Source organism: Phodopus roborovskii, unplaced genomic scaffold, assembly GCF_943737965.1.
Source record: "Phodopus roborovskii unplaced genomic scaffold, PHOROB, whole genome shotgun sequence".
NCBI classification, from domain to species: domain Eukaryota; kingdom Metazoa; phylum Chordata; class Mammalia; order Rodentia; family Cricetidae; genus Phodopus; species Phodopus roborovskii.
Genome location: NW_026125909.1, coordinates 55,756 through 199,934, shown reverse-complemented (window position 1 = coordinate 199,934; position 144,179 = coordinate 55,756). Strand labels below are relative to the sequence as shown.

At 34.9% G+C, this 144,179-nt stretch overlaps 1 protein-coding gene across 2 annotated transcripts; it reads left to right on the top strand.

Annotated features, from left to right (window-relative positions):
• Positions 1-47,760: 47,760 nt before the first annotated feature.
• Positions 47,761-114,772, top strand: Klhl4 (kelch like family member 4). 2 transcript variants are annotated; one of them, XM_051178963.1, is made up of 11 exons: positions 47,761-48,298; positions 81,711-81,875; positions 82,377-82,513; positions 84,978-85,174; positions 89,858-90,070; positions 95,900-96,068; positions 101,512-101,736; positions 103,363-103,525; positions 105,349-105,561; positions 112,835-113,006; positions 113,508-114,772. In XM_051178963.1, the coding sequence occupies exons 1-11, from the start codon at positions 47,877-47,879 to the stop codon at positions 113,565-113,567; spliced, it is 2,136 nt and encodes a 711-aa protein (XP_051034920.1). In that variant the 5' UTR covers positions 47,761-47,876; the 3' UTR covers positions 113,568-114,772. The 2 variants fall into 2 exon arrangements, with proteins under 2 accessions (XP_051034920.1, XP_051034919.1); XM_051178962.1 differs by having other exon boundaries at positions 95,900-96,086.
• The last annotated feature ends 29,407 nt before the right edge of the window (positions 114,773-144,179 follow it).

Genomic DNA, 144,179 nt, shown 5'->3' with positions numbered 1-144,179 from the left:
GAGGAGAGAGATAATTAACACTACAAGTCCTTTGAAAAAGCTCTTGGAGTCATCATATAATGGGCAATACAATGCCCAAACTAGACATCTTCTGCCACCAAGTAAAACAACTTGTGTCAAGAATGAGTTGCATCTTCTTATGTCATTGGCCATAGGATTCCCCCAGACTCCTCAAAACATAACAGGACATTTGCAAAGTTATATGTTACCAATCAGAACATGATAGTTCTGCCTGGTTGCCAAAAATACTACTTGCTTGTGTTGTGAAATATAGAGAAGTTGATCCAGTGCCCCACTAGAAGCTTCATCCTTACTGACAAGTATTTATAATGCTAGAAGTTATGCTGCATATTTTTGTAGAAAAAAGATAATCATCAAAACCACCTAACTACAGATACTGTGACCTACATAGTGACCTTTTTCACATGATATGATGGTAAAATAGTTCATAAATGATATGTAACTAACCAATCAGTTTTTAAAAATTGGAATTAAAGTTCACTTCATGAGGTGGAACACACACATGCTAGTACTAAATTGGCTAAGGACCTGAGACTAGATAGATAGATCATGGTCCAAGGGTTCAATGCAAAATTATTATTCTATTTGGTAATAAAATGAATCATAGTGACATATAGCCATACCAATTGATCAATACATCTCTCTAACCTCATGAGAGGAGCTGCTTGCAATCAGGAGAAAAGAACATGGTGACTCACAACTGGATAATGTACAAAGACTAGGAGATTTTGGAGCACTCACTCTTAAGCAGAATATTTTCATCAAACACCTCAAACTCAGGGATGTATATGCAAGAGGAGGCAGAGGGACAGACACAGCAGAACTGGTGCACATAAGAACTCACAGACTATATCATCAAACACAAGATATACATAAATTCAAACCAGAGGACATTTTAGCAATGAAAAGAATAAGTGGATGCATAATACCCTTAACTAAGAAACCTTTTGCAATTGATACCTGCTTGGAAGGAGAATATCAGTTTCCTCCAATGGAGTGTCACTGTATATATCAACCATAATCCACAGCAGAACCCATACCCAGGAGTAACTCGACAAAATAAAATCAACAGCATGTTCTTTATTTATAGGCTTTGTGTTTTATTTGAGCATTTTTTTGTCTTATTTGACTTTTGTTTGTTTGTGTTGATTTTAATTTAGTTTTTTTTTTTTTTTTTTTTTTAGACAGAGAGAGATAACGTGAATTTGTTTGGGTAGAGAGGTGTGAAGTATCTTGGAGGAGTATATGATCAAAGTGTGTTACAGGAAAATTAATAATGAAAAGAAAAGCAGCAACAACAAAAAGACTTTCTTTAGATTAACTTGGAAAAATGAACAACAATGGAAAATAAAACGTCCAGTAGCATAATAGAGGATTTTTAAATCTAGAAAATCATTATAAATATTATTAAAAGAAGACAGAAGACAAGGACAAATAATCATTATCTTATTTAATTTGATAGTCTGATTTGTCAATCCCCATCTTAGGCTCAAGAACTCCCAAATTTGAAGAACAACACATACCAAGAGGAAAGGGACAGCCTGAAGACAGAGATGGGATATTTCAAGAGTCAGAACACCCAGAATTCTTCTGTGAAACAGTCTTTCCTAGAAATGGCTATATCATTAAGACAAGAACAATATCAAAAGACATGCCAAAATAAAAGGGCAGAAATTTCATAATGTTAAATTCTAGATATAGTACTTCAAGCAAGTCATAACTTCTTTTTTTATTTTAAGTTTATAAATATTTATCCACAAGATGTATAATGATGTCATTTCCTTTTAAGGCAGTATTTGGCTATCAATGGATGAGTTCATACACAAACAGATCCATTCAAATTCAAATGCCAAAAGTGAAATATTTCTCTTCTATTATTTTCTTATTTAAATACAGAATATACCCACATATAAATTTATTCTTAGTTACCATTTGAATCTTTTTTAAATTTAATTTATTATTTTACATGTCGATCCCAGTTCCCTCTCCTTCCCTCCACCCCTCCCTTTTATCCTCTCTGCCCCCTCATATGCACCCTGACCACCCTCCCCTCCCACCCCCCACCCCAATTCCACATGTAGGGCAATGCCATCCAGGTGGGGTCATGTAGCTCTGACAGGTCATTTGAAGTAGGGACTAGGACTTTTCTCTTGTCTCTAGGTTAAGGCAGTATGATGGGAGATGTCATTATGTATATATGTTTTTCATACTGTTTAATGAATAAAGCATTGTTGGCCAATAGGAAAGGAAGATAGGAGGGACTAGGAGACAAGGAAGAAATAAGAAGGAGGAAGATGGAGTCAAGATGGAGAGCCTGGAGAGAACAGAACTGCCATTCCTCAACTCTCAGTAAGACCACGTGGAAATACATAGAAATGGGTTAATAATTAGGACAGAGCTAGCCAATAAGAAACTAGCACCTGGCCAATAGCATTGTATTAAATACAGAGTCTCTGTGCATTATTTGGGGCTGGCGCGGTGGCGGGACCAGACCAGGCAGTATCCCTCCATGGGGGATGTGTTTACAAGGACAAGTTCCCCAGAGCACAGGGGAAGTGAATGGAGAGAGAAGTAGGAGAAAGAGAGGGGGAGGAGAGGAAACAATGTGACTAGGAAGTCATAACTTTTACAGAGGGAGAATTTACCTCTCCCAAACATAAGACCCTTTTTGTTAGCCAACACAAAATGGTACTTATCTCAAATTAAAATTGAAAATAGTCTGGCACTATAGCTTAGTAGTAAAATAGTTGCCTTGTATGCACAAGTCCAATAGATAAATGCTGTGAAGGCTAGGTTATGGTGAAGTGCTGTTCAATGGCTTGCTCAACAACTAGCCAAGGACTGTATGGCCTACCATGAGCTAGAGCCTCCTACATCAATTATCAATCACATAAATGTACCAAAAGCTTGCCAAGAGATAAATCTGGTGGAGCTATTTTCTCAACTGTGTTTCCCTCTTCTAAAATATCTCTAAATAAGTCAAGTTGACATTAAGTTCAGACTATAAAAGAAATCTCTTAATACAAAGTTCACATTCTTCTTGCTTTTGAATATTTTAAGTTGTTAACCTAGGACAGTATGCCTGTAAATAAAAAATTTAAATGACAGATACTTTGTTTTATGTACAGATAAACATTATCTTAAAAGCATATTTTTATCAAAGCATTTAATATTCTAACTTGTATCCTTGAGAGAGACTCTGAGGATATAATGGATTAATGTGTTGTCTGACCATTTTCATATATTTTTGAAGATTTTTTTTTTTAGTCAAAAATATCTCTCCAAACTCAATGCTTTTAGGTGTTCCTTCAAAATTGGCTTATCCTATGTAATGCTGTTTAGTGGGTTGTTTTTGAAAGCTTCAACTATTCATTGCTAATATACTTATTTTCTAGTCCTCTATGTTTAAGGTCATAGTATGCTTTGCAAAGTAAAATTAAAAGCAGTAAATTATAATAATCACATATTTCTGTAAGCATGATGGTCTTTTTTATATGTTTCTTTTAAATGGGAAACTTTAGATATACTATTTTGTGCGGAGTCATGGCAACTGCCTGGGCACTACCAATATCCAATATTTAATTTTGAAAATTAACTGGCCTTTTAGTTTCCTACTAAAGTATAGTAGCATGGCTCTGATTGTTCAGGGTGATTCTCCTTACATTGTCTAGGGAAGCACAAAATTTGCCAATAATATGATCATAAACAAAATTTATTCAAAAGCCACACTGGAGAAAATTTGTGAATAATATTGATTGAAAATAGAACTTTTTTGTTTATCAGCCAGCTGACTATGAATATTAATTTTGAAACCAAAGAATTATTTTTTTTAAAAAAAGTTCTCAGCTCCTTAAAATAGAAAATATTTCCACAATAAAGTCATGAATGCTTATATGATAATGTTCACATCCAGATGTTTAGGAGCTGATTTCAATATTATTAAAGTATTTACAATGATATAAAGTAAGGATATATTTATTATACATTATTCCAAGATATATAGAAAAAACTGGTAACATTTGAAGAAATAAATAATTTATAAATTGCCCTAGAGTTGAAATTATTAATGATCAGTCCTCCTGGTAAGCTATTGGAGTTAAAATGAATGCTGTCTGATTATTATATTATTTCTATTATTTCTTGTTTGGAAGGTTAAAATTTATCAGTAGCTTAATGACAGTAATGTAGATATGCCTTTAAATTATGAAAAGTCATTTAATGTAACAAAATATATTTTGACACATACTAATTTTATACTTACACAGGAATTATGTTTTTCAAATTTTGAAAAAGTATACTTCAGTAGAAATGAAAAATATTCATGGCTGACTGCAATATTGCCATTAAGGCACTGTCCTGTGTAGACTACTTTTTACCAGGACTAGTCTTTTTTCTTTTCTATAAAACTCATCAATAAAGATGTTAAATATATCGTTTAGTTGTGACATGCATTTTAAATTGTCAATGTGATTATTTTGTGTTCTATTTATAAAATAATTATAAAGTAATTATAAAGTAATTCTTGAATCTAAAGGATAAGAATAAAATAGGAACAAATAATATTAAACTTATTTAATAAATGTTATTTATAAGAGGTTTAAAATAATATACAAACAAATCTTGGTACAGGTATAGTTAAGGAAATGTTTTTTGTTGTCAATTCTCCATTGGAAATCTTGGCTTAAGGATATATATATACATATAAAATTTTACATGTCAACCACACTTCCCCCTTCCTCCCCTCCTCCTCCTCCCAAAATCTACCAACATCCACTCCTCAGAAAGGGTAAGGCCTGCTATTGTGGTTTAATAAGGATCAGGAGAAACAAATAGGCTGAATAGATGTTTGTGCAGAGAGAAATAACTTACAACCAGCAGGTTCCTAGTCCCAAGGATGCCTCTGGATGCTCTCCTGTCCTTGTCTGGCTAGCAAGAGAGCACTCCCAGGCTCCTCCTCAAATCTAGTTTCCCCAGGTCACTTCTGTCCCTGTCTCCACCATCAATGGGCGTGGTCAGTGACACAGATGTGGACAAAGTGAATATCTCACTACAGCCTCCCATGAGGAGTCAGCAAAATCTAGTACATTCAGTTGAGGTAGGACCAAACCCCTCCACATCAAGGTGAAGCTAGTTATCCCACCCCATACAATAGGCTTTAGCCTCTTCATGCACTAGGAATAGATCCTAGTGCCACTCTCAAGGCTTCCACAAATGGACCTGTCTACCTAACTGTAACTCAGAGTCTAAAGTCTATGATAAGAACAGTTATGTGACTTGACATCCAGTCCTTCACATTAACTACAGAGTAATTTGTATTTCTATGCAAAGAAATTTTGAAGTTCATTATTTAAAAAATATTTTTATTTTATTATTATTATTTTTGTTCTGTTTTTTGTTCCATCCATTTGCCTGTGAATTTCAAGATTCCATTTTTTTCCCCTCAGTGGTTTTCCATTGTGTAAATGTGCCACATCTTCTTTATCCATTATTCAGTTGAGGGGCAACTAGGTTGCTTCCAGGTTCTTGCTATTACAAATAATGCTGCTATGAACATAGTTGAACTCATGTCTTTGTTGCATGGATGTTGATCATTTGGTTATATGCCTAAGAGTGAGATTCCCAGGTCCTGTGGTAGACTAATACCCATTTTCCTGAGGAACTGCCATACTGATCTCCAAAATGGTTATACACTTTTGTACTCCCACCAGCAGTGGAAGAGTGTTCCCCTTTTTCCACATCCTCTCCAGCATAAATTGTCATTGATGTTTGTAATTTTAGCTATTCTGGCAGGGGTAATATGGTATGTCATAGTTTTATGATTTGCATTTCCCTGAAAACAGTCTGGTATTGGCACAGAAATACACAGGTAGACCAATGGAATAGAATTGAAAGTCCTGACATTAACCCACACACCTATGAACACCTGATTTTTGGCAAAACAGCTATATGTATACAATGGGAGGCAGAAAGCATTTTCAACAAATGGTGCTTGCACAACTGGATGATAGTGAATATAAGATTGCAGATAGACCCATGACTATCACCATGCAAAATCTCAAGTCCAAATGGATCAAAGACTTCACCATAAATTCAGCCGCAGTGAACCTCTTAGTTGATAAAGTGGCAGGTACCCTTGAACAAATTGTTACATAAGACTGCTTCCTGAACATAACTCCAGTAGCACAGATACTGAGATCAACAATTAATTAGTGGAACTTCCTCAAACTCAGAAGCTTATGTAAGGCAAAGGACACAGTTGACAGGATCAAATGGCAGTCCACAGACTGGGAAAAGATCTTTACCAATCTTATATCTGACAGAGGGCTGATCTCCAAAATATACAAAGAACTCAGGAAACTAGTCGCAAAAATACCAAATAACCCTATTAAAAAGTGAGGTACAGAATTCTCAATACAGGATGTCAAAAAGGCTGAATGACATTTAAGAAAGTGATCAACATCCTTATCCCCATTTTCTTATCATTCCTCCCTCTTTACCTCTGGATTCAAGTTCAACTCAGTGTTTAGCTATGGGTTTCTGTTTCTGTTTCCATTGGCTACTAAATGAGGGCTCTATGATGACATATAAGTTGGGCATATACCAAAATTATCCACATCCATGCAACAAAGACATCTGTTCAATTATGTTCATAGCATCATTATTTGTAATAGCAAGAACCTGGAAGCAACCTAGATTCCCCTCTATTGAAGAATGGATAAAGAAGATGTGGCACATTTACACAATGGAATACTACTCTATTGCGGTAAATAAGGATCAGGATAAACAAATAGGCCGAATAGATGTTTATTCAGGGAGAAATAACTTACAACCTAGACAGATGAACACCAGGAAATTTAACCCAATCCTCTCCTGTCCGAGTCACGCCAGAAAGAGAGAGCCTTTCCTGGCCCCCTCCGACCTCCTTCCACAGGTCACTTCCGCCCATGGCTCCACCCCCCAATGGGCGTGGTCAGTGCTACAGAAGGACTATTTCACTACAATTCCCCTTTTAGTCTAAAGAAAAGATTTAGGCTTAATACAAAACTATATACAAAATAGTGAATAATAAGTGTGCTCTAAGAAAAGGAAAATCGAGAACAAAATGACCTACATATCTAGTCCTAGGGTGAGGGCATAATGGAGTTTACAATAGAGTTGTCCTAAGCTGGAAAACGTAAGTCTAGTACCTAATATATCCAACTAGGAAGAGAGAATAATAGTTGTGATAGTTTAATCTTCAACCTCAACAAGACCTGAGAAGGAAATTAACAATACTAGAGTAGACAGGAAATGCGGATGGACAACTTCCAAAAGGTGCAGCAAGGGCAGAAACAGCAAGCCACCTGAACAGTCACCCTAGGTCTCACAGCGACATTGGTACACCCAGATTTGGCTAAGGCCAAGAGAACTTGACAGACCACAACAACAGCAGGGAAATAGAATGGCTGTCTTACCCTGACTTGGCAAGGTCAAGCAGTCTTCTATATTTGTCTCCTGCAAGCACATAGGACTGCATGTCCAAATCAGTGGTCAAGGTGGGGGCAATTCTATGCCCAACAGGTCATTAGCTGAGGCGAGATTGAACTCCAGCAGGAGCAACAACAGTGTCCAAAATATTTTCGGGAAAGTGCACGGTGCTGTCAGGAGCAACAGTGTCTCATGTCAATGGAGTACTAACATTAAAACATTTAAATGCCATGTTCTGCATGTCTATGAAGTGATTGAAGATTAAGCATCTATATCTGACTAATCTCATAGGTACAGGAAATGTGAGTGAAGATAATCTGTAATACTCGGGAACTTAGCTAAAAAGACTGATTAAAACTTTCCTGAGTAAAGCAGGAACAAATACTGAAACAATATAACTATTTACATATACCTACATGTAAATCCCTAAAATAGAGGTAGAGTATAAGTGTCAAGACAAGAGGTAGAACTATAAAGGGCAGCAAGATAAATATACCAAATTGTATCAATATACAAAATGTCTTGAACACAAGAAAAGTATACATAGAATATGGTAAAAAAATAATGTGCATAAAACATTGTAAGTGGAAATATTTAACACAATATAACAAAATATAAACTTAATTTTACATAGCTTACCACATAAGAATACACACCAGTGTAAGCTGTAAAATACTATCTCATTCTTACTCAAATTCTCAAGAAAATAGGCTAATCTACCTATATCACATCTAAACCATACCTTTACCAACCATTCCCTATTCCTGTCTAAAAGATAAACCCGAGTGTAAGCATCACCCAATCCCAAATAACTAAAACCAACCCAAAGACGATGACTATTATCCCAAAATTCCAAGGGTAGGGAAAGGGGGCGTAGTCATATTAAGATTACTTCCTGCTGAAATGGGACGATGATTGCTCCAATGGATCCTGTAGGAAGAAAATTTTTAGCAACCAAATTTCTCAACAGAACTGGCTGTGACATATGTAGTTAGTCACTATGTGGCAGAAAATTCTTGACTGTAGTTCTATTTGAAACTCTGGCCAGGGTGTAATAAAAAGGTGCACCATTACAGCTAGCTAGTCATGAGTTTTCTTGAGCAAAACAGTCTCAAACCGGTTTTAGGGTGATGTTTGTAGTTCAGATGCATCCGGTTGAGTCAAGTGGAAACGATGATGTGGGGCCCCATCTTCTTTCCGGAGAGTTCAAAGACTGCTGTTAGGAATCGTTATTATTCCTTGTGGAAATGTTACACATCAATATTAAAGTAAAATTTTCAAGTTTTAAGGTATGCATTAGGGAAAGACAACAATAAGCATTAAAAGTATGTGAGAAAATTAGGATTTCAGAGAGAAAATTGCATATAAGATATGAGTCCCCAGATTTTGTTTTCTTCTGCCTTACACCAATTGGCTTCTTGATTTAAGGCAGAAACCATGAATTTAATCTTAACAACATGCTTGAATTTAGAGAAGGAAAGCCAAATCCAACTCCAAAGCCAGCATTGGTTTACAAAATTTGGGACTTCAGGAATACTAGATAGTAGAGAGAAATAGATTTCTATATAGAAATATTTTACTACAATTAAATATTTTTTTTTACCATATATTAGATTCTGCTTCCTTAAGTGATTGTTTCTGAAGAGCTGTCTTCTCTTCTGTAGGCACCTACATTTTCAGTGTCTTTTGGCTGTTTGATGATAGGTTTTCTCTGTTTTCCTGTAAAAACAAGAACAGAACACTTCCACACTTCCCCTTCCTTTGAGAGGCCTCCGCACACCTCATAGGACCTAGTTTGTTGGATGACTTGTCATTTCTCTTCATTAAGATGTTTCTCTTGTTCAACTGGGATCTTGATTAACTTAGATGGTATCCATAGTTTTTCTTCTCCTGTCCAAGTCACGCCAGAAAGAGAGAGCCTTTCCTGGCCCCCTCCGACCTCCTTCCACAGGTCACTTCCGCCCATGGCTCCACCCCCCAATGGGCGTGGTCAGTGCTACAGAAAACAAGGAAATCTTGAAATTCATAGACAAGTGGATTGAACATGAAGAAATCCTCTGGGTGAGGTAATCCAGTTACAAAAAGAGGAACATGGTATGTACTCACTCATATATGGATTTTAGAAATAGAGCAAAAGATCATCAGCTTATAATTCATACTGCCAGAGAAACTAGGATACATGGAGGAACCTAAATGTGTCATACAAGGTCCCTCAGAGAAGGGGAAAGTACCAAGATCTCCTGAGCGTATTGGGAGTCGGGGTGCAGTGAGTGGAAAGAGAGTTAGGAGAAAGAGAAGGGGAAGAGAGGAGAACATGTGGGATGAGGAAGATTTAGTCAGGGGACGAGTAGATGAGAGTGGAAAAAACAAAAACCAAACCAAAGCAAAACAAACAAACAAAAAAATGGAGATACCATAATAGAGGGAGCCTTTATAGATTTTAAGAGAAAAGTGACTCTAGAGAAATTTCCAGATATCTACAAGGATGACCCCAACTACCAATATGAGCAATATTGGAAAGGATACGTTAAATGTCCTTCCCTGATAATGAGATTGAAACCATGATTCTTTACTCAATATGAAAATATATTTTGATATTAAAAACATAGTAGTGAAAGCTGCAAAATGTCTTGCTCTCATGGAACTGATATTGAGACCTAAATGTTCACATATTTAAATTAATATCCATACATTCCGGGTCATTTTCACCATACACCACTACCCCATGAATTTATAATGAAAAATCTACATATTTTTTGCTTCTTATATTTCCTTGTTAAAAACATAACCATGACCAGGTGGTAGTGGCAAAAACCTTTAACCGCAACACTCTGTAGGCATAGGCAGCTGGTTCTCCGTGAGCTAGAGGTCAGACTTGTCTACAGAGTGAGTGCCAGGAGAGGCTCCAAAGCCTCTCAAAAAAAACACTGTCTCAAAAAAAAGAATCACCCGAAAACCAACCAACCAAACAAAAAAAAAAAAGAAAGCAAAAAAACACAATATTCATAAGTAAACACGGTTTATAAACATAATGTCAATGTATCTCAAATCTTTTAAGAGAACTGTTTTAAATTCACTTCACAAACATAATGGGAATTTGTTTTTAATTTTTTTTTTATGTTTAATTTTTGAGGCAGAATTTCTTGGTGTATCCCATACTCTCATGGAACTCCAAATCTGACAAAATACAGTCAAGTGGCATTTTGAGAGGTCACATTTAATATAGATATATTCTGGAATGTGACACTAATAGATCAAAGGAAATTAAAACTTAAAATAAAATATATTAATTAACTTTTAAAATATGTTGAGAAATATCCTATTAAAATTGTTAATAATAATAATAATAACTAACACATAGGGCAAACTATATTCTTATATCAATTTATTGATAATCTCAACATAAAATAAATTTACAATATGAGAAACAACATCTTTACTTTTTCTACATGAAGGAATGAAATAAAGTATTCAGTTTCGTTAACTTGCCCTAACTTGCCCAAGGTCAATCAGCTAACAATGATGAAGCTATTATTTAAACCTGTACATTTCTCTTTAGTCTATTCTTTTCTGTCAATAAATGGTACTATTTTTTTACTAACCTGGCATGTAAATGATATTATACATTTGTTTTATTTTTCCTGCTTAATATTAAAGCTATTTAACGTTTTTATGTGTTAACTGTCTTCATGCCCTCTACTATGAATTGCTTATGTCATGAATAAGGAACCTCATGGAAACAGAACCATGAGGTTCTTTATTCATGACATATTGTAGATAATTTTCATTGTGTATTGCAACAGATAGTTATAGTGAAAATTCTTTGTGTTTTGCCATCATTCTATATTCAATTATCATTTTTATTGGTGAGAACTGGGCAATGTTTTGCCCATGGAAATAATTATGAAATAAATTCTATTTTTATCTATGGCTTTGGAATCCTTGGATTGCTGCACAAATCCTTCTCTTTTTCTGTGTACAGGTACATATCACTATTCCCATGACCTAGCGGCATGTTTCATGTGTAAAAATATTCTCAGATACAAAGGATTGGTGATCTATTTCAATGGTACAGCACTGGCCTCTGGATTTAAACAATTCTTATTACAGGGGAAAATGCATCTTCTTAAATACTCATATCTAAGTATCTATAACCCTTTATATTTTATATGACCATAATATTTCATAATACTCATTATTGTCTTTCAGTCAAGTACAATTATTATGTAAGTGGTGTGAAGTTAGTCTCTCTTTCTACTTTCTGCCACTATGTATATGCAGTAGCTCCCAAACAAATTTACATTCTTCATAATTTGTTGTGTCCTACTTTAATAAAAAAGCAACTCTCATCATTCTTGTTTACTCATATTTTTATTGCTGTTATGATGTTTCCCACCCACTACAATACTAGATGTGACTATTAATCTACTTAATGTAAACAAAAGGTGATATCTAATTAATTTGTATGTCAAATATCATGGCTAATGAGAGGAAGTGATATTTAGGTTCAGTGATGGTACTGCCTGTTTTTGAGCCACATAAAAAGTGATTTCTCTTCTTCATTTTGTTACATTGTCACCCATGTAATGAAATCATTTTATTTTGAAATAAATTCTAATGAAATCATAATGGTAAAAAAAAAATACAGTATGGGCATTCTGCCTTAAGATACAAAGGTACCACACAATGTTTTTCCATTTCCTAAATTCTTTAAAAATGTGTAAGTATAGCTGATACAGGAACTCAAATGTTTTCTAAGCAAAATGACTTGCTCAACAAGATTTCTTAAAATAGTATGGGAATATTTCACCTTTGTTTGTGAGCTTCGCACATTGTGTAGTCAAAAACGGTGATGAAACTTTTCTTCACACTATTCTGTCTGCAAGTCAGATACATTTGTGTTTAATTCTATTCTCTGGCACTTCTTTTTGTCAAACATAAAAAATAGCAATCTTTGGCACTTCTTTTTCTGATGGTATAGAGTATAATACCTCAGGAAATTGGTGAAAGCAGCTTATGAACTAAATACATTTTACAGGGAACCAGAAAAAATATGACACTGCATAGTGATAATGCTTTGCCAAAAGAACACTCACAACCAGTGCAAATCAACATCTGTAGTTGTGAATCTGCTTTAGTCATAAATTTCTTCAACTGACTTTGAGGAAATGTTATAGAAAGGTATATATGAAATATATCCTTCAGTCAGTGTACATCTTATTAAGAATAATGGCAAAGGATAATTTTTCATATTTGCTGAAATATATTAAGATAATTATTTAAAATGCATCACATATCTGCTGGATACACATGCACAGAATTTAAAGAGTCTATATATGTTTAACTATATCAGTGTATGTGAATGTAAATTCAGTTTATACAAACTAAACTTTTCATAAATTTTCTCTCTTTTTCTTTCTTAGCCCCTTTATCATCTGTATATATTAGGGCTTCTGATTTTTTTCAGTTAATCTTGCATCCTGCCACTTTGTTGTAAATGTTTATCTGCTATAGGAGTTCCCTGGTAGAGTTTTTTTGGTGACTTATGTAAACAAACTATCATATCATATGCAAATAATGAAAGTTTGAGTTCTTCCTTACCAATTTGTATTCCCTTGAACTCCTTTTGCTGTCTTACTGTTCAAGCTAGTACTTCAAGTACAATATTGAAGAACTATGGAGAGAATGAGCAGCCTTGTCTTGTTCCTGATTTTAGGGGAATCACATTGTGTTTCTCTCCATTTAGTTTGATGTTGGCTGTTGGTTTACTGAATATTGCTTTTATTATGTTTAGAAATGTTCCTGTTATCCCTCCAACACATTTATCATGAAGGGGTGTTTGATTTTGTCAAAGGATTTTTTAGCAACTAGTGAGATGATCATATGTTTTTTTCTTTTCCAGTTTCTTTACATGGTAATTTACATTGATGGATTTTCATATGTTGAACTATCCTTTTATCCCTGGGATGAAGCCTACATGGTCATGGTGAATAATTTCTCTGATGTGTTCTTGGATTTGATTTGCCAGTGTTTCATTGAATATTTTTGCATCAATGTTCATGAGGGATATTGGTCTGCAGTTCTCTTCACTATTTATGTTTTTGTATTGTTTAGTTATCAAGGTAATTGTAGCCATGTAAAAAGTAAAAAGATTTTGGCAATGACTTTTCTGCTTCTATTGTATGGAACACTTTGAGGAGTATTGGTATTAGTTGTTCTTTTAATTTCTGGTAGAATTCTGCACTGAAACCATATAGCCCCGGGCTTTTTTGTTTGTTTTGTTTTTGGCTGGGAGACTTTTGATAACTTCTTCAATTTCATTGGGGGTTATAGGTTCTTTATTTAAATTGCTTATTTGGTCTTTGTTTAATTTCGGTAAGAGATAACTATCCAGAAAATTGTCCATTACTATTAAATTTTCAAATTGTGTGGAGTACAAGTTTTCAAAGTATAATCTGAAGATTCTTTGCATTTCCTCTGTGTCTGTTGTTACATCTCCCTTTCCATATCTTATTTTGTTAATTTGCATGTTCTCTCTCTGTCTTTTGGTTATTTTGGATAAAGGTTTGTCTATCTTGTTGATTTTCTCGAAGAACCATCTCTTTGTTACATTGATTCTTTTTATTGATTTCCTAGTTTCTACCTTATTGATTTCAGCCCTCAAGTTAATTATTTCCTGGCATCTATGCCCCCAGGGTGACTTTGCTTCTTTTTAATCTAGAGCTTTCATTTGTGCTGTTAATTCTCCAGTTTCTTCATGTGGGCATTTAGGGCTATAAACTTTCCTCTTAGCACTGTTCTCTCTATTTTCTTAGTAGAACACAAATAGGGGAAATATAAAAGTTTGCTACTTCACGATAAAGAATTACATGAAATTAGTATCTTCCAAAAGAAATTTTTTTTCCTAGAGATGAGCAATCAGAATGGTTATCCAATACTGAATGGTTAGCCCTATTAACATATATTTTTTGTTATCAAAATTCAGCCTCATACCTTCAACAAACTCCTTTACTGCAAACCCAGTTCCTTATCATCTTCTCTTCCTATCTTTGGGTGCTCATATGTTATGTAAAATAGGGAAATTAGACTTGAAAAACCACAAATGAATGCAGCAGAGAATAGCATCAATATGGAAAGCATTAGTTCAGGCAAGATATTAATAGTAGACTTGCAAAATGCTAGTGACAGAACCTGTAACATTAAAAAAAAGTCCCATAAGAGAAAACATATGTCAACCTTTTTACATCCTAATCCCCTATTGAATAATACACTCAAGTACAATTGCAGGAAGAAATCTAATTTGACAAAAAAAAAATCAAGATAATTTGTCCATCCCAAAACTTACAAGTGCCACAATAATGAGTCCCAATAAGAATGACAATTCAAAATAAAGTCAAAACAATTCAAAGACAAAATAGTCTAATCAAGCAAAGAATGCAATCAAAGACATGAAAATTGAATTCAGTGAAAAAAAAAAAGAGAATTGATGCAGAAAAGCCAAACTGAAAGAAGCCTGAAAAATATCAATAACGCCCCTCAAAGGATTTCTTTTCTAGAGAGAAAAGAATAGAAATTATCAAACAACAGAATGATTTTTCATGGAAAACAGACTTGGGATTGGAAGATGAAATAGAGGAATCATACACCTTAGTAAAGGTTAATGAGAAAAATTTTAAAAATATAAGCAGAACAAGAATTTGAGTATCATTAAAAGATCTAAGATTATGGGCATAGAAGGAGAATACTACAGTGAAAACAGAGAATATATTCAATTAAAGAACATATACAATTGTTCAGACTTACAGAATAAGATGCTCATAGAAGTTCAAGATGCCTGCAAACCACAAAATATTCAGGATTAAGAAAATCCCTACTATATATTTTGGAGTTAAATTATGAACAATAGCATAATGAAAATGCATTGAAAGCTTCAAGAGAAAACGATCAGATCAATTATAAAGGCAGGTCACAAGAATGACACCAGATTTTCCAACAAAAATAATTATATCCACAAGGGCCTGAAAAGGTGTGTTGCAAGTCTTCAATGATTTCTACTGTCAACCCAGGTTATTATACTTAATAATAGTATCCATGAAAATTGAAGGAGAAATGTAAATTTTCCACTATACAATAAAGTAAATGAATTTGAGACCTATAGAGAAGTTCCACAAAGGACACTAGAAAAAATTCTTTAGTCTAAAGAGACGAAAGTACACAACCAAGGGGGAACGGAGACTAAATATTACCAGAACCATTTTGAGAGGCCTAGGTAATCATCATCAAATTAGCATAATGACAGAAATTTCTCTATCTATGTGTAATCACTGTCTTTATCTACCTATCAAACATCCATGTGTTTGTTTTACATCTGTTTGTGTGTGTATCTTTCAAAATAACTTTTAGTATTAAACAACTCAATTCACCAATAAAATATTCAAACTAGAAGATGGATTATGGAATAAGATGTACCTGTTTTGAGCTACCAATTAACACATAAAATGATCCATGATAAGATGCTGCTTTGAGGTGAAAATATGCATAAAGGTATTCCAAACAAATGAAAAAAAAATAAAACAAACAGATATGGCTACCCTCATATCTGACACAATGACCTTCAAACCAAAAGGAGGTAGGAAGTATTCAGATGGAGTTGGGTGGGAGCATGGGAGGGAAGTAGAACTGGGATCAATATGTAAAATAAATTAATAAACAAATATATTTAAAAATAAAAAATGAAGAATCATGTTTTAACTGTTAGAGGAATGCAGAAGTTTTGTAATATAAACTCTTGTTCAGTGTTTCATAAGCTAGGTGCAATGTAAATAGATATACTATTAAATCTATAAACATTTTATTATTTCTATACCTTCTCAATAAAGTTTCAAATTCCAGTATTTGTACTGAGGTATACACAAAAGCAATATAGGCTTGATATCATCTTACATCTAATGAGACATTATGCATAAAAGTATGTTTCAATTATTAAAGTTCATTCTTTTTATTTATTTTATTTTACATATTGATCCCAGTTACCTCTCCTTCCCTCCTTTTCTCCCTCTTTCCCTCCCTCCAATGCCCCCTGACCACCCTCCATTCCCACCCCCCCAATCCACATGGAGGGTGGTGCCTTCCAGGAGGGGTAAACAAAATCTGTCAAGTCCTTTAGAGTAAAGACTAGGCCCTTCCTCCTGCCTCTATGTTAAGGGAGCATCCATCAATGTTCTCCCAAAGTCCTTTGATGCACCAGGAATACATCCTGGATCCACTGTCAGAGGTAAATTAGACTGCCCAGGCCTTCTAACTGAGACCTATATTCAGGGGGTCTGAGTTGGTCCAATGCTGATTTTACATCCCTACAGAAACTCAGTGATGTTTTAAAATGATAATAAGCAGATTTTCAGAAAGAATGTGTACCATTTCCAGTAGTTGTGATTTCGAAGTTTTGTGTGTCTGTGTATGTGTAATGATGTTTGTGGAAAGATAAAGGCACATAAGCATTATTTCATTCCTTTTTAGGAGACAGGAAGAAATTAAGCTGCTTTACTGAAAAAAGGAATGAGAGGAAGCACACAGAATTACCAGTATGTGATATATGAAGTGGCTTACATTCAGATATTATTTCATATTTGCATCTAAATTTCTATCTGCAGTTTGAATATTTTAAGGTAATTTCAGGAAAGCAATTAAATCTTCCAATTTAGACAACTATCTAAATCTCTTTAATTAAATCTTAATAATTAGATTACTGACTTTAATTCCATTTAAAATTTAAGTGTACAAACATTTTTTCATGTATATGTTTCCAGGGTTATGGAAAGCATTGATATTGTGACTTGAATGTAATGGTAATTTATTAATCACCAAAGTTTTTAGATATATGTCAAGTGTAGGATTGAGACACAATTTGGTCTTTTGATATGGGGTAGAACTACTTCCTTACTCCATGGCTTATCAAAGATCATCATTATAATAGCCAGTTGGTGGCATGGAGGCACAACAGAAAATAATGTGAAATAAAAATTAGAGTTCCTGGAACAAAATTGTAACTGCAAGGTAGTCTTGAGGAATTTATTAGATCTTTATTCTTTCAGTTTTCTCACATTTATAATGGAAATCATAAGTATCTCATAGAGAATCAACTTCCCTGTGTCCACAATCCTTGCTTGATTAAAATATCATGCTGGGATGAACTATGTGAAAGGTGTTGATATGGATAGATTAATAAGAACTAAATCTGTCTGCATTATTAGAAAAATATTTGTAATCAAAATGGTAACGAAATTAATCATTATTAAAGAGCATTTAAAAATATATCTTGTCACATAACTCAGATGATCTGGAACTTTCAATACAGATCATGTTTTAAACTTCTGTTTAAACCCGATAAACAAAAGTATTATCTGTCAAATCATGGCAGGCAGGAAATGCCAAAGATGTTGACCTTCCCCTGGAAACACATGACTTCCATTGTTGGCAGCGCAAATTTGGGAACCTTTATAGGAGGGACATGTGCAGAGCTTCACTATCACAAGGCTCCCTAAGTATCCAGATTTAAATCATCTGAGACTGCACAGAGAAATCACTTCATTGCAGGGTTGCTGAAGTAAATTATAAAGATATTAAGCATTTGTTTCTACTATTTGATCTACATCCTGAGGTTATAAAGTGGTCTGTGCAAAAATGCTATAAGAGTTTGCTTAACTTCAGAATATTAATTCTCTAAATTTTCTGTCAAATAAGTGAGAAAAATATTAATAAAATTGTATAATAAGAAATATTAAAGAAAATATTAACTTTGTTCTAAAAAAATTTTTAAGTGATTATACTCTTGAAAGTCTTGCTGTTTATGAAAGATAAAGATAACTTTTTGTCAGAGTAAGCAAAATTGTACCCAAATGCTAGCATATATATCAGAACAATGAAGGTATTAATTTTCAAGGTGCTCTCCTTCATTCATTTTCTTGATTTTAAATATCTGTTAGGTTCAAGAGATACAATCTTGTACGTGTACCTACAGTTACCACTTATCACTGTATGCCTCATATGCCCAACTGCCTAACAATTATATAGGCAGACTGTTAACTAGAATTTATGCTTTTCTTTTCTACAATGTTAACATTTATTGAATAAAAATAACTTCACAAGGTACAGTGGTTTGTTACAATTATTAAACACTATGTTTTTATAAAACACATGAATTATACTGTACATGCAAGCTTGAAAGCATATATTATTGAGCACCTGCTCCATGGGACTGCAACCCCTAACATTATTAGCATTTTCCTCTGTGCTATCCTGTCACCAAAATATAATTTGAATGAAATAATATAGTTATTTAACTGTGGTGGTTCTAAATGGTTATACCAGCTTACCCATCCTACCAGTAGAGTGTGATGCTCTAGCAACAGTGTGGGTTCTCCAACTCTTGATAAGGTCAGTCATTTTTATTATATCCATTTAAGTGGGTAAGTAGTCATATTCAATAGTGATTTCAAGTTGTCATTTCTTTTTTATTTAAATTAGAAAGTCTTATTTTATATATCAATTCCAGTTTCCTCTCCTGCCTGTTCCCCCCACCACCCACCGACCCAATCCCATCTGTCCTTGGCTCCAAAGAAATAGTGAGGCCTTCTATGGGGGGTCATCAAATCTGTCACATAATTTGGGGCAGGGCCAAGGCCCTTCCCCATGTGTGTAGGCTGAAAGAGTATCCCTATGGGGATTGGAATCCCAATGTCCATTTGTACACTTGTTATAAATTCTGTTCCATTATCAGATCCACATAGACTGCCCAGGCCTCCAAATGCAGGGCGTCTGATTCTGTCCTATGCTGATTTCCCAGATATCAGTCTGGAGTCCATGAGCTTCAGATCAATTGTTTCTGTAGGTTGCCCCAGATTGGTCTTAACCCCTTTGCTGATCACTCCTCCCTCTCTTCAATTAGATTCCAGGAATTCAGCTCAGTGCTTAGCTGTGGTTCTCTGATTCTGTTTCCATCAGCTACAGTACAGTGGTTTTGTACACAACAATATGCTAGATACCATTTCGTTCCTTGAGAGCTCTGGCTAAGGCAAACACAGTTTCTCTTAAAATGTATCCAGATTGGAACTTGATACTTCCTTCTTCTTTTCTTTCTCATTATAATAAATACCACCAATGTCAACAATGTTGACAAATAATGAACCAAACAGGGCTTGTTTGACTCCTTTGTTTCACTCCATCTCTTGATCCCATTTAAGTCATCACCTATTTTGTGGGCTTGATTATTGATATATATATATATATATATATATATAATATATATATATATATATATTATATATATATTCTATTTGTTTATTTATTTATTTATTTATTTATTATAACCAAGTCCATTTAAATGAAAACAAACAATTATAGACAATATTTGGGAATTTGGGCATCGTTCTTTCCAAAATACTTCCTGCTGCTAAGGGGCACTGTCATGGGGGATTCTAAGAAGATGCAGAAATCCTGGCTGTAGTCTACAAGGCTGCTTTGTCCAGCTGTTTTGAATGTAGGATCACTTGGTACTCTGTTTCAGGCGGTCTGGCTTGATCAAACCACATTAGTCTGGAAGGAATCCACATCTTTTCATTTTCTGTGGAAACAAAACTAGAAATCCTTTTCCCCAGTAACTTGTCCTTGAACTTAAGTATTTGAGTCAGAGCATTTTTTTTATATTTATTATTTTACTTATTTTACTTGTCGATCGCAGTTCCCTTTCCCTCCCTCTCACACTCACTCTCTCACCCTCCATTTATACTCCCTGCCTTCTCACTTGAACCCTAACCATACTCCCTTCCCATCCCCCACCCCAATTACATACATAGGGGAATGCCATCCAGTTGGGGTCATGTATATCTGATGGGTCATGTGAAGTAGGCACTAGGGCTTCTCTCCTGTCTCTAGGTAAAGGCAGTTATCCTTCCATCGGGGATGTATTCCCAAGGTCATTTTGTGCACCAAGAATACATCCTGGCTCCACTGTCTGAGAACGCTTAGACTGGTCAGTCCTTCTAGCTGAGACTCATATTCAGGGGGGTCTGAGTCAGTCCCATGCTGGCTTCCCAGCTATCAGTCTGGGAGCCCTTTAGCTCCTCCTTGCACAGGTAAGCTGTCTCTATGTGTTTCTGCCGCCTGGTCTTGTCCTCTCGAACTGCATGTGGGTTCTAGTTCAACTCAGTGTTTATGTATGGGTGTTTGCTCCTGTTTCCAACAGTCATTAGATGAGGGCTCCATGGATAAGTTAGTTGTTGATCTCACCATACAGGAAGGGCATTTATAGTAGCCTTTCCACAGAAGCTCAAATTGTTAGTTGGCGGCAGTCTAGTAGTTCTCTAGTCCTTTCTTTGTGATCAATTTTATCTTCAAACCAACGTTGGCTCCCTCATTTATGCTCTCTCTCTCTCTCTCTCTCTCTCTCTCTCTCTCTCTCTCTCTGTCTGTCTGTCTCTCTCTCTCCTGTCTTCTATTCCTAACCGGGCTCAATCTTCCTGGTCTCATGTGTTTTTCTTTCCTCTCCCTCATTTTCTCCAACTTCTATCTCTATTTGCTGCCCCCCACTCCCCCTGTGCTCTGGGGGACTTGTCCATTCCCGGTTCTGTGAGGGACTTTATATGAATCTCTTAGAATACACCTTGTACCCTAGTTCCTCTGCTGGTGTTAAATATAGGGTGGTGATCCTTTGATCTAGGTCTAAAATCCATATGTGAGTGAGTACATACTATGTTCCTCTTTTTGTGACCTGGTTACCTCATTCAGGGTGGTTTCTTCAAGTGCCATCCACTTGCCTGCGAATTTCAAGATACCATTATTTTTTTCTGCAGAGTAGTATTCCATTGTGTAGATGTGCCACATCTTCATTATCCAATCTTCAATTGAGGGTCATCTAGGTTGCTTCCAGGTTCTTGCTATTACAAATAGTGCTGCTATGAACATAATTGAACAGATGTCTTTGTTGCATGGATGAGGATCCTTTGGTTATATGACTAAGAGGGGGATTGCTGAGTCCTGTGGTAAACTAATTCACATTTTTCTGAGGAACCACCATACTGATCTCCAAAATGACTGTATGAGTTTGTACTCCCACTAACAGTGGAGGAGTGTTCCCCTTCCTCCACATCCTCTCCAGCATGAGTTGTCATTGGAGTTTCTAATTTTAGCCATTCTGGCAGGAGTAAGTCATCTCAAAGTTGTTTTGATTTGCATTTCCCTGATAGCTAAGGATGTGGAGCACTTTCCTAAGTGTCTTTCAGCCTTTTTGATTTCACCTACTGAGAATAATTTCTTCAGTTCTGAACCCCATTTTTAATAGGGTTATTTGGTGTTTTGTTGACTAGTTTCTTGAGTTCTTTGTATATTTTGGAGATCAGCCCTTTGTCAGATATAGGATTGGTGAAAATCTTTTCCCAGTCTGTGGGCTGCAGTTTGGTCTTGTCCAGTGTGCCTTACAGAAGCTTCAAAGTTTGAAGAGGTCCCATTTATTAATTGTTTCTCTCAGTGCCTGTGCCCCTGGAGTTATGTTCAGGAAGCAGTCTCCTATACCAATTTGTTCAAGGGTACCTCCTACTTTCTCTTCTAAGAGGTTCAATGTTGCTGGATTGATGTTGAGGCCTTTGATCCATTTGGACTTGAGTTTTTTGCATGGTGACAGACATGGGTCTATGTGTAGTCTTCTATACACCCTCATCCAATTGTGCCACCACCATTTGTTGAAGATGCTGTCTTTGCCCCATTGTATAATTTTAGCTGTTTTGTCGAAAATCAGATGTCCATTGTAAGGAGTACAGGTTTTTCCGCCTGCCCCCTGGTCTAGTCCTGCTGCTGCGCCAGCCCCAAATAACACACAGAGACATGGCATATGATATAATTTTGTTGGCCAGTTACTAGTTTCTTATCGGCTAACTCTGTTTTAATTACTAACCCATTTCTATTTATTTCCACATGGTCTTACCAGCGATAGGCGGCTGGTGGTTCTAGTCTCTCCAGACTCTCCATGTTGACCCCTCCCTCCTTCTTCCTATTTCCTCTTTGTCTCCTAGTCCCTCCTATCTTCCTTTCCTCTTGGCCAACAGTGCTTTATTCATTAACCAGTATGAGAAACATATATAGAATGACATCTCCCATCATCCAGGTTCTTGCTATTACAAATAATGCTGCTATACACATAGTTGAATACATGTCTTTGTTGCATGGATGTGGATGGTTTGGGTCTATGCCTAAGAGGGGGATTGCTGGGTCCTGTGGTAAACTGATTCCCATTTTCCTGAGGAACTGCCATACTGATCTCCAAAATGGCTGTATGAGTTTGCATCCCCACCAGAAGTGGAGGAGTGTTCCCCTTTCTCCATATCCTCTCCAGCATGAGTTGTCATTGGTGTTTCTAATTTTAGCCATTCTGGCAGGAGTAAGATGGTATCTCAAAGTTGTTTTGATTTGCATTTCCCTGATAGCTATGGATATTGAGCACTTTCTTCAGGGATTTCAGCCTTTTTGATTTCCTCTATTGAGAATTCTTTCGTCATTCCTGTACCCCATTTTAATAGGGTTATTTGTTATTTTGTTGACTAGTTTCTTGTGTTCTTTGTATATTTTGGAAATCACCCCTTTGTCGGATGTAGGATTGGTGAAAATTTTTTCTCAGTCTGTGGGCTGCCGTTTGGTCTTGACCACTGTGTCCTTTGCCATATGGAAGCTTCTAAGTTTGAAGAGGTCCCATTTATTAATTGTTGCTCTCAGTGTCTATGCACCTGGAGTTATGTTCAGGAAGCTGTCTCCTATACCAATTTATTCAAGGGTACCTCCTTCTTTCTCTTCCAAGAGGTTCAGTGTGGCTGGATTGATGTTGAGGTTTTTGATCCATTTGGACTTGAATTTTGTACATGGCGACAGACATGGGTCTATCTGCAGTCTTCTACACACCATCATCTGGTTGTGCCAGCACCATTTGTTGAAGATGCTGTCCTTTCTCCATTGTATTCTTTTAGCTGTTTTATCGAAAACCAGGTGTTCATAGATGTTTGGGTTAATGTAAGGATATTCAATTTGATTCCATTGGTCTACCTGTCTATTTTTATGCCAATACCAGGTTGTTTTCAGAACTATAGCTCTGTAGTAGAGCTTAAAGTCAGGGATGGTGACTCCTGAAATTCTTTTATTGTATAGGGTTGTTTTGGCTATCCTGCGTTTTTTGTTTTTCCATACATAGTTGATTATTATCCTTTCAATATCAGTGAAGAATTGTGGTGGGGTTTTAATGGGGATTGCATTGAATCTGTAGATTGCTTTTAGCAAGATTGCCATTTTTCCTATGAATATCCTACCTATCCAAGAGCATGGGAGATCTTTCCACTTTCTGGTATCTTCTTTAGTTTTTTTCTTTAGAGCTACAAAGTTCTTATTATATAAGTCTTTCACTTGTTTGTTAAGCATTAACCCAAGTTTCTTTATGCTGTTGGTGGCTATTGTAAAGTGTGATGTTTCTCTGATTCCTTTCTCTGTCTCTTTGTCGTCTGAAAAAATTAGGGCTACTGATTGTTTTGAGTTTATCTTGTATCCTGCTAGTTTGCTGAAGGTGTTTATCAGATGTTGGTGTTCCCTGGTCGAGTTTTTTCAGTCGCTTATGTAAACTGTCATATCATCTGCAAATAGAGACAGTTTGACTTCTTCATTTCCAATTTGGATCCCCTTGATATCCTTTTGTTGTCTTATAGCTTTAGCTAGAACGTCAAGCACGATATTGAAGCTTCTCTCCATTCAGTTTGATGTTGGCTATTGGTGTGCAGTATATTGCTCTTACTATGTTTAGGCATGTTCCTGATATCCCTGATCTCTCCAAGACCTTTATCATGAAAGGGTGTTGGATTTTGTCGAAGACTTTTTCAGCATCTAGGGAGATAGTAATATGGTTTTTCTTTTCTGTTTTTTTATATGATGGATCACGTTGATAGATTTTTGTATATTAAACCTTCCCTGCAACCCTCGGAAGAAGCCTCCTTGGCCTTGGTGGATGATTTCTTGGATTCACTTTGCCAGTATTTTATTATTTTTGCATTGATGTTCATCAGGGATATTGGTCTGTAGTTTTCTTTCTTAGTTGTGTTTGTGAGACTTGGGTTCCAAGGTTATTGTGGCCTCATAGAAAGTGTTTAGTAATGAACTTTCTGTTTCTATTGTGTGGAACAATTTGAGGAGTATTGGTATTAGTTCTTCCTTGAATGTCTGGTAGAATTCTGCGTTAAATCCATCTGGCCCTGGGCTTTTTTTTTTTTTTTTTTTGGAAACCTTTCCATGACTGCTTTTATTTCATTGCGGGTTATAGGTCTATTTAAGTTGCTTGTCTTTTCTTGATTTAATTTTGGTAAGTGATAATTCTGGTAAGTTAACCAGAAATTTGTCTATTTCCTTTGATTTTTCAATGTTTTTGGAGTACAGGTTTTCAAAGTATGACCTGAATATTTTCTGGATTTCCTCTGTCAGTTGTTATGTTCCCTGCTTTGTTTCTGATTTTGTTAATTAGCATGTTTTCTGTCTGCCTTTTGGTTAGTTTGGATAAAGGTCTATCTTGTTGACTTTCTCAAAAAAAAAAAATCAACTCTTTGTTGCATTGATTTTTTGTATTGTTTTTCTGGTTTCTATTTTGTTGATTTCAGACCTCAAGTTGATTATTTCCTGGAATCTACTCTTCAGGGATGAGTTTGTTTCTTTTTTTTCTAAGGCTTTCAGTTGTGCTGTTAATGCTCTCATGTAAATATCGTCTGTTTTCTTCTTATGGGCACTTAGTGCAAAGAACTGCCCTTGTAACACTACTTTCAATGTGTCCCACAAGTTTGGGTATGTTGTGTCCTCATTCTCAATGAATGTAAGAAAGTACTTCTTTTCTTTCCTTAGTTTTTCTTTGACCCGGGTATAGTGCAATTGCACATTGTTTAGTTTCCATGAATTTGCAGGTTTCTGCGATTTTTGTTGTTGTTGATCTCCTAGTGGCACCCTGACTATTCATTGGACATATTTTTGTGGAAGTGACCCGTCTTCCCACATCCAAAATAATGTCTATTTTGCCTGTTTGGGTTGGGTCCCTTGAAGGGCCTGGGTGGTTTAATGGTAGCAGCAAGTACCTGTTCCTGTATGAAATTAACATGTATATCCCTACAGATCCTAATGTAATCATTGAGACTTTTATTTCTGTGTGATCAAAGAGCCTCCTTGCAGTACTTATTTGCGTTCTGAAAGGCTATCTGCTTAACTATCGTCATTGCTTGTCCCATTCCTCCATAGAGTCGTTATGCCAGCTGCATAAGCTGATCTACATACTCATGGAAGGGTTAGAGGGTCCTTGAAGGATCTTGGACAATTGGTCCCCTCCCGCCTTGCTTGGGAGTTCCTTCCAGGCACCCGTTGCTATTTGAGCATAAATGGAAATGTCATATTGCATTTGCTGTTGGAGGGTAGCATGTTACCCTGTTCCAGTTAACATGTCAAGATTTTTCGGAGGCTGCCAGGCCCCAGCGATCATTTGGGCCATTTGTGAACATCTCTCCTGAAATTCTCCTCTCCAGAGCAAGGAATCTCCCCCAGACAGGGTAGCTTGGCAGAGCTGCTGCCGATCACTAGGTGCAAGATTCAAAGCTATAAAGGACACAACGAGGGAGACAGTAAAAGGGGGCCTGAGTCCCATAACTCATAAAGGCTTCCTTCAATTGTTTAATATCTTTAAATTTCAGGGGATTGTGCCGTCAAATGACCTGTCCTTGGTTATTGGGGTCAGGGATCCCTAACACGGGAGCCACCATGGGACAAAACTGAATTCCCCCAGTAGGTGCGACATCAAGATTTTGTGGGACAATATTATGTTGTGGAGTAATTGTTAGTTCCTTATCCCTGTCTAAATATGGTGGAGGTACGGGAGAGATCTAACTCAATTTTTCCCTAAGATGGGTCCTTTTTAATTTTCTCTTTAGAACATCAACTTCCTCAAGCAGATATTCTTCTTCCACCTTTCAGAGTCAGTTTCACCTTCTAATTCAGAGAGAGAGGGATGGAGCCTGGTTTTTGCCTTAGGGGCCTGGGATTCACACTGGTCCTTAAGCCTCTTGTCTGATTGTCTCTTGGACTAGGATGACTCCTATTGCTCCCTTCTGAGCTGCCTCATCACTGTCATCCTTAGAGCACAGCGATTTCCTGATTTTTGCCTCATGAATCTCTTGCAGGACCTCCTTGGCAAGAACTACCTCCTGTCTGACCCGGACCTTGTGGGTCAGTAAGGCGTCCTTACAGAATCTCCATAAGGAAAAGGTTGACAGTGGTAATGAATCAGGACCCTCTCCTCTCAGTGATGAAAGCCTCCAAAGTCTTACTCTTGACTGTGTTTCCCTGTTCTTCCAATAACTTTCTTAATTGATGTTGAAGTTCAATTTGTCCCGGGGAATTACCCATTGTTGCTAACCCCAATACATCCCTGCCACCTTCGGGATGACCCTGTCCACTTACCTCTCTTTTGTGATCTTGGTGGGACCTCTGATTGCCATGCCTGCAATTTCTGTGTTCAATTCACACGGAAGGCATCAGAATTGAAGATGCATACACATAGCAGTCAAGATCAGAAGGCTCCTTATTAAAACAGCTTGGAGGTTTATATACCCTGGACTCAAGAACGGAGGGGGAAACAGCAAGTCATTTCCTCATTTCACATGCCTGGGTTCATGGCCTGGTCATCATGTTCCCGGAAAGGGCTTTGTCAAAAATAAATAAATAATTAAATAAATAAATAAACAGTTTTAGCAACCCAGTTGGAACATGGATCATCTTATCTTACAAAAACATTTCTTAGTCAACTGTGTGTGGGGGTTGTGTACCGAGTCCTCTTGTTGCTTGTTCTCACTAAAATATTATTTCTAATGTTATGAACTTTCATGTGCTCTTGTAATTTGTTAGTTTGAAAAGAAATAATAATATAATTTAATGCTCTGAATATATATATATATATATATATATATATATATATATATATATCTCCTTATTTCACATATCAATCCCAGTTCCCTCTCTCCCTCCCATGCCCCCTGAATACCTCTCCTGTCCTATTCCCTACCCATTCCACAGGGAGGGTGATGCCATCCAGAAGGGATCATCTAAATCTGTTATCTTGAGTAGTGTCTAGGCCCTCCCTCATGTCTCTAGGCTAAGGGAGTATCCCTCCATGGGGAATGTGCTCCCAAATTCATTTTGTGCACCAGGGATACATCATGGTTCCACTGACAGAGGTCGCTTAGACTGCCCAGGCATTCTATCTGAGATCCATTTTCAGGGTGTCTGAGTTGGTCCAATGATGGTTTCCAAGCTATCAGTCTGGGGTTCCATGAGCTCCCCCTTGTTCGGTTCAGCTGTCTCTCTGGGTTTCTGTAGTTTTGTCTTGAACCCTTTTCTTATCACTCCTCCTTCTCTGCAACTGTATTCCAGGAGTTTACTCAGCGTTTAGCTGTGGGTGTCTGCTTCAGTTTTCATCAGCTACTAGAAAGAGAAGAGCTCTGATTTTTTTAATGTGTGTGTATGTGTTCAAACATGTAAGTAAATGTTTTATGTGTGCTGTGGATGACAGAATCCAGCATCAAGTGTCTTTCAACAAAAGCCATCTACTTTGGGTGTTTTTAATATGCTATTATTATATGTGTGCTTTGATATGCCTGTGTGAGGATAGGTGCATGGCTGTCATGACAGATGTTAAAGAATAACTTTGGAATGCAATCCTGTTGTTCTACCTTGTGTTCTGGAAATCAAACTAAGGCCATCAGGTTTGTGCAGAAAGTATTGTTTTGTCATATCTATCTATCTATCTATCTATTTTTGATACATGGTCCTTTATTAGGAACTGAGGTTTGTCAGTTTAGTGGGACTTGAATTAAACTCAAGGGATCAAACTACATCCACTTCCTCAGCCCTGAGATGTCAACTGTGTACTTCCACACAGTTTCTTAATTCTGGCTCAACACAGGTCCTCATGTTTAAGACAGCCTGAAATTAGTTTGTAGTTAAAGTTAAAAGTATAAAACTGTTTTTAAAATCATCTGGGCATGGGAGGGATAGGGAACTGGGATTAGTGTGTAAAACAAGATTTTTTTTAAGTAAGTAAAAATGTATATAAAAATCATTGGGTACAATTAGCAATATTATCTCCTTTGTCGTACAAACTAAATGTTTTTTTTTTCTGTAGTGTAGTCAAGTGAACAAACTTATTCATGAGATGTAGAGCACAAAATACATCTGATTATTAACACAGGCTAAATATACTTTTCTATTTAAATTTGATGACAACTTAAACATCACAGATAAATCTCTACATTGTTGCTTTATACACTTTGCATTACTGATACAAATGTTTGTATTTTCTATATGTGTATCTATTAAGAAGTCTTGGTGGTAAATGCTACTTTTAATTCTTTGATTTTAACTTTTATATAAAGGTTAAGACTAATTTACCACCATTACAATTTGTTTATGCATGTACATTACCAGTAATATTTGTATTCTCATGTGCTTTTGTGATTTTTTTTTTTGAAGTTTATACAGCTGGACCCCAAGGTCCAGCCACATAATTTGTTTCTGTATCTTTACATATGCAACAAATACTTTCTGCTGTATCTATCATTCACAGAATTTACTTGTATAAAACTCAGTCTGACTTTTCCATATTCTTGTTATTATTTTCTTAATACAATTCTCGAGAGAAACATTATTCCTTATTTCAGTATTAATTCAAATTATTCTAATCTTTGTCTCTATAGTTCCTTCAGGTTTCCAAAGTCATTTTGTGATTATGACATCTGACTTGGTAACTGAAATCATATAATTCTGTTGGTTTGTGTGTAATATCTGCAGAATCCCCTAAGAAAATATTAAAAAGAAATTTTTTGAATCATGGAGATTTCAGAAAATATTCATGAAATTAATTATCTCTTAATAATAAGGTTGTGTAATAAAAATAGAATCTCTATAGAGTTCTATTATTAGATGGAATAATGATTGCATTATTGAAGCAATTCTAATGAGGTGACCTAGAATGATTCAAAGGCCAAATTTTGCATCATTTTTAGGTTATCTCACAACCATAAGGTATAATTGAATTCTTATAAAATTTCTTTTTAGCTATATATTAATTTTAACATGAAATGAAGGTTTTAATTCATGACATTTTCATACAAATATGACATATACTTTGAAAACATACAATGATTTTCTAAGTCTGGCTTACTTCATATAAACTTATCATCTGTTTTCATCCATTTTCATGTAAATGATGTAATTTCATTGTACCAAAGAAAATGTGATCTCTATAAACAATGAAGTTTTATTCATCCATAAATTGTGCTATCATTCTATTGATAATTGTTTATACTGAGATACAGTGTTCATGGAAACATATAACATAAGTATAGAAAAAGCATTTCCATTTTATAGAAAATAGACGAAATATCCTTTAATTCTATTGTCAGTATCTATGTGTCAGCATCTACTTTCTGCTGAGAAGGTAGAAGGCATATAGTTAAGTAACTTCTGAACTAAGTGAAATGATGAGAATGTTGTATTTAGATAGTAAGCAAGGAAAGATATCATAACTGTGATAAAAAGTAACCTTTATTTTGTCTGAGTTACATCTTTGAAAATGTCATTAGAAAAATCCTGGACTTTCTTTTAATGAGAAGGCAATACTCCCCTCCCCAGGATCCAATGGTATAATGAAAATCATTGATGTATCTTACTCGCATAAAGAAATCTTGATTTCAGTGAATATGGAGTAGGTAGTTGTGTGTCCTGAAGACAAAATTTGAGTTGTTCAGAGTAGAAATGGTGATTTTGGTGTTTAATATTAAAGAAACCAGTGCAAGCACATATGAAAGTTGATAATGAATAGTACATGGTTCACTAATATGGCTAGAATTGAGAATCTCACACAGAAAATTACAAGCAATATACGTGAATAACTTTAGGATCCCTAATACACCAAGAAGTGAGAGAAACAAAATAATCTTGAATGTTTTCCACATAGAGCTTGCTCACATACTTTATTCGTCAATTGTACTGCTAGTCTCTCCTCCTGCTGGTCAGCATCACTTTAAAAGTTTAGCTAGTGCTAAACCTGTGGGACTAACAACTTAATTTGAGACTAGCCTTTTAATAGGAGAAACTGAAGCATTATACTCTGTAAAACATTGTGCTGCATTGTTTGAACAATAGTAGACCAAGCTTTCACAGGAATGGCTTTTTCTGAAGCACAGTAAATTGTTCATAGCTTTTACTCACAGAAATTTTATCTCTTAATTTACTGTTTTGAGTTGATACTAATAGTCACATTTTAGTCTGTGTGCAAATGGACTATTTGCTGTTTGGGGAAGGACAACTATACATATTCCAAGTCACTATAATAGTTGTGAATCAGTTATAAAATAACATCTATTACACTGCATCAAATAATTATCGTGTAGCAGAGTGGTAATTTCTGTTTTAATGGAGGGGAGAGATAAGAGGAAAATATACAGCCTTAGTCTTTAAAAGGCCTTAACATAGCACCAAAAACATGTTGCAGCACTTCTTTCTCTACTACAGACATTATTCCATCTCTACTGGATTCCAATATTATAGCACAGCCACGCTAAAGCTCAACATATTTCTTAATAAATCACTCTCTTCCACTAGTGGTCATACATCATGGTTGGTGAAATGATTTAATGTAGGATGAAATTCTGTGAATTTGGGTAGGTATTCCTTATACCTTATATACATTAAAAGTTTATTGAAATTACATTAGAAATGGACCACGCATTTTTCCTTTCCTTTTATTCATAAATTTCCTCAATCCATACAGGCCTGTGTCAGCTCTTGCCATAATTGCTATATTCTCCTTCATTCTGCCATCTATAACATTTAAAGTTTACTCATCATTCAATCTCAATTAAAACTATTTGTTCATTGGTTTTGAATTTGTATTTGGGTAAGATGTTACAAAAATTTGTATAAGTTGTACTTTCCCTTGCTTTCTACTTGGCAGACATATTTGTTTGAGTTATGCCAAAGTTACATTTCATAAAATCAATGGAATTTCCCTTATTACATACGAAAGTTTACAAATATATGGGATAGTAATTTGTATGTTACTGGTTTCTCAATTGTATCAATATTATTTTAAAAGAGCTGTCAGACAGATATGGCCAAGTTGGTCAAGTCACTGACTGCCCTGAGTTCTAGTTTCATGACCCACAGTGAAAGGGGAGAATCAACTCTTCAAAGTTTTCCTCTGACCTCCAAATGCACACTATGGTAATTTAGCTCATATACATGTGTACTCATGAGTACACATGTGAATGCAGGTACAAACTTACAAACCAACAAAATAATTTCCATTTTAAAATTATTTATATCAGTGTGTATCTGTGTATGTGAGTGCAGCTACTCACTGTAGCTAGGAGAGATATCATATCCGTTGGAGGTGCACTTACAGGAAATTGTGAAACTCCTTATATGAGTCCTGGTCCACTGCAGGAACAACACATACTCTCAACACAGTGAGCCATCTCTTTTTCTTCACATCCATTAAGCAATTTTTGAAGATGTTTAAAATGTACTTACAATAGATAACACTTCTCATACAAACAAGTGGAGAATGTATGACAAAACGATGGTAAATTATTGCAGGTTTTAAAGGAAAATAGTAGAATGTTTTAACCTGTTTCTTAGAAAGATAGATATGGTCATAGCAGAAATTCTATAAAGTAATAAAGATTAAAACAACTTGGGAAATTAGAAAGCCCTTATCTAGGAAAATAGTATAGCATTTCATTTCATTATGAAATGTACTAGAAGTGAGTTCCATGAAAAAAATGCACACCCCTTTCATATTGCTACTAAACTTAGTGTTTTAAGCTAATAATATATACATGAGCTAGGAAGATAACTCAGGTTGTAAATGATTTTCCATACAAACATGAGGAACTGAGCTCAATCTTAAATACCTATGTGGAAAAATAAAGTGCCAGGAGTAAAGTGTGTGCTCCTATATCCTATCCCAGAACTGTAGAGGCAGAGAAGGAAAATCCCTGGGTTTTTATGGTCAGAAAACCTAGCTACATTAGTGAGCTCTATGTTTAGTGAGAGGCCATCTCTAAAAATAACAGTGGAGAACAATGTAAGACAATTACCAAAGTTGCCTTCTTGTCCACATACCCATACTCAAACTGGATTACACACTCGAAAAACATGAATACATATAAAAACACACACAAATTCACGTGCACACACACACACCTATTTGAAAGCATTTAAAACATATTACTTACTCTCTGATGATAAACTGCCACCTCTACCAATAAGAAATATTAAAGGGGAAAATTACAGTGTTGGAACATACATATAATTTATAACTAATTTGCTATAAAATTGAAATTTAAAAATGGTCCACCACCTAATAAAACCACTGGATAGAATTAATTTCTAATAGACTCAGGTTGCACAAACAAAAACAATCCTCCTATGCTTTAGGAATTATGAAAGGGTGATATTGAAACTATTTGGATTATCTTTAGTCTGTAAAATAGATTAAATATACAAACTAAGACATATATAGATTATTTATACATTCAACAAATATATTAATATTTAGTGCTTTCCAAAGTATGAACTGAAAATTAAGTAAAATTTGTAATGCTTTGACATATTTGATAAGATTTATTCTATGCATAAGTTTAGGTACAATATATATTTACCCTAAGTTTTGCTGTTAACAATTGTTTATATAGATTCATAATTAAAATAGATGTTATAATTAGGAATTTGGGACTGACTTTCTGTTTCACCTCATTAGATGATCATTGCTTTATATTAAATATATAATGAACAATCATTTTTGGCATTTTATTTTCATTTTATTTACAGACTATTTTACTGATGCTATAAATTCAATCTTCCAGTTTTGTGGTAGTTAACACAAATACAGTAAATTTCATTTATTTTCAGTAGTTACACACTAACAATTGTGAACCTGTAATTAATAATGAGGCAATTTGCCTATGTAACTCTAAGACTCCTTATTCATAATATTTTCCTCAAATGATCAACCTATAAGGGATTTTTAATTTGTTATTTTTAATTATGCATATATGTATGTGTCTATGTGTTGTATGCTAATGGTGCCAGCATGAATAAAAATACATCAGTTCTTCCTGGAGTTGCAGTTATAGAAGTTCATTAGCTATTGGACATGGTTGCCAGTAATGGAACTTGTTTCCTCTTCAAGAGCTATCTTCACTCTTAACAGCTGAGCCATCTCTCTAGCCCGCCTGTAAAATTCTTCAATAAATATTTCTTCTCATGGTCATCTCATAATTCTTCACCAATGTATTTTGATAATTTTAACAATAAATTCATAACCACCAACATTATAAGTCATGCTTGAATTAACTCTAACACATTTTTTTTTTTTTGGCAAGGCACATTACAACTTCCTTGTTCACAAGACAAATTTCACACAACTGTGATTTGGGGGGTATTTTAAACAAAATAAATTATTAATCAAAGTTATGGCACTAAATGAACTGCAAAATGTCTTCTTTATACTAAGAAAAACAAAATAAGAAAGCCGTTCAAGGACAAGTTACTGGGGGAAAAGGATTTCTATTTTTGTTTCCACAGAAAATGAAAAGATGTGGATTCCTTCCAGACTAATGTGGTTTGATTAAGCCAGACCACCTAAAACAGAGTACCAGGTAATCCTACATCCAAAACAGCTGGACAAAGCAGCCTGACAGACTACAGCCAGGATTTCTGAATCTTCTTCGAATCCCCCATGACAGCGCCCCTTACCAGCAGGAAGTAGTTTGGAAAGAACGACGCCCAAATTCCCAAATATTGTCTATAAATGTTTGTTTTCATTTAAATGGGCTTGGTTATATAAAATAAAAAATTAACATATTTAAAAAAGAAAGCAGAACAGTTTACTTGACTTTATACAGAAATATATGCTTATATAACCTTATAAATTATATCAAGCAAACCAAATTTTCCTACTCTCTCCATAAGGGTAAGCAATGAGTATGTCATGGTATACTATACTCTAAGGCTGTGATGTTCAGTGATAGGTATAGTTAATGTATTTTTATCTTATAATTTCTTCATATTGCTAATGTGTTTATTGGAGCCTAGACTTATTGTAATCAAGGAACATGAATATCTGGCATAGTTAAAGATTTGGTTTTGTTAATTATCTCTAAATGACCTACTATGTACTATCATATCAGCAATTCCAAGATTTGGATAGTTATTATTTCCTATATTTAATTGTTTGATACACCCTAACTTCTCCTAATAAATGTTCCATAATATGTGTCATTTTTAGGTGAAAGTAAATGTATTTTCACATTATTTTTGGAAATTCAGTATATTCTCTGATAAAAACAAGAGCATAGAATTGCTTTAAGTTAAATTACATGCTTTCAGCTGGTGGAATATGGGGTATGAGCACAAATTTAAATTGTACCTTCATAAATCATATGATAAGTACTAAATAATAGTTGGTAAAAATACAGTATTTGATAGAATATAAATTCTACGTGTTTTATTTAATTTCATACAAAATATATTTTTATATATAATTGTTTTATGTATATATAATATAAATACAAATTTTATTTAAAGTAGAAACAAGCTTGTTTTACATATCAATTCCAGTTCTTGTACCCTCTCATCCTCCCCTGTCCCTCCCACCAACCCCCTCCAGTCCCCATTCTGCTTCTCAGGGGGGGGTGAGGCTTTCCATGGGGAGTCTTCAAAGTCTGTCATATCATTTGCAGCAGGGCCCTGGCCCTCCCCCATGTGTCTAGGCTGAGGGAGTATCCTCTATGTGGAATGGGTTCCCAAAATCCATTCGTATTCTAGGGATAAATACTGATCCACTACCAGAAGCCCCATAGACTGCCCAAACCTCCCAACTTACACCACATTCAGGGAATCTGGGTTGGCCCTGTGCTGGTTTCCCAGCTATCAGACAGGAGACCATGAGCTCCCCCTTGTTGAGGTCAGCAGTTTATATGGGTTTCTCCAGCCTGATCTTGACACTGTTGCTGACAACTCCTTACTGTCTGCAACTGGGTTCCAAGAGTTCGGCTCAAATTGGATTTTACCATTGATTTCTACAAGACAGAGCTTTATATTTTTTCATTTATAAAACGTTTCTCCTGTAATTACACATATTTCAATAATAACCTGTCAGCACTTGCAACTCCTAAAAAGTAAATGCTTGCAAATATGCAAGAAGAATATTTTATTTTTATGAAGTAAAGAAGGCTTAAAATGATAGTGACTGTATTTTCAGGGGTATGTAGAGAAATAGAACTGATAGATGGAATATAAACATGATGTATTACATTGGATCAGAGCTTATAGTCCAACTATTCCTGGAATGGCTGTCCCTAGAAGAAAAGTCTAAGAATCGAGTTGTTCAGACCACAAGGTTCAGTGTCTCACATGGTATTCAGTGTACACTGGAACCCCAAAATAGTAGGCTCTAATACCAGTGAAGTAGTGGATGTGGTAGCAAGGCAAAGCAAGCTGGCAAAAAGCAAAATTTGCTTTCTCCCTTGTCCTTACGTAGACATCCAAGAGAAGGTGTGAACCAGGTTTAGTGTGGGTCTTCTCACCTCAAGTTATGTAGACATAATGTGAATCTTCCTTGCTCAAATCATCCAGTTAACTAAGAATCTCTCACAAGTCTGGCCAGCAGCTTTTGTATTTAGTTGATTCTACATACATTTGTGTTGACAATAAGTATAACCATTGGAAATATGAAAATATAGCTCTTTTCAACATGACAAAAATACTCTTTCTAGGATGCTTAATTTCCAAATGAAAACAATAACCAGGTCATAATCACAACAAACTAGATATAACTATCCCATGCTGATATATGTCCATTGAATATTGGCTTAGTGGTTAATAACACTGGCTCTTCTTCCAGAGGACTGGGTTTTGATTCCAAGTGGACAAGTGGAGCCACCTCCTGTAATCCCTGCCCCAGCTCTCCAGAATGCTAGCACATAATTTGTGCTGTAACTTTTTTTTTTTTCAAAAGGCCATTCCTTCCTTTTATTAGGCTCCAGAATAGTGAGTCGCATGGTAAAACAATGGATTACATGATCATGGTTCCACAGTCACACTCCTCTGGCTGTGAAGTGAGTTCCTTGATCAGAAGCAATACTGTGTGAAATACAATGACAGTGGATAAAGCATTCTATAAATCCATACATGGTAGTTTTGACAGAAACATTATGTGCAGTAATCTTTATCCATAGCCAGGATAAAGATATCTACTCCTTTAAGAACAAACTACTGTCATTTCCAAATAGGAAGTGGCCCAATATAACCAGCATGCCACCAGGTTGCTGGTAGCTGAGTGGCCCATTGTCAAAGACTCAGTTTCCACTAAGACCCAATAACAGTCCAAAAGCTATCACTCAAAGGAAGAATAATCATCTACAGATGACAGTGGAGCCTTGCTCCAAAATACCAAGTCTCTTCTGTGATTCACTTATAGGTACTTGCAAAGAACCCCAATCAGCTTCTCTATATGCCACTGACACCTCAAGTACCAATGGGTCTGCTAAATTATTTGGCCCAAATGTTAGAGCAACCTCCATAACAGCCTGTACTTATTGAAGAGCTTTTTTTGTATTCCAGGCCCTGCTTAAAGCTAGCAGTTTTCTGAGTCATTTGGTATATAGGTCGAAGTAACACATCAAAGTGAGAAAATTGCTGTCTCTAGAACCCAGATAGGCCTGGTAAGCATTATGCTTCTATCTGATTGTGGATTATACCAGGTACAATAATTTAATCTACATGTTAGAAGAAACATTTCTACAAACCCCATACCAGTCGACTCCTGAAATTTTCACTGATGTAGAAAGCCCTTAAATTTCTGCTGTATTTATTTCACATCCTCTGATTTGCATATGTGTTATGAACAGGTCCAAAGTGCTTGCAATCAGTATAATGGACTTTGTGATATGTCATGGAGGATACAGGCAATCAAGATCACTTCAAACTAAGTTACGATACAGGGATGAAGAGTTAATATATCAGTGAGATAAAACTGTAAATTTCTTTTTTTTTTCATTTCTATTTATTTTAAAGTTGTATTTTGAAATTGGCACACTATAAAGCTCTTTCATATATCCTTAATTTTGGCTAATGGGCCTACTGTCTCTTACTTTCTCCCATCCCCCTATACCCTACTCACTCAATACTTTAATCTCCCAGTATTCCTTACTATGTTTCATTTTACATGTATTGTATACTTTTACTTTTTAATATTGTTTCTGCCTTTTACATGTACACATTTCCTTATAAATATGTTTGTATCTTGTCTACATCTGCAACAATGTTTTTTTGTAGTATTATATTATATCACTCCTGTAAGTGTATTTTGCAGTGCAACTTAAGTGTATACAATCCTAACCTAATCTGTATATGTCTCAAAATATACACTCCCAATATATGTATATATACTTTTCATATTGATATATACACATAGGTATTTGTATTTGTTTATTTTGCTTAATACAATCAATAAGACAATATTTCATCCATCAGACATCATTGTACTTTCCTTTCAGATTCCTAGCTCTCCTTCTCTACCTTAAACATTGGTAGACAATTCCATCTACACTATTATTTTGGCCATTATATATCTTTTCCCAAGTCCACATATCCAATTGTGTGCCCTCTATTATATTTAAACATCAAGATCAATTTATCATGTCTACATATTCTTGGATTTGTAGCTCCTACTGGACCATGATCTTTCTACTATTGGCCTTATCCTTAAAGATAACAGATTTTCTCTCTCCTGACAGCTGTTAATTGCCAATAGTTCCTTATCTATGCATTGGAGTTCATGCCCACCTCTTCTCTTCATGCTTGGATATGTTTTGACTTGAAATTCCTCAGGTATTATGTATGCTATTACAAACTGCTGTGAGTTCATATGTTCAACTTCTCTGTGGTACATCAAATGTCTTTCACTCTTTATGCCAATCTTCATGATTCGTCTACTGTAATGACTGATGAACCTTGGAAGAGGAGATATTATGTGGATATCCCACATACTCTGCACACTCTCTGCCCATTGATGAGTTGTGTGTCACTGTATTAATCTCCATGCTGTGGAAGAAGAAGCTTCTCTGTTGAGGGAGAGAAATGTACAAATCTACGAATGTAGTGAAAAGTCATTAGGGGTTTGCTTAATACTGTGTCCATTTAGCAGATAAACGGATTCAATACCAGGTGTGGTTTGGACCTTGTGGAATTGAACTTAAATCCAATCAGAAAGTGGTTTGTTACTGTGTTATTTAAACTATATATATGTACATATAAAACTCATATATATATATACATATATATATATATATAGTTTTTATTCTAGTTTCAATTTGTTACAAACATATCCACAAGGATGTACAGATGGCTCAGTAATTTTTGAAAAATTTTCTGATCTTGCAGAGTACACAATTTTAGTTCCCAGTAGCATCTCGGTGGCTCATGACCATATACATCTCATGTTTCAGGGGATGAAACACACCAATCTGGCTTTCTTGTACATCAGACACATTCATGCATGCAAGCAAAATGCAAACACTTGTTTTTTAAAATGTATTTGTCTCTCACACACTACAACCTGACTGCAGTTTCCTCACTACTCTTCCCAGCTCTCCCAGACATATCTCCCCTCCCTCTTAGAGCCACTCCTCCCCACTATTCCTCTGTTTCTCTTCAGAAAAGAACAGCTTCCTCGGGATATCAACTGAACATGGCATAATAAAATACAATAAGTCTAAGCCCAAATCCGTATATCAAGGCTGGTTTAAATCTTTAAAATAACACTTCCAAAATGATTTTTTGTATATGTATCTTTACTGCTCAGATATCTACGAATATTTATTGCAAACATAAATTTTGGGGTGAATCTCCTACCAGGTAGAGTATTTCACAACTTCAGTTTTGGGAAGGAATAGCAAAAGTATTTTGGCAATGTATTACTATAATTGAGAATGGTTTCCTGTTGCAGTGCTTCATATTTTAGCCAGTGTTGGTGTTTTGATTAAATAATATTTAATATTTTTGCATTTGCTATTAATATTCATGATAGTCTTTCATATTTGAGCCTTCAGTTTTTCTGTATTTTTGATCGTCTTTTTTGTACCTAGTTGCTTTTAAATTTGGTTTTTCTCAGAAAGACTCCTACAGAAAATCACAACTAATAAAAATGCAGTTTTGGAGCTCAGTCCCAGTGGATATATCTACATAGTAATCCCACACCTAAGGCTTAGGGAACAATATGAAAGTATCAGAAGATCAAAGACTTTGCTGTCAGATTGTATATTCCAGGAATGTCAGAAGTTACACCTATAAATTCTCAACAACATGACTACCCAAACAAGAACAGAACAAAGATGGCAAGGGACATTACAAAATGGATGGGGGAAAGCCCTCAAACCTACACAAAGAAGTATAGGCAATTTGAGAATAGCTGGGAGGAGGAGAGGTTGTCTTCCCCCGAGATGAATATATCAATTGGTTGTTCAATGCAGACAGTTCAACAGAAAAAAATATAGCATTTAACATTGTATGGACAGAACAGATTATATATTTAAGAATATATATTTATGTACATTTATTCATGTAAAAACAGTGACAATGGAAGCATGAGTTGTATAGAGCATAGGAAGGGTTATATAAGAGGATTTGGGTAGAGGAAAGGGAAAGTAGAGATATTCTAATTATATTATAACCCCGAAATTTTACATATAAAATTAATTATTTTCTTAAATGCACACATAATTAAACTTACTGGGTAAATAGTATAGATTCCTAATATTCATACCATGCAAATATGACATACATATAATCAATAATGTATCTATTAATACATATATTATATGTACATATATAATGCATACAGATATTTGAACACACAGGCATTCCACATACATGGAAAAAGACAAAAACAGGCAGATAGATATAGTCAGAATTTTTAGTGAGAAGTCCAAGTGCAGAAATTGGAGACAAAATCCTTTTGTTAGAATAATATAATCATATTAAAACAAATTGAATCCACATCTTTTCATTTTCTGTGGAAACAAAAATAGAAATCCTTTTCCCCAATAACTTGTCCTTGAACTTAAATTTTGGAGTCAAAGCATTTTTTTTAAAATTTAATTTATCATTTTACATGTGGATCCAGTTCCCTCTTCCTCCCTCCCTCCCTTCTTCCCTCACTCCTTCCTTCCCTTTTAACATCTCCGGCCTCTCACATGCACTCTAACCAACCTCCCCTCCCATCCCCCCACCCCAATCCCATATGTGGGGGAATGCCATCCAGTTGGGGTCATGTAGATCTGACAGGTCATGTGAAGTAGGGACTAGGGCTTCTCTCCTATCTCTAGATTAAGGCAGTTATCCCTCCATGATGGATGTGTACACAAAGTCCTTTTGTGCACCACGGATACAAAGATGTGGATTCCTTCCAGACTAATGTGGTTTGATCAAGCCAGACCTCCTGAAACAGAGTACCAGGTGATCCTACATTCAAAACAGCTGGACAAAGCAGCCTGACAGACTACAGCCAGGATTTCTGAATCTTCTTTGAATCCCCCATGACAGCGCCCCTTACCAGCAGGAAGTAGTTTGGAAAGAACGACGCCCAAATTCCCAAATATTGTCTATAAATGATTGTTTTCAGTTAAATGGACTTGGTTATATATATAAAGAAAAAAACACTTAAAGAATGGAGAGATGGCTCAGCAAAAAAAAAAATGAATCAAATATTTTCATGAAATATAATTTTTTCTAATATAAAACTATAAACATTGTTTATTATAAAACAGGAAAATCAAGGCATCTTCCTCATATTTCTGATCTTATTTCAGTAGCATTTTTCTCTAATAGCACTAATACCATACTTATGTATATTTTCTTGTTATATTGCTTTGATCATGTTAAACTGGCAGTCCCAAATATACACTCACAGGGGATAAATGCATTATGTAGGTGGAAATTTAGCTCTTTGAAGGAAGTTTTATTTACCTTTCAATGAAAGAACTGCAGTTTCTTTTAAATATGACACTGTTAACCTGAATTCTAATATTTCTAGTGAGCCTGCTTACTTCTGATAGTTTGAATGTAACTGATACCCATATGCTCACCATAAGGAGGTTTGGCCTTGTTGAAGTAGGTGTGGCATTGTTGGAGGAAGTGTGTCTGAGTTCATTTCCTGTTGCCTGCTGATCAAGATATATTACCCTCAGCTACCTCTAAACATTGTCATGACAATAGTGGACTAAACCTTTGAAACTGTAAGCCAGCCCCAATTAAATATTTTCCTTTACATAAGAGTTGCCAGGGTCATGGCATCTCTTCACATTAATAGGAACCTTAAGACACCATCTTATTACATATTATTTTCTTTAGGACTGAGAATCTAGGACTATAAAATGTTTTGTCATGTCAGTTGTGAGACAGAAGGATACATTCAAATACATTTTTCTAACAATAAAAATACTCTTAACTAATAGCTATATCATGACATTTTTCTACTTTCCTTATTTATAGACATCTAGAAGCATTTTCCAGTTTAAATTGCCCTTCTTCAAAACATTTCATATACTAGAAAACTGTGTTTTTCTTTACTAACATCTTTTATGTATAAAACCTGAGGCACAGGGCAATGTTTTCATGATATCTCTGAAGTGGAATTGGTAAGAAAGCTGAGAATTTTATTACTTTAATTATTTTCCTTTAAGTAACTATGATTATTTCATTGTATGCCATTATTTCAGAAATATTGCTATGTGCAATTGTCCTAAAAAAATCTAGGAAGTTCTTATAAATGCAATTTTACTCAGAATTTCTCAAATACTGTAAGTCCTCTGTGAAGCTCATCATTTCTGCATGACCAAGTGAGCGCTAATCATATGTGAATGAAATAAAATTGTGAATTTAGATCTTGGGTTATTATTAGCAGCTATATGAATACATACACTCAGCCTTGATAATAATTGTGATTTCCAATTAGAGTATGAACTGAGAATTGTGTGCATTTTAATATATGTTTACAATTCATATCCCCGAGACTAATAACAATGCTGGTTATATAATATTTTTGTAATTTTTTTTTTACAATTTGATAGGTAGTTAGTGTAAGAATGACTCATGAAATATACTTGCCTGTTGTTACTCTTTACATGAAATGATATGTTATAAGCAAATACTAAATAGAATTTTGTGACTATGAACTCTGTGTTTTTTTATATACATCATTATACTTTTAAATAATATTGGCATTGTAGTATATGAATTAAATTATTTTAATAAGTCAGCTTTTAGCTTTGTCCTACTCTGCCTAATTTGTGTGATATGCATAACTCAGCATGAATCTACTCTTCCCTATATTTTATTTTCATTTAATCCCCTCTGTTGAGCATCACAGGTTTCCATTGATTGTGTGAATTTGTGTGGGTGGATCATGAGTTGAATGGGTGAGTAAGAATATGTGTGGGATTTGGAAGGAACTGATGGAGGAGAAAAAAACATTAGCAAAATATATTATGTGAAAAAGTGTAATTTTTAAAAGAGCAGTTAACAACCTCTGATTCTCAGCAAATACTTTTACTTATTTAATATGTTTTCATATAATTTACCCCCTTCATTCCTCAACACATCCTCTCTCCAGTACCTCCCATGCCCCACATTTCTCTCTCTCTCAAATTGATAATCCTGTTTTCCTTTTATTTTTAGATACTTTGTAATGAAAAACCAGCTAGAGGGTTTGTCCCTAGGAGAGGTTAATTCCACAACTCTCAACAGTTATTAGTTGCCTGTAGACCTTAGTCTAGAGGGTGGAACTCTATCTGTAACATTTTGTGTATTGATATTGATTAGGCAGCCATTTCTAGAACATAGTCTCACATCTGACTTCCTGGTCTTGTGACACTTAAAATCTTTGTGCTTCCTTCTCTGCAGTACTTCCTGAGCCTTAGGTACAGGACTTTTTAACAGTAGACATCAGTTGCAGAGTGATATCCCAGTGTATATTTAATGTAAAGTTGTTATTACTAAAGATGTTGAATATTTTTACATGTATTCCCTGGAAACATTATATTCAAAATTCTAAAATCTTACATTGGAAGAAATAAAAATATTCTCAGAGATTTTTCCACAATTGATCAATATTGAACTCCAGGTATAATTATGAAAAGTGTACTTGAGTTATTAATGCCGATATTTTTCTAAGATACTACAATCAATCAATTTCAAATAGAATTAGTCAATTTACAATAACTAAACTTTCATTGTACTTCAGAATCATTTACTATTTTTGTATTTTTCATTTCTTTATCAACTGCTGCTCTGGAGGGTGAAAGAATGCTTTCACATTCTTGAAGAAAATTTGAATAAATGTCTTAGTCAGCAGCAAAGTACACTGGTAAGTACATAACTGTGATAAACTCAATTGATCAATTTATAAAATTGACAGTAGATTTAGTATAGTCTGTACTTTACTTTCTTACTTTTACATTTAATTAAAATAACTATGAATATATATCTCTATATTCTTATTAATATGCTACATGTCCCTGTCATGTTTTGTGTGCTTATCAATGTACTTTTGTAAAGGTGGAAAATTAATATTATTTTATAGACGATTTTCTACTTTAAGCTTTTTAAATTTTGTTTATAAGACATAATTTGTTTCATCTCATGTCAATGAATGTATAGCTTTCTGCAGTTTAACAAATGAATGTATAGTATGTTCATTGCAAGATTTATATTTATGAAATATTATATTGAACCTGTACCCGAAAACTAGGGATTGGATTTTTCTGTTACGCCAAATCTCTATATTCACTTCCAAGTTGGCCCTGGCTTTTGTTATTTTTCCAAAAGTTTTAGAACTTAAATTAACAATACTTCTTTTAAAAAATTTAGACATTAACTTATATACAAGTTGTAAGATATTAATCCAAATTATTGTGTAGAATTCAAACTGAAGATTTTCCTGCTTTGAAAGCAAGGTACTCAAAAGCGGAAAATAGTTTCAAAAGAAAAGTATTTTGTTGAAAATACTGAAAAGACACACAAGGGTGCATACACACACAAACACACACACCTAGAGATATTTTATATATTTGTTTTGCATATTTTCATATAAAATAAGGAAACAATCTGAAAATTATAAAGAAGGTAGTCTACTTTTATTTTTTATGGTTAAAAATAATATATATGTATACATTTAGTTTTTAAAATTAAATGACAACAGTAACAAATTTTACATGATTGTATATTCTTTCTGCTATAGAATATTTTAGAAATCTAATACTTCCAAAATATGTTCCTAGATTCTATGTGATGTTATCTTGGAATTGAATTTAGTAAAACATAAATTTTTATTTAGATCATGAAAGCTATGGTAACTTTGTAACTTGCTTCTAGGAAAGAATAATCTTGTGCTTAATTTCATCATAGTGGTAAGAGCACATGCAAGGGTAGAGAAAAATCAAATAATGGCACAGCAAGTCAGAGAATAGCTCAAGAATCAATCTTGACATTGTTTTTCTGTTTCATAAACTGTTGGGTCTATGACAACTATGTTAATCCTTTCTATGATAAGTTCTTAATCACTTTGCTCCCATAAGTTCCATTCATTCAAAGTTCCACCACCACTTCTCCATGGCTACCTCGTACGACAAGTTTCCAGCACATGAACCCAAGTGGCTTACATTCATCCTTTAGCATTGGTTAGAGCTATAATGGTTGGAATTCAGTACTTCTTATTCCTATTACACACCACAGACACATCTATTAAAACTCTTCATTCTATCCAGTATATACAATTACTGTCCCTTTGTGCAACATTGTATTTTATTTATAGTGGGTTTAAAAGGTAAACCCTGTGTCCTAGGTGTTCACTTGAAGTCTTACATATTTAGCTAATAAGAAAGAATTCCAGATTTAATTGTCTAGGCACACTGGCCATATGATGGGCTGGAGAGATAGCTCAGAGATTAAGAGCACTGGCTATTCATCCAAAGGTACTGAGTTCAATTCCCAGCAACTAGATGGTGGCTTACAACCATGTATAATGAAATCTGGTGCTCTCTTTCTGCCTTTAGGCATACATACAGGCACAATACTGTATGCATAATTAATAAATAAATCTAGAAAAGAGAACTACTTGAGGTTTTATGCAGTTATTTAGAGTTTGCATGATGAATAATCTTCACAAAGTGTCAAAGACAGGTGACTATAAATATTAACACCAGGCCTACAGAAGCTTTGGAAAATAGATTAAAAATTTGGAGATGACAATAAATTTCCCATAACTCACAAAATGAACTCTATATTAGTAAGTAATGACTTTTGAGTATCAGACAATCCTGAATCATGCAAGGTTCTCTACAGAATATAGTTAATGTTGTGTATGATGGAAGAGAAGAGGCTGGAGTTCTCAGACATGCAGCAAGGAAGCTGGAGAAGCATGTGATTTGATGGTGTTCAGGTGAATGTTTCTGGCATGAATCCCAGGAAAAAGCAATATTAGTTCAAATCTGGACAAATATTCATGCATTTAACTGGTTATATATTTCACACTGAATTATATTAATCTATTTTACTTACTCTGTTAATGTAAATATTAAACATGCACTGACCCCTTCACAGAAACAGCTGAATCAATGTCTAATAAAATATTTGGGCAGTTTATAACCCAGTCAATTTGCCATAAAGTAATAGTCATGCTTACAAAAACAAGATGGAAAAGTAGCAATTTGATTCATGTATAACTGGAGATAAACTCCAAACTTAGAAGAATTAATTTCCTTCTCTAATTTCTTTTTTAAGCTATTTTGCACCAGTGTTGGTAGATACTTCAAAATCAATTCAGCTTTTCCATATTGTAGTTGAAGAAAATGAGATGCCAAGAAATGACTTTTCAAGGGTCACACAACTAATTAACCACAAAACTGAAACACAAATCTTACAAATTCAGTATTGATGTCAGGGATGTGCTAAGATAGTTCCCCTTTATTACAATGACTATAAATCACAAGATCTGGCTATATGTCAAAATACATTACTCGATGTCGGTATTATACTATTGATCTATGTTAGTTTGAGTTAGAAATATTTGCCTTGGCATAACATAGTCATTCTGAACTAGATGGCAAAGTATTTTGGATACGACTCAACACTAGGGTGAGTTTGAGTTAAATTAAAAGATGCACTTCTGCATCCTTTTATAAAGACTTCTGAACAAAGAAAATAAGCCTCATCACTGCCTGTTGTAAGTACAGGGTAACTTACAGTGGTGTTTGTATAGGCAAGAGGCCAGAATGATTTGTTCATTTTCAAGCTATGGTCAACGACAGAAAACATCTTTTTCAAGCTAACTCTGAGAAGCACTGTTTCTCCATATGTTAGCTTAAGTTAGTTGCTATTTCTACAGCACTTAGTGGGATGAGTGTGTGTGTGTGTGTGTGTGTGTGTGTGTGTGTGTGTGTGTGTGTAGGGGTGTGGGGGTGTAGTCATGATCTTATAATTTTTGTAGCTTCTATTTTCAAGTAGAATGTTTATCCAGAGGCGTTCACATTTTCAGAAGAGCTTTGCATATAATAACTGCAGATCTGCGTAAGGGGACCAAGGAAACAACGCTTTTCCTTAATGAGCTATATTCAAATTTTACATAAGAGGACTCTCAAAATAGATCATAACGAATTCACCATAACACATTCTCCTAGGACAAATTGGCACAATTTTGGAAGTGGGCTACTAAGGAGTGAGCATTACAGTAGACGAGGGCAGGTGGAACATATAAGTGTCTTTAAACAGGTTGCTTTTACTCACATGTCCGGGTTTATGTAGCAGCTATGCAAGTTGGCATCAAAGAAGCTGGGCTAGGTATTTACTTCAGGAGTGAGGGCTGTGAGTTTGCGAATCTAGCAGCTGGAGTGTGTTTGTGGTAGCTGCTTTCCTGTGCTAAGCTGATTTACTTGTTTAAGGTCTGACCTCATCATCCTGTCAGTATGGGTTCCCACCTACACTGTTAGCAGCAGCTTTCTGCTTTAGCTAGGCTGGAAGTATTCACAGTGTATCACAGGCAGAGGGGGAGGGGAGAGAAAGCAAGAAAGGCTGCTCTCTCTCTCTCTCTCTCTCTCTCTCTCTCTCTCTCTCAGCACTTGTGCTTTTGTTAGTTCTACACAAGAGGCAGAGAAACAAGAGATAACAAAGGCTCCATTTCCTTTCTGTTAGAGAAGCCTTTTGTCTTTCCTCTGGCAACAATGTCAGTGTCCGGCAAGAAAGAGTTTGATGTGAAACAGATCCTGAGGCTTCGCTGGAGATGGTTTAGTCATCCTTCTCAAGGATCGCCAAACACTGGAAGCTGCCTTCAGCAGGAAGGATATGAGCATAGAGGGACCCCGGTTCAGGGCAGGTTGAAGAACCACTCATGGGACAGAAACGGACTGAAGAAAGGCAACAGTCCTGTTCACCACAATATACTGACGCCGGTGCCAGGACCAGCCCCTACCCATCAAAGAGTCCTTCAGAACTGGCACCAACAAAACGTAATAGCACATCTTCAAGCAAATGAAGACACTTCTAAAGCCGCTCCAGAGGAGAATTTGCTCAAAGAAGCTTGTGAGAAGCGCTCACGAGATTTGGAGATGATGGGGGATGACAATATAGAAGATTCTAGAGCACGGTAGGAATTTTTGATTATAAAGTGCAACCGTTAACCTAGATTAGCTTACTCTACAAAACTCTCATTTTGTGCTAAATAGAAGTGTTGCAGTATATTTGAGTTTCTGAGCATCCAGCCAGGGTCCCTAAGAAACCCCCACCTCTAGTATATGAAAGAACACTAATCGCACATATTGGTTTTGTTTTTAATTAATGGGGAGTTGTTTTTGCTGTGGTAGGTTTACTTCCATTACAGTCCCAATTCATTCAGAATTCTCTTTCAGTTTTAAGAAACATTTCTTTAAATTACTAACCTTTGTAGTTTTCTGCAACAGCTTAGTTGTTCAAACAGTGAGGATTGTTTTGACGAGTGCATTAAATCAAACTCTTTCTCATTTTGTGAACAGGTTTAACTTTGAAAAAAAATAAATCTAAGTTTTAGCTGCTGAACATAACCTTGTTTACTGTTTGGAAGTACTAATAGTTTTAAAATCGTGTTTCTTTTGAAGTAAGAATATAAAAATTCCTTGGCAGTCAAGAATCAGTTATTTTAAGTAGCATTACTTTCACAGCAAGTTTGTAAACATATTAATTAGGCAAGAAATAAAAAGCTGCTCACAACAGCAGGATTTTAAAACGGGATATTCCCAGAATTTCAAGACATTAAAATGAACTAAGAAAATGAAATGTGTGTTTTGGTGTAGAATTCTTACCATATATGATTTTTATCTGAATTTATTTTTATCAGTAAAGTTTGAATGGAAGAAATGTTTATTGTATCCTCTCGTATTGTCAAGTATAAGTAAACCTAGTACAATGACCATTTTTTGTATTGCTATGACAAATTTTATGTTACTAATTTGATTAAATCATAACTGAGTTTTGAATTGGAAATAAGTTTTTGAAGTGTTGTAGAATTAAAGGACGCACTTTGTTGTGTTGAAAAATCATATACTAACCTAGAATGAAACTATACTAACTTCTTTGGAAATATGGATGCTTGATAGTGCATTCTTGTTAAGGGCTGGGATATTTTCCTTATCATATGAGTTTGTTCATTGTATTTAGAAAAATTGTCTTATCTGGGACCAGCATCCATTCCATAACAGGCCTCAAGTTCAGCAGTTGTCAAATATACAATTCATACAATTGTATAGGAACCTGCTTAGACCCCTGAGGCACTCTGAGCAAGCCTGAAGCTCTTGGCCAGAACTCCTTGCACCAGAGCTGCTATGGGTACTCTTCCTGCCCACTGGAGTTGTCATTGGTACTCTTCCTGTTTTGATAACACACACCTGGTGGGAAGGAGCTAAGCCTAAATATCCTGTTATTTTTCCACTGTCCTGTAAGTCAGTATTTAAGGCCACTCCATGGCATTCCCACGTTGCCATTGAATGAAAAAAAAAAAAAATACTGTCTTATTTCCATGAGTTCAAAGCAGAGCATCAAAAGAAAATGAAGTATGTCAATATTGTGATAGAATAAAATCACATATGCAAATGACAGCTTTAAAGAAACTTGGTTTTAATGAAATGTACACTTGTGAAAAATTGTGAAATGAATTTAGGCACAATATTTCATCACCTGGAACATAGCTCTTTTAAGATAGCAAGTTTTTATATGAGAGCTTATATATTTTTTATTTACCCAAAGGAAAAAAAAATATAACTATTAAGATTGAAAACTGAACTTAGCACAATTAAAATACATTCAGAATAATATAGAATTAGTGTTTATCAATTCAAAACACTTTTTAAATGAAAATTCAAAAGTTAATTGATATTTAAATTTTGCTATGCACAAACTTTAAAAGTACACTGTTGTTTCCTAGGAAAAGTCTTTGGGTATCTGGGAATAAAACTGAAAATTAAAAAATGAGTCTAATAATTCAGATGCTAGAAGAAAATGACAAGCAGTTGTTCAGTCTAAAGCATCACCAGATGATTTTACCTATGGTTTTGACATTCCTTATGTTCCAAAGAATATTACTGATAATTGAATTTTCATAGGAAAGTTAGTATTTTCTTAAAATAGACATAGGAAATATTTACACACATGCCAAGACTATCAAGACACAAGAGGAGGATTAAGTTGAGCTTATTAGTTAAAATGTTATGTCTAACTGTTCTCCTATCACCTATTATAAATTTCCATGTTTTATTCCAAGAGTGTTCAAAGAAAAGCTTTAGGATTTCTAGCTCCTTTAATTATCTCTTCTGTAGCAAGATTGCAGAATTATAGGAAAAGACTGTCCTAAATTTGCAGCAGCCTGCCATATCCTTGATACAATTCCTTTGATTACAATGAAATATAATAAAATAAAAACATTAATCAGCATGGAAAAATACCCAAACTAATATGGGAGAATACTGAAACCTCAGCAAAGAATGGTTTCTAAGACATTCTACTTTCTGTAAATATTATAAAAATTGAATCCATAATGAGCTAATTTATAAGTGTACATTATAACAAAATGAGTCAAATTAATTCCCCAAAGATATTAAAATCACTGTATTAAAGTTTTATTAATATGTTGACATAATGATTTAATAATTCAAATGTATACTTATAAACTTGAGTCACAGGTATATTAAATAACTTCTATCATATATTTAATTATTAATGTTTAATTACTAAGAGGATGCATATATCAATTAATATTCACATCATCAAAGTTCTAAATAATTTTGTCCTTTAATTTTTATGATAGTTATCTGCCCTCTCTAAATCTTTGCTTTTGTATAACTACCTAGTTCAAGAAAATATTTTCTCTTCTTTGTTTTAACTATGAAGTTCCAATGATAAACATTTTAATACTACATTGCGATCATGCTAAGTGACATGATATTTAACTATAGCCATAGTTAATTACTCTTAAATAAATAATTGTGTTACTGTTTAGTTGGAAATCAAAGCATTAATATTAATCCACATTGTACATACAAATGAGCAGTTAGAAAATAAAATGAATGTGACATATTTATGGTATCAACACACATGTTTATGGTATCAATACACACCATACTAGAAAGCTTCCAGTTAAAGAGCTGTTTAGTTTAAAGACACAAAAAGAATGGGGATCATGTCACTGTCCTGTTGGACTTGGAAGGCTTTGAAAAACTGACAATTGTACAGATGTATTATTCTGTATATATTGCTATTTTGGGAGTGTGGGGTGAGACTCAAAATTCTGTCTTCAGTGATTACTTTCTATTTTTCAAGTGAAATTTACCTTGAAATTTTTTGTTATCATTGTATTTATCAAAATAGAATAGGAATTATGAACTGTATTAATATAATTTTTCAATAAGTAATTCCACAAATATTAATTATTATCCATTGTGCTCAGGAATTTTTCTAGGTGTTGGGAGTAAAATGGAATAATCTGTTTTTGTAACATATACATAGTATGAACTTATATTCACACACAGAGAGAAAAAGAGGGGGTAATGAACCAAACAGAAAATTAAAGGAGATAAAGTGGAATAAGTTTTCCTTCAGACAGTGTCGGTTTTTCTGAAGCAATGACAGTTGGGCAGAGATTCAAGGGTAATGAAAGCTAAGCTTCAGTTTAACAAATGCTAGGCAAGTGAGAAGTCACTACCTCTGTTCCACAGAAGAGTCCTTAATTACTATATATCATTTATTTTTTTTTCTTCCACACACAACCAATTGAATCATGGACAAAACATCTTCAGATTAAATGATGAAATAAAAATTTCACATTGCACTCTCTACTGTGGTGATGTTATGATCACATTCATGTGTTTTGGACACAGAGGTGACTTCCGAGCCATCCTGTAAACATGGTGGCATTGTGCTACCTGGGAACTGCATATTCTGCTCACACACAGTATCCCTCACTCACAAAGGGCTATGCCCTTTGTAGGAAACATAAATATGATAGTGTCCAAGAGTTTTTGGTGAAATATTCATATAAAGATAAATTCAGTATGAGCTTGGTCCAAACCTATCTGTAATATGAATCTACTTGGAAAATATTTAAGCATAAGGGAAAACAAGAATTGAAGTGATAAAACTTATTCTAATATTCTTTTGAATACAATTTAAAAAAAAACAGCTGTATAGTAGGCAGATGCCAAGAAAGTAAAATAGCAATTTTAATGAATCTGTGCCTGAAATGTACTAGGTAGTTCAAATACAAGTGCATCTTCTAGTAGCATGCTCAACAGAACAGAGACTGAAGGTTTTGGAAAATAATACTAATAGGATAATAGTAATGCAAAAATGAGAGGGACTTCAAAATATCATTGTTATCTTTATTTTTGGGCATGAAACATGTTTTAAGAAAACAGTTTTAGATGTGCAAGTGAATATTATATTGAGAAGAGTAAAATATGTCTTTTAATTTTTCATTAGTGTAAGGTTCCTTTAAAATGAATTTAAGTTTCAGGATAAGATGTTGTGTGTATAAAATATCATCAATACAACACTGATGGTTACAGTTAGAATATACAAGAACCTGATAAGAATCTGTGAGAAAAAATAATTTACCTTACATTTGTTAAAAAGTTATTTAAACTTATAAATTGTTATGAATTTTCATCTTAAAATGACAATTTGAAAACTACAGGATTATTTGTGAGCAAATGAATAAAAGAAAAAATGGTAGTTTTTTAAAACTGGTAGGTCTAATAATATTTACCATTTCTCATTTTACAATGAATATTATAACTGCTTATTTTTGAGTGCCTGCTTCAGTGCCAAAAATATAGGGATACTGAATTGATCACTCTTTTTTCCTTAATAAGTAATTGTACTCTTCTGTTTGTGTTCTCATGAAAGAAAAATAAAGCATATTTATTATCTGGGTTAATATACGTGGTACATATTTTCAGAACACACAAAAATTCATGGATATTTTTACTTAAAAAAAAAAAACAACACTAGAATGTATTTGAACCAGCAATACGTGCCTCAATATTTTGTTTCCTAACCTTTACTCACACAAACTTTTTCTAAGCAGTTCAAAGGATTAATATAACATGTATAACATATGGATAATTTAGGGTTAAAAACCTCGTGGACTTTATCAATGGTGATTCAGTTAGCAATGATAACTCTTAAAGTCACCATGATCCTTAAAAGGCAGAGTTCCTTTGCTGTTAATAAAAATTTTGGGAAAAACCCACAATTTTTTGTATATTAACAATACTTGGAAATTATCAGCTAGGGAAGTATAATGATTTATAGCAAAGGGCCAGTCAACTGGTGTTGATGTGGCATACCTGAATGTTTTCTTATTTCACCATCTACTCTATTCAAAGTACACACACACATACACACACACCACACCACACACACACACACACACACACACACACAACTCTTATATGCCTTTTTTTCCTCTGTCGTGCTTTCCTTGTAAAGTTAGTATTAACATGGATAATTGATATTTCTCTGGGAATTTTTTTCTGTGTATGCTTTATTGCATACAGCTATACAAAAAATATTGTGGTTTTCTAATGAACAAGGCCTGCATTATTTAACTTTACACTACATTATTCAATAGAAACTGATTTCAAATGGAAGAAGTAGGAATAAACTACAGTTAATTTTTATAGAAGAGTTGAGGCTAAATTTTCTTAAATGTGATTTCAAACAAACTATATGGAACTGTATGGGTTCCCAAAGGGTTTTAATGAATATAAACTGTTTAACACATAATTTAAATTTAATGAATTCCAGACATTTAGAGATGGAATTCTTTGTCCAGTTTTTAAACTCCATTTATCCATGATGGTATTTTTTTTTTTTGTGTGTGTGTGTGTGTGTGTGTGTGTGTGTGTGTGTGTGTGTGTTTGTAAATTAAAATACTGTGGTCTTCATGTTAAAAATATTTACACCCTTTTTACTTACAATTTCTTTCTGTCAATCAAATCCTGTGGTCCTCATAGGTTTTCTATTTAAACACTAGTAAACCCCAAAATTCTCAAATGTATTTGCGATTTCTTAATTTGTTTGTATTCTTCCATAACCATTAAAATAATATTGCTGTTGATTCAGATTTTTCTAATATGTCATATTTTGTGCAAGATAATATTCTAAAGGCCATCCTAGTGGAGGTAACTGAAGCTCTAATAACATGGAATAGTTTTATCCTGAAGAATTTACTCATGGTTATAATTTAAGGTGTATCGGTTATAGGGCATAGAACTCATAGGATCACAGTTTTACTTTAGAGAAAAATCACATCTTAATCACTAAGTGATTAAAATGCTATGGAGAGTAGTGACAGAGTAAATATTATTAATATTTTCAAACAAAAGTGACCTCTACCTTTAAAAAGAATTTGCTGCATTGCTGTCTAATATTTAATTTTTGGAAGAAAGTATTGATAATTTAAAATGATATTCATTGAATATAATCTTTAGCTTCCAATGGTAAATGGATCATATAACAATTGGAGTATATTTTATTTATGGTCATTCTATTAAATTTTCACAAAGGGGAATACCAAATACATAGCCATATTTGGAGAGACATAATATTTTCTAAATTGTATATTAAAAACTATCAACTTAATACAAGTACGCTAGAAATAAGAAAATCTAAATCAAATTGTTTCTTGTTATCAAACTATAAGGATGGAAAAAATTGTTGTCATTTAAAAAAATTATTGTATATATGGTGTTCTGGGAGGTCTTAATTATGTGTTTACAAGTAAACAAATAGGCACAATAGTTTAGACAGCATTGTTATTTACGTTGGAATAGATTAATACGGATGATCAAGTTTATGTAACTTCCAGAAACAAATCTTTAATTATCTAGTTATCCTCCTTTTATTATCCTATCCTGTGTTGGTCACAGTGACTTAACCTTTGTTGACTTTCAAAAGTTATTGTGAGAAATGTACCTCACACCCTTTTCTCTTGATATTCCTATTGAATCCTAAGTAGCCAAAGTTTAATTGTACTTACAAACACTGACATCCTATAGGAATATTTAATGAATAGCAATTCAAAATGCAGGACTCCAATAAGGTAACTTCCCATTTCCATATTTAAAATACGTTTATATATTTTAACTTCTATAATACCTGGTAATAGAGATTCATTGTCCCTGAATTTCAAAGAGTAACATGTCAGGATTTGAAAACACTGAGAAAGTTGTTTTCTTCTATACATTATTATAATTTTAAACTGTACCATTGTTAATGAATATACTTACTTTGTTCTTATTAATAAATACTTTTAAAATATTTTATAAAATAGTTTTAGAGCTGACTAAAAGACAAAATGGCATGGACTTTTCATCCCTCTTTGAATGAAAATGAAACCAATAATATAAAATGAGATAAAGCAGAAGACAATAGACGGCTCTGTTTCCTGTCATAAAATTTAACTATATCATTTAATTACAAGTCTCTAGGTTAATAATTAGCTATCATAAATCTTAGCCACTTCCTGTTTCAAGTTTATTAGTCCATTAGTATATAACACGCAGTTTTAACTAGAATAGACATATAATGTTCAAAATAGAAGGCCTGGTAAGTGAAAATTCATCTCATTGAAACTAAGATATAACTTAGATGCTAAAACTTTGTTAAGTCAAGATTTTTTTTATTTTAACATCCAAATTAAATTAACCAAAATAATAGTGTACTGAAAAAATATGAATAAGTAAAGGGAGTTGAATAGAAATAGTATTCATTTTGATTGGTAAAAAGTCCAGTCTTTTACTTATATGTTTATATATATAAAACTGAAAATGTCACTCTGGAGTAAAAATAGCAGAAAAAAATCACTAATATTGTAAAGCTTATCTTTAAATTTCAAGAGTAATAAAAATAATACATAACTTCTATAAGTCTCTATGGCTATAAATACTGTAGCAAAGTAGCCCGAGAGAGAGAAGAGATACTACAATTAGATTTTTCTTGGGGAAGTTCTGGGGTTAATGCTAACAATTTCTCATAATATTTCTAAAGGAAAATTATTGACAAATATTTCACAGAATTACTTAAGCCTTGTGCTGTTTTGATATTTAATGGGCTTTATTGAATTGTACTGTAGAATAGCAAATATTTTAAAGATCATGTCCTTAAGAAGTTTACAATGCAATAAGGGGGAATAAATTTTCCCCATAAAAGCCTCAAATGCAATTACAACAGCAGCAACTTGTTTTAAGTCCCCTGGTGTTTAGTGTAAAGCACCAAAAATGGAAGGAAGTCTAATGATGAACAGTAAACACGGAAAGGCTCAATTCAAGAACAGAAACAGATTCAGCAATGTGGAAAATTTTTATTTGATTTCCATTTTCCAGCATCAAAAACAAAATAACCAATAATGTACTATTATCACTGGGATTCCACTCAACTCTCTGAAGAGCAGTTTTGAAGATTTCTAATATAATCCTATATATGCTGCACATATTTATTCTGCCAATCATGTTCTGTCATAGTACTCAAAGATTTTCCTGACCTTCCCCAGGTCCCACAACAAATTTTCATAGATATTTTATATGAAAGGATAAGCAGTAGTGCTGCACAGAATTTTGATCATTTTATTTCCAATGGGCTGTCCATGATAATGTCACTTTAAAATGTTATGGTGTTTCTGAGTTGGAAAATTTTTCAAAGAAGTATACAGATATAAAAAGTAAAACCCTAGTTTAAAATGACCACAGCTAATTCAAAGGGGAAAAATCAAACTTTAAACACAATTTCCTACCTTCTGGAAGCTCACGATTCTCCTTCCTCAATTTCATGTTTGACTCCTACATTCTGAAAGAATTATGAGCCTGCAGTTAGCATTATAGTTGAAATTAGTAAGTATAAAGCTTGAGTTTCACAGAAAATGTTGTGAAATTAATTAAATGTGCCCTTTTAAAATGGAATACTAACATCAAAGTTTCACTATAGAAGAGATCTCCTGGATACCTGGATAAAATGGGGGCAGGAGTAGGGGGACTTGGGGAATGGGGGAATGGGAGTGGGAAATAGAGGGAGCAGGGTGGGTGGGGGGTGGGGAGTAACAAAAGAGATATCTTGATGTGAGGGCATTTTGAGGTTAGGGAGAAACCTGGTGCTAGGGAAGTTCCTAGGGATCCACAAGGATGACACCTGCTAAGACTCCTAGCAGTAGTGGTGAGGGTGCCTAAACTGGCCTTACCCTGTAATCAGACTGATGACCACCCTAATTGTCATCATAGAACCTTCATCCAGTAACTGATAGAATCGGATGCAGTGACACACAGCCAAGCACTGGGAGGAACTCCCCGGGAGTACACCTTAATAAAGAAAGGAGGAGTTGTATGAGCAAGGGAGGAGGTTAGGTCATGATGGGGGGACCCACAAAGACAGCCTATATGATCTTACTGGAGATAATGGACTCTGTCCCAACAGTTAAGGAGCCTGAATGGAACTGACCTTAGCCCTCTATACTTGTGATAGTTGTGTTGCTTGGTCTGTTTCTAAGGCTCCTAGCAGTGAAATAAGGACATGTACCTGGCACTTAGCTGGCTTTGGGGAACTTGTTGCCTATGCTGCGTTACCTTACCCAGCCTTGATGCAGGGGGATGAACTTGGTCCTAAGTCATATTTATGTGCCATGATTTGTCCAAGCCCAAGGGAGTGCTGGCACTTTCTGAATAGAGACAGAGGAACAGATGGGGAGGGGTTAAATGAGAGTTGCGGAGGGGGGAAGTAGGATAGGAGGGAGGGGAAACTTGGTATGTAAAATAAAATAATATTAATTTGTAATGTTTTAAAAAGCAATATCCCATAAGCCTACTTTAAAAAAAGATACTTCTCAAACAGTTACAGAATGGATATAGTTAAATCACCTTCCTTCACTGTTTAGAAAAAATACATAAACAAGGTAGTTAATTTGTAAGTAGGTATTAGTCTCTATAAGTTGTGTATTACAAAAGAGAAACTTTGTACAATTTAAAAGTCAGGAAAGAAGGATTAAATATTTATTTGGATTCTGCCTGTGATTATTATAGATATATAGATAGTAAAGAACTAAATGAGCTGCTGTTTGGGATGTTTTCTTCTATTGTGTTTTGGTTTAGGTTGGTTTCATTTGGTCTGGAGTTGAGACAGGGCTTTTTATTTCAGAGTATATATTCTTATTATGGTTTCCTCTCCCCTTTACTCCTAATTATCCACCATCTCCTCTCCCATCTTGACCACAATCTTTCTGTCCTTCATTAGTAGACAAACATATGTCTAAGAAATAAAAATGAAATAAAATACAATAAAATGAGATTAAAACTAAATGAATCAAAATAGGGCAAAATAAGAATAACCAAACCTTGGGCCAGGCCTTTAAAGTGGTTTGTTTCCTCGGTGAGACATCCTTGGAAGGAACTAACTTTTTATTTGCAAGTGGTTATCAATTGGAGACCACTTTTGTGTTAGGGATGGGGGCATGTTTCCACATGTCCTCTCAGCTCTTGACCCTATCTGAGGGAGACCCATGTAGTTCCTGTGCATGAGCCATACAAATCTCTCTGAATTCATATATACATCAGCTCTGTTGTGTCTAGAAGATCATGATTCCTTAGCATCCTCTAACCCCTGTAGCTCTTATACTTTCTATGCCTTCTTGTTTGAAGAATTCCCTGAGCCTTTAAGTAGGAATTTCATGAAGACTTCTCTTTGAGGTTTATATGTTTCAAGATCTCTCATTCTCTGCAAATTCCCTGGCTGTGTGTATCTGTATTTGTTCTCATCTGGCTGAATGATGATTGAATTTATAAGCATAGCATAATGTCATTCACAGTCACTTTCTTCCATGTTCCTTTTTCAAAGCAGTAATATTTGGCATTTCCTAGATTCCTGGCCTACCCAGTCTCAGATTTATGGCTACCCAAACAGTCTTAGGTATGGGTTCCATCTCATGGAATGGGACTTAATTCAAATAAGGTTTGCATTATTTGGCTACTCCCGCAATTATTGTGCCACTACTGCATACGTGTATATTGCAAGTGGGTTACACTTGAAGATCAAAGTGCTTAATGGAGAGATTTCTCAATCATTAAAGGCTAGGCTCTGTTATGTGCTCTTTTCTTCCAGCCTGGTTCCACAGCCATGTCAGTTCCAAAATAACACACAGAGACACTGTATTAGTTGTGAAACTGTCAGCCTCTTACTAGTGTTTCTTATTGGCTAGATCTGTCTTAAATATTAACCCATAATCACTATTATATGTATTTCTACATGGTCTTACCTTACTGAGAACACCGGATTCCCATCCTCTCTACCTGAGATCACATCATAACTCTACTATGTTTCCCAGAATCCACAACCTCTCCTAGTCCCACCTATCTTGCTTTCCTATAGGCCAATATTGCTTTATTCATTAACCAATAAGAGAAACTTATTTACAGAATGGCATCTCCTATCATCTCCTCTTTTCTATTTAAAATAAAAAGAAGGGTCTTAACTTTATCATGGTAAAATATATATCAAAAAATTATCAAATAAGAACTATAGTTAAACATATTTAGTCCATTAACATTATCAGGAAGTAAAGAAAATATTCTATCATCCATCCTATCTTTGTGAGTCTAAAGTTTTACATGTAACTAATCTTGAATGCTAACTAAGGAAAACTATAACCATAACTATCTGTCTTCAACTCCATCAAAGGCCACAGAAGGGTAATATATAAACTCTAGAAATGACAGAAAAATAAAATGTAGTTTTAAAGGAACAACTCTATTTTTTCACATTTTACTAGAATGATATAGTGAAGTATAAAGAAGTCCTCAATTTCACTACCAGATATATTACTCACGGTATGAGTTTCACTATCATCCAATGTTCATACTGTTGTCCTCTTCCCGTTAAACCTTAAGGGTTTACTGTAAGAAAGCAAGGTAAGGAGATGCATAGGCCCCGTTATGTACCTCATATTGCTTTCAAATTGTTTTTATTTCTGGACAATTCTGCAAAAATCCATTAATTTAATTTTTTGATATTATAGCAAAGACTATAGATATTTTATATACTCGATAAAAGAAACCATATAAGATGATTATATTTTATTTTCATTCAGGGAATAGTTGTGGATAAAATATCTATCATTATATTTTCATACAACATAGTTTAGGCATTTTCTGTCCCTTCCCCCCCCCACTCCCAGAGCATCCACATTTCTCTATGCTCCCAATTTTATATTCGTTCTCAGTTGAGCAACCCCCCCAAAAAAAAACATATCAAAGAACCAGTAAGAAAAAGAAAAACCCAAACAAAATAATCAAAACATACAAAATTTGAATCATTTTTTGTGACACAAACTACTCCTGGATCTTGGAATTGCCCTAGAATGTGGTTGATATACCCAGTGACACTCTATTATAGAAAACTTACCTTTCCTTTCCTAGCAGGTATCAATTGAAAATTCAACCACCCCTGCTGAGTGCTATAATTTTGTCTGGTTTGAACCTGTGTAGGTCTTATGCTTGCTGCCATAGTCTCAGAGTTCATAAGTGCATGAGGCCTGCTGCTTCAGGAAGACACTGATCATTTGGATTCATTCACCATCAGCTTACTACGACCTTCCCACCTTCTCTACTACATAGATCCTTATTTGATAAATCATCACATTTAGTACTCTTTGCTCCAATTACCTGTTCTCTGCACAGTGTCCAGTTGTGGAAGTCTCTATTAATTACCATCTGATGGAAGAAGAAGCTTTTCTAAAGAGGTCTGAGTGACACACTGATATAAGGTTTTAACAGTATGCCATAATGAATCATTTTATTACTAAATTCCCATAGCAGAATGATAGTTGCAAGATTTCCCCAAGGACCATGGCCTCATTAATTGACTTTCATTTGGGTTCCACCTCATGGAGTGTCTCTTAAATTCAATCAAGCAGTAGCTGTTTATTCCCATAATATTTGTGTTATTATTGTACCAGTACATTTTACAGGCAGATTATTAAAGTAGGTTACAAGGATTGTAGCTGAGTGGTACTGACTATTATTTTTTCTCCTGTGGTAATATAGAAAGTGTCTTCCTATATCATGAACTCTAGTCAGTAGGAGTGAAGCTTCTGGTTGAGCAACACCAAATATTTCCATGTTGGATGATATAAGTGTTTGTCTTCAGTAGTAGGTAGTTGTCATCAGGTTATGGATGATAATGAATAGCATACAATAGCCTATCATGCTTAGGGGGTGCATGAGAAACTTTTGGCCACTCTACGGTATGTAAGCCATTTCTGGCATGGTGGATTTTACTTGGCAGAATGAGATATATACTTGGAACATTATATGGTGACTCCACTTAAATCCCTTTAATATATCTATATCTATCTCATATATAGAGATATGTAGATATATGAAAACTACTTTAGAAGATTCCTAAAACACACACACACACACACACACACACACACAATCATTTTGTGTTTAGATTATTTATATGCTATTATCTCTGTAATTTCCCGCTCCTGAGGATTCTCAGCATTATACATTGTCTATTGCATTCTATGATGAGAAATAAAGAGGGTGTAATACTATTTTATAAATTCAATATCATTTTCCCTCTTCTATTTCTTTGATGATTTTTTTGTTTGTTAGTATCTCATTATGTACTCTTAATGTCCTTGTAGTGGAAGTTACTATGTAGATCAAGCTATCTTTGAACCCACAATAATCTGTTTGCTGCTGCCTTCTTGGTGTGATTAAAGGCATACACCACCACATTCTGCTCACTTGTTTATAATAATTGAAGAAATATATATGTATGTATGTATGTATGTATATATATATATATATATATATATATATATATATGTGATTTTTACAAAGAGAACTTTGTTGTTTTAATGTCTCCTCTTCATATAGAAAATAAATTTATCTCTTTTGGTAAAACATCACAGTTTTTTAATTTCCCTATGATCTTATGTGTTTGATAAGCCTAATGTACAAATTCACATTTTATGACTTGTAACAAGAACATAAACCCATATCTGTTGTCTTTCATAGTGTCATACATTACTTTATCATATACACAATTTTTCTCACATCAAAAATTCACATTGTGTCATTGTGTTAATCAGATCTGGCTAGAAGCTAGAGTACTCATATCTGTCATCATAGATAAAATGAAGTTTCTTTTTAAGAAGTATATTATTTAATATCTTCTTTCCCTATTTCCATCCATCAATTGACATTTCATTATCATTCACTAATTAATTTTGGTTTCCTTGATGTAGTGCAAGGCAAAATTTGCAGACATTTACAGAAGAAAGCATTTAATTTGCCAGGAAAATAGAAATAATTCTAAAAATTCGACTCAGTATACTGTAACATTTTCCTTCATTGTTAGACATTCTTTACCATTTTATACTGATAACATGGTCACATCAGAGTAGTAGTAATGCTAGATTGAATATGGTCTGATTTTCTCTAAAATAAGATCAATATACCAGTTTTGCATTCCTTTTTACTATATTACCTTTACATATAGTCACATCACCAAATGAGTATTACCTCAATTGTGAGTTATCTCGGTATCTTCAGTCATTGTAGTGGTCAAAAATTCTTTTGTACCAAATTTTACTTTGCTTGTCCTTAAATGGACATACACCCATTCCCATTCTTCCTGATTTCTTGACATTACTCCCCCAGGGCTATAAATCTTTATATAAATTATTATTGAACTTTTGTAAAATCATCAGTGAGTCCACTATTATATTAAGAATATTTTAAGTAGCAGCCTGTATCATTTAAAATTGGATATGGAGAGTCATTTCAAGTCCCTTGAGATACTGAGATGGTGCTATCATTCATCTCACAAAACAAAAGATATCTCTTGTCCAATTTGGTCTTTATAACAGACTTGCCTTTGATCATGGAGGGCAATTTGGTTAACAAGAGGCCTTAGAATAGAAATTATGTAACCAAGATGATACTGACAAGATGATTATTTCCTTTACTTTTAATGAACAACAGAATGTTTTTATTGAATAGAGGATAATATTTTAAAGTATAGATACACTGAAATATAGCTAATTCTAGCAAACTGACACACTTCTACTGTAACTGAAAATTATCTCAGGAAATTTTCTAATATATGAAACAAGTAAATTGTGATTCCCCATGTGCACCTTACCCACTAACAAGAAGGAATGAACAATGGTGAAGATGTCTTCACCTAAAATAATACTGAAACCATATGCCATTTTGTCAATACTTCTTTAATTTTCATAATTATTTGTCATTAAAAAAGAAATAAAAATTTCTTCAGTTTAGTTTCTTGAATCAATATCCCAGGAGTTCAATATAATTTTGCCATAGTCAACACTGAGTTGACTTATAAATATAGCTTGTTGCTTAGCAGATTCAAGCAATTTTCCTCCCATCTTTTGATATTTCACTTTGCTACTAGCTCCAAATGGAGAGATTAATGAGTAATTGTTATGGATAACAGACAAAGTGTGACATTGTAGTTAGTTGTTTGTTTTCTCTGACATCATCTTTGTTTTTCTAGTCTATGCCAGTTTGTAGTCAATTTGTTAAAATATTAGCCATCACTGCTTTCATAAAAGCTATCAGAAATGAAAAAGAAAAGACTTTGATAAGATTTATAATATGCAAATTAGTAAATAGTTGATATAAAACTGGAATTTAATTTTAAATTAAGGAAGGCAACTTCCCAAAATATTTATTATAGGAAACAAAGAAGTTGCTACCCTTCAAGTAAAATTTGTGTTTCTTGCACACTCTATATAGAAAGGCTTGACTGAGTGCCTTTGAAAAGTATCTAATTCCAAGAGACAATTATGGCATTTAATGCTGTTATTGACACCAGTGAACTATTTAATTGCTGTGAGCCTCAATTTCTCTCATCTATGAAATGAAGAACAGCTACAAATATTTCATATGATTATGGAATATTTTCTGTGACAATAAATTGAGAAATTTTGAAATATTTTCTTATCTACCAGTGTTCAGTTATATCAATTCATATATCTGAATAACATTAGAATGTCTCATTTATATCTGATTTATTTTATTTCTGATTCTCTGAGTTGCATCATAGAGTGATAAGTAATTGTTATTTTTAAATTCCTTCATTTCTCATATCAAAGGGTATGTATAAGACAATCTATTATAAAGATCATTTGCTAAACTTAATTTATAAATGATAATGTTTAAAAGCTAATATTTTGCAGTATTCTAAGCAGTGAATAGAATATAAGAAATTCAGCCTAAATACAGGGAGAGGTACTTGGTCTTATGACAATTAGATATGCAATGCTTCGTTGATGCTCATGGTTAGCCTGCCCCTATGTGAACAAATATGGAGGAGTGGTGGATTGAGGGGAAGTTGAGGGGAGTTGATAGGAGGATGTGGGAGGAGAGGTGGGAGGGTAGGCTGTAGTTGGGATATAAAATGAATAAACATATTCAATAAAAAATTAGAAATAATCAAATGTCAAAATGTAGGGTATTAATATAAAATAGTTTATAATATGTTACGAGTAGGTTTTTCCCTCAGGTCTGCTCCCACCGCCTTGCCAGCCCCAAATAACACACAGAGACTCTGTATTTGATAGAAAGCTGTTGGCCTGTTACTAGTATTTCTTATTGGCTAGCTCTGTCTCAAATATTAACCAATTTATATTAATCTAGGTATTTCCACGAGCCTTATCTTACCAGAGAGAGGGGCTGGCATTCTTCTCTCTCCCTCTTCCATTTTGGAACTCCTCCCTACTACTTCCTCTCTCCTCCGAGTCCCCTAGTCCTGCCTATCTTGCTTTCCTATTGGCCAACAGTGCTTTATTCATTAACCAATATGAGAAATATATTTACAGAATGACATCTCTCATCAATAATATATATATATATATGTATGTGTGTGTGTGTGTGTGTGTGTGTGTATAAATGTTGCTAAATCAGAAGACTATAAATATGTTGGTTATTTACTTTTTATTAAATTATTTACTCCCAAAAGGATAATTTGAAATTTAGTTCTCAGAAGAAAAAAAAATTCAACAATTATTTTGTTGTGTACTCTACTATTAGGTTGTTAGGGATGGAAATTTGGACCCAGTGTCCAATTCTGTCACCTTGACCTCTTAATCTGTAGCTACCACACATAAGTGAATCTCCATACTTGTTGGCCAAGCTAGTTGTCCAGACCAACAATGCGTATTGTTAGGTTTACTACATGGAACATGGCATCCATCTGATGGCCAGATTCCAAGTGATGAGACCAGTGTTGAAAGAGATGATTCCTTCAACACCTTTTTAAGTGAGCTAGTTGCTGGCATGCATATGCTCAGGGAAGTGTTTGTATACAGGGAACCCACAGTTATTATTAAGTTCATGCTAGTACCTACCATCAGCCCCTATACATCAAATGGCTCATCACAGGCAAAAAAGATGTTGTAAATAACTATACCTATAGCCACTACATTGCTGGCAAAAAGGTTATTGACCTTGTCTTGGAGCAAATTCTCAGGATGGGAGACTAGTGCATAGGTCTTCGTAGCTTCCTGGGTTCCATAGCTTTGGTAGGGGGACTGTGTTCAAGTTCAACCTCCCTGCTGATGTAGTGACTCTGTTGATTATGGAAAGAAGTCCAAGCTTGGTTTCTCCATGTACACAGAATCTAGGTTTTCACTGCTATTGTTGAGCCCTGAAATTCCACACTCATTACCCACACCTGTACAACTCTGATTATGGCATCATATTAGACACTGATGCTATCTATGATGTCTCTCTTAGAAACCTGAATATTAAGGATTCAAACTATACTACACTCTACTATCTTTTTAGCTAGATCACTTCTTCCTTCAGATTTGAGGGGCCCTAAATGTTGATCTTACAGAATTCCAAACCATCCTGGTGTCATACCAATGAATCTACTTCCTTCTGGCCACATATAGCCATCATATAAACTGAGAAAACCAAGAAAGAGCAGCTTTCTGTAGCAGAGATCATCAATGCCTGATTTGAGCCCACCAAGCAGATGGTGGAATGTGATCCTCTTTATGTGTTCTAGAAGAACACTATGAAAATGAATTTAGTGAATGTTTTATAACATAGGTACATTTATTTTATCTCTAAAAGCATATTTATACATGCTTCATGAAAATGGTGAGTTTATCTTATTTAGCCCACAGCTATAATTTCTCCACCTCTATCTTAGCATGCTAGAGACACAAAATTAATATTAACTAAAAGAGAAAGCCATGAAAACAGTTCTCAGTTTGGCAGCCTTCTCTGAGATCCTTAAAGCTTTGAACTTTCTCAAAGTTCTCTGTAGTTTCTTTTAGAAGTGTTTTGATTTCATACTACACTAAGAATCATTGTTTTATGTCAGAATCCTCTAAACCCTGTTAAAGAAATGAAAATAAAGCTGACTGCAAGTTGTTTCATACCACTAAAAAGCCGTAAAAGAACATGTAGAAAGCACCTCCATACATGATACTTAAGTTCGAAAGATATTTGTAGAATGTATAATAAATCTATGAAAGGTCAAAATGGGAGCATACTAGACCCACCTATCCACAGTGGACCACCCTGAGTCCCCTGTCTCCCTGATCTATGAACCCCACCGCTGGTCCTCTGATGGAGCTCTAGGCCCCTGCCAGATATCCTCCTATCCACGCCGGAATATCCTGAGTCCCTGTCTGCCGGATATTTGAACCCCATTGCCAGGCCTCTGCTGGAGGCCTCTGCCAGAGACCCTCCTATCCATGCAGGACCACACTGAGTCTCCAAATGCTTGATTTTTGACCCTCATCACCGGGCATCTGCTGGAGGTGAGTCTGGGACCAGTTCCAGTTGAATTCCTCCCATATTTTCCCTGGGAACTCCCTGGATTGGTCCCAAATCTCACTGCCCCCTGTGTCCTGTCCCCAGCAAGAAAGATACACAGAGCCCCCCCCTGGTCGAACTCACCCAAGGCTACCCTCCCCCTGCCTGTTCCTTACATAGCCAACTGCCCCACTGCTCTGGTTGAGCTCTGGAACACAGGGTGGATCCAACAATCCTGCCATCTCCTGGGAACTTCCTGGAGCTGCTCTGAGCACACCAGACTTGCCTATCCACACAGGAACACCCTGAGTCTCCACCTGCATGACCTCTGACCGCCATCCTCAGGACTCTTTTGGAGGGAACTTCCTAGATCTGCTCTCAGTGCACTAGACCCACCTGTCCACATGGAACCACCCTGAGTCCCTAACTGGTCTTTGGCCCAATTGCCAGGCCCCTGCCTGAGGAGAGGCCTCCTAGGGAGCTTGAAACACACAGAGCTACAGACATCAAACTTCTGACTGGCCTAAGCCCACCAGGCGAGTAGCAGAGAGAGAGAGAGAGAGAGAGAGAGAGAGAGAGAGAGAGAGAGAGAGAGAGAGACCCTACCTGCACACATTGGAAGAAGCAATAGGAAGACAGCAATACAAGAAAACACTAAACAGGAGAAAGGCAAGCATGACACCACCAGAATCTAGGGACACTACACCAACAAGACTAGAACACACAAAGCAGATGAAGGAGAAGAGAATGACTTAAAATTATCTTCATAAAAATGGTAGAGGCCTTCAAAGTCAATGTGAGAAAATTCCTTAAAGAAATAGAAGACAAAACAAACAAAAATTGAAAGAAATAAAGAAAAACACCACACAAGAATATGCAAGAAATGAACAAATTTCTTTAGAAAAGTGCAGAAAGCCAAGAAAGAACAATCAATCAGGTGAAGGAAACAGTACAAGACTTAAAACCTGAAATAGAGACAATAAAGAAAGCACAAACTGAGGGAATGCTAAAAATAGAAAAACTGGGCAAAGGATTTGGTAATACAGATGCAAGCATAACCAACACAATGCAAGAGATGGAAGAGAGAATCTCAGGCATTGAAGATAAGCTAGAGGAAATAGATTCATCTACCAAAGGAAATAAGTACAACAAATTCTTAACACAAAACATCCAGGAAATGTGGGATACTAAGAAAAGGCCAAACCTAAGAATAATAGGCTAGAGGAAGGTGAGGAAGCCCAGCTCAAAGGTGCAGAAAACATATTCAACAAAATCATTGAAGAAAACTATCACAAACTGAAGAAGGACATGCCCATGAAAATACAAGAAGCATACCGAACACCACATAGACTGAACCAAAGAAAATAGACTCTTTGACACATAATAATCAAAACACCTAGCATACAGAATAAAGAAAATATTAAGAGCAGCGAAGGAAAAATGCCAGGTAACATATAAAGTCACACCTATCCAAATTACACCTGACTTCTCTATGGAAATTCTCAAGGCCACAAAGTCCTGGACAGATGTTCTACAAGAACTAAGAGTCCACAGATGCCTGCCCAGTCTATTCTACCCAGTAAAACTCTCAATCATGCTAGACAGAGAAAACATAGTATTTAATAACAAAGCCAAATTTTCACAATAGGCATCTATGAAATCAACTATTCAGAAAATTTTGGAAAGAAAACTCCAAACAAAAGAAGGTAACTATGCTCACAAGGACATAGGTAATAGATAATCCCTACTAAACCAGAACCCAAGGGTAAAGCAGGGCAAATATACTCACAATACAACCAATAATAACAAATCTAAAACAAACAAGCATTAACAATCAATGGTCCTTAATTTTCCTCAACATTAATGCTCTTAACTCATCTATAAAAAGACACAGGCTTACAGAATGGATACAAAGACAGAATCCATTCTTTGCTGCACACAAGAAACACACCTAAGCTTCAAAGACAGACATTACTCCAGGGTAAATGGTTAGGGGAAAGATCTTCCAAGCAAATGGAACCAAGAAGCAAGCAGGTATTACTTTCCTAATAAAAAAACGAGTTAGACTTCAAACATTAATCAATCAAAAGAGGTGAAGGTGGTCTTTTCATATTAATCACAGGAGAAATCCATCAGTACAAAGTCTCAATTGTGAACATCTATGATCACAATACAAAGGCTCCCACATTCCTAAAAGAGATGCTACAAAATCTCAAAGCTCACATAAACCTCACATACTCATATTGGGATACTTCAATACCCAACTCTCACTGCTAGACAGAACCACCAGTCAGAAACTTAACAAAGAAACAAAAGAACTAATAGAAGTTATGTCTCAACTTGGTTTAACAGACATATATAGAACATTCCATCTAAACACAAAAGAATATAACTTCTTCTTTGCTCCACATGGAAATGTCTCTAAAAATTGATACCAGAAAATGGAAAGATCTCCCATGCTCATGGATAGGTACAATAAACATAGTAAAAATGGCAGTCTTGCCAAAAGCCATCTACAGATTCAATGCAATCGCCATTAAAATCCCAGCACAATTCTTCACTGCCCTCGAAAAGACAATGATCAACTTTATATGGAAAAACAAAAGACTCAGGATAGCCAACACAACCCTGTACAACAAAGGAACTTCAGGAGGCATCACCAACCCTGGCTTTAGGCTCTACTCCAGAGTTATAGTCCTGAAAACAGCCTGGTATTAGCACAAAAATAGACAGGTAGAACAATGCAATCAAATAAAAAATCCTGACATTAACCCACCCACCTACGAACACCTGATTTTTGACAAAACAGCTAAAAATATAGAATGGGAGGATGAAAGCATCTTCAACAAATGGTGCTAGTACAACTGAATGATGGTATGCAGAAGACTGCATTGGCATGCAAAAAACGCAAGTCCAAATGGATCAAAATTCACAATATAAATCCAGCCACACTGAACCTCTTAGAAGAGAATGTGGGAGTCCTTCTTGAACAAATTGCTACAGGAAATGACTTCCTGAGCATTAGTCCAGTAGCACAGACACTGAAATCAACAATTAATAAATGGGACCTCTTCAAACTTAGAAGCTAAGACCTAATGACAGCCCTCAGAATGGGAAAAGATCTTCATGAATCCCACATCTGACAGTGGGCTTGTCTCCAAAATATACAAAGAACTCATGAAACAAGTCACCAAACACCAAATAAACCTATTAATAATGGGGTACAATACTGAAGAGAGAATTTTCAATAGATGAAATCAAAACGTCTGGAAGATGCTTAAGAAAGTGCTCAACATCCTTAGCTATCAGATAAATGCAAATCAAAACAACTCTGGATACCATCTTACTCCTGCCAGAATGGCTAAAATTAGAAAAACCAGTGACAACATATGCTGGAGAGGATGTGGAGAAAGGAAAACACTCCTCCACTGCTGGTGGGAGTGCAAACTTGTACAGCCATTTTGGAAATCAGTATGGCAGTTCCTCGGGAAAATAGGAATCATTCTATCACAGGACCCAGCAATCACCTTCTTAGGCATATACCAAATGATCCACATCCATGCAACAAAGACATCTGTTCAACTGTGTTCATAGCAGAATTGTTTGTAATAGCAAGAACCTGGAAGCAACCTAGTTGCTATTCAACTGAAGAATGGATAAAGAAGATGTAGCACATTTACACAATGGAATGCTATACTGTAGAAAAGAAAAAAAATGAAACTTTATAATTCGTAGGCAAATGGATGGAACTTGAAGAAACAATCCTGAATGAGGTAAGCCAGTCACAAAAAGACCAATATGGTATGTACTCACTCATATATGGATTTCAGAGGTAGAACAAAGGATCACCAGCCTTTAGTTCACAATGCCAGAGTCACTAGGATACAAGGAGGATCCTAAGAGATTCATACAAGCTCCCACACAAAAGGGTTAAGGGACAAGATCTCTTGAGAATATTGGGTGTTGGGGGGCAGTGAGTGGAGAGGGAGCTGGGAGAAAGAAGGGGAGTAGAGGAAAGCATATGGGACTGGGAAAATTGAGTATTGAGTCAGGGGAGGAATAGATGAGAGAAAAAGAACACACACACACACACACACACAGAGAGAGAGAGAGAGAGAGAGAGAGAGAGAGAGAGAGAGAGAGAGAGAGAGACCATAAAAGAGGGAGCCATTATAGGTTTTCTGAGAAAACTGAACCTAGAGAAATGTCCAGAGACTCACAAGACTGAACCCAAATAACAATCTGAGCAAGAATGGAAAGGCTACCATAAGTGCCCTTCTCTGATAATGAGACTGCTGACTAAATTATCCACCGTCATAGAGCCTCATAACTAAATACTGAGCCAAACTGGCATCCAGATGCAGAGAGGGAGGACAAGTCCAGGCTACAGAAACACACAGAGACAGCTGACATGATTAAGGAGGAGCTAATGGGCCCCCAGACTGAGAGCTTGGAATCCAGCTTTGGACTGACTCAGATCCCCTAAACATGGGTCTCAGTTACAAGACCTGGACATGCCAAGACATCTAGGACAGTGGAACCAGGATGTGTCTCTGGTCCACAAAAGAACTTTGGGAGCGCATTCCCCATGGAGGGATACTCCCTTTACCTAGAGGTAGGAGGGAAGGCCTAGTCCCTACTCCAAATGACTTGACAGATTTGGATGACCCCTCCTGGATGCCATCCCCCTATATATGAAGTAGGGGGCTGAGAGAGGAGGATTTTTGGGAGGTACGGGACAGTGGGAGTGATGGAAGGAGGCAGGGAGGGAATGAGGGAGTTAGGGAGGGATGAAGAGGGAGCTGGGATCGGTATGTAAATTAAAATAAAAAGTAAAAATTAAAAAAAAAATGAAAGGTCAAAATGGAAAATACATCTGAAAGTCTTTCTTTCTATTTGTTTACATTCCAAGTAGAACATAAATTATTTGTACCAATAACTATAATAATTCAGTGATTTCTAAATAACAGTATATTACATGTTTTTAACTAAGTTAGGAAAATACGCTTTCAAGAATTAACTTTTAATTCCAATATGTTTACTAGTGGTGTGTATGTCTGTTTGTGAATACATACTTATCATTTGAAGTATAAAATTTAGGTGCCTACTACTTTTTTAAGTGACTAGGTTTGTTGTATATAAAAGAAATGTATTTTTATAGAAATAAAATCACAATACTTAATGTGAATATTGTCAAAAGCATTTGTCTTTAGAATCATATCATGATATTATTACATTTTTCCATTAATACTCTCCTGACATGGAGTTAGGTAATCAGAATAGCTTAAGACGAGTAGAAAAATATTTCACAGCCCAAATATTCTACCCTTGTACATCTAGCTGACTTTCCGTATTTATTTTTGGAGATTACTTCCTCTCTTTCAAGGCTGTCATTGTCTTTTGTTTAGCTGTAAATAGCCACGGCCTTTCTGTTACTACTTTCAATAGGAACACATTCATTTGTAGACAACAAATACACTTTTCCATATGTTATTGGTTCATTGTTTTTATTGCCACAAGTATGTTTAAAATTCGGTCTAACTGCTTCACATATTTAAATGTACAATACTATAATAACTGTAGAATTGTAACTATACAATGTTATTGTGTAGCAGGTCTCTGTAAATTTTCCCTTGCATAACTTTAACTTTACACCCGGTCTGCAGCATTCCCATGATAACATTACACATAACTGCCTAGAAACTATTGTTCTACTCCACCTTTCTATTAGATTGGCTCTTGAGGATATATGGTATTAGTTGAATAATGTGGTATTTGTTCCTGTATAATTCTGTCCAGCACAAAAAGTAATTCAAATTTATCCATATTTCACATCACAGGATTCTCAATATTGAATAATATTTCATTTTATGAGCACACAATGATTTGTCCATTAGCCCATCTGTGTTAATTTTGGTGTTTCCCTATTTGTGAATAATGTTGCAATCAATGGGTGATTAATATTAGTGTCAACTTCACAGGATATAGAATCTTCCAGTAGGCAAGCCTCTGCTCATTCCTATGTGGAGTTATCTAAATATCTAGCTATTGAGTTATCCCATTATTGATGAGCCTATGCCAAGGGCTGTGGTACTATCCACCAGGGCATAGGAAACCTATCAGCAGCTGTAGCCTCAAAGAAAGCTGACTCTAATTCTCTGAGCAGATATCAAAGGCCAATAGTTTCTTAGTGAGGGTAGATGACTGCTTGCCCACTTCCCTAGTTCACACTGGAATTTTTCATGATGAGATATTATGCTGGTACTATGAAGTCAGCTCCAGCAACTGTGAGTTCATGTATGTATCAACCATGCCATGTCCTTTCAGTCAGATTAGATCCAAAGTTCCTCAGCTGGAGAGAAGACTGCTGATCACTTGCCCTAGATCATCCTGAAATTTTTAGTGGTGTGATCTAATGTGTATAGTATGAAGTTAGCTACAGCTACTATTAGTTTGTGTGTGAATCAACCATGCCATGTCCTTTTGACCAGAATAGATTCTAAAGCTGTTCCTCTATACTCTAACATATAGTTGCATTGCCTGTTTCTTTGTTTGATTTAACTATTAGCAGAATTTAAAAACATAGATGCCTTACATCCCTAAGCTTTGAAAATTTTGATTTTTCTCATACTTCTTTTTTCCTTGGATATTCTATTCTAGATTTATGCTGAATTTGATGCCATTCACTTAAATAATGCTTAATATATCTAAAACAGAGGGTGCAGATAAACCTAACCAATAGAGAAGCACTAGAGTCTGTTGTCAGCAATACTCCACAGTCTCTACAGTATATTATCATTCTAAAGTATCTGAATATTTTCATAGTCAGTTTTGTCACTTGTATTCCAACCTGTACTGTGAACTAGTCACAGAAAGTAATTTATCCCAGTTCATGTATCTGAACTTGCTATAGCTAGCAGTTATTTTAGAACAATCTTATACCATGTTAAAATAAAACACATTATAGTTTATGGTCATAGTTACATATATACACACTGACACAGTATTCTACCTTGATTTTGTTCTTTCCACAAATTTCAAATCCAAATCTGAAATGTTCTGTGAGCATCAGTTGAAGTGGTTTAAATATCTTGTTTGAGCTGATCACTCAAGCCTCATTATTGTACTTGCCATTCTTCTTTAATAGATAATTCTAAATGACCTCATCTAATTGCTCTTAGCATTTGGTCTGTTGTAGATGATTTGCTATGTAATGTCCAAAATAGTGAAGAAATATTGAGATCATGTGGTAAATTTCTTACACATTTTGGGACAGTACTACTTTGGTGGTTTAGAATATTTTTTTTTCAATTTTACTTTTGAAATTTCATCCATGTGTGTTGTACTTGAGTCACTTTCACTGCACCCTTTCACCCCTCTTTGTGTGTCCTTCCCACACTACCTCTTAAACTCATAGTATCTTCTTATTTAATTCCTATCATTTTATCATATTTACATGTGTAAATATAAATAATACATGATGAGTTCATTTAATGTTGCTCATTATTTATGTTTAGGCTTTACCACTTAGGTTTGGATTATCTATTAGGTAGTCCATCTGTTAAAAATCATGTATAAGAGAGGTTCATTATTGGACATACATTTTTATAATAAGTATATATCAGATATTTCTATACTCTGCTTTTATACAAAACTAATATTGCTCTCACTAAATAGTCTCACCTCTTCATTATGGAAATGAATCCCAGGAATATAATGAATTCATCAACAACATATATTGTTAATATATCATGTGCTATCCTCCAACTTCAACTAATTCAAGGCCTACTTTTCCAATTGTTCTCCATCCTATGTTTCTCTAATGTATCCACAACTCTAATAACTGCTGAAATCATCTTCTATATTTACTTGTGTCTCTGTCTTTTTTTCATGGCACAGTAAAAGCACCAAAGGAAGTAAAATCTTGTATGTCCCATTGTTTGGTACATAGAATATGCTTAGAAAACCTTTTGGGTTTTTGTTTTTTAACAAAATAAAATATAAAATGATAAAACAATAATCATCATCTTGATGTTGGACAAGGCAAACCAACAGAAATAAAAGATACCCAAGAGGAGCATAAGAAGCAGATAGCCCCTCATTCACACATTCTGTAGTATTGTGGTTTAACAAGGATTAGGATAAACAAATAGGCCGAATAGACGTTTATTCAGGGAGAAATAACTTATAACCTAGACAGATGAACACCAGCAAGCTCCACAGGATGATATCCACTCTGTGTCCCACCAGCAAGAGAGCATTCCCGGGCTTCTCCTCAGACTTAGTTCCACAGGTCACTTCTGCCCCTGGATCCACCCCGAAATAGGCGTGGTCAGTGCCACAGGAGACAAAGTGAATATCCCATTACACAGTAGTCCTATAAAACACTAAACTGGAAGCCATAATATACATGCAGATTACATAGTACAAACTTGGGAATCCCTGTGCATGCTGCTTCAGTCCCCATGAGTTCCTATGAGCTTTGCTCATGTTGATTTAGAGGGACTTGTTCTCCTGGGGTCCTGAATCCCTTTTGGCTCTTAACAGTGAATCTATTAATAATCACCAGAAGTTTAAGTTATAAATGTTTGAAACTTAAGTAATTAATACTTGAAAGATTCAAAGTAGTGGTTGGTTTTGTGTGTCAACCTGATACAAGCTAGAGGCATCAGAAAAAGGAGCATCAGCTGAGGAAATGCTTCTTTGATCCAGCTGTAAGGTATTTTCTCACATAGTGATCAATGGGAACCTATCCAGCCCATGATGGGTGGTGCCATCCCTTGGCTGGTGGTCCTGGATTCTATAAGAAAGCAGGCTGAACAAGCCATGGGAAGTGAGCCCATAAGCAGCTCATTTCTATGGTCTCTGAATCATCTCCTGTCTTTGGGATTATTTCTTCAGTGAGAAACAGCAATGCTAAAGTAAACCCTTTCCTCCACATATTCTTTTTGGTTGTGGTGTTTCATCACATTAATACAAATCTTAACTGAGACAAATTGGCACCAGAATAGTACAGTGTTGTTATGACAGACTTGACTAAGTTTTTGGGAGGATTGTGGAAGGATTTTGAAACTTTGGGCTAGTAAACCCATTGAGTGTTGAGGCATCAGTAAGAAATTCTGTGGGAATTTGGAAGACAAGAATATTGAATGAAGTACAGGGATGGAAGTTGGCTCGCTCAATTTCAAAGGGAAGTTTAAAAACTCTATCAGGGCTATTTGTTATTTTGAATTAATATCCTGGTGTTCTGGTTAGCTGGGGATTAAGAATCAGCTGTCATAACAAGATACCAGAACTAGTAAAGCAAAATTTTTTTTTGCTGGGACAATTGATGCTGGTCAGTTGGAGTTAAGAAATTAAAAGTGATTAAGAAGAGACCAACATCACTGAGGTGAAATCTTCTGGGAAGTGTTTCCTGAGAGCATAGAGAAACTGTGTTTCAGAGATGGTCATGGTTGTACCTCATACTGGTAGCTGGACATGGTAATGTCTAAGGGTCACCAGGTGATACTGGTTTTGAAGGGATGAAGGGGACATGGAGAGAGGCTGAGACTTGGAACTATGAAGGGCCAATGGAACACCATTGGTAAAGTTGCAGCCTCAGTAGCAGTGAATGCCCAGGACTGAAGGAAGAAGTTGAGGCTGGATGACATGAAAAGAGCCTAGGAGAGGCTACTGATGCAAGTGCATCCCATTTACAGGAAAAGACCCTGATACCAGTATGTTTTTAAGCTGCCGGTCTGGTCCCACTGTGGCGCCAGCCCCAAAAATATACACAGAGACACTGTATTAGATATAATTCTGTTGGCCAGGTACTAGTTCCTTATCAGCTAGCTCTGTCTTAATTATTAACCCATTTCTATTAATCTAAGTACTTCCATGCGGTCTTATCTTACCAGAGAGAGGGGGCCGGTAGTTCTGCTCTCCCATGTTGACTCCTCCCTCCTACTTCCTAGAATCCTCCATTTGAGATTCTTTAGTTGAGAATTCTCTGTTTAGGTCAGTACCCCATTTTTAATTGTATGTCTAGTTTCTAGAGTTCTTTATGTATTTTAGAGATTGTTATGAGTAGTTTTATCATGACCAGTCTGGTCCCACCACCTTGCCAGCCCCAAATAATATTCAGAGACACTGTATTAGATATAATTCTGTTGGCCAGTTACTAGTTTCTAATTAGCTGGCTCTTTATTAAATATTAACCCATTGATATTAATCTAAGTACTTCCACGTGGTCTTATCAGAGAGAGGGGCTAGTGGTCTTCTCTGTAGTCCTTCATCTTGAAACTCTTCACTACTTCCTCTTTCCTCCTTGTCTCCTAGTCCTGCCTATCATGCTTTCCTATTGGCCAACAGTGCTTTATTCATTAACCAGTATGAGAAACATATTTACAGAATGACATCTCCCATCAAGACCGCAGCATTTGGGAGATGCTAGTACCATGGATTGATCACCAAGAACATTAGCAGCAGTGGACTGGATCCAGTTGTAGCCTAGAAGACAAGTTGTGTTTGCTTTATGGCATAGCTGGAGAATTGAGTGGATCCAGCTATTGGATGGTTGAAATTTTGTTTTGCTTTACTTGATTGTGTCCTGTTTTATTTTTTTTCCCTCTTGAATTAGGACAGTATTTTTTCTGGAGACAACAGTTGAGACACTTGAATTTTAAACCACTTTGGATTTTTAAAGAGATTAGCTGTTTTAAAGGAACTGAAATTTTACTGTGTTTGAATTTGTAAAGACTGTTTGATTCTTGAAGTCATTTAAGATCTTAGGGATGAATAAGAAAGGAAGAGTTGTAGCTTAATAGTGATGTTTTTTTGTGTGCCTAATTGACAAAAGGTTAGTTGCATTTGGTGGTTTTGTGTGTCAAAATGACACAAGGTAGAGTGTCAGAGTGAGGAGCCTCATCTGAGGAAATGCCTCCTTGAGTTCCAGATGTAAGGTATTTTCTCAATTAGTAATCAATGAGGAAGGGCCCAGCCCATGGTGGTTGGTGCCATCCCTGGGCTGCCCTCCATGCTCTCAACATCAGCACCTGTCACAGGGAACCTACTCTGTTTGAGTTCCTTTCTTGTTTTCCTTTGATAATGTACAGTAATATGGTAGTGTAAGCCAAATGAACCCTTTCCTTCCCAACCTGCCTTTTGGACATGGTATTTTGTCACAACAATAGAAACCTTAACTAAGACAAACAATAAAGTATATCATATCAAAATCAACCAGTTGTGGTTTTATTTTTTTATAGAGGATCCTGACCTGGATACAAGGCTTTTTTTTTTTGAGACAGAGTTTCTCTGTGTAGCTTTGGAGGCTGTCCTGGACCTCGCTCTGTAGACCAGGCTGGCCTCAAACTCACAGAGATCTGCCTGCCTCTGTCTCCCTAGTGTTGGAATTAATGGTATGTGCCACCAATGCCTGGATGGATACTAGGCTTACTAGAAGAATTCTGGATTTTGGCTTAAGTTTCTGGTATTGTATCTTTCACCATGTTGGCAACATTTTACTCAAGTTATCACTTCATCACTTCAATATATGGAGTTGGACAATGTTTCAAAGCCAATGAGCTATGGGAAATTCTAATTTTCTACTTGTGGGATTTATACAATTTTATCTCTGTTATATCATCAAAATGCATTAATTATGAATTTTACAATGTGGTAATTGAAACCAACATCATTACTGAATTTATTATTTCCTTTATTGTCTTCATATTTCACTGATGGCCACTGAGAAACATTCATATGAAAATCTTACTGACTTATATAAATCTAGTCAAAGAAATTCTCTTTATGTAAAATAATATGTATTATTTCAACAATCCACCTAAAAGCAGTCTCCCTCACAATGAACTTGTACACTTAAGGTCTTATAAAATTTATGACAACATGCTTTCCTTTTGTATTAGTTTATGCTTAGGATACAATCAACTTTAATTTCCAACCGTAAAAAATAATTTGCTGTGTATACCCCGCAACTAACTTTTTTATTTGAAATATTAATTTGTATATAGAGATTTCTTTTAAAGTTTTCATTCTTATTGTTTTTGTTCATTCATGTATAATTTAATATGTTAAGATAACAGTAACTGTATAGTAAAAAGGAGAGACTATATTGTGAAAACAGAATTTTTTATATAAAAATCAGAACATTTCTTTATTTGGGTACTCATATATACATAAGTATTTGCCATTCAAAAAGTAGAAACTATATCTTTCTCTTGCTAAAATAACTTCTAAGGCTAGATATTATAATCTACCCTGCTTTTATAATTATTTTCTTGGAGCTTTGTTACCGATTTTGTGGATTGGGAAGCTGTACTTGTAGACCAGTGATCAAATTTCTGTTGATGCCAGAGGAAAAAAAAAGATAAGTAGATAATTTTGGAATCTGTACTCTATGCACTTTAGTTTTCAATAGCTTTTAAAGTAGTATGATTCATTGAGAGGTTTTTCAGGTGAGAGCTTTTGAATGCTACTGTGCTGTGCTGTAAAACTGAGGTTCATAAATCACTCTGTTTACCAAGAGACAAACATGTTAACTTTAATGCAGTTATTTTGAGAAATGGAAGTACAAATACACATTCAAGTTATTTGTTAAACATTATCCTTTACTGCTTATAAGAATGTTTATTCTTTTAGCTAGTGCATCAATTTTCCTTAAAGTGAAATATTAGACATTATATTCTGTTTTTTTTCAATGTTCCCAATGTTCCTTTAAGTGAAATATTAGACATTATATTCTGTTTTTTTTCAATGTTCCCAATGTTCCTTTATAATGAATTTTTAAATATACTGGACATACAGTGATCAATGGTATCATAAGAAATAACCAATACATATCACACAGAAACAGGAAAAATAAATACAGAATTGAATCAGTAAAAAGGTATTCTTAAGAAAAATATAAAAAGTTGTCTTACACAAGAAAAATATCTATTTTATAAAAAATGTGTATCCCACAGTTAAAGAATAAACATAAGACTACTACAAATGAATAAATTTACATCATATATAACAATAAATTATTTTTAAAGCATTTAAACATGGCTAAAATTAGAGGAAACTTTTCTTTTACTATTTTCATGATAATAGCCATTATAAAAGTCATGCGGTGGTTTCTTGTTACGATTTTGCATATCTTTAAATAAGATGAGAAATTCTTATTTTTGTAATCATTTATAAGTTGAGTAAGATAATTTCTCTTACTAATTTTTTTATTTCATAAGGAATGGGCATTAGATTGTATCAAATGTATTGTTTCATTAATTGACACCTTTATACTTTTCATTATGTTAAAACATTTTAAATATTTCTAACTTTTGAATATTGAATCAATTTTCATAGATTAAATTCCACTTAGTCTTTGCTTGTATTTTTTAATATGCTGATATTGGGATTTTGGAATTGTGTTGATGATTGTTTTTTGTTTGTATTCATGAAATAAGTATTTTTAAATTTTGCATTATTAATTTTTCTGTATATTTTTTTTATTTTTTCACGTAGCATAGAAAATATGTTTAGTGACATTTACATATGTAGTTAGGCTAAGTTTCTTGTCTTCTTCTGTATTTCTTCTTTTGAAAACAATATTTTATTTAGTATAGTTGATTAGCAGAAAGAATTATTTTTCAAATCTTGCTATGAATTCTATATACTAAACCCTTGTTTGATGTATAGATGGTAAAGATTATCTCCTATTATATATTATGTCTATTCTTTCTGGAAGTAGCTAGTTTTGCTGCATATGAGCTTTTTAATTTCAAGTTATCATATTTGTTAATTATTAGGATCATTTTCTGTTTTTATTAAGCTTCTATTCAGAAATTTTAAAAATTCAATCTATATCCTGAATATTTTTTCTCTTTAGTTTAGTATTTCCAGCTTTGTGCTAACATGTTTGATTCACTTTGAATTGATTTACTGATGTTTATGTAATATGTTCTGCAGATGGTTAACCAGTTTTGGGGGACTTTTATTAAATATTTTGTCTTTTTCCCTAAAAACGCTTGAGCAGGTTCTTATAGGCTGAGAGTGAGAATAGAGTGATCATAATGGATGACAAAAAGGAGAATGAATTGCCTCCCTGAGTCTCAGCCAGGTGTGGCCACTGCTTGTCTTTGGTAGAAAATGTTTCCAGTTATCTACCAGTTGCTAACACAAACAATTGAAATAGGTAGAATGGCAGGCTAAAAAGTCTGTGCAAAGGAGTCAAGCTGGGTCCCCAATAACATGCTGAGTTCCCAGAAAATGTAGGTACAATGACACAAAAGCCATCTGTAAGCAGGCTGCAATAGGACTGTGGGTCAGACTCAACATATTTGAGAAAAAGAAGGACAATGAAAATCAGAAATAGCACAAAATTAGGGTGATGTTTTGTTGATTATATTTATACATATGATATGCTAGTTGTAGTGTTGTTCTGAATAAAAATACTGTAACTTCATTTGAATGGGAGTTTAGGCAGTAATAACAGTGAAACATTTATTATTATGGAGAAAATTATAATGTAATTTGCTTAAATCTGTTGCATATAGAAATCATGACTATATTAACACTAAACATATGCACACACATGCACATATTTATATGTGTATATATGTGCATATGTGTGTATAGAAGATTGTAATGTATAAAATTATGATATGATGAATCATATCCTCATTTTTTATTAACTTTCAGATTATATGTTGAGGAACCCGAAGAAATGAATATCAGTTCTGAGGATCACTTCCATTCTCAAAACCATGCAGATCATACTCTCAGTAAAATGGGAAACTATTTGAAAGAGAAAAAATTGTGTGATGTCCTACTTATTGCTGGACCCCTCAAAATTCCAGCGCACCGGTAAATATCATTGTGCATACAGAACAACCAAATGGTACAAATATGAATGAGGAGAACTCTGTAAAGTCATAAATTGGATGAGGGAGAAATCATTTTTTACTTTGAAATATTGAAAAATTATTATTTACTTATCCAATACTTAATAGAGACAAAGTTGGAAATTTTGATGATGCAAATAAAATAACATGAACTTTAAAAAAAGTTCAGTCTATTTAATTGCCCTTTCTAACATCAGTACAATTTAACGAATTGTGATATTTTGTGTTTGTTTTCAGAAAGGGCCTTACTATGTCTGGCTTGGAACTTGCTATGTAGACCAGGGGGACCTAGAACTCAGAGAATATTCCTGAGATTCAGGGGATTTGAAGCCATGCATGACAATTGTGAACTTCTTGTGGAGAAAGCATACTAACAAGTTTCTCATACTTATTGGAAATACTGCATGATTAATTGTAATACTATTGACTGATACTAGAATTGATTCAACCTTTCTGTTTCTAGGTTGGTTCTCAGTGCGGTGTCTGACTATTTTGCTGCAATGTTTACTAATGATGTGCTTGAAGCCAGACAAGAAGAGGTCAGGATGGAAGGAGTAGATCCAAATGCACTTAATTCTTTGGTTCAGTATGCTTATACAGGTAACCTCTCATTGTGCATTAACTAACATTAACTCAACATTATAGTCAGTGTTATAATTATTTATGATGTATAAGTATGCAAATATACCATTTAGCAGTTTCTAAAACTGGCTTAAAAGAGACAAAATAGTAAACAAATCACTGTAATATAAAATATAAAGACCAATATTATCATGCTTAGAAAATATGACATAACATTACTTAACTCATAACATAAAGTTTCCAAGCATCATTTATATATGGGTAACAATTTAAAATTGTATAAATTTAAGGTAGTGTCATCATGTATGTACAAAATTTGAAATGATTAATATAAATTGAAATGCAATCTTTTCTTAAGTCAATAAGAAAACACTGTTACCATTCTTTTTTTTTTATTTTATATAACCAAGTCCATTTAAATAAAAACAAACATTTATAGACAATATTTGGGAATTTGGTCGTTGTTCTTCCCAAACTACTTCCTGCTGGTAAGGTGCACTGTCATTGGGGATTATAAGAAGTTTCGGAAATCCTGGCTATAGTCTGTAAGGCTGCTTTGTCCAGCTGTTTTGGATGTAGGATCACCTGGTACTATTTCAGGTGGTCTGGCTAGATCAAACCACATTAGTCTGGAAGGAATCCACATCTTTTCATTTTCTGTGGAAACAAAAATAGAAATCCTTTTCCCAAGTAACTTGTCCTTTAAGTTAAATTTTGGAGTCAAAGCATTTTTTTTTAATTTAATTTATTATTTTACATGTCGATCCCAGTTCCCTCTCCCTCCCTCCCTTCCTCCCATCCAACCTCCCTCACTCCCTTCATTCCTCCCTCCCTCCTTCCCTCCCTTTTATACTCTCTGCCCTCTCACATGCACTCTAACCACCCTCCCCTTCCATCCCCCCACCCCAACTCCATATGTAGGGGAATTTCATCCAGTAGGGATCATGTAGGTCTGATAGGTCATTTGAATTAGGGACTAGGGCTTCTCTCCTTTCTCTAGATTAAGGCAGTTATCCCTCCATGGGGGATGTGTTCGCAAAGTCCTTTTGTGCTCCAGGGATACATCCTGGCTCCACTGCCTAAGGTCCCTTAGACTGCTCAGCCCTTCTAGCTGAGACCTATATTCAGGGGGGCCTGAGTCAGTCCCATGCTGGATTCCCAGCTATCAGTCTGGTGGCCTGTTAGCTCCTCCTTGTTCAGGTAAGCTGTCTTTATGTGTTTCTGCCGCCTGGTCTTGTCCTCTCCCTCTGCATCTGAGTTCTACTTCGAAAGTGTGTCCTCTCCCTCTGCATCTGAGTTCTACTTCGAAAGTGTGTCCTCTCCCTCTGCATCTGAGTTCTACTTCGAAAGTGTTTATGTATGGGTGTTTGATCCTGTTTCCAACAGGCATTAGTTGAGGGCTCCATGGAGAAGTTAGTTGTTGATCTCACTCTCCGGGAAGGGCATTTATGATAGCCTTTCCATGGAAGCTCAAATTGTTAGTCGGCAGCAGTCTTGTAGTTCTCTAGACCTTTCTTTATGTTCAATTTTATCTTCAAACCAATATTGTCTCATTCTTTTATGTTCTCTCTCTGTCTCTGTCTCTCTCTCTCTCTCTTTCCTGTCTTCTATTCCTAACCAGGCTCAATCTTCCTGGTCGCACATATTTTCCTTTCCTCCCCCTCGTTTTCTCCTACTTCTCTCTCCATTCGCTGCCCTCCTCACTTCCCCTGAGCTCTGGGGGTCTTGCCCATTACCAGTTCTGTGAGGGACTTTATATGAATCTCTTAGAATACACCTTGTATCCTAGTTCCTCTGGTGGTGTGAATTATAGGCTCGTGATCTTTTGATATAGGTCTAAAATCCATATATGAGTGAGTACATACTGTGTTCCTCTTTTTGTGACTGGGTTACCTCATTCAGGATGGTTTCTTCAAGTGCCATCCACTTGCCTGCGAATTTCAAGATACCATTATTTTTTCTGCAGAGTAGTATTCCATTGTGTAGATGTGCCACATCTTCATTAACCATTCTTCATTTGAGGGGCATCTAGGTTGCTTCCAGGTTCTTGCTATTACAAATAGTGCTGCTATGAACATAGTTGAACATATGTCTTTGTTGCATGGATATGAATCCTTTGGGTATACGCCTAAGAGGGGAATTTCCGGGTCCTGTGGTAAACTAATTCCCATTTTCCTGAGGAACCACCATACTGATCTCCAAAATGGCTGTATGAGTTTGCACTCCCACCACCATTCTTTAAGATATTCACTATTCATTTGCTACAGTTATTTTGTATAATCTTGTCTGATAGCTTTTTTCCTCATTATTTGTGTGTACACAAAGACTCCTTTGTATTTCTCAGTCTTAAACCACATACCTAGAGAAGCTAGTGAACATTAAATCGTATACAATGCCATATAAAGGGCAAAAATATTTAGTTAAAATGTCTGTGTCTTATTTCATGTTATGTATACTTTTTCTTTATTAAATAACCATTTAGGTGTCCTGCAACTGAGAGAAGACACCATTGAAAATTTGCTGGCTGCAGCATGTCTCTTACAGCTGACTCAGGTCATTGATGTCTGCTGTAATTTCCTCATAAAGCAACTTCATCCGTCAAACTGCCTAGGGATTCGTTCATTTGGAGATGCCCAGGGCTGTGTGGAGCTCCAGAATGTGGCACATAAGTACACTATGGTAAAACCTATTGTAATAATATGTATGTTCTTTGATAAATCCAAAATCCTATATAAATACACATAGTTTTTAGGTAACTTGTACATAATACATATTTTTAAAACTTTTGTTCAGTTGAATAATACTCAAAATTTTCATTTTAGAATTTAAACCTCTTAACACCAGAAAATTAAAATAGTTTTTATTATTAAATTGAACAACTCTATTTCCAATTGAATCTATAGACTTAAAAACATTACCTCTATGACTTTGGAATAATTAGCAGTTTATTTTCTAAAACTGTACAAATTAGGATTTCTGTTAAAATTATATACTGCTCAATTTATGAAAATTCTACAACGGTGGATACAACTCAGTTTGCAGATTGCTTGCTTAGCATGCACGACATTGTGAGTGTAAACACAGGTCTTTCATACTGGGCATGGTGGCTAATATCTATATTCTAGCCTATATTCTAGAGGTAGGAGGATCAGGGGTTCTATGTCATCCTCTACTCTGTAAAGAGCCTGAGGCCAGGCTTTGACACAAGAGACTCTGTCTCAGAAAAGTGAGGAAAAGAAAAGAAAGTGCAAATAAGAACAGATCATCAATTTTAGTAACTCAAATAATTTTATGTAACTGCTTTTATGTACTAGAAATATCTTGTATCTTTAAAAACAATGTTCAGTTCACACATTGAACTTTAAAAATCCCTCTACCAAACTATCAAGTAAACATATCAGTAGATCCTACTTATTTAGAATTATACATCATATACTATCTTTATTTAATTGGATACCAATAAAATGAAATACAGAATATAAAGAGGCAAAGAAAACTGGACAATAGATATAAAGTAAAATTTTTCCAATAGTCAATAATACTTCTTCAATACAAAGAAAATGAACAATCTAACCTCTAAAGCAGTAGATTACAGGATAGATGGATCTCTTTGAAACTTTGTCAAAAGATACATACTTTGAACAAATTAAATTGCTCCGGTCACTTGAGGTTTTAAATAGAGGCAATTGCATACTAATGAACAAAAGACAACTAAATGTAAAAGTAGTCAGTATAAAAACAGGTTTTAAGACAAATACATACATATATATTTATGTACACATAACCCTTTTCTAAAAATTAGCACAAAGAATATGAATTACCTAAGATTCTGTATGATCTTCTTCCTTTTTCTCCACCCCCACCAGCTCATTATTCAGAATTTGAAGTTTCAGATATAATCTTGAAACAATAACTCTATGTGGAGAATTACATTATCATAGATTGGTGCTTTACAACGTGTTACTTAGTCATGCTATTTATATTCTTGTGTCCTAAATATGGATGACATGCAATCTAAAAGAACAGCAGTTATGTAGTTCAAAGGTTAATCTTACCATAAAACCCTTACCATAAAAACCATGAAAACTTCCTATTAAATTGCTTAAATTCTTGAACTAAGTATTAACAGTTTCCTGTCTGGTATCTTACCTTGCAGACAAAATACACTCTTTGAATTATTTTTGTTGCTCAAAATGAACTTTTCCTCCTCTTTGCATTGTGCTATCCAAACTGAGTGCCAAAGCAGGATGTCCATAAAAATGCAATAGAGCCTTGTCCTGTAACATAACACCATTTCCAATATTATTAGTATCTTTTCTGAATACAATACAATTAGAAAACATAAATTTTATAATATTTTTATAAGTCTATATTAATAGGATTAGAATGTAAATAATTACATTCTAAGAATGATGTTAGACAAATTAGGTATTCAATTATTGTGTCTACCTAATATTATCAAATATCTCATATTCTAAGAGACTGTAGCTTTGCTGGACCTCAAAACCACTTAACAGTACACTTTGCAGTCACTTAAGACTGTGGCCCAATTGTGTATTCAATTTGTTTTTAAGAGAATAAGTCTAAGGGACCTCAGACAGTGGAACCAGAATATATTCCTGGTGCACAAATCGACCTTGCAGACACATCCCCCATGGAGGGATACTGCCTTAACCTAGAGACAGGAGAGAAGCCCTAGTCCCTACTTCACATGACCTGTCAGATCTACATGACCCCACCTGGATGGTATTGCCCTACATGTGGAATTGGGGTGAGGGCAGGGGAGGGGAGGGTGGTCAGGGTCAGGGTGCATGTGAGGGGGCAGAGAGGGTAAGAGGGAGGGAGAGGGAACTGGGATGGACATGTAAAATAAAAAATAAATAAATAAATAAAAAAGAGAATAATGTGAAAAACAACATTAATTCCTTTGGATTTCCAACATAATCAAATTTCACAGTCTAAGACAATGGATTCATACCTACAATTTGAAATTATATACTCTTCCATGGCCTTAACCTAGACTATTCATGCATACCATTTGCTGAATGCAGCAACCACAGAACTGAAAGCAATTTCCTAAAATCTAACAATGTTTGAAAACAGTGGATATTTGTTGATAAACACATATGTTTGTTGCCTGGATCAGTAGGGATTTAATATCCTATAAAACTCTGTTAAAGATTTCTGGAAAGTACACCATTCCTCCTCCATGTGATGTTTTCTATGATGTAAAATAAATACACAGCTAAGTTCTTTGTCAGTAACAGACACAGAGACTCACATTGACAAACACAGAAGGACAAACACAGATACATATTCAGGAACAGATTCATACTCATACAGCAGACAGAAAGGAACACTCTGGGAACATTAAGTAGAGAGTTCAAATCTGGACTCACTTTTAGTTAAATGAATCCAAAGGAAGTGCTTTTGTTTCTTTCATTAATGAGGCACTAATGAACTGCAGGTGACTCCGAGTTAATCAGTAATGCAGGAAATTATAGTTGAGTTGGTAGAATAAGGAAAGCAGCTTGCCCATCCTGATTTGGGTGGTTTTCATTCAAAACCACCCTTACATGCATACTGCAAGCTGACACAAATAAAACTCTATCTCAATCATATAAATACTCATAATATAATTGACAACACATTTATTTTATAAAAGGTATATGTAATTAGGTACAGGTCGGTAATGATTAACTAAAAGCAAGAAAAAAGAATTTTGGGGGAGGTTGCCTATAAAAAAATGTACATTATATTCGAAATAATTTCCAATTAAACAATTTCAGTTACTTGTCTACAGTACAAAGTTCCACGGTAGCATGCACAGATGTTTGAGCATAGTACATACACTTTTTTGTTTGTTTGTTTTTCAAGACAGGGTTTCTTTGTGTAGCTTTGGAGCTGCTCCTGGAATTTTCTCTGTAGACCAGTCTGGCCTTGAACTTACAGAGATCCACATGCCTCTGCCTTCTGAGTGCTGGGATTAAATGCATGTACTACCATCAACTGGCTAATACATATAATTTTATTTACATGAATATATGCTGCTCATCATTTTTAATATTCTTTTGAAGCAACAACTCTGAAGTGATAATAATTGGACCACAAAGTATAATTTATGCTTATATGATACATATCATGTCAACAATTTCTTATCATTAAATTAACTCTCAATAGAGGCATTTTAAATAAACTTCTCTATGATCTACATTGGCACTGAGTAAGTTTATACAATGAAATTCTCTGTCTCTGGCTTCCAATTTTTACTTCAGTAATAAATACAGCTTCATACTTAACACCTGGTAACAGTGACAGTTAATCATATACTTAATTTTTTATTGTTTAAATTATCATTTACATAAATACTTTATCACCTAGAAAAGACAATTGTGTAATTGAGCAAAATATAGTAAACTTCATTTCAGATGTTAATGTTTGAGTTCAGAATTATCAGTGAATTATATAGGATATCTAATAATGGGTACTGCCTGTTTCTCATTAGAGTAAGTCCATCTCCTCATAAGATCCCATAATGATGATTTAACATTTGCATCATTATTTACAAATTTATGAAACAGCATTGCAATGTTTACTGTAAATGTGAGGAATGTTAGCCAAAATGGTCGGCTACAAGAACATAATTTTGTCTCAACTGATTGACTTAATCACAAAAGTGTTCATTGTGGCGTCCCATTTGGGAATTTGTGGCATCATTGATTCCTTATGGAATTATCAGCCTTGTATTTTACTTTATGGGAATTTTGCTACTTATTCTCCTGTTGCTAATGCCTAAACTAGGAGTAGAGATGATGTAATGATTTGGCTTAGTCAAAGACCCCAAATAGTTAGAATCTGTACTAAAATTCCCCAAGAATATCTGTTTTGTATGCAACTCAAATTACAAAGTAAATATTTAATTCTGTTTCAAGAGTATAATACTTAAAGTTTGAAATATTCTACCTCATAAATATTTGAAATAACCTGTATTAATAATATGTATTTAAGAGTACATGTAGAGTGGGGGGATGGAAGGGAATTGAGGTTGGGCGGGCATGGGAGTATGGAGGAGAGGGAACTGGGATAAATATGTAAAATAAGAAAAAAAAATAAAATAAAAAAGGAAAAAAAAAAAAAGAACTAGAGATCATCATCGCAGTGTTTTGGAGAAAAATTGAAACAGCTACTTGTACTTTGATTCCAGATGAAATGTATGGCAATTACCAATGGAAACTTGAAATAAGACACATTAAAATGTGTGGTATGATCTTTGTTGAAGTTAACAAAATAAAATGCTATGTACTTTTATTTTACTAAGGAGATTCTCAGCAACTATATAAATTTATGTTGTTTCTTTTGTAGGAACATTTCATTGATGTAGTGAAGAACCAAGAATTTCTTCTGCTCCCAGCTAATGAAATCTCCAAACTTCTGTGTAGTGATGATATTAATGTCCCTGATGAAGAAACAATTTTCCATGCTCTTATGCAGTGGGTAGGTCATGATGCTCAGAATAGGCAACGAGATCTGGCAAAGCTGCTTTCTTATATCAGACTGCCATTACTTTCACCACAGGTATGGAAATTTATTAAGGTAAATGTAAATTAGACTTCTAAATTACCACTAGGTAGAAGGCCAGTCCTTTTTCATTCATTTTTTTTTCAGAGAATGTATAATGATGTTGTGTATAGGATTCACTTTCTAGAACAATGTATTTTTCAATGAAAGTTATTAGTAAAGAAGAAAAAGAAATGTAGCTTAAAAGAATAACCTTCAGATGATTCCGAACATCATACTATCCATCCCTTTCAGTTTCCTTCCTTGCCAAATATCAAAACAAGCAAGGAAAACGACTGAGACTCCTTTTATGATTCCACTTACCTTCTAAGCAAAGTGGTAATAATCAAGATAGCAGCTTCATGTAGGTGGATTTAGGAGGAGTCAGATACAGGACAATACCTATAAATATACCTATAAATGTGGGAAATTATCTCCTGTAATTGAAAGAAAGCTCCTGTCCTTTCAGATGTACTCATAATGATATTCTCATCATACATACTGAACTAAAGGATTATAGCAAAGATGTTTCTAAAAATAAATGTCCTTAGTTAAGACCCAATATTGGCTAAAATGTTGTTCAATTTTAACATGAAATTTCACTCAAATGCAGTGTAGCACCGTTGTATAATGGAAATATTGGCAATAAGAACAGTGCATCTGTTGTAAACTTATCTACATTAAATATGATTTGTATAATACAGAGAAGCACATTTCTCATATGAATTTCTTATGTATTGAATCTGGCTAAAGTGCCACAAAACATTTATTTTGGAAAGAAAAGAGCTATTTTAAAATTAATACATTTCATAAATCTTAATATTGTAAAACAAGTGCTAACATATTGGTAAATTCTCTCTTAATTTTCAGCTGTTATTTATAAGTGTTACTATATATACATATATATATACATATGTATATATAGTAAAGACAAGAAATAGGCCAAATTTGTTTTCTAAGGTGCTGTTTCTCCCATTCTAAATGGAGAAAAAAATAATTGCCTGACATTTTTTATTTTTTAATTTGCATACAATGTAATCAAGGCTCTCCTAATGACATTTTATATCCATCTATTATACTTTGTTTATATTCATCTTCCTGGCACCTCCCATGTCACCCTCCTAACTTTATTTTATTCCCCCACAAATAGACATGCCATGAAAGTAAAAGGGATATACCCATGAGAACACACAAATATAACTGACTATAGATTTTGTATAAGAGTGGGAAAAGTGATATTTGTCTTCCTGAACACCCTCCATTATCTTGCAAATGGTATTTACTAGTTCTTCTTTATGACTGAATGAAACAGTGTTTTCTTTCATCCAGTCATCTGTTGGTGATCATCTAGGTTTATTCCATATCTTAGAAATTTTGAATAGTGTTACAACAATCATGGGTGAGCAGGTAACTATCTATGTATAATGTTGAATTACATTTCTTTAGATATATTACTGGGATGATGTAGCTAAATTATACAGCAGCTTTATTCTATATTTTTGAGGAAACTTCATAATAATTTCTTTTTATTAGATTACTTTTGAGACAGCAGTGTGAAAAGGTTCCCTCCTCTTTACATCATCCAAATATGTTATTTAGGGGAACATTTTAAATTTTGAATTTTAAATCTTTTAAAAATTTTTCTTACAGGTATATATTGATGATGTCCATACAGACTGCAGTGAGATGGAATTTCAGTGTGGTCTTAGTTTGTGTGTCCTTGATTACTAAGCTTACTAAGCATGTTGAAAGTTGTATTCATATGTTGACTGTCCATTTGTGTCTTTTAGTTTGAGAATTACAGTTTTTAATTTATTTTATCTTTTATTGATTGGACAATATGTGTTTTGGTATTTAAAGTTTTTTCTTATTTTTTTTTGTAGATTTTAGATATTAACCCTTGTTTCTCAGTTTCAGTTGTTCTGTTAATATCCCTGATCCATTTAGAATTGATTGGTTCAATTTAAGAGGCAGAAATTTATACTCACTCTTAAACATGTGGATATCTAATTTTTCTCCCTCCGTGTGCTATAAAGAAAATCTTTGCCAATGATATTTTTTATCAAAAGTTAGGCTGTAGGTGTAGTTTATTAGTCAGTTCTCTATGGTGTTCCATTACTCTACCACATGTGTCCCTCCCTCTGTGTTACTCTGTTTCTCTCTCTCTCTCTCTCTCTCTCTCTCTCTCTCTCTCTCTCTCTCTCTCTCTGTGTGTGTGTGTGTGTGTGTGTGTGTGTGTGTGTGTGTGTGTTCATGTGCAGGTATATTCTTGTGCCAGAATCATGTTTATTTTGTTAAATGGTTCTGTACTACTATTTGTAATTGAATGTTATAATACCCATAGCATTTTCCCTTAGCATTTCTTTGGGTGTTTGTGGTATTTTATGTTTCCATATAAGTTTTAGGATAATTCACTCTATTTCTATATACAATGAAAACTGTTGTCATTTTGTTTGGGATGGCAATGAATCTGTACATTGCAATCATTAATATATACTTTCTTATAGTATGAATTACCTCATTCACTTCTTTAGAATTTTCCTGGTAGAACACTTTGTCCTCCTTGAATAGGTTTATTCCTAGGTACTCTATTTTTGTAGTTATTATGAATGGAATGTTTTCCTCAGCACAATTGTTTTTGACATTCAAAAAATCTACTAATATTTCTATATCAAATGTATATCTTGTTAATTCTCTGAAAATGTTCATCACATCTTAGATTTTTGTAGTCAAGTCCGTAGAGTCTTTTAATACATAGTCATAAGCATGTAGAAATAATTGAAATTCTTTTCCTGTTTGAATCATGATTGTATTTTTGCCTTATTCATTTAGCTTATAGTTCAGTTTATTGAATAGGAGTGAAAAGAGTGGCCACATTTGTCTCCCCTTGTTTTAAAGTAAATGTTTTAGTCTCTTACCATTTAATAACTGCCTAAATAATGCAGTTTTACAGTATTCTGCATGTTTCATTGCTCTATAGATGTATGTCTGTGTGTGTGTGTCCACATGCACAAATTTTTGTGACTCTACCATGCTTATTTTGTTCAATGGTTCTGTTTTACCATATGAAATTGAATATTAGGATATTTAAAGAAATATATGAATTTACCTTACATATTCTTTATCATATTGAAGTGTGTTCCTTCTTCTTTAAATTTCTGTAGGGCTTTTTATCCTGAAGTGATGTTGAAGTACATTGAAGGCTTTTGTTTCTGTTTGTACATCTATTAAAATTATCTTATGGCTTCTATGCCTGAGACTATTAATGTACACATTTGTTGATATACAATTGTTATACCTTTCTCACATATCTGAAATGAAACATTTGATAATATTATGTGACAGTTTTCATGTATTAATCAAGTCCATTTGCATGTAATTTATTGAGAAATTTTGTGTGTAATTTCACAAGGGAAATTCGTTTAAATTATTCTATTTTTTTTTTTGTGTGTGTGTGTGCCCCTCTCTGATTTTAGGTTCAGGATAATGTTAGCTACTTTTGGTATGTTTTTTTTGCAGAATTCCATGTCTTTCTGCTTTATTGTACGGTCTGAGAGATATTTATGCTAATTCTTCTTTAAAGAGCTTGAAGAATTCATCAGTAAATCTTTCCAGTCTTATCTTTTTCTTTGTTAGGATAATTTGATTATGATTGAATCTTTTGGCTATTTTTATGCTAATGCTATTGTTAATACTTGTCATAACCTCTGAATTACATTTGAGTAGTTTGTATTTGTCTAAGAATTTATCCATTTTTGTAGATTTCCCAGAAGCTTTCAAGTAAATATTTTGAAATTATTCACTAATGAAAGTCTGGTTTAATCTGTCATGTAGTATTTTTTTTCACCTGTATTCTTGGTAAATTTGGCCCTTATCATTGTTTTTTTCATTGATTCTTCCTAATGTTCTTCCAGTCTCCACTATGTTATTTTCTTCAATAATTTTTGTTCTTTCTGTCTATTAATGTTGAGTTTAGTGTGTTATTAATATTTTTATGGTATCAAAGTACATTGTTAAGTTATCTGTATTATCTGTTTTTTGTTTTAAATGGAAGCATTAATATCCTATTTGAACTTCTTTGCTATCACATAGTTTCTAATAATTTCTTTTGTTAAGCTATGAAACTACATACATTCTCTGAGAACACATGCATATGCCATAACATAATATCAACTGCCTCCTTGAGGAGTCTATTGTTTATTCAGAAGGCAATACCTTAGTAATATCTAAATATAGCTATTCATATATGTATATGTATATGTATATGTATATGTATATGTATATGTATATGTATATGTATATGCATACACACATAGATATATAACGTTGCCCTCAAGATCTAAATAAAGATAGGATAGCTATCTTTCAAATGCAGCATTTGAAGAAAATTTATTTTTGTGTGAACATGAGAATCTAGGCAACCTATTGGATTGTATAATTTAATGATCTATAAACTGGCAAGATATTTTCTATGAACTTGTTAGCATCTAAATTCTTAGGCCCTACCCTGACCAGCCAAATCACTGTCTGAAATGAAGCTTAATAATATATACCTTAACCTGTGCATAAAATTTTTTTAGACATGCAAAAACATGAGAAGCAGTTGTGATTCCAAAGCTCTTAAATTTACAGTTCTTTATGTGTTTTTAATTTTTTCTGCATGTATTAAACATTTATTACAATGAAGGGATGTGTAATGTCTCATCACACAATTTTTGTTTTCTCAACTTCAATAATGCTCTATGCCTAAAATATTTTTAATCTGAAAATTTCCTGATAATGTTAATAACAGGCAATGATATGGGTTTGTAGGCATTCTAAGACAATTTTATACATTCTGAGCAAACACTACAGCAATAACGCATATGGAGATGATAAATCTATAAAGTATTTTTAGAGCAAAGTTGTATAGCTTAGTCTTTAAACCTATTTCAAAGACCATTTTAAAGAGATGCCTGCAGTTTTATCAGGCAAATCAAAATATTAATTCACCAGAGAATTACAAGTTGAAATAAAACAAAACTAAAGTTAACCAGAAAAAGAAGTAAATGTTAGCCGGGCATTGGTGGTGAATGCCTTTAATCCCAGCACTCAGGAGGCAGAGGCAGGCAGACCTCTGTGAGTTAGAGGCCAGCTTGGTCTACAAGAGCCAGTTCCATGATAGTCTCCAAAAGCCACAGAGAAACCCCATCTTGAAAAACCAAAAAGGGGGAAAAAAGGAAATGTTATAGAAATCTTATGGAAAGAGATTAGCAATTTTACTCCAGCAAACTTGTTTGGTATTTCTTTTGATGTACTATGCCAGTGTGAATCCAAAAGTTAAAAGAAATGAATAGAGAATAATGTGTGTCAGCATTCTGAAATGTGCCCATGAGATTTCATCAGTTCTTCATCTTGAGAGCAATATTTTACCTATATTTCATCATTATTATTTAGGATCTAAATTGCATCAGGTAATGACAGTAGCACTCATTTTGATGGTCTTTACTAGTAAGTAGTTACTCCCATATGTACATCAGCTCACTTTAAAAATCATTTGCTTACAGAATAATACTGGTATGTATTGTTAAAGATACAGTACAAAGTTAGGGGATAGTATCTTAACAGAGCATGTTTCCATGACATCTCTGATAGCTCAAATATACAAAATTATAAACTGCTTGCATTAGCCACAAGCAGTAGATGAATATACTCAAATTTGTGTGGCTACAGCTAGTCACTTTGATTAATTTTAAAATTCGTTTTATGTGTCTTTTTCCATACTTAGTCTTTCATGTTGTAAATATAAACCATGCTCTTTCTGATGTTGGACTCCTGATAAATGTTCCGTGCATCATTACTTTCCAGTTACTTGCAGATCTGGAAAACAGTTCAATGTTTACTGATGATCTGGAGTGTCAGAAGCTGTTAATGGAAGCTATGAAGTATCATCTCTTGCCTGAGAGAAGATCCATGTTGCAAAGCCCTCGCACAAAACCTAGAAAGTCAACTGTGGGGGCACTTTATGCTGTGGGAGGTATGGATGCTGCTAAAGGTAAAAGCAACACATTAATTAATTGGGAAAATATCTCCATTTGAAAAAGAAGAGATATTTCTAACAACCTCCACTTTGTGAGGATGCTATTAAATCCTTGTTAAAGTAAGTGTATCTGAATATGATTTTCATAAAAAGGGTAGTGTGTATGATTTTGGTACCAAATTTTCCTCCTTATCTTTTGGATCATAAAGTGTTAATTGCATCTTTTGGATCATAAAGTGTTAATTGCTACCGATTTAATTCTTAGCAGGGATTTTACTTTATGAACACAATTCTAGGTTTGAACATTCAGTTTTCCCTGTCAATTTTTTTTTCAGAAAAAATTTATCTATCTATTTTTGAAATAGAAAAATGCATCTAAATGTATTTTTGAACAAATGTAATAATGAAGTCTAGCTATTGCTCTCAAATCTGCTACATGCTTAAAGACTAATTATAAAAATACTGACATTCTGACAAAAAGATCATCAATTCAAATTTGCAATAAAATCTTAACTTTTTTATAAATAATTATTCTGTGAAATTAAAGAAGCACTTTCTGAAGGTATTATCCTTCCCCTTCTTGAACATAGTTTTATCGATGTCTTTCCTAGTTGCATGACACTTTTACATTTTAACAATGCTTTTGGTTAAAATAACAAAGCAAATATTTTTATTATATTACATGCAAGGGTATTTTGCTTTCATACATGTTTGTGAATAATATGCTTTATGGTATTCATGAGTACAGCTTGCAGTAGACTAGAAGAGACATCACATCCCTTGGAATGGAGTTACAGGTGGTTTTGAGCCATCATGTGGGTGTTGGGTCCTGTAAAAGGGCAGCTGGTGCTCTTGCTAGGTGAACCATCTCTTCAAATTGAAGCAAGTATTTTATTACTGAGAGCTTGTGAAGAAAATAAGCATACTGATAAATTATAAGCTGAAATTTCATTTGACAGCTTGGCAAAAAGACCTAGTAACAACCTAGTATTTCCTTTGGAAATTGGAATAGAACATACGATATATGCCAATTAATTATAAAGCTTGTTCACTTGGTGAATTTTCTATTATTGTAACAGAGTATCTGAGGTGGGAAATTTGAAATGATAAAAATTTATGAGCTGGAAGGACAAAAAAGAAAGAAAGCAAAGAACATAGAGGGGAAATTTGGCTGATTTTTATTAGTGTCCATTAATATTAATTGTAGAATACAGTGGTTTCATTATGACAATTTCATATGTACATATTATATAGGACTTTTATTGTTATTTTCTCCCTCTATTATCTTTCTTCATCTTTTAATTTTTGCTTGATTATAGCCTGCTTTCATGCTCACAGAGCATTGTGAGACCAAAATTAGTCCATTGTGAGAGTAATTATTCATCATCTTAGCAGTTTTTTTAAATCAAATACCTTAAACATTATCACATTATAGACTATATTTAATACATAAATTCTAGAAAATATATATCAAATTTAACACCTCTAAAAATGAGAATGTCAATGAAATTATTTCCAAATTGTGAAACTATTTGATAACTAGTGTTCTTCAGAAGATAAAATTAATCATAATTAATTTCAGGTTTGACTAGTTGGTGTTTTATTGCTTTTATATTGTCTTGTTTTTTTTTCCATTTTGGTTCAGCTTTTGCTTCCATAGATTAGGCCAACCTAAAAGATAATGTCACTCCACCTGCATCAGTCTCTCAAGTGCTGGCATTACAGACATGAGACATTATACCTAACTTTATTTAACCAAATAGAGTAACTTTAACTACTTCTTGGTACTTAATTTAAAAGCTAAAGGTACTATTATAAAACATAACTGCAATTAGTAATTATCATTCTTTGTGATTTTTTCTTCACGTACTAAAATATTAAGACCAAGTACTTTATAGACCCTTTGGAAAACACTTTATAAGTCTGACAATAATACTACAAGAGAGCTTCTATTACTTCTACTTTGGGGAATTTAAGATTACATAATCTGGAAATGCTATTCAATATATTCTCCCTATTCTCCCTTGTTTTCTCCATCTATACCCTCTTATGCACCCCCTCCCTATCTTCTCCAAATTCATGGCTTTTTTCATCAACTGTTACTGCATGCATGTATGTTTTTGCGTACACACACATATTGCTAAGTATAACCTGTTGAGTCCAAAAATAAATAAAAAAATGACTAATCTGTTGAGTCCAAAAAATAAATAAAAAAGACTATGATCATTTATATATATGGTCACTATTCTAGAAGGGATAGTAGCAAAATCCTCCCTACTCTTTGTGGTCTCAGGTTCTTGAAAAACCAGAGTTTTCAAAAATAATAAAACAGTAAAGAATTAGGTACAAAAATCTAAGTGTTAAGCACAAAACATGTGAAGGGTAGCATCTGCTTATAAAAATCAATATTATGTTGAAAAAGTGTTTACCAGTACAGTTTTTATTCACAGTGACCTATATGCCTTTTTATAATATATTGTTTCAGATACCTTAAAGATGTCTTTTGAAATTTCACCTATTATTGTCTAGTATTATAGTACTCTGTTATTTAATTTTGGCTCTGTATCAGGCAGTAAATACAAAATTACAACTAAATACAGATATCACACAAATGTCTGAAGCTAACTTTAATGACTACTGTATATCATAAAAGAACCCTCAGAAAGCTGATCAAGATCTGAATCAAATTTTAAAATTCAAATAGTTGAATTATCAGTGAAGGTGAGCAGGAACTGAGAAAGTCTTTAAAGTTTATGATACAGACCTTCTTACTAGTCACACCATTTGTGATTGAAGTAAGGACGTTTAAAAATATAAACCTTACCTTCTGTAGCTAGCCTAATGTCCTGAAAAACTAATCCTACACAAAGTATTTATCTATATATTTCAAGTTCATTTTTTTGTGATAGCTTACTAAAGTAGCCTTGTGGTGTATGTTAACCTATTACATTTCCATTTGTCACTATATTTTCTTAATAATTATCATAGCTCAATTTTGAATTCTATCTAAAATGACTATGATAATTTTCACTGATTACAAAGAAAAATAAAATAAATCAGAAGAATGAAAAACATTTGTGAAAATTGTAATAATTAAACAAACAAAAAAATTCACAAAAAACTGGATTTGCAATCATATAGCAATTTGTATGTATTTCAATTCTAACTGTGTCATCTAACAATGTATAGTCCAGAAAAGATGACCAAAATGAAAATAAATTAGTTATGAATACAATATATGCTCTGCCTAAGTTTTGCCTTTATATTTGCCCCAAGACTATAGCCTTACAACTGTCAGTGACAATGGAGATGTTAAGTTCATTTTCATTGTTTTAATGAAGTATTTTTCCCACAAATCTACCAGTAAAGAACATGTGGGAAGTGTTTTGCTTGTCCCTGTGTTAAAATATAGAAGTGAATAAGAATCCAACCAACTTTCATTTTTTATTAGAAGCCTAGCCATTTTGAAAAATCAGCCTTAACTGAAAACACTCAGCGGCAATTTTGAGTGAGTGACAAATTGCATTATTTACTGAAGTGAATAATACATCACAATAATAGTTAGAATTTACTATTGCACTAGTGAGCACATACTATGTCACTAAATTGATAAGCCAGCTGTTTAAATTTAAACTTTCATCAATCAGGTAATTCTTTTTTGACATTAAAGACGTGAATTTTAATGGTTCAGTGGTTATGAGCACTGACTGCTCTTCCAGAGGACCCAGGTTCAATTCCCAGCACCCACATGACAGCTAGCAACTGTCTCTAGCTCCAAGATCTGACACTCTCACAGACATACAAGGAGGCAAAACACCAGTGCATATAAAATAAAAGTAAATTAATTAAAAAGATACAATTTATACATAATACATTTTACATTGTCAGTAAAGCTATTCATTCATACACAGATGTTTCATAAAATGAAAAAAACTAAAATATTTCCAGAGCCAGCCTGTGCCAGTCATGTTCACTGCATCAATCTTGTTGAACCCCCAGGTACATGTGGTTTTGGCTGCTGAGGAGCTGTACTTAGGAGGTGGCAGTCTTTTCTGAGATTTTAAAGCAGGGAGTTGGCACAGCCAAGCCTCGAGCCCAGTCCTGCACTGTGTTGACCATATAGGTGACCCTCTTTCTCCTCCTCCCCCCTCTCTCGTACATTGGTGGTTTGCCTACATGTATGTCTTTGCGAGGATGTCAGATCCCATAGAACATAAGTTATAGACAATTGTGGGCTGTCATGTGAGTGCTGGAAAGTGAACCCTTGTCCTCCTTAAGAAGAGCCAGTGCTCTTAACTGCTGATCCATGTCTCCAGCCCTAGATAACTTTCCCTTTTCACAGCTGTTAGATTTATTTTAATGACACCCTAAAACTTTGATGGAAGGCTAGCAGGGCCTTGGCTCAACAGCTATAAAAGAGCCCTAAACGAAGGCACTTGTGGAGGGGAAGTGCTGTTCAGGCCTTCTTATTTCTTCATATGAAATCTGGATGGGAGAGCTCAAGGGTGAGGGTCACAGAGAAAGCATTCTAGACAGCTGAGAGGTACAGGGTGTTGGGTGCTGGCAGCACACACGTGCACAAGACCACCCCCCCCCCCGCGCGCGCACACACACACACACCAAAGTAATTCTTAAATTATAAAAAAAATACAAAGTCAAGAATTACATTAATTAAAAATTCAATTCACTAGCTTCAGTAAACTATAAAAGTAAATATTTCAACCAACATTTTACAAAAACATGCAATAACAGAATCCAAAATATAGGCTCTTTCATTACATTTTGATGTTTGAAATCTGTATTGGTACCAACAGTAATATAGGCACAATTTAATTTCATGTTATAGTTAATATCAGCATCAAAATCAGATTTTGATGACACAAGCAACATATACTATTTTCTACTCAGTCTTCCAGTTTAATTCAAAAGTGGTGGAGTTATGACTTCCTGCTTGTAAGGAGCACTGCCACAGGTCTTGTCGCTCCGCCATGCCAGGCCCAATTAACACACTGAGACTCTGTATTTGATATAATTCTGTTGGCCAATTACTAGTTTCTTATCGGCTAGCTCTGTCTTAAGTATTAACCCATTTCTGCTGATCTATGTATTTCTCTTACCGGGGAGCTGGCTGGCATTCTGCTTTCTCCAGACTCTCCATCTTGACTCTCCTCCTTACTCCTTCCTCTTCCTCCTTGTCTCCTAGTCCCTCCTATCTTCCTTTCCTATTGGTCAACAGTGCTTTATTTATTAACCAGTATGAGAAACATATACAGAATGACATCTCTGCTTTCCTTATATTCAGTTAGTATTGCAACCTGAGCTATTTATTTTAGTTTGAGCTCTCTTTCTTGGTGCTATGCTGCAAATTCAAACACAATGTGAAATAATCCAACTTAAAATTTTAACATGATTTTATCATTGCTAATTACATATTTAACAGGTACTACTACAATTGAGAAATATGACCTCAGAACCAACAGTTGGATCCATATCGGCACAATGAGTGGTCGCAGACTTCAGTTTGGAGTTGCAGTTGTTGATAATAAACTTTATGTTGTGGGAGGAAGAGATGGCTTAAAAACTTTGAATACTGTAGAATGTTTTAATCCTGTTACCAAAACCTGGATTGTGATGCCTCCTATGTCAACACATAGGCATGGGCTTGGTAAGATATTTAATGCTATGTAATTTCTCAAAAATTTACAACAATAATTTTCATATTAGATCTAACAGCATTTTATGAGGGGTTATTCCAAGAGTTACAGTGGCTTAAAGGTTCTGGGAATGTTAAGCAAACTTGAACAGCCCATGGAAATCTGCAATGGTAACACAATGTTACATTTAATTCTATGTTCCTTCTCCCAACTTTTGAAAGAATTCCATTATATAAAATATAATGATTTTCAGAATGGATATTTTACAGAGAACATAAAAAGCAGCAGACCACTTTCTCTCAGCTCAGCAAAGAGTGAGGAATTTTGACAATGATAAATTTTTATAAGTACTAGTTAGAACATTATGTCACTGACACAACAAGCATATTTGCATTTACTATAAGATTTTTTGGATACAGGTCCAGGATAAATATATTTATTTTAGCCCTTTTTTCAGATATCTAAAGTATAATTAAAGCAAAATATTCTAACGTTAAGAATGAGTAAGGTTGTATAGAATATTGGGGAACTTTAATCCTCCTGAATATTTGTCAAGGTACATTGTTTTCTTTATACTATGTTCCATGTGCTTTAAAGTTATGGTATTTGAAATATAGAGCATTAGACTCAGTTTTCCTTACAAAATACTCATGTTTAAGTTCATTTTTAAATTATATATAAGCAAATGTGTCTATGTCTGGGTTTATGAATATGAAAATGTTGCCTTGGAGATCAGAAGAAGGTATCATATCTCTTGGAGGTGGAGTTACAAGCAGTAGTGAGCTACAAGACATGAGTGCCGAACTGAACTCATCCAGTACTTGACAAGATCAGTGTGCACCTTTTACCACTGAGTCATTTTTCTAATTAACACAATAGGCTTTCATATGCCATTTCGAGAACTAGAATTTTCTCACCATTCATTTTGATAAGCTGTTTCTGCTAAATCATATACAATGTTATATCAATGTAATTCTTATGCATGGGCATGTTCTACAGATAAAGAAAAGCAAACTTTTAAATATATACTGACTAAAAGATGTTAGTAATCTCATGTGAGGTGGATGTACAAAACACAATGAAAGTTAGACTAAGATGCTACATGAAAAAAAGAGGACAATTCTAAGAGTCCTGAGGGGCAGAGTGGGATCATTCATAATTTTTTTAAAAAAAAAATCATTCAGCTAAACACCAAAAATGAAAAGCTAGTGAATTATCTCAAGGTATCAAATAATTCTAATAGGAATTAAGAAAAACAAAAAACCTGCAACATTCCACATTAAGCCTAAAAGTAGTAGTTTATCTTGCATGTGTTTGCATTTTAAAAAATGCTGAAATTATGCCAGAAAAAATGTTAGTTTCCATTTTGATTGCTTCCTAGTATTACACAGGGCTACATCTGTTGATTTTTTGTTATATAAGAATGATAGCTTCTTGTGGTATATATTTATCAGCAGAAGTGTTTCTATGATAATAAGACCATATTTAGCCTCATGTAAAAATCAATTAATTATTCACATGGGCATAAAACTATTTAAGATCAAAATACAAAGTTTGTTTTAAGCAGCTTGTTATTTAGATAGTGAAAATATATATATTGCATGAGGCATATATAGGTGACCCCTCATATCCTTTAGGTGTAGCCACACTTGAAGGACCAATGTATGCTGTTGGAGGTCATGATGGATGGAGTTATCTAAATACAGTAGAAAGATGGGATCCTGATGGACGTCAATGGAATTATGTGGCCAGCATGTCAACGCCTAGAAGCACAGTTGGAGTTGTTGCATTAAATAACAAGTAAGCTTAAATAGACAAGGTCTTTGCTACCAGATCATGTAATACAGAGTTATTTTGTTATGATAATCAATAAACATTCTACATTATCAGAACATCCTTATTAACAATTATAAATGTCATTTTGTAGGAACTTTCATTCGTTAAGATGGAAAATAGTTGTCTACAATAAATGCTTCATTAAGCATTTTATTCACTTTCTCTTTTAAAAAGTTCATCCAGGAATTAGAAATACGAGCACTTTTTTTTTGACAAATTTTGCATCTTAGCCTTATCTCAAAAGGGTCAGAATCTGTATTTTAATGAAATCTTTAGGAAAATTGAATACACCTGAATTTGAGGAACACTGTTGTAGATAATAATTTCCAATTTACCCTACATAAATGGAACATTTTTCATTGCTATTTACTTTAAATTTATAAAATAATTTATCTACCTATGTTTATGAATAAGTTAAGTTTTTGTTCAGCAATCTGTCCTCTGAGTGTTTACAGTTTTTAGTAATCAATTCCATCTGATTTTGCCCTTGCTGAAGACTTACTTTTTCCTGATACCATGAAAACAAACTAATAACCTCTAAGGAGATACATCCAAGCAATGAATTATTACCACACAATGGTTTTCTTATTTTTATTTTTTCTTATATTTTTGATATTTTAATTACATCATTTCACCCTTCCCTCTCTTCCCCCACCAAAATGTTTCATATTCATTTAATTTCATTCAGATTTATGATCTATTTTTCATTAATTATTTTTACATTAATATGTATGTTAGTGTAATGTATACATATATGTACATGTATATTACTAAATATAACCTGCATAATGCTACTTATATGCTTGTTTTCAAAGACATGGAAGCACTCAATGTAGCATATAGGATATCTTACATGACAGGAATCTCAAGAACATCTGAGATTGTATACTACTATGCATAAAACAACCTGAACATAAGAATAATCTCAGTAAAAAAATCAGCATAGGTATATTTTAGAACTCAACACAAAAAGAAATAGAAAATAAGCAAAGCAAAAAGGAGGTACTTATTCATGATATTTTGGGATTTTACATAATCCTAAACTGTCTGATCTACCCTGATGATATCGAGCGATTGAGTTCTATAATCCCTTCTGTATATCATAACAAACTCAAATCATCAGGTTGAATTTATTTCATTTTTTTTACTGAGTGTCTGTTCTTTTAAATTCAGTGTGAAAGGAACCTACAAGCATATGGTGTAATAATTGTTTATCATCTTTATTATTACAGTAAAAATAAATTAAAGCATTATATATTAAAATGATTGACATTTATAAGTCCCCAAGGCAAGATTAATAGCTAAATTTTCTTCCTATGGAAAATCCACCATCTTAATTCTATTCTATTTCTTTAGTTGGTTTATATAAATATCTTTCAGGAAAAATATTTCATACTTAACAATTCCTACATAACAGAAAGTATGAAGTGAAGCAGTGCAACTTATTTGAAACTGCCTGTTGGGACCATGTACAAACACAAAACCTCTTGATATCTTCTGGCTTTCTGAATATAATTGTTTTCTAGACGTTTTAGTGTGAGGATAAGTTTATTTTGACAAAAAATACAAGAGGGATGTTTGACAGAGACTAGGCTTTGCCAAGTGTCGCAGATAAATACCCATTCACAAAGCATCCTTTCTGTTGCAAATAGTGATGGATATGAACATAAATTATGAAGTGTGAGACTATATAAATACCTTCATTCTCATTGCTGTAAATTATTTTTGTGTGAATATGTGCGTGTGGGGGGGTGTGGGTGTGTCTATGTGTGTCTATATTTTTCTAGGCTCTATGCAATTGGTGGGCGTGATGGAAGTTCCTGCCTCAAGTCAATGGAGTACTTTGACCCGCACACTAACAAGTGGAGTCTCTGTGCTCCTATGTCCAAAAGACGTGGTGGTGTAGGTGTTGCAACACACAATGGATACTTGTATGTTGTAGGGGGACATGATGCCCCTGCTCCTAACCATTGCTCCAGGCTTTCTGACTGTGTAGAAAGGTAAGTTTTTACCCACGTGCTTATTTAAAACTACTAGAATGTAATCTGATATGTTACAGATTATATATTTTAAGTAGATAGTTTCTATGCTTAAACAAAAAGTATTCTGTAAAAAGCCCTTAAAATGTACTATATAACATTATAAACTAGTGACACAAAGGAGAAGAAAGAGTAAGGACAATTTATGAAAAGGTATCAATCAACTCATGAGATTTAAATCAAATTAAGTTTACTGTTTCTGAACTCAACTTAGTTGTCAAAATGATAATCAGAAAACTACTGCTAAAAATAAAGGCAGAATTTCAAATTAAATGTAATTTAGCTTTCTGAACAATGACCTTACTTACTGCAATAAGTTTTTCTCCATTCATAGCTAAGTTGGTAGATGGTTGTTTTTACTCTTTGTTCTTTTGGGGCCTGCCACCCAGCTCCCAAATATATAGGGAAATATATTCTTACTTATGAATCCCCAGCAGTAGCTTGGCTTATTTCTCGACTACTTTTCTAACTTAAAGTGTCCTGTGTCACTTTAAATTCGTATTGCTGATGGCCTTTTTACCTTTCTTTGTTCTATATATCTTTCTTTCCTTCTTACTTTGTGACTAGCTGCGTGGCTGGTGGCTGGACTCTGATATCTTCTTCTCCTTTTCTCAGCCTTCTCTCCCTTCTCTTATTTATTCTCTCTGTCTGGCAGTCCCACCTGTCCATCTCCTGCCTTGCTATTGGACACTGAACTCTTTTGTAAAATAATCAGGAGTTCTAGACAGGCAAAATAACACAGCTTTACAGAGTTTAACAAATGCAACATAAATAAATGCAACACATTTTTGCATCACTAAACAAATATTCCACAGCATAAATGAATGTAACACATTTTAAATAATATTTCATAATATTTCCCCTTTTTGTTTAAATAACAATGAAAGGTTTTAACCTCAACATAGTGAAACTATATGCAACAAAACTGTTATCAAATAAAAATTATATTCAAAATTTAGTCCATTTGTATTTAGTAAATTCAGAGACAATACTCCATTGATTATCTTATCTTAGTGATTCCAAAATTCTATACATAATTTACTTTCTATTATATATAAGGAACTATAACTCTATCAAAGACCCAAGAAGAATGAAATATTACCTAACAACAGAGACATCTGTTTCCCTCAAAAGTTACTGAACATTCCTCTGCAAAGTTGGGGCCATCTTCAGCCTAAAGGTCTAGAATATCTGGCAGACTTTTCAGTGAAACAGGAATTTTGAAGGGCTGTCGTCCTCCCTTGTATGGGCAAATATGTCAGTTGCTTTCCTCTATGTCCTGCAAAACACCTGGCTGACACTTACATGAAGTAGGAATCTCAAAGGACTGTCTTATCTTGTCTTGGCAAACTTCAACAGTCTTTTTCCTATGTGCTATCCTTGACACATTGAAAGCAAACCCTTTATGGACTTTCTGCAATGTCGGTCATCCTTTTATAAAGTAAATTGGTCCTGGCAGGAACAGATACTTTTCATTGTCATGAAAAACCTTAGGTTATTAACCATCTTATACGCCATATTCTGTAGGTTTTTGAAGTACTTTCAAAGTTTAAAATATACCTGTTTGACCTTGAAAACATACCTAATAAAAGTTTGATTGTTATAAGTTAACTACTAGCCTCACTTAAATATACGTTGCATTCTTAAACAAGCAGTATAAACCAATTGTAGAAAATAACATATACAGTATAACAAAAATAACTAAATTTATATCAATATGCTAAAATCCATGCCAATGCAAAAATATCTGAGATTAATAATTGTATTTTTATCCTTTATTCCTATATTTCCTTAAATGATAACAAACATCTATAATCTACCAAATAACCAACAACAACCTATTCCATCTCTTGGGATTGTGAGCATTATGTTCATCAGACTGTTTCCTTTTGAATATGGGTAAAGGCATCTTTAGAGATCCCTGAGAAAATTAAGATAATTGCCAAGTCCTGGGAATGCCAGCGGTAACTTTTGTTGATATACATCACCTGTCACTATTGAGGCATTCTTCCCCAATCAAAACTGATCTATATTAACCTGGAAGGTATTCACAGCCTCTCATTACCCATGGAAATAAAAGCAAAACCCTTTCTCCAAAGCAATGCATTTTCACTTCTTTGTAATGTTAATAAAGCCATAATATAGTTCACAATCCCATGTCTGTCAGCAGCTGTCATTTGCTAAAAAAAAAAAAAAAAAAAAAAAAAAATCAAGATCAATACAGTAACATACAGGATCCAGATTGCTGGAGATTGCTGGTTTATTTCCTATCTCAACATTGCTTATTCTTTTTTAAAATATTGTTTAAATTCTGGCTTTAAAAACTTTTTTATTATTCTAAAACTATTTTAATAACTGTTTACTTTCTGTTTTCTTAAGCCTATGTACATAGTTAAATACCCTGTAACCTCTTTAGAGATATTTCCATCTGGACTTCTTGTACTTTGTATCTTTTAGTCTTTTTTGACTGCATGAACCTTTAAATGGCTAAGAGACACAGCTAGGACCTCTGCTGTGGCTTTGGTCTTTGTCTCTGCCCCACTAGGTTGGTTTGTGAGAGCCAAGCTTAAAGCCACAAGCTTTAAGGTGTGTTTGATCAGGAACTGCATTCAATTTCCCAGAGCTCTAGGATGCATTTTTTTTTTTTAAACTTAGCCCTTTGTTTTTAAACTTAACATACTGGCTGCTCCAGGACTTGCTACAAGGCAGATGCTATTAAAGAACCATGTCAGTTTTTGCTTGTTTTAGGTTTTATTTTTTAAGCTTTTTCAAACCTTTTCCAGGCCCTATATGGAAATTTGGGCCCCAAGTTGGTAGGCCACAATGTGTCTGTTTGATAATTACCACTCAATCTTTGGGGACCTGTCACTCAGCTCCCAAATAAGTACACTGTGATTTTTCTTACTTGTGAATGGCTGCCCTTAGCTTGGCTTATTTCTAGCCAGCTTTTCTTAAATTATCCCATTGCCCATTTAACTAAATGGTTTACCTCTGGGTGTTTACCTTTTATCATTCTTTGTCCTTCTTTCCTTTTTATTGCATGGCTTGCTGGATGGTTAGCCTGAGTCTAATTCTCTCCTTTTAATTTTCTTACTCTTCTTCTATCATCTACCTCCCATTTATTCTCTCTGCCTCTCAGTCCTGCCTATCCTTTCACCTGCCCAGCTATTGGTCATTCAGCTCTCTAGTAGAACAATGAGATGTTTTAGACAAGTAGAGTAACACAGCTTTAGAGTTGAAGAAATGCAACAAAAAGAATGGAAACTATTTTTGCATCGTTAAACAAATATTTAATAACGTAAACAAATGAACACATCTTAAAATAATATTCCATATTATAAGTTATTTGAATGAAAAACATTGACTCAGACAAATAGTATATGTGTAACTTAAATCAGAAATTTGTCTGTATTCTCTTCCAAAGCAGACAGCATATACAGGCACAAAAATAATTAATATAGTGTTAATTTATCACAAGTCACATATTTTATATTTTTTTAATTTTTTAAAATTTATTTTATATAACAAAGTCCATTTAAATGAAAACAAACATTTATAGACAATATTTGCGAATTTGGGCATTGTTCTTTCCAAACTACTTCCTGCTGGTAAGGGGCGCTGTCATGGGGGATTCGAAGAAGATTCAGAAATCATGGCTGTAGTCTGTAATAATGCTTTGTCCAGCTGTTTTGAATGTAGGATCACCTGGTACTCTGTTTCAGGCAGTCTGGCTTGATCAAACCACATTAGTCTGGAAGGAATCCACATCTTTTCATTTTCTGTGGAAACAAAAATAGAAATCCTTTTCCTCAGTAACTTGTCCTTGAACTTAAATTTTGGAGTCAAAGCATATTTTTTTTTAATTTAATTTATTATTTTACATGTCGATCCCAGTTCCCTCTCCCTCCATCCCTCCTTCCCTCCCTTTTACCCTCTCTGCCCTCTCACATGCACTCTAACCACCCTCCCCTCCCATCTCCCCACCCCAATTCCATATGTAGGGGAATGCCATCCAATTGGGGTCATGTAGATCTGACAGGTCCTGTGAAGTAGGGACTAGGGCTTCTCTCCTGTCTCTAGATTAAGGCCTCCATCCTCCATGGGGGACGTGTTTGCAAAGTCCTTTTGTGCACCAGGGATACATCCTGGCTCCACTGCCTGAGGTCCCTTAGACTGCTCAGTCCTTCTGGCTGAGAGCCATATTCAGGGGTGCCTCAGTCAGTCCCATGCTGGCTTCCCAGCTATTGGTCTAGTGGCTTTTAGCTCCTCCTTGTTAAGGTAAGCAGTCTTTATGTGTTTCTGCCTCCTGGTCTTGTCCTCTCCATCTGCATCTGGGTTCTAGATCGACTCAGTGTTTATGTATGGTTGTTTGATCCTGTTTCCAACAGGCATTAGTTGAGGGCTCCATAGATAAGTTAGTTGCTGATCTCATTCTCCGGGAAGAGCATTTAGGATAGCCTTTCCATGGAAGCTCAAATTGTTAGTTGGGAGCAGTCTTGTAGTTCTCTAGACCTTTCATTGTGTTCAATTTTATCTTCAAACCAATATTGGCTCCCTCTTTTATGTTCTCTCTCTGTCTCTGTCTCTCTCTCTCTCTTTCCTGTCTTCTATTCCTAACCAGGCTCAATCTTCCTGGTCGCACATGTTTTCCTTTCCTCCCCCTTGTTTTCTCCTACTCCTCTCTCCATTCGCTGCCCCCCCCCACTTCCCCTGAGCTCTGGGGGACTTGTCCCTTCCCAGTTCTGTAAGGGACTTTATATGAATCTCTTAGAATACACCTTGTATCCTAGTTCCTCTGGTGGTGTGAATTATAGGCTGGTGATCCTTTGATATAGGTCTAAAATCCATATATGAGTGAGTACATACTGTGTTCCTCTTTTTGTGCAAGTCACATATTTTCAGTTTGATTTCAGAAGACACACAAGATATAGGGAATATGCCTTAAAGAAATTCATGGAATATGTAGAATTTGTACTTTGTAGACATGAATTCCTGTTAGTAATTTCCTTGTTCACACACACACACACACACACACACACACACACACACACACACACACACACAAAACTTTGGGAGCACAATCCCAATGGAGGGATATTCCCTTAGCCTAGAGACAGGAGGGAGGACCTAGACCCTACTCCAAAGGACTTGACAGATTTTGATGATCTCTCCTGGAAGGCATCACCCTCCCTGTGGAGTGGTGAGGGGTGATAGAATGGCAAGTAGTCAGGGGGCATGGGAGGGATGGGAGGAGGGAGAGAGAACTGAGATTGACATGTAAAACAAGAAAAACAAACAAACAAACAAATAAATAAATAAAACATTAGGAGAAAACTGAAAAAAAAATGCACTGAAGAAAAAGAAGGTTTTCTAGTTTGCTGGTTTGATTCTCTGATGACCAGTCCACACTTACTAGAGGAAGGGTCTTATTTTAGTTTATAGATTATAATCCACCATGGAGGAAGCCACGTTGAGTTTTAGAGCAAGAACGTGGAGACAGAATTGAAGCAGAGACTATGGATGATTACTACTCACTAGCTTGTTCCCCATAGCTTACCAAGCTTGTATTTTCATACAGCCTAGGAGCATCTGTCCTGGAATGGCGCTGACAACATTTTAGTGCAATCCCCCACATTAGTCATTAGTCAAGAAGATTGCTTCAGGCCAATCTGATGGAGATGATTCCTTAATTGGATACCCCACTTTTCCAGTGATTCCAGTTTGTGTCAAATTGACAAAAACTAATCATCACAGCAGAAAAAAATGCATTATTTTTTTTCTGACATTATTTCTTGAAAAAATACTTCACTTGCCAATTATCCTGGAATTCTATTAACCAGTCTTTCAAACAGAAATATTTTAATTAGATACTTTCCAAACAGTATTTATTTTTCTATAATGTTAATTACAAAATTGCAGTTCAAGAAGTCAAAGAAATTACTTTCAATTATTCTTTTATGTATGCAATGAGCCCTCTCTTGATTTCAATATCATTAGAAATTTCTATTTTAATTAATATATATTTAAAGAATATGTCTATATAAACTGAAGAGATTTAAAAGCAGGGATATAATTGGTCCTATTTTAAATTGAAGATGATGGCTGGTCAGTGTGTTGCTTGATAACTACTACTCTATGTTTTTACAAGTTATAAAATATTAATTATTTTATTTTCTTCCTGAAATTCAGTATTTCCTGGGCTCGCAATATAGCTAAGTGCTAGAGTCAGCACTCTGGTCAACCATATTAATAACTTAGATTTATAAAACAAAGAATTTAGATTCAAGTCTCAAGATTGCCAGTGATGAAGAAATAAAACAAAACCATAGTGTTTCAACATTTTTGAATTGAACAATAACCTGAAAATATTAATACTCTGAGATTTAATTATGAAGGACTTGAAATTTTATGTAAGTATAAGGAAACCCTTTTATGAGTTCTCACTCACCCGTTGTACAAGTAAGTATTTTAATGTAACTCACTAGAGCCTCATTTACAATATTGCTCAGTAAATACAGCACATGGAGAATCAACTGTAGATTTTCTTGTTCTAGGTCTCAAAATGCCATAACAGTTTAAGGTGACACAGTAATGGTACTCAATAATATAAAAGATACATAGAGGTTGTCTTGATAATTCAGTTTTCTGATCGTATTAAAATATTGAATTTATATCAAATTCAGATACAAGTTAAAATGAGTTATTCTCTCTATCTACTGAAATGCTTTAAGATTAAAGGATGTAATCATAACATAGTTAGTAAAAGATGATATATGAAAAAATACTTTCAATGTGCTTCTGCAAATAGGTCAGTATTAGAGAACATTTCATATATACTTAGGAATTTCCTTAACTTTTCACACCTTTTAGATTCAGTGTTATATATTTCTAGCATACACTTTAAAGTTGTGTGAATTTTTTTCCATGGGAGGTGTTTAATACCCAATTTATATAACATATGAACTGAGTATGGATTAAAGAAATTCACTGTACTGGCAAAGGAAGTGCTTCTTTCCATATGCTTTGCTCGCCCTCTAGTGGCTACAATTAGTTATTTGACAAGCATGTATTTTAATGAAAATTCTTCTGTCTTGTCTAGAAACCTACAGTTTATATTGCTTTTCAATATTTCAAATTATGTTTTTTACACACTAGCACATTTTATTAATGCCTATTTTTTTCTTTGTAACGTTACTGAATTTTGCCTCTCAATTTTCTTTCTAAATCTCTTAAGATATGAACCAAAAAGTGATTCATGGTCAACTGTGGCACCTTTGAGTGTTCCTCGAGATGCTGTTGCTGTGTGCCCCCTTGGAGACAAACTCTATGTGGTTGGTGGATATGATGGTCATACTTACTTGAATACTGTTGAATCATATGATGCTCAGAAAGATGAATGGAAAGAGGTATTGTAAAATCTTCAAATTAGTATATCTCAGAATTTGAAAAGTTTTTAAAGTTTAAATTTGGAATTAATTTCACAATATTCCTCTAAACAAAAACATCAGATCTTTTCTTAGTAGACATGTACCCACGAGTCCTAGTTTCTGGCCTAGGCTCTATCAGTGGCTCACTCAAAGCATAAAAGAATACTAACAGAGAATGACAGTATATATGCCAAATTCTTGTGCTCCATTATTTTATTTAATCCTCACAAAATTTTTGAATAGCAGTATCATTACCTGTACTTTTTCAACTGAGAAAATTGTATCAAATGTAAAAAATTATCCCAAAACTACTTGCCTTCTAGTCGAGATCTATTAGCATTCTAGACTACAATGATCTGAGCGACAGTTTTCTTATTTTAGGACAAGGGGAAAGTTATGTTAAAATAAGTAAAGACTCTTTGAAGGCCAACCTTTGCGGTTATGCGAAAGACAGTGTTTCTTTTCTTACTTGTGTTTTAGGAAGTCCCTGTGAACATTGGAAGAGCTGGGGCATGTGTTGTAGTTGTGAAGCTACACTGAAACTCTCGTTAGCTAATGCAATGAAACGGAATTATCTCAAGAATGAAGAAATATTTTCTTTTATGAAGTTGATAAGAAAATTCAAATGCTGTTTTGTCATTCTCATATGTAGTGGGAATCATTAACATTCATAAGGGTGAAAAAAGTTAAAATGTGGATTACATGTTACTGTTGAGTGTATGTGCTGAATCAGTTTATAATTTAATGAGAAATCCAATAGGCCATGGTTAGGCTCATTACCATAAAATGTTACAATACCTAACAAATTTTGGTAGTGGACAGTATTTGAAGGTGATGAATGTATTAATACTTTCATGTAAGTATCTAGGAAGTAAAAACATTTTCTACTAAAGGTACTCTACTGTTGGGAATAACTTAATATAAAAATTGACAGAAGCTTTGAAGCATAAAGTATGGTTTCAAACAATAGCTCACCCAGCTAATAATACCTCACATTTGCCAAGAAGAAAGGGATTTCTGTGTCAGTGAAACAGATCATTTATTGATGTAAACATTTCACAGGTTATATTTTCAGTTAATTGACTGCCAAAATATGTGTATAGATTTTCTAATCTATGATGTGTTATGTTGTTCAATTAATTTCAGTAAAATATCATAGTGTCGCATATACAATCTATAGGCTGTAAGAATGAATATCATATTGATACAAACTTTGCCTGATCTTCAGACTGTGAGGGCCTCACTTGTACAAAAATTATTTCCTCAAACATTTAATGTGTTCTTCATAAATATCTTCTCTTAAGTTAAAAAACTGATATGAAGAATTCTAAAGAAGATTATAGTTGAGAGTAGAGTATGAAGCACAGTGGTAACACTTGGAAACACCAAAATGTTTAATATACACAGTAAATTCTATAATTCACTTTGCCTATAATACCTGGTTTTCTTTTAATTTCTTAATCATGTCAACCAGTAGTAAATGATAAGGACATACATACTACAAAACTACACTTTTGAAAACAATAAATTTAAACAGACTATTTGAATAGTAATTTAGCTTTTATCTATATTTTCATTTATCCTACCTAATAAAAAAAACATGGTGAAATATTGAAAACTCATGTATATGAAGTTAACTTTTCAAGTAAATGTTCCATTTTAGAATTTCTATAATATCTTGTCTTAAATGAACTTTGTATTGTAGACTATCAAAGCAACAAACAAAATCCACAGAGATGCTTTTAAAATGTACTACAATTACCTATTGTAGTTGTAGTTTACTTAAGCAAAGTTATTTGTACTTTGAGGAATTGAATTAAAATAAAGTATCTCCCTTCTGGCTACAAAGACTGGTGAATGTATGTTGAATTGTCATCCTTAGGCTGTATTGCCTCAATACCTAAAATATTTGAATACTAATATATGACTCCCCTCCTTTGTTTCTTATTTTGTCTGCAATTCTCAACAGAGAGCTACAGATTTTTCTACACATAGAGATGAGAGGGACAGGCTATCATACACATATAAGACACAAGATTTTGCTGGAATTTAGTGCTTATTATTATCATATTTTAAATGAGTTGCTTTGTGATATTTCCTACATGTATATACTGTATGTTAGTCATATTTACCCTTCAGCTACCATCTCTATTCTTCATTCATTCCTATTAATCTCCTCCCTTTCCTTAGCTAGCCCTTCTTTTCAAGACTTTTATATTTGTCTTTTTTAACTCATTGGGATCGTAGGTGTCTATGTTGGAAGTCTATGAGACCTCTGGCAGTGGAACCAGGATGTATCCCTAGCGCATAAACAGACTTCACGAGTCCATTCCCATGAAAAGATACTCCATCAGCCTAGATACATGGAGGAGGGCCTAGGCCTTCTTTTCATGACTTTTATATTTGTCTTTTTTTAACTCATTGGGACCATGTGTGTCAGATAGGAAGAGTGGGAAGTCTATGAGACCTCTGGCAGTGGAACCAGGATGTATCCCTAGTGCACAAATGGACTTCAGGAGACCATTTTCCATGGAGAGATACTCTGTTATCCTAGATACACAGGGGAGGGCGGTCCTAGACCATACCCCAAATGACTTGACAGATTTTGATGATCTCTCATGGAAAGCCTCACTCTCCCTGGGGAGTAGATGGGGAATGGGATGGGGGTTGATGGGGAGGCATAGGAGAGGGAACAGAGATTGATATGTGAAATATGATTGTTTCTAATTTAAATATAATAAAAATAATAAATTCCATTAGTACTGGGTACAGTAGCAAGGGTAAGAAATTGGTTAGATGTTTGGAATTAATTTTTTATCAAATCAATGTAGCAGTCTTACCAAGCTTTGAACCCTACAATACACTATATTGATTGGTCTAGCAAGATGTGCCCATTGGTGAAATAGTGGCACTGATATTATAGGCAATAACAAAACACTTTCTGATTGGAGTACAAACCAATCCATGACCTGGTTCCCACACTTGACAACAATATTGGGGCCATTATCCTGTCACTATACACATCATAGGCTCTATGAGAGAACTTACTACTACTGTGAAATGGATGCCTAATGACTTCTGGCTCTAACCACAGACTAGTACATCTCTCAATCCTCATCTAGAAGCTTTTTATTATTTTTTTTTAATTTTTTCTCTTATAGTAAGACCTATAAACTTTCTTCAGGTGGAAAATAAGAAACTGTAGAATACTTAGCCATACATAGTATATTTACATCCTACTCCATCCCCCCAAGTCTCAAGTCTCTTGGAATAAGAGGAGACAGAAAGCTATGTAAGAAGCAGAGCTAGTAGATTACTACAATGAAATTGTGTTTTCTGAACCAATAGTAACATATATCATCTCCCAGTAGTTGTGACAGTATGCACAATAAGCTCCAGTCAAAGAAAATCAGAGCATGGGGGGTAAAAGTGGGGACAAAGTCCCTAGCCAAGGGAAATTGGCCATTGATAACTCCTGAAATAAGGAGAGTCAGTTTTCTTTAAGGGTGTGATTCCTGGTAGATTTACTGCACTCTAGGAGGTAGCCCCAAAACCAATACCGTATATTCAACAAACAAAAAGTGTATGAAATGTATGAAGGTAGATAGATAGGGAGGTGGGACTGGATCTGGGAGGAGTTATGTGGCCTATGGCTGGTTATTCACAAAACAAGAATAGTATGAATATGTGAGTGGAATTTGTGGGCAGGAGAGATACAGGAGTGATAGGGAGATAGAGGTAAAAGTCAGGAATGTGCATTGCACACATGCAAAAACTGTCTAAAAGCAAGTATAATTAACAGAAAATATTTTAAAAGCTTCTTTAACAAGAAAGGATTAGCTTGAACAGCAGTGGAGTATACTGAAGTAAGATTAGTCATACTTTAAAATAGGTCTGAAATAAGAAAATGAGCTAGAGACCTTCTGAAAAGCAATAACTTCACAAAACTTGACAATTACATTTGTCTTAGTTCTGACAACTTGACAGTAACAAAATGTGGCTCAGAAATTCTACCTGAACCCATGTGATATTTCTGCCAAGCCCAATGCATATTAATTTACTTGACTGGGCAAATGTCCACGTCAGTGAGAAACACATAATTTTATTTATATGATCACAAGATGGCTCTTGGTTTTATTCATTGTAGTACATCCAATGCATGTCATAGTGTCTAGTATAGAAATGGTTGTCAAACATTCAGCTAGTCAAGTCAATAAATGTATTCTCAATTGTATTGAAGTCCTTGTATATTGTGATGATTGGATCCAATTAATAGCACTGGAAATCTGGAAGAATAATTAGAGAGCAGTGACACATCTTATACATCCAAATCAGAAGTGAAGAAATGTATGGGAACAGTATATGGGTATAAGTTAAGGAGGAGTGTTGTAAAAGATTGCCTTATGGTTATGATATGACTATTGCAATCATGAACACACAGCAGTGCTGGTTTATTTCACAACAAGAAACAAAGATAGAAAAGGTATTATTTGGGAAGTAAAATAGAATCAATGGAAGTAGACGGGGTATAAAAAGGGGCTTTACTTTTTTTGTGAATATGACCACAGTACATTTTACACATGAATAAAATTGTGAAAACAGGAAAGGAAAAAAAATACTTGAGAAGACAAACTGAAATGGTATATTGGTCAGATTTGAAGAATTAAGTTTTTCTGAATGTGTTTTCCCTCTTTGAAACCTGAAGGTTCTAAGAAGGGCACTAAGTCTCTTAGATCTAGAGTTATAAACAGTTGTGAATGGCCATCTGTGTGGGCACTAATTGCCCTTAACTACCGGAATTGCATTCTTTTTATTTTATCTTATTTACTTATTTTGTAGCAAAACATATATATATATATATATATATATATTCCCATTTATGTATTGATACTAGTTTCTGCTCCCTCCCTCCCATGCCCCCTTATCTGAACTCCTATGCCCCCAGACCCCCTCCCATCACATCCCCCCAATAAACAGGGAGGGTAATGCCATCCAAGAGGGATCATCAAAATCTGTCAAGTCATTTGGTGTAGGGTCTAGTCCCTCCTTCTTACCTCAAGGCTAAGGGAGTATCTCTCCATGGAGAATGTGCTTCCAAAGTCCTTTTATGCACCAGGGATAGATTCTGGTTCCACTGTCAGAAGTCCCTTAGACTGCTCAGGTCTTCTCACTGAGACCCATGTTCAGGGAGTCTGAGTTGGTACAATGATGGTTTCCCAGCTATCAGTCTAGAGCTCTATGAACTCCACCTTGTTCAGGTCAGCTATCTCTCTAGGTTTCTGTAGCCTGGTCTTGACCACTTTTCTTATCATTCCTCTCTCCCTGCATCTGAATGCCAGGAGTTTGGCTCAGTATTTAGCAGTGGTTGTCTGCTTCTGTTTCCATCAGCTACTAGATGAATGCTCTAGGATGGCATATAAGTTAGATATCAATCTCATTATCAGGGAAGGGCATTTAAGGTAGCCTCTTTATTATTACTCAGATTGTTAGTTGGGGGTCATCCTTGCAGGTCTCTGGACTTTACTAGTGTCAGTTTTCTCTTCAAACCTATAATGGCTCCCTCTATTATGGTATCTCTTTGCTTTCTCTCCGCCATTCATCCCCTGACTCAATCTTCCTGGTCCTACATGTTCTCCTCTCCTCTTCTTTCTCCTAACCCCCTCTCCACTCACTGCCCCCCTCCTCCCAACATGCTTGGAGATCTTGCTCCTTTCCCATTCTGTGAGGGAACTTGTATGAATCTCTTAGGATCCTTTTTGCATCCTAGTTTCCCTGGCAGTGTGAATTATGGCTGGTAATCCTCTGCTTTGTATCTAAAACCCATATATGAGTGGTGATATACCATGTTCCTCTTTTTGTGATTGGGTTACCTCACTGAGTATTGTTTCTTCAAGTTTCATCCATTTCCCTTTGAATTTCAAGGTTCCATTTTTTTTTTCCTAGTGGTATTCTGTTGTGTAAATGTACCACATCTTCTTTATCCATCCCTCAGTTGAGGGGTATCTAGATTGCTTCCAGGTACTGGCTATTACAAATAATGCTGCTATGAAGATAGTATCTTAGGCCTTGGGCTAGTGTATCCTTGCTTTGTTATAGCTACCAACTTTATTCTTCTAACAATGTCTGTAAAAAGCAACTTCAACCTCAAAGTTAATCCAGCCACACTGAATCTCTTGGAAGAGAAATTGGAACATACCCTTGAGTGAATTCATAGACACTGAGATTAACAATTAATAAATGGGACCTCCTGAAACTGAGAAGCTTCTGTAAGGCAGAGAGAGGACACAGTCAACAAAACCAAATAGCAGCCCACATACTGGGAAAACATCTTCACCAACCCCACATCTGACAGAAGGCATATATCCAAAGTATTCAAAGAACTCAAGAAACTAGTCACGAACACATCAAATAACCCTATTAAAAAGTGGAACAGAACTGAATAGAGAATTCTCAATTGAAGAATCCAAAATGGCTAAAAGACACTTAAGAAAGTGCTCAACATTCTTAGCCTTCAGGGCAACCCAGACTGTCTTTCTTAATATGACAGAAACTGTGCCTTTTAATACTGAGCGGCTTATCTAGATTTTTAGATACAGGATGTTTTAACCCTATGTCTGATTAAGAATTTCTGGAGAAAAGCCACACAGTACCACAGGTAATCCTGTAGAACAGCCATAATTTATCGGATTTCTTGGGATGTTACAAAGCATGCACTCACCACTAACTGTAAGTTTTTCTTTAAAAAGTTTAAGTAAACAGAAATTTGTATTTTTATTCATATCTAACAACAATAGTTTTAAAAGGGAGAAAATCTGGGAGGAAGTTGGGGCAGGCATACATGGAAGCAGAAGGGGAAAAAAGGAAGAGGGTAAATGATGTAATTAAGTTTTAGTTAAATAAAAATTTAAGTATGACAAAAAGATCTTAAGGTAAGTCCTAAATTGTAACACTTGAAACAACCTAGGTTGCTTTGTTTTGATAATGATTCACTATGTATAGGACTAAAAATATAATCCAAAAAAAGTCTGTAACTTGTACTTCATTGAACTAAAAAGTAACCCTTCTCTGTAGACAATACTATAAAGAAAATGAAATCTACATGGTTTTAATAAATATTTTAAGAAACAATGGGAAAAAAAGCTATCCAAAATATACAAATAACCTTTAAAACCAACAATGATAAAACAGTTGGTGTTTTTTAGCTTGGTGTTTTTTACCATAGACAGCTTACACTGATTGATAATAAAACACTTTGGTTATGGTACCAGCGATATATGATTTTGGTGAGGGATCTTTTTCTGCTTTAATAATGCCATTTTTTTTTCTCATAATCCAAATAAAATGTAAAAGAGGGAGAAACGTGTTCTCAGAATATTTTTATATTTTACTAAATATAACTCTATACTCATGAGATCACAATTAATTTTTAAAGACCTACCTTACTTAGATTATAAATAGGATACAGGATTTCAATATTTATTTAAATAAGAGGTATAAATAGACTACTTAAATATTAACATCCTGATTCTCTAAGATATATATCAATCTCTCATGTAAAGGTCTTCTTACATAAGAAGACCTTGAAGGAACAACATTCAACTTTATATGGAAAAACAAAAGACCCAGGATAGCTGGAAACAACCTTGTACAATAAAGGAACTTCAGGAGGCATCACTATCCCTAACTTCAAGCTCTATTATAGAGCTAGAGTCCTGAAAACAGCCTGGTATTAGCACAAAAATAGACAGGAAGACCAACTGAATCAAACTGAAAACCCTGATATTAACCTACACACCTAAAAACACCTGATTTTTGACAAATAATTTAATATTATACAATGGAAAAAGGAAAGCATCTTCAACAAATGGTGCTGGCACAGCTGAATGCTGGTTTGTAGAAGACTGCATTTAGATCCATATATATTGCCATGCACAAAACTTAAGTCCAAATGGGTCAAAGACCTCAACATAAATCCAGCCAGAGTGAACCTCTTAGAAGAGAAAAAAGGTGGTACCCTTTTATAAATTGACACAGGAGATATTTTCCTGAACAAACCACCAGTAGCAGACACTGAGATCAACAATTAATATAAATGAAATTGAAAAGCTTCTGTAAGGCAAAGGACACAGTTAACAAGACAAAACAACAACCCACAGAATGGGAAAAGATATTCACCAAACCCACATCTGACAGAGGGCTGATTTACAGAATATACAAGGAAGTCAAAAAGCTAATTACCAAACCACCAAATAATCTAATAACAAAGTCAGGTACAGAACTAGATGGAGAATTCTCAATGAAAGAATCTAAAAATGGCTGAAAAACACATAAGAAAGTGCTCAACATCCTTAGCCATCAGTAAAATGCAAATCAAAACAATTCTGAGATACTATCTTACTCCTGTCAGAATGGCTAAAATCAAAAACACCAAAGACAGTTTATGCTGGAGAGGATGTTGAGAAAGGAATTCCCACCTCCACTGCTGGTGGGAGTGCAAACTTGTACAGCTGTAATGTGTACGATTTTTCCGCCCGCCTCCAGTCTTGTCCCGCGGCCGCGCCAGCCCCAAATAACACACAGAGACTCTGTATTCGATATAATCTGTTGGCCTGGTTACTATTTTCTTATCGGCTAGCTCTGCCTTAATTATTAACCCATTTCTGCTGAACTATGTATTTCTCTTACAGGGGAGCCGGCGGCATACTGCTTTCTCCAGGCTCTCCATCTTGACTCCTCCTTCCTACTTCCTATTTCCTCCTTGTCTCCTAGTCCCTCCTATCTTCCTTTCCTATTGGCCAACAGTGCTTTATTATTAACCAGTATGAGAAACATATACAGAATGACATCTCCCATCATACAGCCACTTTGGAAATCAGTATGGTGGTTCCTCAGGAAAATGGGAATTAGTCTACCTCAAGATCCAGTAATTCCACCCTGAGGCATATAATCAAAAGATGCACATTCATAAAACAAGGACATCTGTTCAACTATGTTCATAGCACCATTATTTGTAATAGCAGAACCTGAAAGCAACCTAAATGCCTATCAACTGAAGAATGAATGAACAAAATGTGGTACATTTACACAATGGAGTACTACTCGTGGTGGTGGGGGGGGATAAAAACAAACAAACAAAATGGGATCTTAAAATTTGCAGACAAATGGATGGAATTAGAAGAAACCATCCTAAGTGAGGTAACTCAGTCACAAGAAGACAAACATGGTATGTCCTTACTCATATATGGATTTTAGTCATAGAGCAAAGGATTACTACACCACCAGAAAATGTAGGAAACAAGGAGGACACTGAAAGAGACATGCCTGGTTCCCTGGAAAATCAGAAAGAAACAAGATCTACCAAGCAAATTGTGAGTATTGGGAGAGAGGAGATGAGAAGGGGAGAGGAGGACATGAAGGATAGGGAAAATTGAGTCAGAGGAAGAATAGAGGAAAGCAAGAAAAGAGATACCATAATAGAGGGAGCCATTACAGGTTTTAAGAAAAATCTGTCACTAGGGAAATGTCCAGAGATCTTCAAGGATGACCCCAATTAACAATCTGAGCAATAGTGAAGAGGCTACATTAAATGCCCTCCCACAATAATGAAATTGATGACAACTTTATATGCCATCCTAGAGCCTTCATTTAGTAGCTGATGGAAGCGGTAGCAGACACCACAGAAAACATTGAGCCAAACTCCTGAAATCCAGTTGCAGACAGGGAGGAGTGAAGAGCAAATGGGTCAAGATCAGGCTGGAGAAACCCACGTAAACTGCTGACCTGAAAAACAGGTAGCTCATGGACTCCAGTCTGATAGCTGGGAAACCAGCATAGTATGGGCCCAGATTCCCTGAATTTGGTGTTACTTGGGAGGACTAGGCAGTCTATGGGGCCTCTGGTAGTGGATCAGTTTTTTTTCTCCCTAGTATATGAATGGACTGGTGAGCTCATTCCACATAAATGGATATTCACTCAGCCTAGACTCATGGAGCATGGTCTGGGCCCTGCTCCAAATGGTATGGCAGCCTTTGCAGACTCCCAGTGGAAGGCCTCACCCTCCCTGGGGAATAGAAAGGGGATGGGATAGGGTTGGTGGGTGCAACAGGGGAGGATGGGAGGCTGGGGGAACTGGGATTGACATATAAAACAAGCTTGTTTCAAATTTAAATAAAATACATAAAAAAGAACAGATACACTTAATACTTTGTAGACTCAATTTTCATATACTATGGCATACATAACAAGAGAAGTGAAAGGTGTTAGCTTTGTGGGGATCTGGAACAGGAGAAGGCCCTTCAATCGATCCAGGATGTTGTGTAGTCTGCTTTACTATTTGGAACATATGATCCAGAAGGTCCAATGCCATTTGAAGTATCAGTTGCAGATAGGGCTACTATTTTGAGATTTCTAGTCCCTTAGATGTAAACCAGAGGAGAAGACATTTAACAATTTGAGCAAGGCTTTAAGGCCTGTCCCCTACATACAACTATTCCCACTTTGGGAGACAGATCATTGTCTCATATATATATATATATGTGTGTGTGTGTGTGTGTGTGTGTGTGTGTGTGTGTGTGTGTATGTATATATATACATATGGGTGTGTGTGTGTGTGTGTGTGTCCAATCAAGTCTTGAAGGTACAAACAAGTTATAAAAAGAATTTTCCAAAATCTACTGCTGTTGTAATGCTGTCTCTTTTCAAAATGTACCTACGGCCTCATGGTGTGACTTAGGAAGAGAAAAAATGGCCTGATTTACTGTGTATTTTGATGCCACCATCCAGAAGCAGATAGCAATTGCATTACAATCCATTTCTTGGGCAACTCTGATAGACACTGCCAAAAAGAAATATTCACATTAGTCAGAACTTAGGCAGCACATGAGGTCACACATTTTGTGTAGAAGGAAAAATGACAAGATGAGAGATTGTTCACTGCTTCATTGGCTGTAGTCAATAGATTGGCTTGGCTGATTAGGTAAGTGGAAAAAGCATGATTGGAAAATTGGTAAAAATGACATCTAGGGAAGAATAATGTGAATGTATTTCTTCATTTAGGAGATGGATATGAAGACACTTTGTCCCATGCAAATCCTCATCAAAAGCAGACTTTAATGGAGAAGTAGTCACATAGATAATATGCCCCATTCTGTGGACAGTCAGCTTCCCCTGCCATCCCTGTCATTACTCAATGGGCTATTGAACAAAGTGGCCACAGTGGCAGGATGAAGGTTATATGTGGGTTCTACAACACGGACTACCACTCACCAATGCTGATCAGGCTACAGTTGGTGTTAAGTGACAGATCTTCCAATAACAGAGAACAACACTGAGACTCTGATATGTCATTGTTCCCTTGGGGTAAGCAGCCAGTTACTCGGTAGCAGATTGAATACATCAGAATACATCTTTTATGAAAATGGCAATGCTTTGTCCTTACTTTAGTAGATATTTATTTTGGTTATGGGTTTGTCTTTCTTGCAAGTAATGCTTCTTCCCAAACTACCACCCATAAAATTGATTGTGATGAAGGAATTCACTTTACAGTCAAAGAACTGCATCAATGGGCCCATAATGAGAGAATCAAATGTTCTTATTATGTTCCCCACCAAACAGAAGCAACTGACCTCATAGAATGATGGAATGGCATTTTGAACACATAGTTAAAGCACCATTTATGTATCAAAGTCCTAAGGGTCTTGGGCATAGTTCACCAGAAGATACTATGAGCTTTAGATCATACCATACGATATGGTCTCTCCCATAGCCAGGATCTATGAGTCCAGGAATCAAGAGATGGAAACAGGAATGGTTTCATTCACTATATCATGCTTAGTGACCAGTAGGAAAAAATATTTGCTTACTGTTCCAATAACTTAAATTTCTACGCCCCTAGAACTTTGGTTCAAGAGAGCAGAAGATTCCTGCTAGGATACACAACTAACATTCCATTAAACTGGAAGTTCAGAATACTTCCTGACCACTTCGGTCTTCTGATGCCATTAAGCTGACAAGCTAACAAAGGAATAATAGCATTAGGAGAGATGATTGCTCCAAATTACCAAAGGGAAATAGGATTGCTTCTCCACAGTTAAACATAGAAAGATTATGTCTGGAGTGCTGGGGATTCTTTGGTATATCTCTTGGTGTTAATGTATCCAGTAATTAAAGTCAATGAGAAACTACAAAAACACAATCCAGAATGATGACAGAGGGCATAGACCCTTTAGGAATGAAGGAATGTTTAAATCCCCCAGGAAAAGCACCAGGATCTTCTTAGGAGCTCTGTGATGCTAGAGCAAACATGGAATGAATTTTAGAAGAAGGTTATAAAGGGAATTAAAAATCATATGATTGATTTTCTTATTAATGTGTTTGTGCTAATATTTTCATTTCTTTCCTCAAATTCTTTATCATGTAATATAACATCAATTGAGATAATCTCAGTGATCACCATAATTAAGTTTTGAGATAAATTTCTCAAGGGACTTTGCCATCTATTCTAAAATACATAATGTCCTGCAGTTGTATATCAGATAGTTATATCTTCTAGAATCCATGAAAAGTCCCACAAAGACCATCAGACATGCATTCAATCAGCAAGAACATTTATGTACTATATCAGCATTTTTGGGATTGTTCACCTGTACAAAATGGTGATGACCTTGAGTGGAGCATGCAGGCTCTTTTAAGCACACCCAAGGGGCATTTTAGGGACAGTTAGGTTATCCTATCTTATAGGCTAAGCAAGCAGCAGTTACATTAGTTCCTTTCTGACTGGCTGGGGCTACAGGTCTTCCATCTTTGGGCATGTGTGATCAACTTCCAGGGTCAGGTAAAGGATTTATCCTTATTTGGTCATTGCCTCCCAGGCTTGGTACATGATATCTATCCCCCTTGTCCCTGCTGCCAGGGGCATTGAAGATTGATTGTCCATTGTTTGTGGTTCTTTCAGAAAATGCTTACTCAGTATCAGGAAACTAAAACTGAGGCCTGATCTCTGACAGAAGACTAAACAGCATGGTATGGTATCTGCTCTGCTCTCTCAATATTATGTTAGAAGTAATTATGATCTGATTATTATTTTTTCACTTAAAAGTTAATCATGATATAAGGACGTATGATTTTGTATCAAGTTGACAAGTGATGGACTTTTAATGACTATTCTTGATTGTCAATTTGACTATATGCGGAATTAAAAGCCAAGCCTCTAAACCCACCAGCAAGAAATTGTTAGCTATTTGGAACATGTGAAGTCAGAAGACCCATCTTTAATCCATATCATCTGGACCACACCTTCTGGTGTAAGCCTTTGTAAAGGACAAGGAAGAAAGAAGATTTGGCTGTTTGCCTTCTTGTCCTTGTCTTTCCTGGCTAGTTTATTCCTTCAGTAGCATTAGAACCTACTTCTAGATTCTGGAGTATACTGAAATCAAACAGAGACATCCATCATTGTGAGACTCAACAACCATTGTATCCTTGTACTTTTGATTGGGAGACATGAAGAGGTCAAGAAAGTCCTTATGCACACACTTAAGCACTGAAGAATTCAGGAAAGTTAAACACACAGCTATATCTTTGATGGTCTGAGGTGCTTAGCAGTAGTTTGCAATCAGGTAATCCTTTGATACATATTGAGCCACGCCCAATACATATCTGATGGGAGATGTCATTCTGTAAAAATGTTTCTTTTATTGGTTAATGAATAAAGCACTGTTAGCACTGTTGAGCTTTATATCTAATATAACATTTCATTGTGTTATTTGGGGCTGGCACAGCTGGGTCCAGGCCAGTGGGAAAACCTTACTCATAACACATATCTTTCAGAATTTATGTTTTACCTATCCCAAACCCTTTCCTCCTGATTGTTGAGCATTGCTTTTAGACCATAAAATCCATCCTTATGAGTGTAATCACTTGCACTTTATAATAGTCTAAAATGACTTCTATGTTGTCTTAGTGCCCTTGGGGAGGTTCCTGACACCCACAATCATTATGTTTACTTTGGTTATCTCTGAGTCAATAGTATCCATTTTATGGTGAAAGAAACCAGATGTACTTTGTCAAGAATCTCAATGTAAACATGTCTTAAAATTGTTGTGCACTCAGGACTGAGTTAATTATTATTAGAAAATGCCCCCCCATTGTGCTGTGCGAAATATGGCTAAATTAAAAGATCTTGGTCAGACTCTAGAAGTTCTGGTCCAGTACCATTTAACAAAACTGTGCTGATAAAAGTTTCATTCTTATCTCACCCTTATTTATTTATTTATTTATTTATTTATTTATTTATGTATTTTACTGTAGAGCTTGCTGGGATCTTCCCACAGAGACAACTATTGCTGAAATCATCTGACCATAACATGTAAGCCAGCCACTATAAAAGTATCTCTCATATATATATGTGTGTGTGTGTGTGTGTGTGTGTGTGTGTGTGTGTGTGTGTATGTTCATTCTATCAGTTTCTTTTCTAGGAAGTCTAACTAGTGCATATTTGTAGCTCCTGGTGTGACTCTGAATAAGATGAATGAGTCTACATGAAAATGGATAATGTTTTTTAATTCTGGTTCAGAGTTGCTGTGGAAGAATTCATAAAAACATACACATAGTCAATGAAGCTTTACAGGGTGTACTATAAGCTATCAGAAATTTTATATTTTTTGATGCATTCAGAGCACAGTTCTGTACATTTGACACAATAACTGACAAACTTAGCAATAAATTCCCTGTTAGATTCATCAGATTTCTTCTTCTTTTACACCAAAACAACCCTGTGTTTTTCATAAAAAAAAATAACTTGTTGAGTCCTATAGTTCATAGCTTAGCACAGATAATAAAAATGGCCAGATTTGCTGTAGACATCTGTCTCCGAATGATTTCTGTTATTGCAACTATGCCTTGGTACTTTCTGGATTCTCTGGATCCCTTGCTCAAAAAAGTGATATGTTTCTGTGTTCACTAACTTCAAAAAATAATTGGAAATGTAAACAAGTATGGACTTTGTTTCCCTGGAATGTTTTATTAAAGTTACTGAAGAATGTTATCTGGAAATTAGTATTTCATACTAATTAAAGCAGGCAATACTGATAGAAACTTAGTCATATCTTTTGCAATCTCAGATATCCTCAGTAGATGGTGATATGTAACCATTTTCTCTCTCCAATTCCATCATCTTATGAATACTGCTATCAGCATCAAACTAGGTGGCAGCTTTTCCATATACATCTCAATGTTTCACAAATTTACATCTTTCTAATCTCTTATTATGCTACAATCTTAAGAAAAACAGACACATATGCCCCTCCCCACATGCACACAGGAGAGAGAGAGAGAGACAGAGACAGAGACAGAGACAGAGAGAGAAGAGAGAATGGAAATGTAGTCCAAGTTTCTAGCAGTGTAGAGATAAAGATTGCAAATATGTTCTTTACAAACCATATAGCTAGTATTTTCAATTTTAACTATAACTACTACACAGTTTCTGTAGTAGCTTTTACATTCAGCTAATTTACATAAAACAGGCATATAAGATATGTTAATGAGGGAGTTTTGCTCGCTTATGAAAAATGGTAGGAAATCAGATAAAGCTCAAAGTTTAAGTAGCCCTACATATACATACAACATAGGAACTAGTCGGGTCTAGTTTAGAATCAGGCTCAGATTTGCCTCACTCCAGGTTCCAGCTTCTGTTGCTGTGATGACCTCCTGCCTGAGCTCATGTGTGTGATGAAAGGGTAAACTATATAGGTTCTTATAAATTTAACCAGCAATAGTTAGATTTTTTTTTTATTTTTCAGGAATTACTATACTTCACAACCAATATGGCAACATATATGTTCATAGATTGTTCAGGAAACTAAAAAGTGTATATAGTATGGTTGTTTTGCATGTCGTTTGACTAGACCATAGTATCCACTTAATCAAACATGAAAGCCTATATTATTTTGGATGCACTTTGTAAATATGGCTAATCTTAAAATCAATAGAATTCAATTTGAGGATTACCTTGATTATATTGGTGTCCTTCATTCAACCAGATGAGAAGCCTTAGGAGAAAAACTGAAATTTCTCCATAGAAAAAGGAAATCTGCTTCAAAATGGAAATAATTCTTCATTTAGAATTCCCATCCTGTCAGTCTGCCCTACAAATTCCACACTTGCTAGTTCCCACAATACATTTGCTGATGTTTTAAAATAAATCACGGCTGGTTCTGTTTCTATGGAGAGACATGTATGCGACATGTGTACAAATTTAACACATATAAAAGAGGTTAGTTATATTTGTACAAGTAACTACAGTTTCTTGATCTTTCCTGTTTAAGAGAAAAGAGATTATAGCCATAATCATGAACCAGGTTTCTCTTTCTCCATATTCATAGTCTATATCAGTATTTACCAAAAGGAAGTCATTTTCTTCATCCAATTGGCAATATTTGCAGATATTTTTAGTTGTCACAACTGATGGATTCAAAAGTGATTTATTAAATGGAGATCATAAATGCACAAAGTATGTTAAATTGTGAGTAAATATGTTAAATACATATATCTTTATTTAACAAAGAGCTATCCATTCAAAATGACTATAATATGAACATCATGGAAAGCTGATCTATTTGAATAAATTATAGTTTATGGAAAGCTTATCTATTAGAATAAATTATAGTTCACTCAAAATCTTCTCAAATAGTTGTTGGAGTCTACATGTCAAAGCAAAAGACCACTATGAATTAGAGATTGATAATAAAAACAACCTCAACTTCCTTAAACAGATGAATGCATAATAAAAATAGGATACATATAAATTATGGAGCACTACTCAGGTTTAAAGAAAATGAAATTTACAGGTAATTGGGTGGACTTGGAAAAGATTATATTGAGTAAGGTAATTAAGACCCAGAAAGACAATTGTCTCATGCTCTTTCTCCTTTGCAGTCCCTAACTCCAAATTTTCAGATGTGAATATAAAACATTGAACTACTTCAGAAACTAGAAGAGTATGAAGGGACCGCTAAGTGGTTACTTTAGAGGGAACTATTTGAGTAGAGGTGATATTAAAAAGGAAAGAAAAAAGGAGAGGGAAGGATTTTCAACTATTTGGGGGTAATAAGATTAACACAGGAGGAGAAGTAGAGATAAGGGTCAAATAACAAAGATATTCATAAAACCGGAATGATAATATATTTGTTATATATTTACAGAAATTATGCTGTACACATATATATCATATAATGCATGTATGTATTTATGCACTTACAATCACATAATATATGTGTATATTTACACGTTTCTTAAAACAATTTATGGTTTCACTGACCATATGAAGCCATAAACTAACAAAAAAGTCCATAAACTAAAGAAAACTCATTATCATATCTAAGAAACCTCCTTTCAGATGGTTGACAGTAAGCCCTTACTGGTGAAAACAGTAACGACACAAATCTCAGAGTATTTCAGTTAGATTTAAACTTAAAGCCTCCTTCCAGTAGTTAAGCTTCAATGGCACCAGCTAATTACTATGCATGATGCCATGAGAGAGAACCAATTAGTAGTCTTACCCAACTCTGTCACCTGTGAACCACAACAATAACCAAAAGAGAAGAATATCTGCAAGGTGTAGTAAGTACATTAATATGTTGATGGTAGCAATAGCTGTCTAAGTGTAGTTAAGGCCCACTAAAAAGAAGGGAAATCAAACCTTGGCACCAGAAAACTAATTAAGTAATTAGAATATGTGAAGTTATGCATTAGTAAGAGAATCTTGTACTGTCATTTTGTTGACTAGGTTAAGCCTGTAACTACATTCAAAATCTTATCCTCATACTTATAGGTAAGGATAGTTACAACGCCTCATCAAAGACTTATTTAGAGCAAATGGAGACCATCACACACACACACACACACACACACACACACACACACACACACTAGTAAAGAGAGGTTATTGATTTGAGAATGAGCAGGAGGGGAGCTGGATGTAAAAGAAATGGAAGTGGGATGTTATTTCACTATATTTTAACTAAAAACGTATTTCAAAATTGTAAACAAACAAACAAAAAAGGACCATTATTTTCAACCCTTAGTATCCTAATAGCAACACAAGCACTAGGGTTCTCCCGAGAAAGAACTCCTGTTATTAATGCCTATCAGTAACCAGGGCAAGGTGACACATACCTACCTTCTAGAGTCTTAGTGGGTATGTTGTGATGACCTATTTCCAACTAAATGAAAGTGATAGGATCATTGTTGCCCAAACCAGAACTTTCTGGTGTCCTCTTTCTCTCTCTCTCTTTTTTAAATCAGTTATTTTTTTAATCACAAAACTCTACTCCTGATTCACTGTTTCAGGAAATAATCTTGGTAACTTTTGCATAGTATATACTTTTTAATTTTTCAACTTTCATCTTTATTTGTTTCCAATGAAGAATAAGTTTCCAAATTAATTTGCCATAATGTTAGTTATCTCTCAAGATAATATAATATAATACAATGTGATTTGAATCTTTCTTTGGGTTACAGTAAAGAAATGGTTCACTAATAGACAATATTTCCTGACAGCTAGATGATGTGAAATATTAATAAAAATTCAAGTAGATGAGTAGTTAGAACAAGGAAAGAGGAAATAGAAGACACAATGACTTTAACATGATGAGCAAGGTAGAGTGTATTACAAGATGAAATCAGAGTCTGGCAATCTCAAGATCATATAGTTTCCATCTTAGTCAGGATATGCTTCAGTGTATGGACATACAGAGCTAAGGTAAATTGTCCAGACCTCACAATATGGTTAAGAAAACATATTAATCAGAAATTACACCAATAAATGTGTAATTGTAAAGTGAAGTAAATGCTGTGAAAACAATTATCAGATGTGAGATTTTATGACAAAGTATACAATGTCACAAAATGAAAGAAGGAATTCACAAAATGATGATTAAAAGAATGACTAATCAGTAGGAATGACAGGACGGTTGATATAACCAAATAAGTTGTCCTTTTCTAACTTAAAAATGTTCCACTGTTCTTCCACCAACAGTGGAGGAGTGTGCTCCTTTCTTCACATCCTCTCCATTATAAACTGTCTTTTGTGTTTTTGATTTTAGCCATTCTACCAGGAGTAAGATGATACCTCAATGTTGTTTTGATTTGCATTTCCCTAATAGTTGAGGATGTTGAGGACTTTCTTAAGTGTCTTTTAGGCATTTTATATTCCTCCATTGAGAATTCTCTATTTAGTCCTGTACCCTACTTTTTGGTTGAATTATTTAATGTTTTGGTAACTAATTTCTTGACTTCTTTGTATATTTTGGAAATTAGCCCTCTGTCAGATGTGGGGTTGGTGAATATCTTTTCTTATTCTGTGGGTTGCCATTTGTCTTGTTGACTGTGTCCTTTGCCTTACAGAAGTTTCTCAGTTTTAGGAGGTCCCATTTATTAATTGTTGATTTCAGTGTCTGTGATACTGGTTTTATATTCAGGAAGCAGTCTCCTGTAACAATTCATTTAAGGGTACACTCACTTTCTCTTCTAAGAGGTTCAGTGTCTGGGTTTATGTTGAGGCCTTTCATCCATTTGGACTTAAATTTTGTGCATGGTGACAGATGTGGATCTATTTGAAGTCTTCTACACACCAGCATACAGTTATGCCAGCACCATTTGATGAAGATGCTTTCTTTTTTCCATTGTATAAATTTAGCTTCTTTGTCAAAATTTAGGTGTTTGTAGGTGTGTGGTTTTATATCATGGCTTTGGATTAGATTCCCTTGGTTTACCTGTCTATTTTTGTGCCAATACCAAGCTTCTTTCAGGACTATAGCACTATAATAGAGTTAGAAGTCAGGGATGGTGATGCCCCCAGAAAGTTCCTTTATTGTATAGGGTTGTTTTTGCTATCATGGGTGTTTTGTTTTTCCATATAAATTTGAATATGGTTCTTTCAAGGACTGTTAAGTATTGTACTGGGATTTTGATGGGGATTTCATTGAATCTATGGATTGCTTTTGACAAGATTGCCATTTTTACTATGTTGATCCTACCTATTCAAGAGCATGAGAGATTTTTCCATTTTCTGGTTTTATTTGATTTCTTTCTTTAAAGACTCAAAGTTCTTATTACATAGGTCTTTCACTTCTTTGGTAAGCTTAACCTACAATTTTTTTTGTTGTTGTTTGAGGCTATTTTAATTTTTAATGGGTGATTTTTCTCTGATTTCTTCCTCAGCCCCTTATTTGTCTGTATATATTAGGGCTACTGGTTTTTTTTTTTTTTTTTTTTTTTTTTTTTGTTTTTTTTTTGTATCCTGCTAGTTTCCTGAAGGTATTTATCAGTTCTAGGAGTTCCCTAGTAGAGTTTTATGGGTTGCTTATGCAAACTATCATGTCTTCTGCAAATAGTGAAAATTTGACTTCTTCCTTTCCAATTTGTATCCTCTTTATCTCCCTTTGTTTTCTTATTGCTCTACTTTGTACTTCAGGTACGATATTGAAGAGATATGAAGAGAATGGGCGGCTTTGTCTTGTTCCTGATTTTAGAGTAATCCCATTGAGTTCTTTTCCATTTAGTTTGATGTTGGCTGTTAGATTGCTGCATATTGCTTTTATTGTGCTTAGGTATGTTCCTTTTTATCATGATTCTCTACAAAACATTTGTCATGAAAGGGAACTGGATTTTGTCAAAGGCTTTTTCAGCATCCAGTGAGATGATCATATGGTTTTTCTTTTTCTGTTTGTTTATATGGTGGATTGCATTGATGGAGTTTTATATGTTGAACAATCCCTGCATCCCTGGGATGAAGCCTACGTCTACAGCCACTTTGGAAGTCTGTATCGTGGTTCCTTAACAAAATGGATATTAGTCTATCTCAAAAACCAATATTCCCACTCTTAGGCATATACCCACAATATGTACATTCATACAAACAAGACATCTGTTCAACTATATTTATAGCAGCATTATTTGTAATAGCCAGAACTTGGAAGCAACCTAGATGCCCCTCAACTGATAAATGCATGGGCAAAATGTGGTATATTTACACATTGGAGTACTCAGCAGAAAAACACAATGGAATCCTGAAAATTGAAAATTACAGGGAAATGGATGTAACAAAAAAAAAAAAAAATCCTGAGTGAGGTAACCCAGCCACAAAAAGCCAAACATGGTATGTATTTGCTCATATGTGGATTTTAGACATAGAGCAAAGGATTACGAGCCCACAATTCACACCACCAGAAAATCTAGGAAACAAGGAGATACATACATGATCCCCTAGAGAAGGGGAAATGGACAAGATCTCCTGAGCAAATTGGGAACATGGGATGAGGGTAGAGGGAGTTCTGAGAAAGAAAAGGGGGAAGAGAAGGGAAGAAGAGCACATGGGGGAGAAGGAAAATTGCTTCAGGGGAAGACTAGAGGAGAGCAAGAAAAGAAATACCACAATAGAGGGAGCCTTTATATGCTTTAAGAGAGATCTGTCACTAGGGAAATGTCTAGAGATCTTCAAGGATGACCCCAAGTAACAATCTGAGCAATAGTGAAGAGACTGCGTTAAATGTCCTTCCATGATAATGAGATTAATGTCTACCTTATATGCCATTCTAGAGCCTTCATCTAGTAGCTGATGGAAGCAGAAATGGGCACCCACAGCTAAATACTGAGCTAAAGTCCTGAAATGTAGTTGCAGAGAGGGAGGAGTGATGAGAAAATGGGTCAAGACCAGGCTGGAAAATCCCACAGAATCAACTGATCTTAACAAGGGGGAGCTCATGCACCCCAGTCTGATAGCTGAGAAATAAGCATAGGACTAACCTAGAGCCCCTGAATGTGGGTGTTAGTTAGGAGGACTGGACAGTCTATGGGGCCTCTACTAATGGATTTATATTTATCCCTAGTGTACAAATTGACTTTGGGAGGGAGCCCATCCTACATAAAAGGATACTTTCTCAGCCTAGAGACATCTGTGTGGTGGGTAGGCCCACTCCCCATGGAAGGCCTCATTCTCCCTGTGGAACAGAAAGAGCAGGGCCTCAGGCTTTGTGGGGGTTATATGGGATGATGTGTAGTTGAGGGGATTGGGATTGACATAAAAAGAAATTTGTTTTAAATTTAAATTTAAAAAACAGAAAATAAATCCACTTTTTAAAAACATATTTTGAATCAGCAAACAAATGTATTTTAAAAAAATAAATTGAATATAACAAAGAACAAATGTTTTTAGAATTCAGTGCTGTTAGTAAAATTATTGTTTTCATAAGGTCTAACTCTGGGTTTCTTTTGGTCTTTGACTTCTCATTTTGAATGATTGTGAGAGCTCCACTTAGAGAGTATGTTAAGTGATACCAATACAAACATATCCCCAATTATTTTTATTCACTTTCAGGATAGGTGAAGAGCTATTTTGGACAAGCAGTGTTATCACCTTGTAGAAAATTTCACTATTCCCAATGTTTTTACCTTTTACTCAGTTTTATTTCAAAGTTTCTCCTTAAGGAATGCCTACAAACTCTTGCAATAATAGGTTTCCAGGGGAGGTCATTGAGGTCTTATTTACTGTGTATTTTTCTCAGGACACTATCCTGAAAGTTTTCCAATGCCTGACTGTCTATAGCAGGACCAAGCGCCACTTTAGAGAAAATTCTATGCTACCAGATATCCTTATGGCGCTTATGGCCCTCTGACAATTTAGTCTTACTACTTTTGAGAGTGTGCATATGTCAGTAAAATAGTAGAATCAAATAAGAGAAAATTAGACTGTGTGAGCTAAAATGGAATTTAAGTGTATCATATATAAAGAACTGGAGCAAGTCCCTCTTTTGCTTTCTTGGTCCAGTGCCAGATTCTTCTGTTTGAAGAGACATTGTTGTGATAGGGTTTAAAATGTTTGTTACTTGTAATTTTTAAACAGTGCTTGTTTCCCAGTGTTAATATTGATGCTTCCAAATGTGAAAATGCATATAATTATCACCACCACCATTAATCTACCATTGCTATTTTTTAAAAAAAAAACATAAATGTTAACCTTGTGACAGATGTATATTTTGAGGGAAGTTAGAAGAAGCTTAAAAATATTAAATACATGTTCTCTGAAGTAGATCTAAGCAATACTTCTATAAGGTCTAATATTTGGATGCTCTCAGGTACAAATCAAATTCAAAAATGAAAAATAAATTATCATAGCCCTGTAAGTGTCTGATAGTGTCTGCTTCATAATTATTGCCAGTCGAAATTTAGAGATCACATAGAATTGACAGTGGAGAACTGAAAAACTTCAAGACTCATCAGATATATTTTTTTTCAGTAAAATGAAAATAAATAAACAAATGACTTGCAGTGTATGAATCATCATTTGAACTCATTATATAAGGAATATAATGTATCCTGGTTTGTTTTATAAACAATATTTTGTAAACCATGCTTAAAATATCAAATTAAGAGCATAATTACTAGTTCAGAGCCTTTGAGATCTGAGTATATCTCCATGCTTTGATTAATCTCTATTTTTTTCTCGTTCAAGTTAACATATTTTGTCTACTAGCATAGAAGTGGTACAAACAATACATACAATTGGGCAATCTGAATCTGTCACATTGAAACATTATCAACACATCCCATTTAAGAATATTGTAAATACCTTCTGTTGAATGTGATACAATAAGTTTGAGCATGATTAGTGTTGTTCGCTACATAGGGTATGCACAAAATTGCTGTGCAATTAAATCAAGGGACTTATATTCTGAGTTAACTTAAATAATTGGATTTTCAATTTGACATACATGTGAGAAAAAGAGAAAGTACACATTTCAAAAATCAATTCCCTGTTAGAAAAGACTTCAAAATATGAGGATAATTTCTGCAATATCAAAATTTTCAAATAAAAATATTTAAATAATTCAATTTCACAATAACACTTGGGTTGACTTAGTTTTTTCACTTTTTATTACAAGTATTTGTAGTGTTGTTCTTTTATTTTCTTTACTAAGAAAAAAACAATAATTCTACCAAATTCAAAGAGGCCTATTTTTTTTACTCATTTGATAGTAAATAAAACATCCTAAGTTGTTATGAATGCTTTCTTATTTTTTCATTGAAAAAGTTTGTTTTCAAACAATGTATTCTGATAATACATTTCCCCTCTTCTAACTCTTCCCAGATTTTCTTTACCTCAATTTGATCCATGTTTGTTTGTGTGTGTTTGTGTGTGTATGTATTCATATGCTTACAAAGGCACATATGTGGAGGTCAAAGGACAACTTGTTGGAGTGTGCTCTCTACTTTCATTACTGAACTCAGGTTTCAGGCTTGGCAGAATGTACCTTCAGCTGTTGAGCCATCTAACCAGTCCTGTAAGTGATGTTACTTAATTTTTAGTTAACCTCCAAAACAATAAATTTCACTATAAATATTTTTAATATTTACATTTTATTTTGCTCATAAATTGCTCATTGGCTTCTGTGGGTGATATTTTAAATTCAGTTGAAACATTTAATCTATAGATAAATTAGTTTACAATAATATTATGAACACAAACATTGGAATAGTAAATGATAAGGATTTCACCATAAAATAATACTTTGCAGAATGTTTTTGGAATTGTTTATACCAGAAATAATTCCTAACTACATTCCTTCCAAATACTCTAATACTCTGTCATTTAGTATAACAAACTACTAAAAGTATACTAACAGCATTGTTGACAAAAAGAAATTAATAGAAGTCTTAATTGTAGTGAAGTTTCTATTGAATAATAATAATGAATAAGAGATTTTTTTTAAATTTTTATTTATTTATTTATTTTATATAACCATGTCCATTTAATTGAAAACAAACATTTATAGACAATATTTGGGAATTTGGGCATTGTTCTTTCCAAACTACTTCCTGCTGGTAAGGGGCGCTGTCATGAGGGATTCGAAGAAGATTCAGAAATCCTGGCTGTAGGCTGTAAGGCTGCTTTGTCCTGCTGTTTTGAATGTAGGATCACCTGGTACTCTGTTTCAGGTGGTCTGGCTTGATCAAACCACATTAGTCTGGAAGGAATCCACAGCATGTTTCAGAGATTTTTATTTTATTTTTGGAATCAGTTGCTATTCTTTAATTCACTAAGAATGAAATAACTTATTTTTCTCGTTTTCAGTGAGGACTAGTAATTGAAAATGGAATTTGGTATCCTACCAGCAAAGGAAAAGCCATGGCTACTCAGGAAGGTGAGACCAAAGAGTAACCTCATGATGAACCCAGAGAAAAAGCAGGACCTTGTCTCCACTGAGAAGGGAGGCATACATGTATTGTTCAGTACTAGGGAGATTTCCTTGTATACACAAGGCTATAGTTCAGCACATAGTACTGAGATAAAATGAAGTAAAACAGGAAGGGGAGGTGAACTTAAATTATCACAGTTTAAACTGTGTTAGAATCTGGAAACATAATTTTATATTTTATGTTTGAATACCTTGGCTCATGTGCTTTTCAAGGAACAACTATTCTAAACTTAGTTTTAATTTAGTTGAATGGAAAAAATTAAAAGTCTTTGATTTTTCCATGCATAAATGTATCAAAATATTCAGGTGTCTTACAACGATATAACTTATCAGTTATTCTGTAGGGTAAGACACATTTATTGATGGAATATACTTTGAACAAATAGCATCTAAACCAATATATGCCCACCTTTCACTGTAAACAATAAAATTGAGACCATAACGTAGTGAAAAAATATATTTTAACTTTCTAGATACCTCAGGATCTAGAGACTGAAGTATAGTGATGAAACTAATCAATATAAGGTATATAACATTTGCAATGTTTGATATGTACAATGTATCTTTGATGAGTACTTTAGTAAATATTGAAAATAGTAAGACTGTGTATATTGAAGTAGTCTCAAAATACTAGTACATTTTCCATGGGTATTTCTAAGAAAGTGATGAATGTCAATGGATATATAGAAAGAATAAGTGGATTATTTCCTGGCGTCTACTCCTGTGGGGTGAATTTGCTTCTCTCTGTTCTAAGGTTTTCAGTTGGGCTCTTAATTCTCTTATGTGACTATCCTCTGTTTTCTTCATATGGGCACTTAGGGCAATGAACTTCCCTTGTAGCACTGCTTTCAAGGTGTCCCATAAGTTCAGGTATGTTGTATCCTCATTCTCGTTGAATATTAGAAAGTCTTTAATTTCTTTCTTTATTTTTTATTTGACCCAGGACTGGTGCAATTGCACATTGTTCAGTTTCCATGAGTTTGCAGGTTTTCTGCTATTTGTGTTGTTGTTGAATTCCAATTTTAAAGCATGGTGGTCCGATAAGATACAGGGGATTATTCCTATTCTCTTGTATCTGTTGAGGTTTGTTATGTCAGCTAGTATGTGGTCGATTTTAGAGAAGGTTCCATGTGGAGCAGAGAAGAAGGTATACTCTTTTATCTTTGGGTGGAATGTTCTATAGATGTCTGTTAACCCCAGTTGAGACATAACTTCTGTTAATTCTTTTGTTTCTTTGTTGAGTTTCTGATTTTTGGTCCTGTCTAGTGTTGAGAGTGGTGTATTGAAATCTCCCACTATGAGTGTGTGAGGTTTTATATGAGCTTTGAGATTTAGTAGTGTTTCTTTTACGAATGTGGGTGACTTTGTATTAGGGGCATAGATGTTCAGAACTGAGACTTTGTGATGATGAATTTCTCCTGCGATGAATATGAAATGACCGTCTGTAACGAGTACTGTTTTTCTGCCTGCCACAGCTGGTCTTGTCCTGCTGCCGCGCCAGCCCCAAATAGACTCTGTATTTGATACAATGCTGTTGGCCCGGTTACTTGTTTCTTATCGGCTAGCTCTGCCTTTAATTATTAACCCATTTCTGCTGATCTATGTATTTCTCTTACCGGGGAGCTGGCGGCATACTGCTTTCTTCAGACTCTCCATCTTGGCTCCCCTTCCTCCTTCCTATTTCCTCCTTGTCTCCTAGTCCCTCCTATCTTCCTTTCCTATTGGCCAACAGAGCTTTATTCATTAACCAGTATGAGAAACATATACAGAATGACATCTCCCATCATCTCCTCTTTTCTGTCTAAATAAAAAGAAGGGTTTTAACCTTAACATAGCAAAATATATCACAAAACAGTTATCAAATAAGAATCACAGTTAACACTATTTAGTCCATTAACATTTAGCAAGGTTTGAAGAAAATATTCCATCATGTATCATATCTTTGTGTGTCTAAAGTTTAAGTAACTTATCTTTAATACTAAGGAAAACTGTAACCATAACTCTCTGTCTTCAAGTCCCTCAAAGACCACAGAAGGATAGTATAAACTCTAGAAATGACAGAGACAACTCACTGCCTGGTCAACCAAAGTTCTTTTGTAATCTTCCATCTTTAGCCCATAGGCCATAGTGTGTCTGGCAGACTCTTTAGCAATGCAGGAGACTTTAAACTGTCTTTTTGTATTCGCAGTTTGTCAGTCAATTTTCTCTGTGTCCTGCATACTGTCTCGCAGACTCTTTCATGAAGCAGAAACTCTGTAGCAATGTCCATCTTGAATCAGCAGTCACTTTTCTGTGGGTCCTGCTTGTCCAGTATATACAGCATAAAGTCAAACAGTTCAGACAAGAGCAGTATCTTGTCCAAATGGCTAGTTTTGCCATATTGGAAGTAAACTCCATAATGTGTTTTTTTAATGTCCATCTTGCTTTCTGACGCAGGTGGTGTTGCCAGGAGCATTTATGTCTCATTGTCAAGTAAAACCCTAAATCATTTTAAATGCCATATTCTGTAGGTCTTTGAAAGGTTTGAAGAATTTCCATCTATCTTAAATACATCTCTGTGTATCTTGAAAAACCTTACTAAACTCTAAGCTTTGACTATCATAGGTAATTATCTATAATCTGTACTACATTACATTTCTAAATGACCTATACAAACAAGAGGAGAAATATACATATCACAAAATTGACATTAAATTGTATCAATAAATAAAAATCCATTCCAAAACAAACTATGCATATCTATACCATAATTCCCTTTTTACCTTTAAAAAGAATTGGCTGTGATCATTAACCATTTATAAACAAGCCCATTTAAATGAAAACAAACATTTATAAACAATATTTGGGAATTTGGGCGTTGTTCTTTCCAAACTACTTCCTGCTGATAGGGGGCGCTGTCATGGGGATCCTAAGAAGATGCAGAAATCTTGGCTGTAGTCTGCCAGGCTGCTTTGTCCAAGCTGTTTTGAACGTTGGATCACCAGCGACTCTGTTTTAGGGGGCCTGGCTTGATCAAACCACATTAGTCTGGATGGAATCCACAGCTTTTTAATTTCTGTGGAAACAAAAATAGAAATCCTTTTCCCCAGTAACTTGTCCTTGAACTTAAATGTTGGAGTCAAAGCATTTTTAAAATATATAAATTGAATCAATGCAACAGCATTTCCTTTATCAGTTGTTGTTATTTTCTCAGCAGTCAAACAATGCAGAGACAACACAATAGCATACAGTAACCAGATTCTCTCTGAGCTTTTCATCTTTACGTGGCTTTATTATTACTCCGTTTCTTTTACTTTTTATTTTTTATTTTTTGAGACAGGGTTTCTCTGTGTAATTCTTATCTGTCCTGGAATTCACTCTGCATACCAGGTTTACTTTGAAATCACAGAGATCTGCTTGCCTCTGTCTCCTGAGTGCAGGGATTAAAGGCATGTGCCACCACATCCAGTTCCTGTCTCTTTAAAACCGTTTTTTTTTTTTTTTTTTTTTTTTTTTTTAATTCTCTCCCAAGCCTACGTATTTTTTAAAACACACTGCAAACCTTTAGAGGTTTTTCTTCATATGAATATGTCTTTACTGTAAATCTTTATCTTTTCTGGCCATGAGTCTTTTATCTGGTAAACAACAACATTGATAAAATGAAAGTCATAGCTGTATCAGCTGCAGTTTACCAAAGATGGTGGCAGGTACTTTTACCCGCCAGCACAGAAAGCTGTGCTCACCGCCTTGGTCTGCGCTGCCACCCAGAAAGCATGCTGCTGGCTTGGAGATGTGGTCACTGCCATTGCCATCTCTCATACACACCAATAAACTGTTAGCAGAGTTATTTAAAAGCTGTGCGGTTTTTTGCCGTTTATGCTGAGTCAGGAACCTTCCCTTAAAGGAGCCGGGCAAATATCTGCTTGTCTCTCGCAAAACAGAGTCCAACCGAGAAAAATGCTGTTACCAAGAAACCTTGCTTATCTCTTTTCTTTTGTTTCTAAAACCCTTTTTTAACCTTTTGTTAAATTTTAAGTGGAAGTTCTTACTAGCCACATGGGCGCCATCTGTAAGGTGTACGGTTTTTCCGCCTGCCGCCGCTGGTCTTGTCCCGCCGCCAAGCCACCAGCCCCAAATAATACACAGAGACTCTGTATTTGATACAATACTGTTGGCCCGGTTACTTGTTTCTTATCGGCTAGCTCTGCCTTTAATTATTAACCAATTTCTGCTGATCTATGTATTTCTCTTACCAGGGAGCCGGCGGCATACTGCTTTCTTCAGACTCTCCATCTTGACCCTCCTTACTACTTCCTATTTCCTCCTTGTCTCCTAGTCCCTCCTATCTTCTTTTCCTATTGGTCAACAGTGCTTTATTATTAACCAGTACGAGAAACATATATACTTAATGGCATCTCCCATTGGAGTTTTCCTTCCAATACTTTCTGTAGGGCTGAATTTGTAGATACATATTGGGAAAATCTGGTTTTGTCATTAAATATCTTGTTCTCTCCATCTATATTGATTGAGAGTTTTGCTGGATATAGTAGCTTAGGCTGGCATCCGTGTTCTCTTAATACTTTTAGAACATCTATCCAGGACCTTCTGGCCTTGAGGGTTTCCATGGTGAAGTCAGGTGTAATTTTGATAAGTCTGCCTTTATATATTACCTGTCCTTTTTCCTTTGCTGCTCTTAATATTCTTTCTTTATTCTGTATGCTAGGTGTTTTGATTATTATATGTCGAATGGTCTTTTTTCTTTGGTCCAGCCTATTTGGGGTTCTGTATGCTTCTTGTACTTTCATGGGCATGTCCTTCTTCAGATTTGGAAAGTTTTCCTCGATGATTTTGTTGAATATGTTTTCGGCACCGTTGAGCTGGCCTTCCTCACCTTCATCTATGCCTATTATTCTTAGGTTTGGCCTTTTCATGGTGTCCCACATTTCCTGGATGTTTTGTGTTAAGGATTTGTTGGATTTATGATTTTCTTTGGTCGATGAATCTATTTCTTCTAGTTTATCTTCTGCGCCTGAGATTCTCTCTTCCATCTCTTGAATTCTATTGGTTATGCTTGTGTCCGTAGTTGCCGATTTTTTGCCCAGCTTTTCAATTTCCAGCATTCCTTCGGTTTGTGTTGCCTTTATTTTCTCTATTTCAGTTTTCAAGTCTTGAACCATTTCCTTCACCTGGTTAATTGTTTATCTTGGCTTTCTGTACTTTCCTTAAGGAATTTGTTCAGTTCTTCCACTTTTTTGTTTGTTTTTTCCTCCATTTCTTTAAGGTATTTTCTCACATCTTCTTTGAGGGCCTCTATCATTTTTATGATGGTAATTTTTAAGTCGTACCCTTCTGCTTCCTCTGCTTTGTTGTTGTGTTCCATTCTAGTTGGTGTAGATTCCCTAGATTCTGGTGGTGTCATGTTTGTCTTTCTGTTGTTAGGTGTTCTCTTGTATTGCCTTCTTCCCATAGCTTCTTCCAGTAGGTTTTGGTGGTGTCTCCCCCCTCTCTCTATGGTACTTCCCCGATGGGCTTATGTGGGTCTGAGATTCAATATCTGTAGCTCTGTGTGGTCCAAGCTCTCTAGGTGGTCTCTCCACAGACATGGACCCAGGGATGGGGTCAAGGATGAGGATCCAGAAGAAGATGCCAGCAGGTACTCACAGTGGTCCTCTGGCTAATTGCTCTGGCCAATAGCTCTGGCCAATAGCCAGCGGAAGAGGGCAAGGGCTGAGCTGGAATTTGAGAAGGTTTTGCAGGATAGTGGGATCTCACTGGGAACTGGAGCTCTCCAGCTGAGACCTCCTTCTTTGGCAGAGGCCAGGATTTGGGGGTCAAGGATCTTGTCTGTGGGAACTCCGAGTGGACCTGCAGAGATAGGCGGATCCCTGGGAGGGGCCCGGGACTCCAGCAGAGGACTGGAGGCGGG

What these genes read in the sequence shown, in the direction of transcription:
- Klhl4 (XM_051178962.1), top strand. Translation starts at nt 47,877, where the DNA reads ATGTCAGTGTCCGGCAAGAAAGAGTTTGATGTGAAACAGATCCTGAGG. An exon ending in ATAGAAGATTCTAGAGCACG is followed by an intron (nt 48,299 to 81,710) that starts GTAGGAATTTTT and finishes ATTAACTTTCAG; the next exon opens with ATTATATGTTGAGGAACCCG. An exon ending in AACACATAGGCATGGGCTTG is followed by an intron (nt 101,737 to 103,362) that starts GTAAGATATTTA and finishes CATATCCTTTAG; the next exon opens with GTGTAGCCACACTTGAAGGA.